The sequence below is a fragment of the Anomaloglossus baeobatrachus genome, unplaced genomic scaffold (genome assembly GCF_048569485.1).
Source record: "Anomaloglossus baeobatrachus isolate aAnoBae1 unplaced genomic scaffold, aAnoBae1.hap1 Scaffold_392, whole genome shotgun sequence".
Classification (NCBI taxonomy): domain Eukaryota; kingdom Metazoa; phylum Chordata; class Amphibia; order Anura; family Aromobatidae; genus Anomaloglossus; species Anomaloglossus baeobatrachus.
In genome coordinates this window covers 14,288-138,544 of record NW_027443259.1, presented here as the reverse complement: position 1 = coordinate 138,544, position 124,257 = coordinate 14,288, and the positions used below count along the sequence as shown (strand labels likewise).

At 45.9% G+C, this 124,257-nt stretch overlaps 1 protein-coding gene and 1 pseudogene across 1 annotated transcript; both read right to left on the bottom strand.

The window, feature by feature from the left end:
• Nucleotides 1–19,547: 19,547 nt before the first annotated feature.
• Nucleotides 19,548–92,790, bottom strand: LOC142276070 (uncharacterized; annotated as a pseudogene).
• A 15,494-nt stretch (nucleotides 92,791–108,284) lies between these two features.
• On the bottom strand, nucleotides 108,285–119,388 carry LOC142276069 (uncharacterized; the record flags this gene model as incomplete). The annotated part of the gene is made up of 4 exons (XM_075332595.1): nucleotides 108,285–114,613; nucleotides 118,807–118,920; nucleotides 119,004–119,127; nucleotides 119,209–119,388. Coding segments are annotated over 4 exons (1,614 nt in total), but the record flags the coding sequence as incomplete, so codon positions are not given.
• Nucleotides 119,389–124,257: the final 4,869 nt, after the last annotated feature.

Here is a 124,257-nt window from a genome sequence, read left to right as displayed (position 1 = left end):
TAATACCCTGCACCTACCTCCACCTGCAGAGCCGCACACTAGATATATAATACCCTGCACCTACCTCCACCTGCAGAGCCGCACACTAGATATATAATACCCTGCACCTACCTCCACCTGCAGAGCCGCACACTAGATATATAATAACCTGCACCTACCTCCACCTGCAGAGCCGCACACTAGATATATAATACCCTGCACCTACCTCCACCTGCAGAGCCGCACACAGATATATAATACCCTGCACCTACCTCCACCTGCAGAGCCGCACACTAGATATATAATACCCTGCACCTACCTCCACCTGCAGAGCCGCACACTAGATATATAATACCCTGCACCTACCTCCACCTGCAGAGCCGCACACTAGATATATAATACCCTGCACCTACCTCCACCTGCAGAGCCGCACACTAGATATATAATACCCTGCACCTACCTCCTCCTGCAGAGCCGCACACTAGATATATAATACCCTGCACCTACCTCCACCTGCAGAGCCGCACACTAGATATATAATACCCTGCACCTACCTCCACCTGCAGAGCCGCACACTAGATATATAATACCCTGCACCTACCTCCTCCTGCAGAGCCGCACACTAGATATATAATACCCTGCACCTACCTCCACCTGCAGAGCCGCACACTAGATACATAATAACCTGCACCTACCTCCTCCTGCAGAGCCGCACACTAGATATATAATAACCTGCACCTACCTCCACCTGCAGAGCCGCACACTAGATACATAATACCCTGCACCTACCTCCTCCTGCAGAGCCGCACACTAGATACATAATAACCTGCACCTACCTCCACCTGCAGAGCCGCACACTAGATACATAATACCCTGCACCTACCTCCACCTGCAGAGCCGCACACTAGATACATAATACCCTGCACCTACCTCCACCTGCAGAGCCGCACACTAGATACATAATACCCTGCACCTACCTCCACCTGCAGAGCCGCACACTAGATACATAATACCCTGCACCTACCTCCACCTGCAGAGCCGCACACTAGATACATAATACCCTGCACCTACCTCCACCTGCAGAGCCGCACACTAGATACATAATACCCTGCACCTACCTCCACCTGCAGAGCCGCACACTAGATATATAATACCCTGCACCTACCTCCACCTGCAGAGCCGCACACTAGATATATAATACCCTGCACCTACCTCCTCCTGCAGAGCCGCACACTAGATATATAATACCCTGCACCTACCTCCACCTGCAGAGCCGCACACTAGATATATAATACCCTGCACCTACCTCCACCTGCAGAGCCGCACACTAGATATATAATACCCTGCACCTACCTCCACCTGCAGAGCCGCACACTAGATATATAATACCCTGCACCTACCTCCACCTGCAGAGCCGCACACTAGATATATAATACCCTGCACCTACCTCCACCTGCAGAGCCGCACACTAGATATATAATACCCTGCACCTACCTCCACCTGCAGAGCCGCACACTAGATATATAATACCCTGCACCTACCTCCACCTGCAGAGCCGCACACTAGATATATAATACCCTGCACCTACCTCCACCTGCAGAGCCGCACACTAGATATATAATACCCTGCACCTACCTCCACCTGCAGAGCCGCACACTAGATATATAATACCCTGCACCTACCTCCACCTGCAGAGCCGCACACTAGATATATAATACCCTGCACCTACCTCCACCTGCAGAGCCGCACACTAGATATATAATACCCTGCACCTACCTCCACCTGCAGAGCCGCACACTACATATATAATACCCTGCACCTACCTCCACCTGCAGAGCCGCACACTAGATATATAATACCCTGCACCTACCTCCACCTGCAGAGCCGCACACTAGATATATAATACCCTGCACCTACCTCCACCTGCAGAGCCGCACACTAGATATATAATACCCTGCACCTACCTCCACCTGCAGAGCCGCACACTAGATATATAATACCCTGCACCTACCTCCACCTGCAGAGCCGCACACTAGATATATAATACCCTGCACCTACCTCCACCTGCAGAGCCGCACACTAGATATATAATACCCTGCACCTACCTCCACCTGCAGAGCCGCACACTAGATATATAATAACCTGCACCTACCTCCACCTGCAGAGCCGCACACTAGATATATAATACCCTGCACCTACCTCCTCCTGCAGAGCCGCACACTAGATATATAATACCCTGCACCTACCTCCACCTGCAGAGCCGCACACTAGATATATAATACCCTGCACCTACCTCCTCCTGCAGAGCCGCACACTAGATATATAATACCCTGCACCTACCTCCACCTGCAGAGCCGCACACTAGATATATAATACCCTGCACCTACCTCCACCTGCAGAGCCGCACACTAGATATATAATACCCTGCACCTACCTCCACCTGCAGAGCCGCACACTAGATATATAATACCCTGCACCTACCTCCACCTGCAGAGCCGCACACTAGATATATAATACCCTGCACCTACCTCCACCTGCAGAGCCGCACACTAGATATATAATACCCTGCACCTACCTCCACCTGCAGAGCCGCACACTAGATATATAATACCCTGCACCTACCTCCACCTGCAGAGCCGCACACTAGATATATAATACCCTGCACCTACCTCCACCTGCAGAGCCGCACACTAGATATATAATACCCTGCACCTACCTCCACCTGCAGAGCCGCACACTAGATATATAATACCCTGCACCTACCTCCACCTGCAGAGCCGCACACTAGATATATAATACCCTGCACCTACCTCCTCCTGCAGAGCCGCACACTAGATATATAATACCCTGCACCTACCTCCTCCTGCAGAGCCGCACACTAGATATATAATACCCTGCACCTACCTCCACCTGCAGAGCCGCACACTAGATATATAATACCCTGCACCTACCTCCACCTGCAGAGCCGCACACTAGATATATAATACCCTGCACCTACCTCCACCTGCAGAGCCGCACACTAGATATATAATAACCTGCACCTACCTCCCCCTGCAGAGCCGCACACTAGATATATAATACCCTGCACCTACCTCCACCTGCAGAGCCGCACACTAGATATATAATACCCTGCACCTACCTCCTCCTGCAGAGCCGCACACTAGATATATAATACCCTGCACCTACCTCCTCCTGCAGAGCCGCACACTAGATATATAATACCCTGCACCTACCTCCACCTGCAGAGCCGCACACTAGATATATAATACCCTGCACCTACCTCCACCTGCAGAGCCGCACACTAGATATATAATACCCTGCACCTACCTCCACCTGCAGAGCCGCACACTAGATATATAATACCCTGCACCTACCTCCACCTGCAGAGCCGCACACTAGATATATGGCTGCTCTGTGCTTACAGGACCTGTGATGATGTCACATGGAGGGGAGGAGTCAGGGGTCACATGATCAGCTCCTCAGTGTATGAAGTGGAGACTTGTGTGTATGGCGTGCAGAGTGAAGCTGTTTATGTATGACATGTGCGGAGCAGTTGTGTGGAGCGGAGCCATATGTGTACAACGTGTGCAGAGCCGTCTGTGTATAGAGCGAAGCTGTGTATCTATGACATGTACAGAGAAGCGGAGCTGCGTGTGTAGGACGTGTACGGAGTGGAGCCATGTGTATTTCTATGCAGCGCACACGCTCGGGTCATGTAATTAAAATCTCCAGAAGTGTGAAATGGAATATACCGTGATGGAGGATAACTCCGCCATACAGTCCCTGACAGAGGTTCTGTGGCTTATCCATGTTATGTAAATAAAAGCTTATAACCTGGCTTTAAATTCATCCACTGGTTTCATAAATTACTGTTTTGAAAGCTGAAACCCTCCCAAATTTGGTTTAGGTTATGAAAATAAAGTTGCTGCAGAGCTGAAATATTGATCATTTAATGAACACAGAAAGGTCAGATTTTGGCAAGACAAACGTTTTGTCGCCAACAAAAAGTAATGTGAAATTCAAACAAATAATTAACTTCTAATACAAAGATATGTGGCATAACATTGGTGAATGAAGTTGTGGTGCTATTAGAGCCATATTTAATATTTTGTGTGACTTTCATGAGCTAGAAGGACTGCATCCATGCGGTTCAACAATGATTCATACAATTTATTGATGAAGTCATCAGTATTAGCACAGAATACAGTCTTAGGCCCCCTTCACACGTCCGTGAAAAATACGCACGTGTGTTACGGGCCGTTTTTCGGGTCCGTGTCCCGTTTTTGTGTCCGTTTTTATGGTCCGTGTGGCACCTGTGTGAATTGCGTATGCTAGCCGTGTTTGTGTGCAGAACGTCCGTGTGTGCGTGTGGAATTAACGTGTATGTGTACGTGGAATGTCCGTGTGTAATGTCCGTGTGTGTGATGCACAATGTCGTTTATAAATGTCGGCTGACAGCAGACAGAGTTGCGCGATGAGAATGAACTCGGGTGAACTTCACCCGACTTCATCCTCATACCGCGGCTCTGTCTGTGTCGAGTACTGATTAGCGGTCACCTGTGAAGGATTCACCGGTGACCGCTAATCCCCCGATTGACTGAAGTTTCCCCCCCCTCTCTCATACTCACCGTTCCTCGATCTCCGGCGCAGCGCTGCACGGCATTCACACGGCTGCGGCGGCTTTTACTATTTTGAAAAAGCCGGCCGCTCATTAAACAATCTCCTATTCCCTGCTTTCCCCGCCCACCGGCGCCTATGATTGGTTACAGTGAGACACGCCCCCACGCTGAGTGACAGGTGTCACACTGCACCCAATCACAGCAGCCGGTGGGCGTGTCTATACTGTGCAGTAAAATAAATAAATAAATAATTAAAAAAAACGGCGTGCGGTTCCCCCCAATTTTAATACCAGCCAGATAAAGCCATACGGCTGAAGGCTGGTATTCTCAGGATGGGGAGCTCCACGTTATGGGGAGCCCCCCACCCTAACAATATCAGTCAGCAGCCGCCCAGAATTGCCGCATACATTATATGCGACAGTTCTGGGGCTGTACCCGGCTCTTCCCAATTTGCCCTGGTGCCGTTGGCAAATCGGGGTAATAAGGAGTTATTGGCAGCCCATAGCTGCCAATAAGTCCTAGATTAATCATGTCAGGCGTCTATGAGACACCTTCCATGATTAATCTGTAAGTTACAGTAAAAAACACACACACCCGAAAAAAATCCTTTATTTGAAATAAAAAACACACACAAATTCCCTCATTACCAATTTATTAACCCCGACAAACCCTCCATGTCCGGCGTACTCCACGGACCTCCAGCGTCGCGTCCAGCTCTGCTGCATGGAGGTGACAGGAGCAGCAGAAGACACCGCCGCTCCGGTCACCTCCACACAGCTAATGAGATGAGTAGCGCGATCAGCTGCTGTCAGTCAGGTAACTCGCGGCCACCGCTGGATCCAGCGGTGGCCGCGAGTTACCTGACTGACAGCAGCTGATCGCGCTACTCATCTCATTAGCTGCGTGGAGGTGACCGGAGCGGCTGTGTATTCTGCAGCTCCTGTCACCTCCATGCAGCAGAGCTGGACGCGACGCTGGAGGTCCGTGGAGTACGCCGGACATGGAGGGTTTGTCGGGGTTAATAAATTGGTAATGAGGGAATTTGTGTGTGTTTTTTATTTCAAATAAAGGATTTTTTTCGGGTGTGTGTGTTTTTTACTGTAACTTACAGATTAATCATGGAAGGTGTCTCATAGACGCCTGACATGATTAATCTAGGACTTATTGGCAGCTATGGGCTGCCAATAACTCCTTATTACCCCGATTTGCCAACGGCACCAGGGCAAATCGGGAAGAGCCGGGTACAGTCCCAGAACTGTCGCATCTAATGTATGCGGCAATTCTGGGCGGCTGCTGACTGATATTGTTAGGGTGGGGGGCTCCCCATAACGTGGAGCTCCCCATCCTGAGAATACCAGCCTTCAGCCGTATGGCTTTATCTGGCTGGCATTAAAATTGGGGGGAACCGCACGCCGTTTTTTTTTAATTATTTATTTATTTATTTTACTGCACAGTATAGACACGCCCACCGGCTGCTGTGATTGGGTGCAGTGTGACACCTGTCACTCAGCGTGGGGGCGTGTCTCACTGTAACCAATCATAGGCGCCGGTGGGCGGGGAAAGCAGGGAATAGGAGATTGTTTAATGGGCGGCCGGCTTTTTCAAAATAGTAAAAGCCGCCGCAGCAGTGTGAATGCCGTGCAGCGCTGCGCCGGAGATCGGGGAACGGTAAGTATGAGAGAGGGGGGGAAACTGACCGACAGACTGTGAGAGAGGGACAGACAGACAGAGAGACCGACAGAGAGACAGAGAGACTGACCGACGGACTCAGGGAGATTGACCGACATACACAGAAATAGAAAGAATAGCCGACATCACTAGAAATAAATACACCAAACGGACACGGACTATAGGTATATGCATACGTGTTTACTAACGTGTGTGCACATACCCATAGACTTTCATTGTGTCCACGTGTGCGTGCTCCGTGCAGATAACGGACATGCATCCGTGCCAAACGCAAACACATACGGATCACGGACACGCACACACGGACATAATGAAATAACGGACGTGTGACCACAATCATAGATTAACATTGGTGCACGTTTGGCCGTGTCTCCGGTATATACGGAAACGGACCAAACACGCACGTGTATCACGGACGTGTGAAGGGGGCCTTACATGCCTCCCAGAGTTCATCCAGATTCTTTGGTTTTGTCTTCCAAGCCTCCTCTTTCCTCCTACCCCAAACATGCACAATGATGTCCATGTCTGTTGACTGGGCTGGCCAGTCCTTGAGCACCTTGATCTTCTTTGCCAGGAGGAGCTTTGTTGTAGAGATGGATGTATGACATGGAGCACCATCCTGCTGCAGAATTTTACCCCTTTTATGATTGGGAATGTAAGAGGTAGCTAATACTTCTTGATATTTTAGGCTATTGATATTGCCTTCCACCTTGAAAATGTTTCGCACACCCCCATACTGAATGTAACCCCAGACCATGATCTTTCCACCAACAAACTTAACTGTTTTCTGGATCCATCCGGGCTCCAGTAGATCTCCTGCAGTATTTGTAGCAGCTGTGGTGTAATTCAACTGAAGATTCATCAGAGAAATCCACCTTCTGCTATTTTTCCAGCGTCCATATGCTTAGCAGACTGTGGGACTTGGCAAATGCCACATGGTTTTTTAATTGCCTTTTGTTTAGTGCTGGCTTCTGGGCACTGATTCGACCATGGAGGCCATTTCGAGACAGAATCCTACAAACTGTTCTAGTTGACACAGGGACTTGAGGTGACCAGGCCTGATGGAGCTCTGCTGCAGTGGAAGAGGGGCTGGATTTGGATTTTCTAACCAACAAACGTTCCTCCTGAGCAGTTGTCTTGCGGGGTCTGCCAGACCTGGGCTTGTCAAAAACATCTCCAGTCTCTTAAAATCTTTTTTTAATTCTTTGTACTTGACGCTGAGAAACATTAAAGGTGCCAGACACCTCTGCAGCGGATCTGCCCTTCAGTCTCTTGATAATCAAGGCTTTGGTCACAGTGTGGATTTTTGCCATGTTGTCAGAGGTCAAGTTGCAGTTCAAGTGAAGGTCTGGGGTGCTGGGTTTCTTTTTATACACACCCACTAATTAACCAATCATTTAGTGGGCACAGGTGAGGATGTAAACTAGGATTGGGTTCATTATATGACAAGGCAACAAAACTATTATCTTGCCAAAATCTGTCCTCTCTGTGTTCACTAAATGATCAATATTTCAGCTTTGCAGCAACTTTATTTTCATAACCTAAACCAAATTTGGGAGGGTTTCAGCTTTCAAAAGAGTAATTTATTAAACAAATGGATGAATTTAAAGTCAGGTTATAAGCTTTTATTTACATAACATGGATAAGCGACAGAACTTCTGTCAGGGACTGTATCCTCACACCTAATGTAATATACCGTGATGGAGGATAACACTGACACATCCTCACACCTAATGAGCATATACTGTTAGGGATGCTATTATGAGTATATAAGAATTATCATTGGAGATATCCATAAAGAACAAGATTTAAGATGCTGTTTCAGACTGTGTACAACACCTAGTTCTGTATTTGGACATCAAACTCAGACAGTCTGGGCTATTCTTGTGACCAGTGAATCATGCTGACATTGCTTAATATAAATGAGGAACCAAGCACATTACAGTAAATTGTATATCACAGAATAAGCTGTTCTACTTTATCCAATAGGAGACGTGTTACGTATTCTTGGCATCTAGCCAATAAGATTATATATATCCGTACAACTTCCGTATTAAAATCAGTCTTACTTTCTATTCATATCTGAGCACGTCTCTGGTGTGTGTGAAAGATTGTGGTTATGCATGCTACCATGAGTGACTCATAATTTGGACTGCAGACAGTTTAAGAGGGATGCATGATTAGATTGCATCAACCTAAATTACGGCCTTATCATTTGGCGCCCAACGAACCTTAGGACGGAGCTCTGGATGGCGGACGGCCGTGCTGACACCTTCAGTCGAAAGGCAATTACGCAAGAGGTGGAGAATTGCGCACTCCAGCTGCAGGTGAGAACATTTGTATACTCTCACCTTGCAACCTCATGCGTGTACTTGCATTTCGAAGGGGGGGGTTGGGCTGTCCCAGTCTAGACACCTAATGACCGCCATCTCGCATGAGATAAGCCGTCCTAAGAGATCTCACACCAAGGTGGTCAGGTTCACCTTAAGCTGTCTGTAATTTATGTAATGTAATTGTAAATCACATGAAATGTAATGTGGTTTGAGGTTTTTTTGTCTGCTCTAGGAGAAAAGCAGAAGTTCTATGTTTTATTTTTCTCTGATTTAACTGCAAGGGAAAATGAGGAAGTTGTTATATACGCTGCATATATGAATATATATAGTTATATCTGCAGGTGAGATCAGCCACCTGGATGGTGTATATAGTGTCCTTATTGTTATGTCATTGTGTTGACCTGTGTCTACCTGTTGAGATGTCTGTCTATTTGCAGCAGGTGGAGTACTTGCTGGTTACGAGAACCGTGAAGTTCTGTGTGCTTTGTTCGTACTTACTGGTTTATGCAAAAAGAGGAAGTGATGTCACTTTGATCACTTTGATATATTGAAGCTGTTTATTCTATGAGAAAAGGAACAATGTACTTGGAAAAGTATGCTGTTTATACTGTTTATGTATATGGTGTATACACTGGTGTGTGTGACGTGTCCGGTCGATAGTTGATGTTTGATAAGGCCTTGGACGGACCTGATCTTCGGGGATAGAAGATTTGGAAGGGTTTTCTAGGTACAGGTGCAGTCTTGTAAAAAGTTACAAAAGTGGGGGACTGACCCTGGCTGTTACCTGGTACGGTGTTCCTGCTAAGCAGTGAGTTTAAGTTGTACTCATTGGTCTTGTTTTAGTGGATGTCAGTGTATTCTTACCTAGGAATTGAATATACTGGGGAAAACCGTTGATGTTTAGGCTTAATCATTGAGTATTGATGTTCTGGACGGATTTGTTCAAAGAAGGTGTATATAGTGTGAACAGAGGTTACTAGTACATGAAGTAAGAGATAGTGAGCGTGAATTTAGTATCTATCACCCACGTGACACTTCTTTCTGGTAGGACAGCCCGTTTGTGTTGTGGTTTGTGGACTGAGGTAGAAATTCTGTGTATTCTGTGGATGTGTATAGTCGCCGTTCAAGAAGAGGAAGTGGATTACGGCAGACGTGACGTGACGGCAGGTTGACGTGTTAGTTTTAGGATGCATACCCTTGAAGCATGGGGTCTAATCAGTCCACACCTGTCAAGTAAACGGCAGAAGAATTAGTAAGCGAACGAGCAGAAATGGAAAGATGTTTTGTTAAATAAGCGAGGGATCTTGAAAGATAAAGATCTCCTTATGGATGCTGAGGCATGGTATAGAACGTCAAAAGATGTTAAAAGATATTTCTATATTGCACCAGCTCAGAAAATGGCACCTCAGGAAGTGGCCAAGCCCATTAGGAAACAACGCCCCCCCTCCTTATAAGTCGTCCCCAGAGGGTTGGACTTGTGTAGTTTGTCCCCCTGCCCACCAATCGCCCTCCCTAGCCTGCCCAGACGTCATTTCAGGTTGGGCCGCACCTAGTTCCCTTTTCCAGCCATCTTCAGTCCCAAGGCCACTGGCCTATTTGTTGCTGGAGCAGCAGAAGACACCGAGGGGTGTCAGGAAGATGACAATGATTTAACAATGATTCACCCCACCACCAGAACTGATTTGTATAGGCTCACCCAGATTAAAGCTGGGGATTCTTTCTGGCCAGTAATGAAGCCAGGTTTGCAGGTTTACAGTGAGGGTGCGTGTACCTTATCACCCAAGTGACACTGGAAGATGTTTTATGTATAATGTACGCAGTTTTTGGTGTATAACACCATAGGGTTGAAAAGGAAAGGAAAAAAAAAAAAGGAAGTGTTAGTTTCTATTTCAGTGTCCTGTGAATGTACGTATGTTGAAATGGAGAATTCTCCCAAAGGGGGGGAGGTTAGATGACACTGAATATACTATGTGTATTTTACCTGTCTGTGAAAACAGGAAACAAGAAACATAAGCTGATAGATAGGGTGGACTTGTGTGCTCACTGTGTCCACGTAAGCCCACCCCATTATTTTCTGTTCTGAATGTAGATTTCTTTCTGTCACTCAGCCCTGGGTGGGGTATGGTATGGGGATAGTTATCAGGGTCTGACAGGAGATAGGGATACGCTGGAGGCTCGGCCCTGACCACCATCAGGTCTACCGTCGAGATGAGGGCGAGTACAGGGTCCCTAGTTACAGGGTCAGCCCAGGGGTCCCTATATAATCCATATTCCCGGTGACAGATTGAATACCTCCTGAATGTAGATGTCACAATACATGTCACTCCCTCCCAGGACTCTTCAGACGCCATTTTTGGCCAACACCTACTTCCTCTTTTAGTGGCTGTTTCTTATCGGTAATTATCTTTAGTGGACGTTTTAACTCAGACACTACATAGTTCATCTTTAGACGCCATTTTAGTCCAGCCGACACCTAGTTCCCCATTTTTGTTTCAGCAGCCAAAGTCACTGCTCTGTTTATTGCTGACATAGCAGGGACTGCAGAGGGGGGAGACAGGGACCTGGAACACACACACTCCGTTTTTGGTCATATATGCAGTTGTTCCCCATTGTGTTCCCACTCATGAACCTTAGCAGAGGTTATTACTGATAGTCCTGTGGAAACCTTTTCCCTTCACTTTTGCATGTTTGTTTTTGCTGTATCTAGTATACAGTCTAGACCATATAGACTGCTCACTATTAGTCCTGGTGGACAGTGAATATTTTTCTGCCTATGGCAGTTGATGCTTAGCCTGGTTTGAGATATTTTCACTTGTATGTTATCCTGCCGGTATCTTGCACAAGAGTTCCCTGATAGAGAGGGTGGAGGATCATTTGGTCCTAAGGGGACATTGATCATCAGGTCAGGAGTTGACATATATTAGGGTTTTCGTTGGCAGCACCCAGTAATCCTTTGTGTCTTAGTTTGCAGGGTCTGACAGGAGAGAGGGATACGCTGGAGGCCCGACCCTGACCACCATCAGGTCTACCGTCGGGATGAGGGAGAGTCCAGGGCCCCCAGTTACATGGTCAGCACAGGAGAGGTAGAGTAGATACGCTCCACTGCTTTTTCCTAGTTGTGTATATGTAGTCAGGGGGTGCTGCTTGGTAGTTTCCAAACACTCATGTGCTCTTTTCTTTCTCCGGGGTTTTAGGGGATCTTAGTTTTTTAGAATTTCAGTGTTCTCCTGACCCCAAGTTACACCCATTGCTCTTTCTTACAAACCTGGGTATAGTCCTTTGTATCAGGTCTCCGAGAGCCCACATGTAAACTACAGCTGGTAAAGACCAGGACACCCTCCTCCAAATGGCAAGACGTATGGAGATGAATCTAGCAGCTTACAAGATCACCCCACATACAGATGTGCAACAGTCACAGTCACCTGAAGAGTATCATCACGTCATCTCCAGCCCAGAAGTCATTCTACATGTTCGCCATGGAAGAAGATAGCAGCCCTTTGAACACTACTCAGCCAGATTGAACACCTACCGAAAGCACCAGTTGAAGATCAGTGCCCGTATGACATCACTGCTCCCTGACAAAGTCACCATCTCCCGGTGTGCGGTCCTTAATCCTGCTGAACTTCTCCCTCTTCCAAGGGGGGAGTGTCCCACCTCTGACACCTTGGTGGAAGAGGTAGTCGACTCTGGCATAGCTGAAACTCTGGATTCGATACCGTGACGGATACACCTTTGGACCCTGACTTAACACCTTTGCGGATGGATCAAGATGTGCATCAAGAAGACGGTTCCACATGGGTATGGTGCTGGTAGCAGAAGACGCTGTGCTGATAGAGCAGTCGCTACCCGCATGCCTGTCTGTGAAGAAGCAGATGTATGTGCTCTCGCTAAAGCCTGCAAGATGGCAGCCAGCATCTACTCTGTGGAGGACAAGAGACTTGATCACTGCCAATGGAACTGTACATCGCCATGAGGCCATAGAAGAACGGATGGAAGCTTTGCTATTGCCAGACAGAGTCACGGTGAGCAGGGTTGAGGCCTACATTGGAGGAGTCAAGGGAAGCAGTGAGAAGTGCCCTCACTGACAGAACATCCAAAGAAGTCCCAAGACCACTTACGAGAGAAACAGTCAGTCAATCTGTGTTCTTTGAATGACCCCGATGTGAAGAAGAAAGGAAAGATGGAAAGTCTTGAGAAAATGTTGCCCTGACCCTACAAGAGCAAGTCTCAGAAGAAGAAGAGGACTGAGATAGGGTGCAGCTGTGGGCTCCCGGAGACCATAGAAAGTGGCTAGTGACCTGCTTTCACTGCCAGCCAAAGAGATATGGCAGGCCTTAGACACAGAACTGACTCTACACACCCCATACCAGCCACAGAATAGAGGGAAGGTTGGGAAGATGGGGCAGTGTAGAAGGCAAGGGCATGAGAGTCTTCCCCTTGAATTGTTCAGTGTCAGACACACCCCAGCAGGGACCACTAGGTTGAGACCCTATGAAATCCTGTTTAGAAGTACCCCCAGATACTTCAACTAAGCTTGTTGTTTGTTTAAACATTTGCCTAATATACGTTTTTGAGTTTTCTCCTCCAGATCCAACCAGATCTAGATTTTCCTCTCTTTTCTTTTTCTCTCTCGCCTCTTTCCCTCTCTCTTTTCTCAATCTTTCTCTCTCTTCCTCTCTTCTCAATCTTTCTCTCTCTCTCTCTTCCTCTCTCTTCTCTCACTCTTTTTCTTTCGGACGAAGATCCATGCATTCCACTACAAAGAGATGTCGGACCTGCCTAAGACCGGGAGATGGCTGTTTTCCCTTTTCTACCCGATACTTTGTGCCAGGACGATGATATCTAAGCATGTGGACCAGAAGACGACTGTGCATCCCACCTTTGATGATGTCCCACCATTACCGCCTGAGGACTGAGGAGCATAAGACTCTGAGTGAAACCAACCCTGATAAATATTAGCCCATTAAAGGACTAGTGCCACGTTCCCCCTTCCTGAATAATGTGTGCCAGCGGAATATAGCCATGAGGACAGTCTAGAGAACACGGTCAGGATCTGGCTTCCTATGCATAGTCTGTTGGGTGGGAAGATTCATCCACAAGGGATGGGTTATCTCGTATGTGAGTGAGGTAACCATCAGCATTAGGACAGATCAATAGACCTGGAAAAGCAAGGAAAGACTTTTTGGCTATCTCCAAAGGGGGGGGCTGTTAGGGATGCGATTATGAGTATATAAGTATATAAGAATTATCATTGGAGATATCCATAAAGAACAAGATTTAAGATGCTGTTTCAGACTGTGTACCCCACCTAGTTCTGTATTTGGACATCAAACTCAGACAGTCTGGGCTATTCTTGTGACCAGTGAATCATGCTGACATTGCTTAATATAAATGAGGAACCAAGCACATTACAGTAAATTGTATATCACAGAATAAGCTGTTCTACTTTATCCAATAGGAGACGTGTTACGTATTCTTGGCATCTAGCCAATAAGATTATATATATCCGTACAACTTCCGTATTAAAATCAGTCTTACTTTCTAGTCATATCTGAGCACGTCTCTGGTGTGTGTGAAAGATTGTGGTTATGCATGCTACCACGAGTGACTCATAATTTGGACTGCAGACAGTTTAAGAGGGATGCATGATTAGATTGCATCAACCTAAATTACGGCCTTATCAATACTTTATCTTACATTACGGTATTTTCCATTTTACCCTCTTGGAGATTTTAATTACAGGAAATAGATTTACTGTTATATGTGACTTTTATCTACCTGGAATCTTTGTCTTCCCCGGATTTCCTACTACTGGGGCCTTATCCAGACAGTTTTGTGTGTGGAAGGTAATGTGGGATTTTTTCTCCTTGAAAGACAAATAGACGACACAGAGGAGATAATTATTACCAGTTACCGGACAAATACTATATTTTTTTATGTGATTGCAGCAAAAAAGAAAAAAATATCCAGCAGCAACGTCTTCATAGGGAGAATATTTTTCTTAACATTCCATTTTATTGAAAACTAATTAAAAATCATAGTGCAGCAAGTTATAAACACGTGGTTGACGCGTTTCAGAAGTTAGACTTCCTTAATCATAAGATTATATTTGGTTATGATTAAGGAAGTCTAACTTCTGAAACGCGGCAACCGCGTGTTTATAACTTGCTGCACTATGATTTTTAATTAGTTTTCAATAAAATGGAATTTGAAGAAAAATATTCTCCCTATGAAGACGTTGCTGCTGGATATTTTTTTCTTTTTTGCTGCAATCACGTTTGAGCCTCCCTTATTCCATGCACCGTCTGACCTTCTCTACAACATGAATTTACCAGCATAATATCATACGGTGAGCTGTATATTTTCTTTTTTTTACTTGTACTTTTTTTATGGTATTGATAACATCCTTCTCCAGCTCCACATTATGAAGGTGTTAATTTTTCCTCTGTCTTGTTTCTTTATCGTCCAAGCTTTGCATCCATAGGTTACTACAGAAAAGACCAGACTATGTAGGAGCCTTTTCTGTGACACCAGTGAAATGTTCCTCGATTTAAGGACCTTTTCTAGTGACTTCATTGATGATTTGCCCATAGCTATTCTTCTATTGACTTCCAATGTCGTCGCTTCATTTTGAGTGATCATTGTTCCGAGTAGGTTGAAGTCTTTTACAATTTCCAGTTAATCGCCGTCCATCTCAAATTTTTTCCCGTCGTACCTGGCAGTAGTCAATATCTTTGTCTTCTTTGTATTGAGTAGGAGTCCCATGTTTGAGCTTTCCATCTTGATGCTCCGTAATAAGTCATTCATTCCATTTATGCTTGTTGCTATCAATGTTGTATCTCCTGCGTATTTAAGATTGTTGACGATTTGTCCAGCAATTTTGATTCCTTCTTTTTCGGCAAATCTAGACATCCTGAAAATAGCTTCTGTATATAAATTAACGAGAAATGGTGATAGGATGCCACCTTGTCTGACGTCTCACTCTACTATGAACCATACCGTCTCACCAGGCTCCGTTCAGACTGTTGCTTCTTGGTTGATGTACTTGTTTCTAATGAGGCAGATCAGATGGTTTGACACACGCTTATCCTTCATATCTTGTGTATTTTCTTTTTGATTTCTTCAGTAATAATATTCTTTATATGTAGGCATAATTTCTCAGACTTTTTTCATCTATGTCCAGTGATAGAAATGGCTTGTGCAGACCGCTCCAAAAACTTTAGGTTATGTTGGTCAAACTAATTTGATCAGCTTCTATGAAGAGGTAAGTTCAAGTCTGGACCAGGGAAATGCAGTGGATGTTGTGTATATGGACTTTTCAAAAGCTTTTGATACGGTGCCACACAAAAGGTTGGTACATAAAATGAGAATAATGGGGATAGGGGAAAATATGTGTAACTGGGTTAAAAACTGTCTCAGTCATAGGAAACAAAGGGTGGTTATTAATGGTACGTACTCGGACTGGGTCTCAGTTCATAGTGGGGTACCACAGGGGTCAGTATTGGGCCCGCTTCTTTTCAACATATTTATAAATGACCTTGTTGGGGGCATGCGGAGTAGAATTTCAATATTTGCAGATGATACTAAACTCTGCAGGGTAATCAATACAGAGGAGGATAATTTTATATTACAGGGAGATTTATGTAAATTGGAGGATTGGGCTGAGAAGTGGCAATTGAAGTTTAATGTAGATAAATGTAAGGTCATGCACTTGGGTAGAGGAAATAACATTTATGATTATGTACTTAATTGTAGAACACTGGGTAAAACAGACACAGAAAAAGACTTGGGTGTATGGGTGGATGGTAAACTTCACTTTAGTGGACAGTGTCAGGCAACTGCTGCCAGGGCTAATAAAATAATGGGATGTATTAAAAGAGGTATAAGTGTTCATGAAAAAAATATAGTTCTACCTCTGTACAAGTCACTAGTGCGACCGCACATAGAATACTGTGTACAATTCTGGTCACCGATATATAAGAAGGACATAGCTGAACTGGAGAGGGTGCAGAGAAGAGCGACCAAGATTATTAGAGGAATGGGTGGGCTGCAATACGAAGACAGGTTATTAAACTTGGGGTTATTTAGTTTGGAAAAACGAAGGCTTAGGGGGGATCTAATCACAATGTATAAATATATGAGGGGACAGTACAGATACCTTTCCAAAGATCATTTTACACCTAGGCCTGCGACTGGAACACGGGAGCATCCGCTACGTCTTGAGGAAAGAAGGTTTAATCATAATCACAGACGAGGAGTCTTTACTGTACGAGCAGTGAGACTATGGAACTCTCTGCCGCATGATGTTGTAATGAGTGATTCACTACTAACATTTAAGCAGAGCCTGGATGCCTTTCTTGAAAAATTTAATATTACCAGTTATGTATATTAGATTTTATGACAGGGTATTGATCCAGGGAACTAGTCTGATTGCCGGATGTGGAGTCAGGAAGGAAATTTTTCCCCATTGGAACTTGTTTGCCACATTGGGGGTTTTTTTGCCTTCCTCTGGATCAACATGTTAGGCTACGGGATGAACTAGATGGACTTAGAGTCTCCCTTCAACCTTATAAACTATGATACTATGATACTATGAAGTTGGAAAGAACCTGTTGTCTGGTCCGTTTGCGCAACATGACTCTAAGCTTTGTTGTCAAAAGTTCATGATCAGTTCCACAGGAAGCTCCTGGCCTCCATCTTTGGTGAACACATATGTAGTCTATCTGATTCTTATAGACCCCATTCGGTGATATCCATATGTAGAGTCTCCCTTTGTGATTTTGGAAGGTTTTTAAGATGGACAGTTGATTTGTCATACAAAAATCAATTAATCTTCCCCAGGCTCATTTCGTTCACCAAGTCATAAGTTTCCGACACTGATTACATGTTTGCCGTGACTCACTTTGGCATGCAAGTTTCCCATGATAATGAGCAAGTCTGGTTTTGGCGTCTTGTTGATTTGTCCTGAGTTTGATAGTAGCATAGTTTAAACTCTCCCTCCTCGGCATCTGTTGTTGGTAAATAGACTTGTAAACTGTGACATGGAGTGGCTCTCCTTGTAGTTATATCGAGATGACTCTATCACTGACTTCGTTGTATTTCAAGACAATGCCGGACAATTTTCAGTTGAAAATAAAAGCGACACCGTTTCTCCTTTGGATATTATTGCCAGAATAATAGACCCAATGTTTGTTTGACTGGAAATGTCCGGATTGAGACCATCTTTGTTCCCTAATTTGAAGTAAAGGATGCATTACACGCTGCGACATCGCTAACGATATATCGTCGGGGTCACGTCGTTAGTGACGCACATCCGGCGCCGTTAGCGACATCGCAGCGTGTGACACCAATGAGCGACGATCAACGAGCGCAAAAACATAAAAAATCGTTGCTCATTGACACGTCATTCATTTCCTTAATATCGTTGCTGCTGCAGGTACGATGTTGTTCGTCGTTCCTGTGGCAGCACACATTGCTATGTGTGACGCCGCTGTAACGACGAACATCTCCTACCTGCGTCCACCGCCAATGCGGAAGGAAGGAGGTGGGCAGGATTTTACGTCCCGCTCATCTCCGCCCCTCCGCTTCTATTGGACGGCTGCCGTGTGACATCGCTGTGACGCCGAACGTCCCTCCCCCTTCAGGAAGAGGATGTTCGCCGCCCGCAGCGAGGTCGTTCGGGAGGTAAGTACATGTGACGAGGGTAAACGACTTTGTGCGCCACGGGCAACAAATTGCCCGTGACGCACAAATGACGGGGGCGCGTGCGATTGCTCATGCGTCCCTCTCATCTCCGCCCCTCCGCTTCTATTGGCCGCCTGCTGTGTGACGTCGCTATGACGCCGCACGAACCGCCCCCTTAGAAAGGAGGTGGTTCGCCGGCCAGAGCGACGTCGCAGGGAAGAAAAGTACGTGTGATGGGTGTTAGCAATGTTGTGCGCCACGAGCAGCGATGTGCCCGTGACGCACAACTGACGGGGGGCGCCTACACTCGCTAGCGATATCGGTACCGATATCGCAGCGTGTAAAGTACCCTTTACCTTCATTTAGGTTGCTTTTGCAATCCCCTAGCCCTTACTACGACCATTTTACAGCCCCAAACTTTAGCTCACCATTGACTTGTATGGAGTTCGTAGTTTGGGGTCAAGTTCACCTTCTAAAACCGATCTTTTTCTGGTCCGTGCTGGTTCGACGAACCCGAATACCAACAGGTTCGCTCATCAATAGTTTCCACAAAGAAGGAATGGATCATAGATGTAAATAGTAATTTGTAATATGAACATGTTTATTATTGTAGTATAGAGAAGCTACAGACATTGTTCAGACATGGAGATAGTGCGCTGAAAGTAACTGTAATGAATGGCAGATCGCTGAGATTGGGAGTTAATAAGAGGGAGGAGAAATGTTGGGTAATTTTGGGGGAGGGTTGCAATACTCTTGTCCATATAGTGGACAAATATAATTTAAATATATAACAAAGTGAAATGCATGGAATATTAATTTTTGTTTGATGTTTAGAAAACAAATATCTATTATTAACTGTATATATTGTAATTCTAATGTAACTTCTAACATGCTTTCCCTTTCTTGTTTACTTTCTTGCCTTTACAGTGACTGTCTCGTTTGTGTTTTCTTGCTCAGTTTGTCAAACATATGGTTTCTCCCAATGTGAATTTTTGTTAGTAGTCAACAAATTATATTTTTCAAGTAAAATATTTCTCACCTTCTAGGTACAGTCATATGAAAAGGTTTGGGCACCCCTATTAATGTTAACCTTTTTTCTTTATAACAATTTGGGTTTTTGCAAAAGCTATTTCAGGTTCATATATCTAATAACTGATGGACTGAGTAATATTTCTGGATTGAAATGAGGTTTATTGTACTAACAGAAAATGTGCAATCCACATTTAAACAAAATTTAACTTTTTCATATGACTGTATGATAATGGCTTCTACCCTTGTGAGAGTTGTGATATTTAAAAGGATGCCATTTTTGTGTTACATATTTCCCTCATTCTAAACATGATAAGGGTTTCTCTCTTGTGTGAATTAGTTGGTGTTTAGCAAGAGTTGATTTATCCGCAAAACATTTCCCACATTCTGAACATGAAAATGGCTTCTCCCCTGTGTGAGTTCTCTGATGTCTAACAAGATTTGATTTCTGGTTAAAATGTTTCTCACATTCTGAACATGAAAAAGGTTTCTCCCCTGTGTGAGTTCTCTGATGTATAACAAGACATGGTTTATTTACAAAACCTCTCCCACATTCTGAACATGAAAAAGGCTTCTGCCCTGTGTGAGTTCTCTGATGTTTAACAAGAAATGATTTTTGGTTAAAATGTTTTCTACATTCTGAAAAGATGGTAATAATTGCAAGCTTTCGAGACTACTCAGGTCTCTTCATCAGGCATGGTATAACACAAAAGAGACCTGAGTAGTCTCGAAAGCTTGCAATTATTACCATCTTTTCAGTTAGCCATTAAAAGGTATCAACCACTGAGGACTCTCTGTTCTTTTAAACAATTTTTTTCTCTACTGGCTAACACGGTACAAAGATATATTTTACTTGTTTCTACATTCTGAACATGAAAAAGGCTTCTCCCCTGTGTGAATTCTCTGATGTCTAACAAAATTTGATTTCTGGTTAAAATGTTTCCCGCATTCTGAACATGAAAAGGGTTTCTCCCTTGTGTGAATTAGTTGGTGTTTAGCAAGAGTTGATTTATCTGCAAAACATTTCCCACATTCGGAACATGAAAATGGCTTCTCCCCTGTGTGAGTTCTCTGATGTTTAACAAGACTTGATTTATCTGCAAAACATTTCCTACATTCTGAACATGAAAAGGGTTTCTCCCCTGTGTGAGTTCTCTGATGGCTAACAAGATTTGATTGACTTACAAAACAGCTTCCACATTCTGAACATAAAAAAGGCTGCTCCCCTGTGTGAATTCTCTGGTGTGTAACAAGATGTGATTTACGTGAAAAATAGCTCTCACATTCTGTACATGAAAATGGCTTCTCCCCTGTGCAAGTTCTCTGGTAGCTAACAGACTCTGAAGAAAATCTTTTCTCCCCTGTGTGAATTTTTCCATATTCTGACAGTGAAAATGGCTTATTTATTGATAGAGCACTTCGATTTTCAATGCCTCTTTTGTGACATTTGTTTTTCTTAATAGTCTGTAATGAATCAGAAGGTAAGACTTGTTTAAAAGAATCCAATGATAAATCTTTGCTGTGAAGGGATGATGGTATATCTGGAATAGCGGCATTCACTCCAGTTATATCTTGTGTGCTATCAAGGTCATATGATTTAAAAATTGGAGATGTCAGTTGTGCCTCTGGTCTCCTGGTACAGTCACCTGCCAAGAATAAAAATTATTTTTAATGATATATACAAATGTAATTCCTTTATGACCAAGGACGTACTGGTACGTCCTTTGTCACCTCTCTCCAGCTACTATGGGCTACGGCGGCAAGCCTGCGGTAATCCTACACGTCTGCTGATCTGATCAACATGTGTGGCTAACAGGCACAGGTGGATCGGAGATCTGCACCCAACTACATCAGAGAATGTCAGTATCCCATCTCCAAACTCCGTGGTCAGCTATTACAGCCTTATGTAGCACCTGGCAGCCACCTTCTAGCACATGCCTATCCTCACCATCAGAGGATCTAGTGAAGATGAGTTAGCCGCTTAGTTATGCCACTCCTGGTTGATCCAGTGCTGTGGCACAGTAAGTCTTCTCCCACTCGTACCCGCGAGAATAACATAGCTAAAGACATTGCAAGTTATATAAATTGTAATTATTTACTAAAACCGTTCACAATATAACAGTAGACATCAGAGCAGGACCCAGTAGACCAGAGGTCTCAAACACGCGGCCCGCATGCGGCCACTGAGGCTGCTTTTTGCGTCCCGCAGACCCCGTGACGATCACAGCTCTACGCCGGGAGCCGGCAGGCAGGGTTTTTATAGTATAGTCGAATCATTTGCGGTGCTGCGCAGAGGAGCTGTCTCCACTACACCAATGGATGACGCGGCCAATCAGATGCAAGGAGGTGATGTCGCTGTATGATGTCACCTCCTTGCAACTAATTGGCCAGCGGCAGCCATTAGTATAGTGCTCAGAGATCCTGTGCACGGCCCCGCAAATGATTCAACTGTACTATAAACCCTGCCTGCCGGCTCCCAGCATGGAGCTGCGATCGTCAGCCGCAAACAGCAGGTATGTGACCACGATCAGGACCCACTGTATCCTGGACGCAGCGGGTCCTGACTGCAGGGCCGCGAGTCTCCTCCGCAGGAGAATACAGGAGACCGCAGCTGATCATACCCACTATCAGGGTTCGGACCACTGCGGTCTCTTCTGTATTCTCAGTACAGAGGACACTTGCGACCCTGAAAGCCGCACCGCTGGTCAGCGTTTGCTGCGGCCCGCACACGCACAGTGGATGGGATTTCTGGAAATCCCATCCACTCTGCATGTACTGTACAACCCAGCGCTCTGGACGCAGCTGAAACATGCTGCCTCCAAAACGCTGCAAACACTTATCAGCACGCAGCCCTAAGGGAAAGGTGCTGGTGAGGAGAATTTTTTTATTTTTTTTTTGAGTTTGTGAAGAGCAGCATAATAGGGGACAAGGATGAGGGCACAATACTACAATGATGAGCACCATACTACAAGGATGGGCAGAATACTACAAGGTTGGGCAAAATACTACAAGGATGGGCAGAATAGTACAAGGATGGGCAGAATAGTACAAGGATGGGCAGAATAGTACAAGGATGGGCAGAATAGTACAAGGATGGGCAGAATACTACAAGGATGGGCACAATACGACAAGGATGGGCAGAATAGTACAAGGATGGGCAGAATATTACAAGAATGGGCACAATATGAAAAGGATGAGCAAAATACTACAAGAATGGGCAGAATACTACAAGGATGGGCAGAATACTACAAGGATGGGCAGAATACTACAAGGATGGGCAGAATATTACAAGGATGGGCAGAATATTACATGGATGGGCAGAATATTACAAAGATGGGCAGAATATTACAAAGATGGGCAGAATACTACAAGGATGTGCAGAATATAGCAAGGATGGGCAGAATACTACAAGGATGTGCAGAATATAGCAAGGATGGGCAGAATACTACAAGGATGGGCACAATACTACTGGGCTAAATACTACAAGGATAAGCACAATACTACAAGAATGGGCACAATACTACAAGGATGAGCACAATACTACAAGGATGAGCACAATACTACAAGGATGAGCACAATACTACAAGGATGAGGACAATACTACAAGGATCAGGACAATACTATTGGGCAGAATACTACAAGGATAGGCACAATACTACAAGGATGAGGACAATACTATTGGGCAGAATACTACAAGGATAGGCACAATACTACAAGGATGGGCACAATACTACAGGGCACAAGGATGAGCACAATACTAAAGGGCACAAGTATGGACAATACTACAAGGATGGGCACAATACTACAGGGCACAAAGATGGGTACATTACTCAGGGTACAAGGACGGGACACATTACTATAGGGCACAAGGATGGGAGACATTACTACAGGGGACAAGATGGGGACATTACTACAGAGGACAAGGATTGGGAACATTATTACGGGTCACAAGGATGGGGACATTGCTACAGTATGGTGGACATAACTACAGGACACAAGGATGTGCATATTATACAGGACACAAGAGGGACATTACTACAGGATGGGGGACATTACTACAAGATGTTGGCTAAGATGACTGTATGATGCTGTTAATATATATATACACACTTAACTAAATAAAAAGGTGCAGGTTTGCTGTAGTCAACCAAAAATGTTTAAAATAGTGATCCAAAAGGTGTATAGAAAAAAAAAACCCATGGAATCATTAAAAATGTCACTTTGTCCTGCAAAGAATGCAGCCTCCCTCGATTTTTTTTCCTATGTGAGGCCCATTCCTCCAGCTGAGTTTGAGACCCCTGCAGTAGACCATGATGTTCAACCATCTTTGTTAATTTTCCTTCCCATATATTGGAATAATAAGCCATCAGATAGTGTTTTGCAGCCAAAAATTATTCCAAACTACTTCTCAATCAGTGGAAAAATGGAGGTTTACACAATAGTTGTAGCTGAAAGAGTCTTGATTATAAAGAGATATGGCTTCTGTAGAGTCAAAATAGTCATTTACACTAAAGCAGAATACGGTAAATGCTATTTACTGACTATATGTTGTGGTATCACTATTTGTTTTAAGGGCATCCAAATACAATGTTTGATCACTTCTAATTCTTTTACATTTTTGGAGAATTTTAGGTTTTTTAAATAAATACAAAACAAATCAACCTTACATTACAGCTAAGATAAAGTAGAATATGCCACAGAAAATAAATCTCAGACACTGGGATCAGATTCAGCATTACAAAGGTGTTACCATGTAAAGTGACAGATGTCAGATTGGAGAAATGGGGCCTGGATAGGAGCAGAAAACTGGCTGCAGTGGAAAGCCATGAAATAAGAGCGGCTTTGTACTAACTACTATAGAGGAAACTGTGACTATAGACAATAACACATCTACTAAAATGATCGCCCTCCACCCGACAGCCTTCACCGTCAGTGATTTAGTAACTAGAGGGGACACATCTGGAGTAATTATAGTATGTGGCTCGGGGGCTCTCGGCAATCCAAACTATTGTAGGGGCCAATATCTTCTGTCAGATGAGTTTCTTGAAGAAACATTACACATTTACTTTCTGCCTCTCGGACTCCACAATGGACGGCTCCAGCACAAGTTCTTATATAATGGACATTTGTAGAATTCTGAGAAAATATCTTTCAGGCTCTTGAAGGTAAAAACATCAGAACTTTATGTGTTATTACTTTCCTTTTTTCTCTAATTACATTTTGGGTATCATGTGAGTGGGCTGCCCGGCCTCCATGTACCCACTGTGGGGTAATCCTAACCTCCCTCATATGTTACAGTTACCCTGTGCCCAATTTTGGATATAAAAGCCCCTATCAGCACATTCATCAGAAGGAAGATCCATCAATAAGATGCCGAGATTCTAGGAAGATGGAGTCATTGCTCTTAGTGGGAGAAACAATAAGAATCTTGTAGTTATAAAACTTATTAATGGAGAACAAAAATAAAATAAATGATGTTACAAAGCAAGCTTTCCAGACTACTGAGGTCTCTTCATCAACTACAAGATTATTATTGGTTTCTCCCACTGAGAACAATCAATCTTTATTCACCTGGAGAACACGGCACCAAACTAAGAATCTAGGACATCACCAGCATCATTACCCTCCGCTTTCTCTTAGGGGTCCACCATACAGTTTAGATTCTTCTTCCCATGATTTTCTAACTTGTCTGCACTTTCTACGTATGCTGTCATATTGATTTATAGATTAGAGATCTGGGCAGCTAAGGGTCAACGTCTTCTAATTTCAGGTGATAGGATGGATCCTACCTGTAAGATCTGGCTGAAACAGATCTCACTACCAACAGAAGGGCGTCGAAAACACAAAATAATGGGGACAGTTTTGGGTGGAGGAGCATGTGGTGGTCTAGCAGCAGAATGGTGACCATTGATATGGCCGGACAACAACCCTGATAAAGCAGCCACAGCCGGTGACTGAGAAGAATCTGTGACTTCTCTGCCATTTAGTGGTCACTACTCACCTGGGCGGTTATCTGTAGGAATCTCCTCTTTACTCCGCTCATCACCCCTCACATATGTCTCTGTAGTATTAAAATGGGGCAGATCTTCACCCTGAAACAAATATTGTAAAAGTCACAGACAAATGGAGAAGTCCCATCTATGATCAGCTCTAATCCTGCCATCTCCACCGCTCTCATTACACAAGTATAACACATATAATACTGGAGGATAAAACAAGACTGAGCACAAGACCTTCACAGCCGTCTACACATCATAGGGAGATTTCATGGCACCTTCTCTCCATCTACCTGATGATCTTGAGGAACATCGGGATCTTCTTGTTTAAAGTCCTGTGGGAGAAGAGGACGGGGACATCTCTCTGGTGTTGTCCTCTTACTGGATAGAACTGGAGGAGACACATACAGGGACTGAATTCATTCATTACATACAGATAATTATAGGCCGTGTGTATTTAGTCCTGTCTATTACCTGGTGATGTGAGGGGCTGGGGAACCTCCATCATGACGCTCTTGTACAGATCTTTGTGTCCTTCTAAATACTCCCACTCCTCCATGGAGAAATAGACCGTGACGTCCTGACACCTTATAGGAACCTGACACATACAATGATACCGTCACCCCCGATCCCTTCATAGCGTTACTGTATAATGTCCCAGCATTCCCAGCAGTGTCACCTCTCCAGTCAGCAGCTCAATCATCTTGTAGGTGAGTTCTAGGATCTTCTGGTCATTGATGTCCTCATGTATCGGGAGGTGAGGTGGAGGCCCCGTGATTGGGCTCAGGGGTCTTCCCCATCCCTCAGACACAGGGGCCTGACAGCGCTCACTAGAGGTCTTCTTCACTACTGTGTAATCCTGGTTATGGAGAGACACAGTAATAAATCTCACTCCAGACATTTCCAGAGTCCTCACCTCTCCAGTTCTGTCCATCTGTTATTCCCATAGATAAGAATGATGTAATGTGACGTCATCAGAATCTCTCACCTCTCCAGTAAGCCGGAAGAGGATCTCTAGGGTGAGGTGTAATATCCTCTCCGCCATCTTGTCCCTGTCCATATCCATCCTTCACGGGGCAATCAGGAGAATTCTCTTCTATAGAAGATCTCCACTGAGAGGATCCGATATTATAAGGACCTGAATGGGGAGAAGATGACGATGTAACATCATAGAGAATCCGCTGTAATAATACAATTACTGGAGATAATAAGGGGAAACATAGAATGAGAACATTCTGGGGGAGCATTATACTGTGTGGTGGGCAGAAAGGGGCCGAGGACTGAGGGCAGAAAGGAGCCGAGGACCGAGGGCAGAAAGGGGCTGACGACCGAGGGCAGAAAAGGGCCGAGGACTCAGGGCAGAAAGGGACCGAGGGCAGAAAGGGGCTGAGGACTGAGGGCAGAAAGGGGCTGAGGACTGAGGGCAGAAAGGGGCCAACGACCGAGGGCAGAAAGGGGCCGAGGACCAAGGGCAAAAAGGGGCTGAGGACCAATGGTAGAAAGGGGCCAAGGGCAGAAAGGGGCCAAGGACCGAGGGCAAAAAGGGACCGAGCACCGATGGTAGAAAGGGGCCGAGGACCGATGTTAGAAAGGGGCCGAGGACCGATGTTAGAAAGGGGCCGAGGACCGATGTTAGAAAAAGGCCGAGGACCGATGTTAGAAAGGGGCCGAGGACCGATGTTAGAAAGGGGCCGAGGACCGATGTTAGAAAGGGGCCGAGGACTGAGGGCAGTAAGGGGCCGAGGACTGAGGGCAGAAAGGGGCCGAGGACTGAGGGCAGAAAGGGGCCGAGGACTGAGGGCAGAAAGGGGCCGAGGACTGAGGGCAGAAAGGGGCCGAGGACTGAGGGCAGAAAGGGGCCGAGGACTGAGGGCAGAAAGGGGCCGGGGACTGAGGGCAGAAAGGGGCCGGGGACTGAGGGCAGAAAGGGGCCGAGGACTGAGGGCAGAAAGGGGCCGAGGACTGAGGGCAGACGGGTTTCCTCACTTCCGACCTCTCATAGTTGGGGTGTTTGTATCTATCAGAGGAAAAGGAACAAAAAACCTCACGATTCATAGAAATCAGCGAAAGAAAAACTCCAAGAAAGTCTCAGAGCTGAAGGGGTTAATGCCGCCTGCCCCAGTAATGGAGAATCTCCACACACCTCCACCTGCAGAGCCGCACACTAGATATATAATACCCTGCACCTACCTCCACCTGCAGAGCCGCACACTAGATATATAATACCCTGCACCTACCTCCACCTGCAGAGCCGCACACTAGATATATAATAACCTGCACACACCTCCACCTGCAGAGCCGCACACTAGATATATAATACCCTGCACCTACCTCCACCTGCAGAGCCGCACACTAGATATATAATACCCTGCACCTACCTCCACCTGCAGAGCCGCACACTAGATATATAATACCCTGCACCTACCTCCACCTGCAGAGCCGCACACTAGATATATAATAACCTGCACCTACCTCCACCTGCAGAGCCGCACACTAGATATATAATAACCTGCACCTACCTCCACCTGCAGAGCCGCACACAGATATATAATACCCTGCACCTACCTCCACCTGCAGAGCCGCACACTAGATATATAATACCCTGCACCTACCTCCACCTGCAGAGCCGCACACTAGATATATAATACCCTGCACCTACCTCCACCTGCAGAGCCGCACACTAGATATATAATACCCTGCACCTACCTCCACCTGCAGAGCCGCACACTAGATATATAATACCCTGCACCTACCTCCTCCTGCAGAGCCGCACACTAGATATATAATACCCTGCACCTACCTCCACCTGCAGAGCCGCACACTAGATATATAATACCCTGCACCTACCTCCTCCTGCAGAGCCGCGCACTAGATATATAATACCCTGCACCTACCTCCACCTGCAGAGCCGCACACTAGATATATAATACCCTGCACCTACCTCCTCCTGCAGAGCCGCACACTAGATATATAATACCCTGCACCTACCTCCACCTGCAGAGCCGCACACTAGATATATAATACCCTGCACCTACCTCCACCTGCAGAGCCGCACACTAGATATATAATACCCTGCACCTACCTCCACCTGCAGAGCCGCACACTAGATATATAATACCCTGCACCTACCTCCACCTGCAGAGCCGCACACTAGATATATAATACCCTGCACCTACCTCCACCTGCAGAGCCGCACACTAGATATATAATACCCTGCACCTACCTCCACCTGCAGAGCCGCACACTAGATATATAATACCCTGCACCTACCTCCACCTGCAGAGCCGCACACTAGATATATAATACCCTGCACCTACCTCCACCTGCAGAGCCGCACACTAGATATATAATACCCTGCACCTACCTCCACCTGCAGAGCCGCACACTAGATATATAATACCCTGCACCTACCTCCACCTGCAGAGCCGCACACTAGATATATAATACCCTGCACCTACCTCCACCTGCAGAGCCGCACACTAGATATATAATACCCTGCACCTACCTCCACCTGCAGAGCCGCACACTAGATATATAATACCCTGCACCTACCTCCACCTGCAGAGCCGCACACTAGATATATAATACCCTGCACCTACCTCCACCTGCAGAGCCGCACACTAGATATATAATACCCTGCACCTACCTCCACCTGCAGAGCCGCACACTAGATATATAATACCCTGCACCTACCTCCACCTGCAGAGCCGCACACTAGATATATAATACCCTGCACCTACCTCCACCTGCAGAGCCGCACACTAGATATATAATAACCTGCACCTACCTCCACCTGCAGAGCCGCACCCTAGATATATAATACCCTGCACCTACCTCCACCTGCAGAGCCGCACACTAGATATATAATACCCTGCACCTACCTCCTCCTGCAGAGCCGCACACTAGATATATAATAACCTGCACCTACCTCCACCTGCAGAGCCGCACACTAGATATATAATACCCTGCACCTACCTCCACCTGCAGAGCCGCACACTAGATATATAATACCCTGCACCTACCTCCACCTGCAGAGCCGCACACTAGATATATAATACCCTGCACCTACCTCCACCTGCAGAGCCGCACACTAGATATATAATACCCTGCACCTACCTCCACCTGCAGAGCCGCACACTAGATATATAATACCCTGCACCTACCTCCACCTGCAGAGCCGCACACTAGATATATAATACCCTGCACCTACCTCCACCTGCAGAGCCGCACACTAGATATATAACACCCTGCACCTACCTCCTCCTGCAGAGCCGCACACTAGATATATAACACCCTGCACCTACCTCCTCCTGCAGAGCCGCACACTAGATATATAACACCCTGCACCTACCTCCACCTGCAGAGCCGCACACTAGATATATAACACCCTGCACCTACCTCCACCTGCAGAGCCGCACACTAGATATATAACACCCTGCACCTACCTCAACCTGCAGAGCCGCACACTAGATATATAACACCCTGCACCTACCTCCACCTGCAGAGCCGCACACTAGATATATAACACCCTGCACCTACCTCCACCTGCAGAGCCGCACACTAGATATATAACACCCTGCACCTACCTCCACCTGCAGAGCCGCACACTAGATATATAACACCCTGCACCTACCTCCACCTGCAGAGCCGCACACTAGATATATAATACCCTGCACCTACCTCCACCTGCAGAGCCGCACACTAGATATATAATAACCTGCACCTACCTCCACCTGCAGAGCCGCACACTAGATATATAATACCCTGCACCTACCTCCACCTGCAGAGCCGCACACTAGATATATAATAACCTGCACCTACCTCCACCTGCAGAGCCGCACACTAGATATATAATACCCTGCACCTACCTCCACCTGCAGAGCCGCACACTAGATATATAATACCCTGCACCTACCTCCACCTGCAGAGCCGCACACTAGATATATAATACCCTGCACCTACCTCCACCTGCAGAGCCGCACACTAGATATATAATACCCTGCACCTACCTCCACCTGCAGAGCCGCACACTAGATATATAATACCCTGCACCTACCTCCACCTGCAGAGCCGCACACTAGATATATAATACCCTGCACCTACCTCCACCTGCAGAGCCGCACACTAGATATATAACACCCTGCACCTACCTCCACCTGCAGAGCCGCACACTAGATATATAACACCCTGCACCTCCCTCCACCTGCAGAGCCGCACACTAGATATATAACACCCTGCACCTCCCTCCACCTGCAGAGCCGCACACTAGATATATAACACCCTGCACCTCCCTCCACCTGCAGAGCCGCACACTAGATATATAACACCCTGCACCTCCCTCCACCTGCAGAGCCGCACACTAGATATATAACACCCTGCACCTCCCTCCACCTGCAGAGCCGCACACTAGATATATAATACCCTGCACCTACCTCCACCTGCAGAGCCGCACACTAGATATATAATACCCTGCACCTACCTCCACCTGCAGAGCCGCACACTAGATATATAATACCCTGCACCTACCTCCACCTGCAGAGCCGCACACTAGATATATAATACCCTGCACCTACCTCCACCTGCAGAGCCGCACACCAGATATATAATACCCTGCACCTACCTCCACCTGCAGAGCCGCACACCAGATATATAATACCCTGCACCTACCTCCACCTGCAGAGCCGCACACCAGATATATAATACCCTGCACCTACCTCCTCCTGCAGAGCCGCACACTAGATATATAATACCCTGCACCTACCTCCACCTGCAGAGCCGCACACTAGATATATAATACCCTGCACCTACCTCCACCTGCAGAGCCGCACACTAGATATATAATACCCTGCACCTACCTCCACCTGCAGAGCCGCACACTAGATATATAATACCCTGCACCTACCTCCACTTGCAGAGCCGCACACTAGATATATAATACCCTGCACCTACCTCCACCTGCAGAGCCGCACACTAGATATATAATACCCTGCACCTACCTCCACCTGCAGAGCCGCACACTAGATATATAATACCCTGCACCTACCTCCACCTGCAGAGCCGCACACTAGATATATAATACCCTGCACCTACCTCCACCTGCAGAGCCGCACACTAGATATATAATACCCTGCACCTACCTCCACCTGCAGAGCCGCACACTAGATATATAATACCCTGCACCTACCTCCACCTGCAGAGCCGCACACTAGATATATAATACCCTGCACCTACCTCCACCTGCAGAGCCGCACACTAGATATATAATACCCTGCACCTACCTCCACCTGCAGAGCCGCACACTAGATATATAATACCCTGCACCTACCTCCACCTGCAGAGCCGCACACTAGATATATAATACCCTGCACCTACCTCCACCTGCAGAGCCGCACACTAGATATATAATACCCTGCACCTACCTCCACCTGCAGAGCCGTACACTAGATATATAATACCCTGCACCTACCTCCACCTGCAGAGCCGCACACTAGATATATAATACCCTGCACCTACCTCCACCTGCAGAGCCGCACACTAGATATATAATAACCTGCACCTACCTCCACCTGCAGAGCCGCACACTAGATATATAATACCCTGCACCTACCTCCACCTGCAGAGCCGCACACTAGATATATAATACCCTGCACCTACCTCCACCTGCAGAGCCGCACACTAGATATATAATACCCTGCACCTACCTCCTCCTGCAGAGCCGCACACTAGATATATAATACCCTGCACCTACCTCCACCTGCAGAGCCGCACACTAGATATATAATACCCTGCACCTACCTCCACCTGCAGAGCCGCACACTAGATATATAATACCCTGCACCTACCTCCACCTGCAGAGCCGTACACTAGATATATAATACCCTGCACCTACCTCCTCCTGCAGAGCCGCACACTAGATATATAATACCCTGCACCTACCTCCACCTGCAGAGCCGCACACTAGATATATAATACCCTGCACCTACCTCCACCTGCAGAGCCGTACACTAGATATATAATACCCTGCACCTACCTCCTCCTGCAGAGCCGCACACTAGATATATAATACCCTGCACCTACCTCCACCTGCAGAGCCGCACACTAGATATATAATACCCTGCACCTACCTCCACCTGCAGAGCCGCACACTAGATATATGGCTGCTCTGTGCTTCCAGGACCTGTGATGATGTCACATGGAGGGGAGGAGTCAGGGGTCACATGATCAGCTCCTCAGTGTAGTCCTATATTGGCGTGTGCACACTGGATGAGGCGCGGTGTCAGTGGATGGTTATAGTACTCCACTGTTGCGTATGTATGTGACCCGTAGACACTCATTTCAATCTTTGCTTTATTGAATTCTTTATTGATAACCTCAGGTGAGGAGAAGATTTATTGAGCGACTTTAGAAGAAAAACATTTGGACCTGATCGGTCTTGAACACAAGTCGCTGAAAATGTGTGTATGACGTATATGGAGCAGAGTCGCATATGTACGATGTGTACGGGACAGTGCCATGTGTGTATGATATCTACATAGTGGGGCTGTGTATGTAACAGAGCCATGTGTGCATGATGTGTATGTAGCGGAGCCGTGTGTGCATGATGTGTATGTAGTGGATACCCTCTTTTACCACTTTATTAATCCCCAAAACACCCGTGCAGGTCCAACATAATCCACACAAGGTCCCACGAGGATTCAAGCTCTGCTACATGTAAAGTCACAGCGCGTGATCATGGCACATGACTGCCTGGTGTGAGGTTCAGGCAGAGACTGAGCAGCAATCAGTGGTGACTTCACTCAGTTTGGCCGTGGCCACAGCTGGAGGTTCCCACGGTCCACCACTTGTGACCGCAGGTAACTTCACAGCTCATCACGCGACTCACTTAGTCTGTACCTGACCATCACAGTGTGCGTAGGAAATATTGTGGATAGAAGCGCAGAATAGGGTCTTACCAGGTAAGGAAAGAAATAAGCAAAGGTAATTTCATTCATCTATAAGGGTTGTGCCAGACACAGCTCCTAAATGCACATAACAGATGGCGGCAGCCGCAGCCCTGGAAAGCGAATTCAGATGTATCGGGGGAGATATCGGGTGTATGCCGCTCTATCACCAGAAAATAAGATGTTGATTATTTTGTCTCTTTATGCTTTTATTCAGGTCGATGCATTTCAGAGAACTCTGTCTCCTTCATCAGGACATCAAGGAAAGATCAACAATCTACTACAGAGGAAAGAACCTGTTTACAAAAACATGTTCAGAAATACAATTATATATATAATATGGGCTGAAAGTGCACACTCACAGCTGCAATATGAGAGTTTTCACATCCAAATCGGAGAAAGGGTTTAGGAATCATAGCTCTGTAATGCATAGCCTCCTCTTTTTCAAGGGACCAAAAGTAATTGGACAAGGGACTCTAAGGGCTGCAATTAACTCTGAAGGCGTCTCCCTCGTTAACCTGTAATCAATGAAGTAGTTAAAAGGTCTGGGGTTGATTACAGGTGTGTGGTTTTGCATTTGGAAGCTGTTGCTGTGACCAGACAACATGCGGTCTAAGGAACTCTCAATTGAGGTGAAGCAGAACATCCTGAGGCTGAAAAAAAAGAAAAAATCCATCAGAGAGATAGCAGACATGCTTGGAGTAGCAAAATCAACAGTCGGGTACATTCTGAGAAAAAAGGAATTGACTGGTGAGCTTGGGAACTCAAAAAGACCTGGGCGTCCACGGATGACAACAGTGGTGGATGATCGCCGCATACTTTCTTTGGTGAAGAAGAACCCGTTCACAACATCAACTGAAGTCCAGAACACTCTCAGTGAAGTAGGTGTATCTGTCTCTAAGTCAACAGTAAAGAGAAGACTCCATGAAAGTAAATACAAAGGGTTCACATCTAGATGCAAACCATTCATCAATTCCAAAAATAGACAGGCCAGAGTTAAATTTGCTGAAAAACACCTCATGAAGCCAGCTCAGTTCTGGAAAAGTATTCTATGGACAGATGAGACCAAGATCAACCTGTACCAGAATGATGGGAAGAAAAAAGTTTGGAGAAGAAAGGGAACGGCACATGATCCGAGGCACACCACATCCTCTGTAAAACATGGTGGAGGCAACGAGATGGCATGGGCATGCATGGCTTTCAATGGCACTGGGTCACTTGTGTTTATTGATGACATAACAGCAGACAAGAGTAGCCGGATGAATTCTGAAGTGTACCGGGATATACTTTCAGCCCAGATTCAGCCAAATGCCGCAAAGTTGATCGGACGGCGCTTCATAGTACAGATGGACAATGACCCCAAGCATACAGCCAAAGCTACCCAGGAGTTCATAAGTGCAAAAAAGTGGAACATTCTGCAATGGCAAAGTCAATCACCAGATCTTAACCCAATTGAGCCTGCATTTCACTTGCTCAAATCCAGACTTAAGACGGAAAGACCCACAAACAAGCAAGACCTGAAGGCTGCGGCTGTAAAGGCCTGGCAAAGCATTAAGAAGGAGGAAACCCAGCGTTTGGTGATGTCCATGGGTTCCAGACTTAAGGCAGTGATTGCCTCCAAAGGATTCGCAACAAAATATTGAAAATAAAAATATTTTGTTTGGGTTTGGTTTATTTGTCCAATTACTTTTGACCTCCTAAAATGTGGAGTGTTTGTAAAGAAATGTGTACAATTCCTACAATTTCTATCAGATATTTTTGTTCAAACCTTCAAATTAAACGTTACAATCTGCACTTGAATTCTGTTGTAGAGGTTTCATTTCAAATCCAATGTGGTGGCATGCAGAGCCCAACTCGCGAAAATTGTGTCACTGTCCAAATATTTCTGGACCTAACTGTATATATATATATATAATATATATACATATACGTCAGAGGACCGCCCGCTGTATTTCAAATTCTGGCGAGACAATCGACTTATCAAATAACGGCAACAAGATTTAAAGCATAATGTATTAAAAGACGACTTTAACCCCTTCACCCCCGGCCACTAAAACACCCTAATGACCGGGCCATTTTTTGCAATTCTGACCAGTGTCACTTTGACAGGTTATAACTCTGGAACGCTTCAACGGATCCTGGAGATTCTGACATTGTTTTTTCGTGACATATTGTACTTCATGTCAGTGGTAAATTTAGGCCGATATTTTTTGCGTTTATTTGTGAAAATTTAGGAAATTGTGCGAAAATTTGGAAAATTTCGCAATTTTCAAACTTTGAAAATTTATGGCCATAAATCTGAGAGATATGTCACACAAAATAGTTACTAAATAACATTTCCCACTTGTCAACTTTACACCAGCGCAATTTTCGAAAGAAATTTTTTTTTCGTTAGGAAGTTAGAAGGGGTCAAAGTTCATCAGCAATTTCTAATTTTTCCAACAAAATTTACAAAATATTTTTTTTTAGGGACCACATCACATTTGAAGTGCCTTTGAGAGGCCGAGGTGACAGAAAATACCCAAAAGTGACCCCATTCTAAAAACTGCACCCCTCACACTGCTCAAAACCACATCCAAGAAGTTTATTAACCCTTTAGGTGCATCACAGGAACCAAAGCAATGTGGAAGGAAAAAATGAAAATTTTACTTTTTAACACAAAAATGTTACTTTAGCCATAAAATTTTCATTTTTCCAAGGGAGAAAAGAGAAAGTGCACCCTACAATTTATTATGCATTTTCTCCTGAGTACGCTGATACCCCATATGGGGTAAAAATCAATTGTTTGGGTGCACGGCAGAGGTCGAAAGGCAAGGAGCGCCATTTGAATTTTTGAACACAAAATTAGCTGCACTCATTAGCGGACGCCATGTCGGGTTTGAAGACCCCCTGAGGTGCCTAAACAATGGAGCTCCCCCACAAGTGACCCCATTTTGGAAACTAGAGCCCTCAAATATTTTTTCTAGATGTTTGATGAGCACTTTGAACACCTGGGGGCTTCACAGAAGTTTATAACGTTGAGCCGTGAAAAGAAAAAAAAAAAAATTTACCACAAAACTGTTGCTTCAACTAGGTAGCTTTTTTTTTCACAAGGGTATCGGGAAAAAATGCAGCATAAAATGTATTGTCCATTTTCTCCTGAGTACGCAGATACCTCATATGTGGTGGAAATCAAATGTTTGGACACACGGCAGTGCTCGGAAGGCAAGGAGCGCCATTTGAATTTTTGAACGCAAAATTAGCTGCACTAATTAGCGGACGCCATGTCGGGTTTGAAGACCCCCTGAGGTGCCTAAACAATGGAGCTCCCCCACAAGTGACCCCATTTTGGAAACTAGAGCCCTCAAATATTTTTTCTAGATGTTTGATGAGCACTTTGAACACCTGGGGGCTTCACAGAAGTTTATAACGTTGAGCCGTGAAAAGAAAAAAAATTTTTTTTACCACAAAACTGTTGCTTCAACTAGGTAGCTTTTTTTTTCACAAGGGTATCGGGAAAAAATGCAACATAAAATGTATTGTCCATTTTCTCCTGAGTACGCAGATACCTCATATGTGGTGAAAATCAAATGTTTGGACACACGACAGTGCTCGGAAGGCAAGGAGCGCCATTTGAATTTTTGAACGCAAAATTAGCTGCACTAATTAGCAGTCGCCATGTCGGGTTTGAAGACCCCCTGAGGTGCCTAAACAATGGAGCTCCCCCACAAGTGACCCCATTTTGGAAACTAGAGCCCTCAAATATTTTTTCTAGATGTTTGGTGAGCACTTTGAACACCTGGGGGCTTCACAGAAGTTTATAACGTTGAGCCGTGAAAAGAAAAAAATTTTTTTTTACCACAAAACTGTAGCTTCAACTAGGTAGCTTTTTTTTTCACAAGGGTATCGGGAAAAAATGCAACATAAAATGTATTGTCCATTTTCTCCTGAGTACGCAGATACCTCATATGTGGTGGAAATCAAATGTTTGGACACACGGCAGTGCTCGGAAGGCAAGGAGCGCCATTTGAATTTTTGAACGCAAAATTAGCTGCACTAATTAGCAGACGCCATGTCGGGTTTGAAGACCCCCTGAGGTGCCTAAACAATGGAGCTCCCCCACAAGTGACCCCATTTTGGAAACTAGAGCCCTCAAATATTTTTTCTAGATGTTTGATGAGCACTTTGAACACCTGGGGGCTTCACAGAAGTTTATAACGTTGAGCCGTGAAAAGAAAAAAAATTTTTTTTACCACAAAACTGTTGCTTCAACTAGGTAGCTTTTTTTTCACAAGGGTATCGGGAAAAAATGCAACATAAAATGTATTGTCCATTTTCTCCTGAGTACGCAGATACCTCATATGTGGTGGAAATCAAATGTTTGGACACACGGCAGTGCTCGGAAGGCAAGGAGCGCCATTTGAATTTTTGAACGCAAAATTAGCTGCACTAATTAGCAGACGCCATGTCGGGTTTGAAGACCCCCTGAGGTGCCTAAACAATGGAGCTCCCCCACAAGTGACCCCATTTTGGAAACTAGAGCCCTCAAATATTTTTTCTAGATGTTTGATGAGCACTTTGAACACCTGGGGGCTTCACAGAAGTTTATAACGTTGAGCCGTGAAAAGAGAAAAAAATTTTTTTACCACAAAACTGTTGCTTCAACTAGGTAGCTTTTTTTTCACAAGGGTATCGGGAAAAAATGCAACATAAAATGTATTGTCCATTTTCTCCTGAGTACGCAGATACCTCATATGTGGTGGAAATCAAATGTTTGGACACACGGCAGTGCTCGGAAGGCAAGGAGCGCCATTTGAATGGAAAATTAGCTGCACTCATTAGCGGACGCCATGTCAGGTTTGAAGACCCCCTGAGGTGCCTAAACAATGGAGCTCCCCCACAAGTGACCCCATTTTGGAAACTAGAGCCCTCAAATAATTTTTCTAGATGTTTGGTGAGCACTTTGAACACCTGGGGGCTTCACAGAAGTTTATAACGTTGAGCCGTGAAAAGAAAAAAAAACTTTTTTACCACAAAACTGTTGCCTCAACTAGGTAGCTTTTTTTTTCACAAGGGTATCAGGAAAAAATGCACCATAAAACGTATTGTCCATTTTCTCCTGAGTACGCAGATACCTCACATGTGGTGGAAAGTAATTGTTGGGCGCATGGCGGGGCTCAGAAGAGAAGGGCACCATTTGACAGCAAAATTGATTGGAATCATTAGCGGACGCCATGTCACGTTTTTAGACCCCCCCCATGGTGCCTAAACAGTGGAGCTCCCCCACAAATTACCCCATTTTGGAACTAGACCCCTCAAGGAATTTATCTAGATGTTTAGTGAGCCCCTTGTACCCCCAGGGGCTCCACTGAAAGTTGATAACGTTGAACCGTGAAGATTATTTATTTTTTTTTAAAAAAAAAATTTTAAAATTTTTGCAGCAACAAGGTAGTTTTTTTTTTTCTCTTTTTACAACGGTATCAGGAAAAAATGCACCATAAAACGTATGGTGCAATTTTTCCCGAGTACGCAGATACCTCACATGTGGTGGAAATCAATTGTTTGGGCGCATGGCGGGGCTCAGAAGACAAGGAACGCCATTTGACTTTTCAAACGCACAGACGCAGTGCACTGAACGGCCGCTGCAGGAGGCACGGTCGGATGAGATACAAAAAGCGCTGGGGATACGAAAAAAAAAAAAAGTCACGCCAAAAATTGAGCAGGGATGTTGATCCGCGCTCAGCGGGACGCACGGACAGATGCGATACTTTTTTTCCGTATCCCCGACGCTTTTTGTATTGCATCAGTCCGTGCGTCCCGCCGAGCGCTGATCAGGGATGCACATAACGGATCGGCATCCCTGCTCAATTTTTGGCGTGACTTTTTTTTCCGTATTCTCGATGCTTTTTGTCACGCCAAAAATTGAGCAGGGATGCCGATCCGTTATGTGCATCCCTGATCAGCGCTCGGCGGGACGCACGGACAGATGCGATACAAAAAGCGTCGGGAATACGGGAAAAAAAGTCCCGCCGAAAACTGACCACGGATGCAGATACGTTATTTGCATCCCTGATCAGCGCTCGGCGGGACGCACGGACGCATGAGGTGTAAAAATAGAAAGGGGATAGAGGAAAAAAAGAAAAAAAAAAAAAGTTATACTCACAGTACCCAGAGGATTAGCAGGAGGAACAGCTTTACAGCAGCAGCCAGCAGGCAGGAAGTTGGACAGCTCAGCAGAAGACCCAGGAAGAAGGACCCAGCGATGGAGGCAGATGTGATCGGCCGGTGAAGACAGGTAAGAGGACGTCGGGGGGACAGCAGAGGGGGAGGGGGACAGCAGAGGGGGAGAGGGACAGCAGAGGGGGACAGCAGAGGGGGAGGGGGAGAGCAGAGGGGGAGAGCAGAGGAGGGAGATACCGGAGGAGCTGCAGAATAGAGATCACGGGGGAGGCCGGCAGATTGGGATGTCGGGGGGCAGACTGGGATGTCGGGGGGCAGACCGGGATGTCTGGGGGCAGACCGGGATGTCTGGGGGCAGACCGGGATGTCTGGGGGCAGACCGGGATGTCTGGGGGGGGCAGATCGGGATGTCGGAGGACAGATCGGGATGTGGGGGGGCAGATCGGGATGTCGGGGGGGGCAGATCGCAGGGGGGCACGGGAGGGGCCATTACGGGAGCGCGCAGGAGCAAATCACAAGAGCGTGCAGGGGCTGCAAGAGAGCAGGGGAGGAGGGATACCGGAGGAGCTGCAGAATAGAGATGGCGGGGGGCAGATCGAGATGTCGGGGGGGCAGATCGGGATGTCAGGGGGGCAGATCGGGATGTCGGGGGGGCAGATCGGGATGTCGGGGGGGGGCAGATCGCAGGGGGGCACGTGCAGGGGCTGCAAGGTGAGCACAATACTCAGCGCTCCTGCTCCTGCGACGTGACGTGACAGCAGCGGCAGCAGCAGCGGTGGCGTGGTACCACTAGTACCAGCCAGTGCTGCACGCTGCAGACATGTTGGGGGAGGGTCCCCAGACCAGCACAGGCCTGGGGAGGGCGGCCACCGGCAGATCAGACTGCCCCACTGCACACTGATTGGAGCGATTGCGCGTCATCGCACGATCGCTCCAATCAGTGCTGCAGGGGGGGGCCACGGTGTCTGCTTGCTTCCAGCCAATGATCGGAGCTGCTGCAGCCCTGGTCCTAGCTGGATTTTACAAGATCACACTATTTTTGGCATTTTTTTTTGCCGAAAACAGCGTGATCAATGTGATTGGCGGTTCCGATTTGAACAGCCAATCACATCGATCGCCTGGGGGGGGGGTGGCGATGCCACCCCCCCTGGGGTCAAGCAAAGGTCCCCTGCTGTAAGAAACAGCAGGGGACATCATTTGAAAGCCGTTGCTATGGCCACGGCAATCAAATGAAGTTTAGGCAGTAAAATTACGTCCCTGGTCGTTAAGTTACGTTAAAATAGGACGTAATTTTACTGCCCGCGGTCGTGAAGGGGTTAAAAGTCCTGGAAGTAACAAATATCGCAACAATATAGAAATTACAAAACAAAACAAAAAGCAAAAAGAGAAAAGGAATAATGCAAAAATATTTCTTGGAAATATAACAGAATGCTGAGAGTCTAGAACTGTGGAATTTACTGGGGATCGTAGTAATACACTGGCTGGAGGCTCTATCCACAGCCCTATATAGGGGATCATGATAAACAATGGGAAGAGAAGAAAGGTTATGGTATTTATTGTGTTAAAAAAGGGAGGGGTGAAAAAATAAATTGATGATGATATTACAGAGGTAGAAAAAAAAATAAAAATAATGAAAAACTTTGAATCTCACAATCATGTATTATTTATCAAAGGTGAAAAGGAGAAAACGGAAGAAAAATAAAAAATTGCGTGTGTATAGTGACGGGTTGTGCAAAAATTGATATGCAGTGCGAATGTTCAGAAACCACGAGCAGGAAAGTCCTTATGGGTAAGAAGTGTTGGGAGGTTTCATATAGTAGTGCAGACATCATATACAGTGTGTGCAGAGACCGCGTGCGGCAATCGTACATATGAGGTTAACGTACTAGAAGGAGTTCATATAAGCAAAAACAGCAATATGGGTGAAAATTAAATGTATTTATTTTTTTTGTATAAAGGCCCTAAACAGACCCAGTTAGAAGCCATGGAGGTGGCGGTCCGCCTGCGGGTGTTAATGTTGTGCTAATGAAGCCGCTCAGGAAGCAATGAAGAAAAATCCATGGAGGAATGTAATTAATGAACATTTCTTCAGTTTTAAAAACAAAAAGTAATGTTGAAATAATTAATTTTAATTGAATTAAATATTATTAGTTATTGGTGGGGAGTGTTGATGTGCACCATATATTTGTATTCCTTAGTATAGTGATTCTAGCTGTGAAGGTTCAGAAAGCGAGTGCCAGAGCAAAGCAGGAGTGCGCATGCGTGAGGGGTAACAGGAGTTCAGGTCCGTGGGAGAGAACCACACCGCGCATGTGTGGGGGTTAAAAGAGTTCAGACCGTGGGAATTACCTCACTGCATCTGCGCAGATTACGGAAAGTTCACAAGCTTCAAACGAGAAGCCCTCCTGCATGGCTACAGTGCGAAGGACAGTGCTGGAATAACCACACACAGGACCCCATAATCACGCACCCCATCCCTCAATTAGAAACATGAATCATTAACATCAATCATATACAATTTATAGTTATGTAAATGTATAAATATAAACATTATTAAAATGAAACATATTTAAAAGTCGGGACCTGAATTAAGATAATATAAAATTAATATAATATAAATAAATAATATAAAACCAAGAAATCTATTAAATTGAATAAAAATATATTGATAAAATTATATTAATAACACAGATCTGTCACCTCATTTAAACCTATAGGCTTCAAAGTGTTTAATTTGTATATCCAGAATGTTTCCTTTTTATTTAATACCTCCACTCTATTAGGGGTTTTAGGAGGGATCTGATTGATGGGCTCACCCTTAAAGCCATATTTTTATTATGAACTACCGTACAATGCCTAGAGAGTCCATGTAGTAAAAAAGAGTTTTAATATTCCGCCTGTGGGAATGAAGTCTGTTGTGGAGTGTCTGAGAGGTCCTGCCCACATACTGTTTATTACACTTGCATGGAGTGTTCGAGAGGTCCTGCCCACATACTGTTTATTACAGTCACATTCTATCAGGTATACAATAAAATCAGACTGACATCTGAGACGGCCCTTTATCAGAAAATCTTCCGAACCAGAGGAAGAGCAAAAGGATTTCCTCTAATTTTGGATGTTGGATTGACTTACAGAATAAACAGTTTTTTTGCAAAGCATCTATATGAGCCTGCTTGCAACACAGAGTTCACTGTACTTGTGTTGCCCCTGCAGCTTCAGGCGCCACAGGGTACTGCACCTCATTCATCTTGGATACGGAGGACGTCATCACCGGTAAACCACCATAACACATCCAACACATAACACGGGAGCTCTTTCACTGGGACTGGGCCAGAGTAGGTGCCGGGGGTGGCCATCATGAGGTATGGAACCTCCTGTCCACTAGTTCAACAACCCAGGAGACGGGGCACCTTCAGGGGAAGTTAGGAGCCATCTCACACAGAATTCAGTTAGTGCCAGGTTGGCACCCAGGAAGGGGGTCAAGAACGCATCAGGAAGAGATGTCAGGAAAAAAAGACAGAATAGAAAGGGGCCCGTGGTCCAGAGCTGGAGACTCAACCCGCGTTCTTAGGAAGAAGGGTAATCCCAGGGTTCACGAGGAGTGCAGCAACCACCCGTGACCCGTTCCACGGCTCAGAAGCTGGGATGCAGGGAAGACCACTAGAAAGGACACACAGAAGGAAACACTGGCCTTGACCTCCAAACTATCCTGGATCGGCTGGAGCCCATACCAGCAGAGCACAGCACTCCAAAGGCGGTGTAATCTTAGTGAGTAAAGAAGTTTGACTGCAACCTCTGTGTCATCCCATCACTGCCGACGCTCCCATCATCGCACCCCTGCGCCATAGGCAATTACTACTCCCCACATCCTCCCTGGGGCCTGAGCTCTGCCTGTGGAGAGCTGTACCATCCAAGCTACGTGATCATCCGCCCCAGAGAAGACCTCCCGCAGAAGCGACTAATACTTGGCCGCACGCCACAGATGGCATCACAAATGCAAACTTCACACCCCATCCCCACTATTATTGACACCGCTGGGTCACGGAACCAGGCCCGGCCGCTGTGACATCCCAAACCAACACTGGTCCAGTGACGAGTAATCCCCAAGACCCCGTGGGGACGTCATACCCATGGAACTTCTCAACCTGCTGGGGACTACAATATTTCTCAGGGTAGGGGCCCTTTTTAAAGTGATACCTGGATGAAGAGGCATAACATCCTTTAAAATAGGATCATTTAATAACATGTTCCAATGTTTTCCAAAACATTTCTAATAAAAACACAGTCATTACTGTATGTGGTAATGAAATTTGGCGTGAAATCATGCAAATTACTGGATTCAAAAGCAGCAGTTCTGGGTTTAAATTACCTTGGCTTATCTGTTACCTTACCTGGTAAGACCCTATTCTGCGCTTCTATCCACAGTATTTCCTACGTACACTGTGATGGTCAGGCACAGACTGAGTGAGTCGCGTGATGAGCGGTGAATGAATTCAGCTGAGGTCACTGAAGTCACCTGCGGTCAAGTTATCTACGGTCACAAGTGGTGCACTGTGGGAACCTTCAACTGTGGCCGCAGCTAACCTAAGTGACGACACCACTGATCGCTGATCAGTCTCTGCATGAACCTCATAGCGGATAGTCATGTGGCATGATCACACGCTGTGACTTTACATGTAGCAGAGCTTGAATCGTCGTGGGACCTCGTGTGGATTATGTTGGACCTGCACAGGTGTTTTGGGGATTAATAAAGTGGTAAAAGGGGGTATCCACTACATACACATCATGCACCCACGGCTCCGCTACATACATATCATGCATAAACGGCTCCACTACATACACATCATGCATAAACGGCTCTGCTACATACATGTCATGCAAACACAGCTCCACTACATACACAGCTCCGCTACGTAGCCATCGTACACACATGGCACTGTTCCGTAGACATTGTACACATGCGGCTCTGCTCCATATACGTCATACACACATTTTCAGCGACTTGTGATCAAGATCGATCAGGTCCAAACGTCTTTATTTTAAAGTCGCTCAATAAATCTTCTCACCTGAACTTATCAATAAAGAATTCAATAAAGCAAAGATTGAAATAAGAGTGTGAAGGGGTCACATACATACGCAACAGGGGTCACATACATACGCAACAGGGGTTAACTATAACCATCCACTGACACCGCACCTCATCCAGTGTGTGCACGCCAATAAAGGACTACACTGAGGAGCTGATCATGTGACCCCTGACTCCTCCCCTCCATGTGACATCATCACAGGTCCTGTAAGCACAGAGCAGCCATATATCTAGTGTGCGGCTCTGCAGGTGGAGGTAGGTGCAGGGTATTATATATCTAGTGTGCGGCTCTGCAGGTGGAGGTAGGTGCAGGGTATTATATATCTAGTGTGCGGCTCTGCAGGAGGAGGTAGGTGCAGGGTATTATATATCTAGTGTGCGGCTCTGCAGGTGGAGGTAGGTGCAGGTTATTATATATCTAGTGTGCGGCTCTGCAGGTGGAGGTAGGTGCAGGGTATTATATATCTAGTGTGCGGCTCTGCAGGTGGAGGTAGGTGCAGGGTATTATATATCTAGTGTGCGGCTCTGCAGGTGGAGGTAGGTGCAGGGTATTATATATCTAGTGTGCGGCTCTGCAGGTGGAGGTAGGTGCAGGTTATTATATATCTAGTGTGCGGCTCTGCAGGTGGAGGTAGGTGCAGGGTATTATATATCTAGTGTGCGGCTCTGCAGGTGGAGGTAGGTGCAGGGTATTATATATCTAGTGTGCGGCTCTGCAGGTGGAGGTAGGTGCAGGGTATTATATATCTAGTGTGCGGCTCTGCAGGTGGAGGTAGGTGCAGGGTATTATATATCTAGTGTGCGGCTCTGCAGGAGGAGGCAGGTGCAGGGTATTATATATCTAGTGTGCGGCTCTGCAGGTGGAGGTAGGTGCAGGGTATTATATATCTAGTGTGCGGCTCTGCAGGTGGAGGTAGGTGCAGGGTATTATATATCTAGTGTGCGGCTCTGCAGGTGGAGGTAGGTGCAGGGTATTATATATCTAGTGTGCGGCTCTGCAGGTGGAGGTAGGTGCAGGGTATTATATATCTAGTGTGCGGCTCTGCAGGTGGAGGTAGGTGCAGGGTATTATATATCTAGTGTGCGGCTCTGCAGGTGGAGGTAGGTGCAGGGTATTATATATCTAGTGTGCGGCTCTGCAGGTGGAGGTAGGTGCAGGGTATTATATATCTGTGTGCGGCTCTGCAGGTGGAGGTAGGTGCAGGGTATTATATATCTGTGTGCGGCTCTGCAGGTGGAGGTAGGTGCAGGGTATTATATATCTAGTGTGCGGCTCTGCAGGTGGAGGTAGGTGCAGGGTATTATATATCTAGTGTGCGGCTCTGCAGGTGGAGGTAGGTGCAGGGTATTATATATCTAGTGTGCGGCTCTGCAGGTGGAGGTAGGTGCAGGGTATTATATATCTAGTGTGCGGCTCTGCAGGTGGAGGTAGGTGCAGGGTATTATATATCTAGTGTGCGGCTCTGCAGGTGGAGGTAGGTGCAGGGTATTATATATCTAGTGTGCGGCTCTGCAGGTGGAGGTAGGTGCAGGGTATTATATATCTAGTGTGCGGCTCTGCAGGAGGAGGCAGGTGCAGGGTATTATATATCTAGTGTGCGGCTCTGCAGGAGGAGGTAGGTGCAGGGTATTATATATCTAGTGTGCGGCTCTGCAGGTGGAGGTAGGTGCAGGGTATTATATATCTAGTGTGCGGCTCTGCAGGTGGAGGTAGGTGCAGGGTATTATATATCTAGTGTGCGGCTCTGCAGGTGGAGGTAGGTGCAGGGTATTATATATCTAGTGTGCGGCTCTGCAGGTGGAGGTAGGTGCAGGGTATTATATATCTAGTGTGCGGCTCTGCAGGAGGAGGCAGGTGCAGGGTATTATATATCTAGTGTGCGGCTCTGCAGGTGGAGGTAGGTGCAGGGTATTATATATCTAGTGTGCGGCTCTGCAGGAGGAGGTAGGTGCAGGGTATTATATATCTAGTGTGCGGCTCTGCAGGTGGAGGTAGGTGCAGGGTATTATATATCTAGTGTGCGGCTCTGCAGGAGGAGGCAGGTGCAGGGTATTATATATCTAGTGTGCGGCTCTGCAGGTGGAGGTAGGTGCAGGGTATTATATATCTAGTGTGCGGCTCTGCAGGAGGAGGTAGGTGCAGGGTATTATATATCTAGTGTGCGGCTCTGCAGGTGGAGGTAGGTGCAGGGTATTATATATCTAGTGTGCGGCTCTGCAGGTGGAGGTAGGTGCAGGGTATTATATATCTAGTGTGCGGCTCTGCAGGTGGAGGTAGGTGCAGGGTATTATATATCTAGTGTGCGGCTCTGCAGGTGGAGGTAGGTGCAGGTTATTATATATCTAGTGTGCGGCTCTGCAGGTGGAGGTAGGTGCAGGGTATTATATATCTAGTGTGCGGCTCTGCAGGTGGAGGTAGGTGCAGGGTATTATATATCTAGTGTGCGGCTCTGCAGGTGGAGGTAGGTGCAGGGTATTATATATCTAGTGTGCGGCTCTGCAGGTGGAGGTAGGTGCAGGGTATTATATATCTAGTGTGCGGCTCTGCAGGTGGAGGTAAGTGCAGGGTATTATATATCTAGTGTGCGGCTCTGCAGGTGGAGGTAGGTGCAGGGTATTATATATCTAGTGTGCGGCTCTGCAGGTGGAGGTAGGTGCAGGGTATTATATATCTAGTGTGCGGCTCTGCAGGAGGAGGTAGGTGCAGGGTATTATATATCTAGTGTGCGGCTCTGCAGGTGGAGGTAGGTGCAGGGTATTATATATCTAGTGTGCGGCTCTGCAGGTGGAGGTAGGTGCAGGGTATTATATATCTAGTGTGCGGCTCTGCAGGTGGAGGTAGGTGCAGGGTATTATATATCTAGTGTGCGGCTCTGCAGGTGGAGGTAGGTGCAGGGTATTATATATCTAGTGTGCGGCTCTGCAGGTGGAGGTAGGTGCAGGGTATTATATATCTAGTGTGCGGCTCTGCAGGTGGAGGTAGGTGCAGGTTATTATATATCTAGTGTGCGGCTCTGCAGGTGGAGGTAGGTGCAGGGTATTATATATCTAGTGTGCGGCTCTGCAGGTGGAGGTAGGTGCAGGGTATTATATATCTAGTGTGCGGCTCTGCAGGTGGAGGTAGGTGCAGGGTATTATATATCTAGTGTGCGGCTCTGCAGGTGGAGGTAGGTGCAGGGTATTATATATCTAGTGTGCTGCTCTGCAGGTGGAGGTAGGTGCAGGGTATTATATATCTAGTGCGCGGCTCTGCAGGAGGAGGTAGGTGCAGGGTATTATATATCTAGTGTGCGGCTCTGCAGGTGGAGGTAGGTGCAGGGTATTATATATCTAGTGTGCGGCTCTGCAGGTGGAGGTAGGTGCAGGGTATTATATATCTAGTGTGCGGCTCTGCAGGTGGAGGTAGGTGCAGGGTATTATATATCTAGTGTGCTGCTCTGCAGGTGGAGGTAGGTGCAGGGTATTATATATCTAGTGCGCGGCTCTGCAGGAGGAGGTAGGTGCAGGGTATTATATATCTAGTGTGCTGCTCTGCAGGTGGAGGTAGGTGCAGGGTATTATATATCTAGTGTGCGGCTCTGCAGGTGGAGGTAGGTGCAGGGTATTATATATCTAGTGTGCGGCTCTGCAGGGGGAGGTAGGTGCAGGTTATTATATATCTAGTGTGCGGCTCTGCAGGTGGAGGTAGGTGCAGGGTATTATATATCTAGTGTGCGGCTCTGCAGGTGGAGGTAGGTGCAGGGTATTATATATCTAGTGTGCGGCTCTGCAGGTGGAGGTAGGTGCAGGGTATTATATATCTAGTGTGCGGCTCTGCAGGAGGAGGTAGGTGCAGGGTATTATATATCTAGTGTGCGGCTCTGCAGGTGGAGGTAGGTGCAGGGTATTATATATCTAGTGTGCGGTTCTGCAGGTGGAGGTAGGTGCAGGGTATTATATATCTAGTGTGCGGCTCTGCAGGAGGAGGTAGGTGCAGGGTATTATATATCTAGTGTGCGGCTCTGCAGGTGGAGGTAGGTGCAGGGTATTATATATCTAGTGTGCGGCTCTGCAGGTGGAGGTAGGTGCAGGGTATTATATATCTAGTGTGCGGCTCTGCAGGTGGAGGTAGGTGCAGGGTATTATATATCTAGTGTGCGGCTCTGCAGGAGGAGGTAGGTGCAGGGTATTATATATCTAGTGTGCGGCTCTGCAGGTGGAGGTAGGTGCAGGGTATTATATATCTAGTGTGCGGTTCTGCAGGTGGAGGTAGGTGCAGGGTATTATATATCTAGTGTGCGGCTCTGCAGGAGGAGGTAGGTGCAGGGTATTATATATCTAGTGTGCGGCTCTGCAGGTGGAGGTAGGTGCAGGGTATTATATATCTAGTGTGCGGCTCTGCAGGAGGAGGTAGGTGCAGGGTATTATATATCTAGTGTGCGGCTCTGCAGGTGGAGGTAGGTGCAGGTTATTATATATCTAGTGTGCGGCTCTGCAGGTGGAGGTAGGTGCAGGGTATTATATATCTAGTGTGCGGCTCTGCAGGTGGAGGTAGGTGCAGGGTATTATATATCTAGTGTGCGGCTCTGCAGGTGGAGGTAGGTGCAGGGTATTATATATCTAGTGTGCGGCTCTGCAGGAGGAGGTAGGTGCAGGTTATTATATATCTAGTGTGCGGCTCTGCAGGTGGAGGTAGGTGCAGGGTATTATATATCTAGTGTGCGGCTCTGCAGGAGGAGGTAGGTGCAGGGTATTATATATCTAGTGTGCGGCTCTGCAGGTGGAGGTAGGTGCAGGGTATTATATATCTACTGTGCGGCTCTGCAGGTGGAGGTAGGTGCAGGGTATTATATATCCAGTGTGCGGCTCTGCAGGTGGAGGTAGGTGCAGGGTATTATATATCTAGTGTGCGGCTCTGCAGGTGGAGGTAGGTGCAGGGTATTATATATCTAGTGTGCGGCTCTGCAGGTGGAGGTAGGTGCAGGGTATTATATATCTAGTGTGCGGCTCTGCAGGTGGAGGTGTGTGGAGATTCCCCATTACTGGGCTCAGGCGGCATTAACCCCTTCAGCTCTGAGACTTTCTTGGTGTTTTTCTTTCGCTGATTTCTATGAATCGTGAGGTTTTTGTTCCTTTTCCTCTGATAGATACAGACGCCCCAACTATGAGAGGCCGGAAGTGAGGAAACCCGTCTGCCCTCAGTCCTCGGCCCCTTTCTGCCCTCAGTCCTCGGCCCCTTTCTGCCCTCAGTCCTCAGCCCCTTTCTGCCCTCGGTCCTTGGCCCCTTTCTGCCATCAGTCCTCAGCCCCTTTCTGCCCTCGGTCCTCGGCCCCTTTCTGCACTCAGTCCGCGGCCACTTTCTGCCCTCGGTCCTCTGCCCCTTTCTGCCCTCAGTCCTCGGCCCCTTTCTGCCCTCAGTCCTCTGCCCCTTTCTGCCCTCAGTCCTCAGCCCCTCTCTGCCCTCGGTCCATGGCCCCTTTCTGCCATCAGTCCTCGGCCCCTTTCTGCCCTCAGTCCTCGGCCCCTTTCTGCCCTCAGTCCTCGGCCCCTTTCTGCCCTCAGTCCTCAGCCACTTTCTGCCCTCGGTCCTTGGCCCCTTTCTGCCATCAGTCCTCAGCCCCTTTCTGCCCTCGGTCCTCGGCCCCTTTCTGCACTCAGTCCGCGGCCCCTTTCCGCCCTCAGTCCTCAGCCCCTTTCCACCCTCGGTCCTCGACCCCTTTCCGCCCTCGTTCCTCGGCCCCTTCCGCCCTCGTTCCTCGGCCCCTTTCCGCCCTCGGTCCTCGGCCCCTTTCCACCCTAGGTCCTCGGCCCCTATCCTCCCTCAGTCCTCGGCCCCTTTTCGCCCTCAGTCCTCGGCCCCTTTCCGCCCTCGGTCCTCAGCCCCTTTCCGCCCTCGGTCCTCGGCCACTTTCTGCCCTCGGTCCTCGGCTCCTTTCTGCCCTCGGTCCTCGGACCCTTTCTGCCCTCGGTCCTCTGACCCTTTCTGCCCTCATTCCTCGGCCCCTTTCCACCCTCGGTCCTTGGCCCCTTTCCGCCCTCGTTCCTCGGCCCCTTTCCGCCCTCGTTCCTCGGCCCCTTTCCGCCCTCGTTCCTCGGCCTCTTCTGCCCTCGTTCCTCGGCCCCTTTCCGCCCTCGGTCCTCGCCCCTTTCTGCCCTCGGTCCTCGGCCCCTTTCTGCCCCCCACAGTATAATGTTCCCCCAGAATGTTCTCATTATATGTTTCCGCTTATTATCTCCAGTAATTGTGTTATTACAGCAGATTCTTCATGATGTTACATCGTCATCTTCTCCCCATTCAGGACCCTACAATATCGGATCCTCTCAGTGGAGTACAGAGTATGTACAGGAGTATCTTCTATAGAAGAGAATTCTCCTGATTGCTCTGTGAAGGATGGCTATGGACAGGGACAAGATGGCGGAGAGGATATTAAACCTCACCCTAGAGATCCTCTTCAGGCTTACTGGAGAGGTGAGAGATTCTGATGACGTCACATTACATCATTCTTATCTATGGGAATAACAGATGGACCGAACTGGAGAGGTGAGGACTCTGGAAATGTCTGGAGTGAGATTTATTACTGTGTCTCTCCATAACCAGGATTACATATTAGTGAAGACCTCTAGTGAGCGCTGTCAGGCCCCCATGTCTGAGGGATGGAGAAGACCCCTGAGCCCAATCACGGGGCCTCCACCTCACCCCCCGATACATGAGGACATCAATACTTGTTTCAGGGTGAAGATCTGCCCCATATTAATACTACAGAGACATATGTGAGGGGTGATGAGTGGAGTAAGGAGGAGATTCCTCCAGATAACTGCCCAGGTGAGTAGTGACCATGAAATGCAGAGAAGTCACAGATTCTTCTCAGTCACCGGCTGTGGCTGATTTATTGGTGGTGTAGTTCGGCCATATCACAATCAAGTGGTCCCCATTCCACCTCCAAACCAATGCATTGAATCTGTTCCCATTACTTTGGGCATTGGAGGTCCTTCTGTTGGAGTTAGATGATTCGCCCAGATCTGTAAACTAAAAATCTAAACGACAGTGTACGTAGAATGTGCGGACAAGTTAGAAAATCACTTGTAGAATGATATTATGATGGGCTGTAGGAGATATCGGAGGATGATGATGCTGTTTCCTTCCTAGAATCCTGGCATTGTATAGGATTAATCTTCCTTCTCTGTATTTTGTGCGCTGAATGTGATAATTTGGTCCCTACAACACCAGGTCCAGTCTTTTTGATCAAACTTTGCTTTTATGATGGCCAACATTAAATGTCCAGTGAGATCCAAGGGTGAATTTCTGTACAATAGTTTCTTTATTTTGACTTTTCAATTTTCTTTAAAACTGACTAACTTCAACAAAATTGCAATAAACTGCAAAAAAAAGACCATTCCCCGTCTGCCGTGATCTATCCCTCAGCTGTGCGTGGTTGATGGCTCTAATCTACAGATAAGAGCCACCGAGCTGCATCCTCTAATCACCCAGAGATGTGTCAACGCTCGTTACTAATTATTTTACCGATGAAGACTGATGAGTTTGATCATTTCAGTAGATTTGTTGTTGTCTATAGTCAGTTATTCACTACAGTAGTTAGCGCCCAAAATGCTCTGATTTCGCCACTTACCGCACCCAGTTTTTCTGTTCCTAATGAGGTAATAACTTTGGAGGCTTCTTCTGATCCAATGATTCTGAGATTTTTTCTGTGACACATTGTACTTTATGTTTCTGGGAATTTTAGGTTGTAATTTTCAAACTTTAAAGTTTTATTTTCTTAAAACAGAAACCACACAAGATAGATAATAAATAACATTTACCTTATTTCTTCTTTAGGGCGGCAGCATTTTTCAAACACTCCCTTTAATTTTTTTAATTCTATTAGACTGTGAGCTGTCATTGTCTTAGTGAATAATTCTATTTTACTACATAACGTGCTGTTTCTATGGACATTTTAAGTAGAAATGTTTAAAAATATTAATTTCTAGCATATTTTATGAAAAAAAATAACAGGTTTTATTCTTAGCAGATGACTGTACCACGAGATCAGTGGGACAACTGACATCTTCAATTTATATATCAGATGACCTTGAGATCACACAGGATTCAACTAAAGTGAATGCCATTATTCCAGATATCCCATCTTTCTTTCACAGCAAAGATCTCTCATCTGATCCTATGAAACGGGTCCTCTCTTCTGAATCATTACAGACTACTAAAATAAATAAAAGTCCCAAAAAAGGCATTCGAAAACTAACTGATCATAAAGGAAATAAGCCAATTTCACAATTAAAAAATGGAAATAGTTTTCCTCTTGAAACACCATTTGTTAATCATCCAAAAATTCACAGAGAGGAGAAGAAATTTTCTTGTTCCAAATGTAAGAAATATTTTTATTACAAATCAAACCTTGTAAAACATCAGATAACTCACACAGGGGAGAAGCCATATTCATGTTCAGAATGTGGGAAATGTTTTAGTCAGAAATCACATCTTGTTACACATCTAAGTACTCATACAGGGGAGAAGCCATTTTCATATTCAGAATGTGGGAAATATTTTAATACCAAATCAAGTCTTAATAGACATCACAGCACTCACACAGGTGAGAAGCCTTTTTTATGTTCAGAATGTGGAAAATGTTTTAACCGGAAATCAAATCTTGTTACACATCTAAGAACTCATACGGGGGAGAAGCCTTTTTCATGTTCAGAATGTGGGAGATGTTTTAACCACAAATCAGATCTTACTAGACATCAGATAATTCACACATGTTAGAAGCCTTTTTCATGTTCAGAATGCGGGAAAAGTTTTAGTCAGAAATTAAGTCTTGTTAACCATGAGATAATTCATACTGGGAAGAAGTCATATTCATGTTCAGAATGTGAAAAATGTTTTAACCGGAAATCAAGTCTTGTTAAACATCATAGTACTCATACAGGGGAGAAGTCATTTTCATGTTCAGAATGTGGGAAATATTTTAACTCCAAATCAAATCTTAATAGACATCAGAGAACTCACACAGAGGAAAAGACGTTTTGATGTGTAGAATGTGGAAAATGTTTTGCACGTAGATCAACTCTTCTTTATCACCAGAGCAGTCACAGACAGTAGAAGCATTTTTCATGTTCAGAATATGGGAAATGTTTTCCTCAGAAATTGCTTCTTATTACACACCAAATAACTCACACAGGCAGAAGCCTTTTTCATGTTCAGAATATTTTAAACACAAATGGAACTTTTTAAACATCAAAAATCCCACACAGGGAGAAGCCATTATCATGCGTAGAATTTGAAAAATGAATAACAGGAAAATCATATTTTGTTGACATCAATAATAACTCACACCAGGAGAAATTATAGATTTTATTGACAGATTGGACAAAAATCACATAATAGACAGTCGTAAAATGAGAAACGTAAATTACTTTAGAACTTTTAGAATATTTTTTGGACTATAAGACGCACTTCTAACAAAAAAAAAACAACTTTCTGATAAGTGAGTGTGTCTTATAGTCTGAAGGCAGCTTCCTGTTATAGAGAATGCTGAGACAGTGTCTTTCCCAATCACAGAGAGAACTGCTCTCGCCTCCTGCCCCACACTGATCAATGTGATCGGTGCAGAGCAGGAGAGGAAGTTGTTGGCACCTGCACAGAGGCTGCTCATCCTGAGTGAGTGGCTGAGGAACCTTCCACCCCACGAGTTCCAGGACTTTTCAGGTCATAAGAGCAATCACCCTGTAAGGCTACTTTCACACCTCCGGTTTGAGCCCTGCGGCTCAATCCGGCTGTGAAAACTATGCAACGGATGCGGCGAAAACACCGCATCCTTTGCATAAGTTTTTACATGCGGCCCGTCCATTTTTTTCCGGTTGCGGCATGCTACTGAGCATGCGCAGTGGAAAAAAACGCATGCGGCGACCGGATGCGTTTTTTTCCGCATCGCGCCGCATCCGGCCTCCATAGGTATGCATTGAAAAATGCGCCGCAGCGGCCGGATGCGGCGCGATGCGGTGTTTTTTGCCGGAGCAAAAAACGTTGCAGGGGACGTTCGATCCAGCTGCCGCATCGGCTAAATCTGCCGCATGCGGCCAAAACCGGACCGAACGCAAGCCCCTGCGGCACAATACGACACTAATGTAAGTCTATGCAAAAAAAAACCGCCACCGGCGTTTCAAAAGCCGGTGGCGGTTTTTCTGCAGAACGCCGTATTGTGCCGCAGAGCAAAAATCCGGATGTGTGAAAGCACCCTAAGGGACTGTAAAATGGGATGATGTGTGCACAGTCTCTTTGTATATAACTGTATACACAGTGAAGATCACAATTTCCTAAATGTTGCGTTCATTGTGTCGTCCTATGTGATTATATCCTAATATGAGGAAAATCGCAGGATTTTAAGCTTATTTCAAACGAACTGAGAGTCCTCAGTAGTTGATACCTTTTAATGGCTAACTGAAAAGATGGACAGGTCTTACATTTTTTCTGGTTGCAGGGAAATGTTCCTGTTGGTGTTGGAGAGGACAGGGAGATTCTGACAATGATGCTTCTTAGATTTGGGGGCTGTCTAAAACACAGAAGTGGGGGGTCTGGAAAAATAGATTTTAACCGGGCATCTTCTTGCAGTAATGGTTGTAGTTTCTGTGCAGCTCCTCTAAACACCTCCAGATGTGGATTGTAGGTGATTACAAGAGGGACCCGGTTGTTTTCTTCTTTAGTTTTATAATGTAGGAGATGGTTTCTTGATATTCTGGTGGCTCTTGTAATCTGGTTTTCAATTGTTCTTGGGTGGTAGCCTTGATTCAGAAAGGTCTTTCTGAGGCCCTCAAGGTGATTGTCTCTATCTGTACTGTTGGAACATATCCGATTTGTACCTGATAGCCTGGCTGTATACAATAGAGTTTTTTATGTGTTTCCCTGCAACCAGAAAAAATGTAAGACCTGTCCATTAATATTGACAATGGACAAGATAAAGATCCCCAGATCACATCAGGACTACAAGATCCCAGGTACCTTCAGCTGCACCACAACCAATGTGGCGTACTTAATTATATGCACCAAATGTCCAACTGGGGGTCTGTATGTAGGGGAGACAGGACAACAGCTCAGGACAAGGATGAATTCTCACCGCCACACAATTAGAGAAAAAAGGATGGATCTACCTGTGGCCAAACATTTTTGTAACTCAGACCACAGCATCATGGACATGAAATTGCTGGTATTGAAAGGAAATTTCAAGTCCCAGAGAGATAGGAGACTATGGGAGTACAAACTTATGATGACCTTTGACACATTCAGAGCAGGAATGAATGTGTCTCATGGATTCATGTCTTTTTACATCAGTTAAAAGATGTGCTCCTCTGACCATCCGAGCGTGTCACAGCCTGGACCAGACACTTATCAGAGGACAATAAAACATTCACACTGAACTGCAGCAAAATTTATGGCCACAACAGTTTGCCCCCCTGCCATAGAGATAGTTCTGTTTTATATAACTTGTTTTTTTTTTTTTACTGCACTTTTCTATGTCCTGTTGTGTATAAATATGTGACTCTTCAGATTTTGTGTTATACCATGCCTGATGAAGAGACCTGAGTAGTCTCGAAAGCTTGCAATTATTACCATCTTTTCAGTTAGCCATTAAAAGGTATCAACTACTGAGGACTCTCAGTTCGTTTAAACAATTTTTTTATCCCTACTGGCTAACACGGTACAAAGATATATTTTACTTGTATCAAAATGGAGGATACCAGAATGTACCGCATCTTTATGGAACTAAAGACACTTCTGAAGAAACGCGCACAACTGGACAGCGACATATTTTTCTTATCCAAATGCAAAAAGGAGAATCTGATCCCCAAAGGACTCTGGATTACAAACCCAATTCTACATACCTACAATACCCATTATGCACAAAACCTTTGTCACAGGACTTCTGAGAGACTAAGGAACCACCTTTTGCATGTCTTCTACAGCATCAAGAGTAGAATCCAGAGAGAATTTGAAACACAAAGGAAGACACTACCAGAAAGCACAGAACAAAAAGTACAACAATACTATTACAGACTACGAACCCTTCTGATCCACAACAAGGAAAAGAAGCTACATAGACTGCGCCTCAATTCAGGACTTAATACAAACAGGTGGAAAACAAAGCCAAAACCTGACAACTTGGACAACCACTCCATTCAAGGCACAAAAGCATCTAACTGTGTTATCAATCTCTCGGATTACAAACCTAACAAAGTGGAACTTAATGTGCTTTCTAGAGGACTTTCATTTTGTCCTACTAAAGCTCTAGACAAAATTGAACTCTGCAGCGACATGGAAGATTACTTCAGGAGACTACGTCTGAGGGAATATTTTAGCGATGCAGATGTTTCAGAATCCACCCAGACTAAAGGAAGACGGATCTTGACAACCAGGAAAAGATCAGATTGGACACCTCCACCAGGATGCAACCCTCATCTGGATAACTATATAGACACTTTCAGACATTTGGTAAAATCCACTTTCCTAGACACACACAGGAGGCAACCATCCAACATCAGTGCCCAGGAGAGAAGGGCTATAAAATCTTTGAAAACCAACAAAGAAATCATCATTAAACCTGCAGACAAGGGGGGTGCAATAGTCATGATGAACAAATCAGACTACATGAAGGAAGCACACAGACAACTGATGGACACACGCTACTATAAGAAATTGGAGTCGGACCCTACACAGGACTATTACAAGGAACTTAACAAGTTGGCCTCTTGTCTGCCTGACATATCCATAAGAACTGATGAACTGATACCGGTGAGTCCAAGAATAGGCACATTCTACATGCTTCCCAAAATTCACAAATCTGGAAACCCAGGAAGACCCATCATTTCATGTGTGGGCACCCTCACTGAACAAGTCTCTGGATGGGTAGAGGGTATCCTTAAACCCTTGGTAAGGGATACAACCAGCTACATCCAGGACACTACTGACCTATTGAAAAAACTATCAGCAATAGGTCCTCTTCCAGAGGGAACCATCCTTGCTACCATGGATGTGGAATCCTTGTACTCGAATATTCCACACCAGGATGGATTAAATGCTTGCAAAATTTTCCTAGAAAATACAGGAACTGATGCCAATTCTGTGGTGAAGCTTACAAAATTCATCCTCACCCATAATTACTTTGCATTTGACAATGACATATATCTACAGGAGACTGGGACTGCAATGGGAAGCAAAATGGCACCACAATATGCAAATCTTTTCATGGCCAAGCTTGAGAGTGACTTTTTATCCTCTTGTCCTATCAGGCCTCTGGCCTACTACCGTTACATTGACGATATTTTAATCATCTGGACAGAGTCTGAGGAGCAGCTGAAGATCTTCCATGAACACTTTAATCAGTTTCATCCCACCATCAACTTAACACTCAGCTACTCCTGCACGGAAATCAACTTCTTGGACACCATCATTAAACTACGGAACAATGAAATAGAGACATCCCTGTACAAGAAGCCAATTGACCGTCCAACATACCTGAAATGGGACAGTTTTTATCCAAAACACATAAAAAACTCTATTGTATACAGCCAGGCTATCAGGTACAATCGGATATGTTCCAACAGTACAGATAAAGACAATCACCTTGAGGGCCTCAGAAAGACCTTTCTGAATCAAGGCTACCACCCAAGAACAATTGAAAACCAGATTACAAGAGCCACCAGAATATCAAGAAACCATCTCCTACATTATAAAACTAAAGAAGAAAACAACCGGGTCCCTCTTGTAATCACCTACAATCCACATCTGGAGGTGTTTAGAGGAGCTGCACGGAAACTACAACCATTACTGCAAAAAGATGCCCGGTTAAAATCTATTTTTCCAGACCCCCCACTTCTGTGTTTTAGACAGCCCCCAAATCTAAGAAGCATCATTGTCAGAAGCTCCCTGTCCTCTCCAACAACAGGAACATTTCCCTGCAACCAGAAAAAATTTAAGACCTGTCCATTAATATTGACAACGGACAAGATAAAGATCCCCAGATCACATCAGGACTACAAGATCCCAGGTACCTTCAGCTGCACCACAACCAATGTGGTGTACTTAATTATATGCACCAAATGTCCAACTGGGTGTCTGTATGTAGGGGAGACCGGACAACAGCTCAGGACAAGGATGAATTCTCACCGCCACACAATTAGAGAAAAAAGGATGGATCTACCTGTGGCCAAACATTTTTGTAACTCAGACCACAGCATCATGGACATGAAATTGCTGGTATTGAAAGGAAATTTCAAGTCCCAGAGAGATAGGAGACTCTGGAAGTACAAACTTATGATGACCTTTGACACATTCAGAGCAGGAATGAATGTGTCTCATGGATTCATGTCTTTTTACATCAGTTAAAAGATGTGCTCCTCTGACCATCCGAGCGTGTCACAGCCCGGACCAGACCCTAATCAGAGGACAATAAAACTTTCACACTGAACTGCAGCCAAATTTATGGCCACAACAGTTTGCCCCCCTGCCATAGAGATAGTTCTGTTTTATATAACTTGTTGTTTTTTTTTTACTGCACTTTTCTATGTCCTGTTGTGTATAAATATGTGACTCTTCAGATTTTGTGTTATACCATGCCTGATGAAGAGACCTGAGTAGTCTCGAAAGCTTGCAATTATTACCATCTTTTCAGTTAGCCATTAAAAGGTATCAACCACTGAGGACTCTCAGTTCGTTTAAACAATTTTTTTATCCCTACTGGCTAACACGGTACAAAGATATATTTTACTTGTAAGCTTATTTCATAAATTGATTTTTTTAAAAATCACATAATAAATATGTAAATGAGATAAATGTAAAAGAACAGTAATCAAAATTAGAGAACACTTTTAGATCCCTTCAAGTTATTGGTGAATCTGGCACCTGGTGCTAATTTCCTTAATTATCTGACAATCCCTACGTAACTGGCAGCCTAACTTTTCAGTTTGCACTGACTTTGCAGAAATGGTGTGCCATTCCAAAGTGACTGAAACACTCCGGCTGCAGTTTATCCAGATGAAGGCCAAAGGGGTGACCCTAACAGCTCTACCAAGAGAAGTTGCTTGTTCCAAGTCTGTGATTTCGAGAATATTGCATCTTTACAACATCACAAACTATTTCAATTCCCCAAAGAAGACTGGTCGCCCTCGCAAGAGAGGACAGGATAATGTGGAGAATATCCATGGGTAACTGTTTCAGCACTGCAGCTGGAATTGCTCGCCAGTTCAGCACCGAACAGGGTAAGGATCTGTCTTGTCATACAATGTCACGATGTTTAAGAGCATTTGGACTGAAAGCCCACTCTGCAGTTAATAAACCTCTAATTAGCAGAAAGAATCAAAAGGCTGAACTCACCTTTGGTGAGGAGCATGTTGTGTGGACAAAGAAGAAGTGCTTTATAGATAGTGATGAAAGCAAGTTTAATTTATGTGGGTCTGATGGGAAACATTATGTTAGTCAACGAACTGGGGAAAGACTAAACCCAAAGTGTGTTAAGAAGTCAGTGACAGGTGGTGGAGGACGGGTCATGGTTTGGGGAATATTTTCTGCAGCAGGCCCTCTCATACTTCTACATGGCAGAGTGAATGCAAAGTGTGTATCAGAACCTTCTTCAACAACATGTGGTTCCTTACTTGAGTTCATCCCTCAATCAGCCAGCAATTTTCATGCAGAACAATGCCCCCTGTCACACAACAAATTGGGTAAAGCAGTTCCCTGAAACAGAAAACATTGAAACAATGAAATGGCCGCCCAGTGTCCTGATCGAATCCCAATAGAAAACCTCTGGAACATACTTGGTGATAAAGTTATTACATTGTTTCTAAAAAAGCAATGATCAGACATTGTTCTCTAATTTTGATCTCCATTGTATTTAGCAGAACTGTATGTAAATGAGCTTATGTAGCAGAGCTGAGCGTGCATATACTGTCCATGCAGCAGTGTTGTGTGTAAATAAATTTACAACTTTTATTTTCTATATATAATGAAATATAAATTGCTTTTGTTTTTTAACCCCTTTACGTCCAAGGGCGTACCGTTACGTCTTTGGTCTCCTATCTCCGGTTACTGCGGGCTCTGGTGGTGAGCCAAGGAAATCTCTGCACATGTCTGCTGATCTGATCAGCAGACATGTGTGGCTATCAGGCTCAGATGTATCGTAGATCCACCCGCACCTGTTAACCCTTTAGATCGCGCTGTAAAACTGCCAGTACGACTTAAATAGCCGCGGTGGGGACTGTGCCGTTTCCCACCACCATCGGCTGTCCCGTGACACGATCACGGTGCGCCAATGTGTTTCCATGGTAGCGTGGGGTCAGCTGATGACCCCTGACACTGCCATGGTGAACTTCCTGGGAGAGCCGACAGATCGCCAGCACTCACAGGAAAGCAGTATTTATGAAATATTTAGGAAATTGGACTGTGCAGTGATAACGTCCCCTAGGGGACTAGTAAAATAAATAAAAAATGTTAATAAAAAGTTTTAAAAAAATAGGAAAAAAAATAAAAAAAACCTTAAAAATTCAAATTACCCTCCCTTTTGCCCCCTGAAAATAAAACAGTTAAAAAAAAAACTACACATATTTGATATCAAGAGAAAAGAGAACAAGAGTTTCTATAGTGCAAAAATTGTACAAAAAATGTTATTATAATGAAGGTGAACATCCATTTAGTCTAAAAACATATTAAAACACCAGGACCATGCCCCGAGATAGATAGACACCACTTAGGGATTCATAAAACTAATTACATGTTATGAGGGTACAGATGGCACAAACATCATAATATCAGAATATAGTATCTCCATAGTGGAGTATAACTACGGACAACATGAAGTCAGATCCCCTCAAAAAATCTAAAGCATACCGAGATGTAATACTGGAGTAGGGCATGCAAAAGTGACCGTGGTAAAGCTGAATTCGGTAACAGGTCACTGGAAATGGAACCTCAAAACGCCCAATGCGGGTTTCGATACATCGGTTTTCAATCTTCATTGGGGAGAGGCGCCTCTAATCCCTAAGTGGTGTCTATCTATCTCAAGGCATGGTCCTGGTGTTTCAATATGTTTTTAGACTAAATAGATGTTCACCTTCTTCATAATAAAATTTTTTGCACAATTTTTGCACTATAAAAACTGTTGTTCTCTTTTCTCTTAATACCATGGTTCTGAGTTTGTGCTGTATGTGGGGATTTGGCAGAATCTATACCCACATCCAAATTTGTATGGTGTTACGGAGTTTTTTGCTCACATTTTTGGTATCGCTGCGTTCAGAAATGCCTGATCAATCAAAATATATAATCAGTTAATCTGATCAGTACACGGCGTGGTGAGAAAAAAATTCCAAATGCCCAAAATTGTGTTTTTTTTATTTCCACAAACAGGCGATCAAAACATAGCATGTGCACAAAAATGATATAATTATGAACGCCAACTCAAGATGCAAAAAAAGCCCATCACAACCCTAGATCCCAAAAAATGAGAACACTACGGGGCTCGGAAAATGGCGACAAAAGCGCAACTTCTGAATTGTTTTTAACCCCTTAGATAAAACTAAGGCTATATGCACACGTAGCAGAATTTTTTTCTGCACAAAAAAGCATGTTTTGGCAGAAAGAAGCTGCTGAAAAAAATCCCGTTTTAGGGTATGTGCACATGTGTGCGTATTACATGCAGTTACGCTGCGTTCTGCACCGCAGCGTAACTGCATGCGTCCTGCGTCCCCTGCACAATCTATGGAGATTGTGCAGGAGCCGTGCGCACGTGGCATGTTAGAACGCAGTGATTCGGCTGCTTGCCGAATCGCTGCGTTCTAAGAAGTGACATGTCACTTCTTTCGTGCGTTCTGCATGCTGTCTATAGGGAGAGGCAGCATGCAGAGCACACGAATCTGCCGGCACCATGCGCTTCAGAACGTAGCTTTTCAGCTGCGCTCTGAAGCGCACATTTTCGGTGCGGTGCAGAGCGCACACGTGCACACATAGCCTTATGCTTCTTTTCATGCCTTTTTCACTCTTTTTAATCTATTGAGATAGGGAAATCACAGGAAAAAAATCAGAAAGATTTGACATGCTGCTTCTTTATTCTGTAGTTAAATCTGCACGGAAAAAGCCCCGTGTGGACAGCACTTCAGGAGTCTCATAGACTTTGCTGGGAAGCTTTTGTCCTTGTGGTATTGATTAAAATCTGCAAGGAAAAAAGCATGAAAAAATCCACCCACCTCTATATCACTGGCCCCAGCCAGAGAAAGCTCAGTGAGCTCTAAACTCCTCTCCAGGTTTGCAATGCCCCTGAGTGTTGCAAGCTGCTTATTTAGATCAGTTACCTTGGCTTCCAAATACGCAACATGCTTGCATCAAGTGCAGACATATTCACCCTTGAACGGCTGTTTCCTGGTTGCTAGGAGCAACGTCCTGCTGTAGTGACCCTAGTCCTGGCCCTTCATTCCTGATATCAGCCAAACAGGCATATTTACTAGGTTGTGCCAGGTCAGGACTAGGCTCCCTGACACTTTTCCCCCTACCTCTTCTTCTAACTGTTACCCAACTACCTACCTCTGGGTCCTGATCTTCTCCACCTCCACCCTCCTCCATATCACTGGCCCCAGCCAGAGAAAGCTCAGTGAGCTCTACACTCCTCTCCAGGTTTGCAATGGCCCTGAGTGTTGCAAGCTGCTTATTTAGATCAGTTACCTTGGCTTCCAAATACGCAACATGCTTGCATCGAGTGCAGACATATTCACCCTTGAACGGCTGCTCAAGGCATGCATACATCTGACAAGATACACACCTGGTAGCATTGTCCATGGAGCTCCTATTAAATGGGGATAAACGTTAAAGTAGAAAAACAAGAAAAAACAAGCAAACAATGGGAAACGTATAAGGATAAATTCAAACTATGTTCTTGTGTCAAACTATGAAATTGTGTTTAAACTATACCACACTTATCTTCAATCCCCGCACACTTTGCTTCAGTACCTCGCATGCTCAGCAGCTCGCTTGCTCTGGCTGGTTTATATAGTTCTACAAGGACTTCCAGAAGCTGCCAGAAGCTTCTAGAAACAGGTGTGACTAATACTACTGATTAAATCCCAAGACATACTTTTTTTTTTATTTCTTTTTTAACAGTATCACAGACAAACAGACAAACAATTCCCTAATGAAATTAAACAGTTACAGTTATCACCACTATGAAATTGTGTTTAAACTATGCCACACTTATCTTCAATCCCCGCACACTTTGCTTCAGTACCTCGCACGCATACATGTTTGGTATCTATGAACTCGCACCGACCTGATGCGGGCATCACACGAGACGATCTATCATGCGATATGTCGTCGGGGTCACGGTTTTCATGACACACATCCGGCATCGTTCACGACATCGTCCCGTGTGACACCTCCGAGCGACGCTGAACGTTCGCAAATCTGTCACAAATCGTGAGTTGTGTACACGTCGTTTATTTTTAAAAAAATCGTTTATTTTTCATGGCGCCGGTTGATCATCATACCCGGGGCAGCACACATCGCTCCGTGTGACACCCTGGGAACGATGAACATAGCTTACCTGCGTCCCGCGGCACCCGTTGGCTATGCAGAAGGAAGGAGGTGGGCGGGATGTTTACGTCCCGCTCATCTCCGCCCCTCCGCTTCTATTGGCCGGTGGCTGTGTGACGTCACTGTGACGCCGAACGTCCCTCCCCCTTCAGAAAGAGGATGTTCACCGCCCACAGCGAGGTCGCTCATCAGGTAAGTACGTGTGATGGCGGTTTAACGACTTTGTGCGACACGGGCAGTGATTTGCCCGTGACACACAAACGATGGGGGCGGGTACGATTGCTCGTGCAATCGCACGATAGATCGTCCCGTGGGACGCCCACATGAGACATCACACAGACACATCAGTTTTACCATATAGTGAATACTGTGAAAAAAACCCAAAACCAATAGGGCAGTTGCACTTTTTTTGCAATTTCACTGCCCTTGGATTTTTTTCCTGTTTTCCAGTGCACTATATGGTAAAAGTAACGATTTCTTACAAAACTACAACTCGTCCTGTAAAACACAAGCCCTCATATGGCAAGATTGATGGGAAAATAATAAAGTTATGGCTCTTGGAAGAAGGGGAGGAAAAAATAATATAAAAAATGGAAAATCACCCGGAGGTGAAGGGGTTCTTCACTAAGGTAATAGTGACAACAGTTCACATTGTAACTGAAGAGCACGGAGCGAGGACACTAGATAATGATATCAGGCACCAGGAGCGGCTCCAGCAGTTTACAATTCAGTGCTGTATTCAGCATCTTCCTAGGTTCATGTCTCAGAGCGTTGGTCACCAGTATTATGTAGTAAGACCCTCAGTGGAGAATCATAAATGAGCCTGTCAGTCAGTGCTATTAGGGGCAAAACAAGAAAGCCTGCGGAGACACCATCACATGTTTCTCAATGCTGGCAGGAAACTAGCCAGGTCTTTCACCGGGAAGGAACAACCACGGGAAGGGCAGTCTCCAGTCAAGGAGACCACCTATGCCAAACATGGTATCCATCCACAGACAGCTGTGTCGGGGTATTTGCCCCTCATCAGTGTGGAGTAGGAAACTGGCTAGTGGGAGCATTGCCTAGTAGAAGACTACATAAGCAAGGATGGTTGACCTTAGGGAGATCAACATCCAACACCGCGGAGACACCATCACGTGTTTCTCAACGCAGTGATTCTAGAGCAATGCCCCCTGGGAAATATTCAAAACAAGAAAGCCTGCGGAGACACCATCACATGTTTCTCAACGCTGGCAGGAAACTAGCCAGGTCTTTCACCGGGAAGGAACAACCACGGGAAGGGCAATCTCCAGTCAAGGAGACCACCTATGCTAATACCCCGAAACAGCTGGCCCAGACAGTGCGAATGTGCCAGCAGATACAAGCCAAGGCCAATGTGCTGTTAAGGCGGTGGATGGCCGAGATGGCGGAGTTAGCTGCAGCCGTTCAGGCCCGTGAAGTGGTGGCAGCCTCGGAGGAGCGGGTAAGTGACCCACGCCCCTATGTCCCCCCGGGACCGGCCTACCAGGCTGAGGGGCCCGGTCTGCCCCCGTCCGCCACTCTGCCTCCCTCGCCGCCCGCACCTGTTGCCGACACCCCGCTCGGTCCGCTGCCACCTGCAACGGCAGCGGTACCCGTCCTGTCTGCCTGCGAGGACCCGTCACCGGAATCCTCAGGCCGTGAGCACTCCACCGCTCCCGTACCAGCTCCATGCCAGACCACGTCCCGGCAGATGTCCCATCCGCTCCCGAGCCAGGCCGCAACCCAGATGACATTGATCCCGGTCCTGGAGAAGGCAGTGCCTGCGATGACGACGGCCCCCGCAGTCCGCCTGGCCGCAGCGGAAGCAGTTCCCGACCAGAAGCCAGCACCGCCAGGGACACTGACCGCTCCCAAGCTCCCAGCCTTGGCTGAGGCACAGCGGGGATGCACCTGCGGGGCAGCAGAGCGGGCCATGTCACAGCGGGGCCCTCCATTACCAGTAGTGTAGGTCGTAGCCGGCACGGAGGGACTCCGGCTGGGCCCAGCCCCTGCGCAGGTTAAAACAGATCCTGCAGCAGAGGTTCCGTACTAGGAGCGGCAGCGGCGCCAGCTGAGCAAGGAGATTGTGGCCCGGGAGAAGAGGAAAGCGGAGGTCCTGTCCCGAATCAACAGTGAGAAGGATCATCTCCGGAACGCCACCTTCCGGGCGCGGGGCCCGACACACCAAGGCCAGGTCCGGTATTTCAACGCCCAGAAAGGCTGGGGTTTTATCTTTGAGCCGGGCCTGGAGGCCGAGATTTTTGTTTCCCGAAGGGCTGTGTCCCCTCACCTGCCCGTTGGCCACCCAGACCGAGATCTGGAACCCGGAGAGCTGGTGTCATACACCTGGCACTGCGGAGAGAGGGGGTGGTTTGCTCTCGATGTAAAGGGGTGGATGAAGCCGGATGCCCAGCGGCACACCCACCCATCACCGCCATCTTCCCCTGCATAACATGTTTTGGTAGCGGTTCCCAGGCTACCCAAGTTTGAAGTCCCCGTTGGGACCGTCTGCTGTTATTTTTACAGTTCATGGACCATGGCTTTGGACTGGAAAGCCAACCCAAAAACTTTTGGGTCTTGTAAATAGCCCCTGACCAACCTTCTCACCCTGCAGCAGTCTTTGGAGAGGCTGGTTGGAGGAAAGGCCTGCAGTAGAGTCGGCTGAGGCCTGGTCACAACCAAAACCGGTGACCATCCTCCAGGTCAGGGGTCCCCTGGACGTGGGGCCCTTGAAAAAGGACTACCGGGTAAGGAACTTTTTACCCGGCCCGTACGGGCAACACCCAGACCTAACCTGGACTTGGGCAAGGGGTGTCAACCTGTGTTTTAGAGGTGGCATCAGGTTTTAGTTTGTTTTGGGTGGGTGAGGTGAGAAGGACCCGGCCCGGTTTTAAATGTGCAACGTTTAAGAAAAGTGCCTCCCGTAAGGGAAGAAACCAAATATACTTCGATGTAAATATGTTAGTATACTTGTATGTGTGTTTTACCCCTTTTCATCTTTTTCAGTTCCTGTTCAATACATGTTGGTGGTCGGACAGCCCGCGGACGGTCTGTATTAAACCAAGGGGGAATGTGACACCCTGGCAAAACCAGGTAGTCACAGATAGGCCCCCGCATAACACCTTCCCTTACTCAGGTAACACACAGCCAACCTGAAACCCTAGTCACCTCCCCCTTAGGGAAAGATGGACACACCAGTGGGCGGGGCCAGGTGGTTGGACACGCCCACCCCGGGGTCTAGACAGCTCGGGACGGGAAAAACAAACAGTTCAGTTTTGGAGTTCAAGTTGAGAGGAGTGTGGAGCTAGGGGTAGCTCCAGCAGAGGAGAGTTCAAGTTGAATGGTGCCAGGGTTGGAGACCTGGTGCCTTGGCAAGGAGGCAGACGGTGGTCTCCTTCAACAGGAGATGGGAAGACGGATCGGCAGAACCGAGGCAGCCCGGGACAGGGTTGTAGCCCGCCGGTGCCGACACGGGGAACCGACCCAAAAACAGTAGCACAGAGGGGGTACTTGGACCATGAAGCCAGGACCGAAACCAGCGGCCTAGCTAATTAACCGATTGAGGGCAGGATTATAGGTCCTGTCCCACCTAAAGTCCCTCATAGAAGACAACAGCCCACCGTTAGGGATAGAAAGCCACCGCCAGGACCCATAGATCCCACAGGCCAGCGTCTGCGGGCACGGCTCCTCAGGCCACATTTAGCCGGGAGTGGACTCCTCAGTTCCAGACCAGGCAGTCCATCATACACAAACAAGTGCAGATGAAAAGGACAGTGACCACCAGCCTGGGTGGGTGACCCGAATGCAACCAGCCGCGGTGGCCGGCCACCAGCACCTTGGTTTACCAAAAGACTCGTGTGGTTCATTTACTGTGATACTGTGAGTAACCAAATATTCCCCCGCACGTCCGGGCGCACGGGCTCTTGCCATCGCTACACCCTGCACAAAGACCCTGGGTCCCGGTGCAACTATCCCTACCTACGGAGGGGTTAACATCCAGCTGCCACTACATCTCCCCCGGGTGCCCCATAACAGCAGCAGTGGTGTCCCACTTCACCACACACCGTGGGTGGCGTCACAAACCTAATACAGCCTAACCCGTACATCTACGTCCCCCCTTTTATTCGGCGTGTCCGCGAGACCCCCGGGTCCAGAGACCCTCGAGCCACCCACTGAAAGGATCGGGCCCGAGCAGTGGCAGCTACTGGCACGGGGGCGGCACACATCCATAGTAAGTTCTGCTAAGTGAATATTGATAGAAGGTACAATAATAGGTGAAATCCCGGCCTCCTGATCAATGCTGAGGGACGTCATGTAGGGGAACAATTGTGGTATTTAGGCATTTCCTAAAATTATCTGTAAATTGTCACTTTCCTATAATCTTTAGACAATGTTCCCATGGAGCAGACTTGCTGTGGTCCTCCGGCAGTGGAGGACCCGCATGATACCGGACTGGTAAATCCCACTGCAGATATCATTGTGATAAATGTGTGGGGAAGCTGCATATGTCACCTTTGTGAGTGAGGCTCGCACCTATATCAGCAGCATAAATTACATACTGGGGTCACAAACCTGCAGCTATCGTCAGTTTACACTGCGGATATGAGATTTCTGAAAATACGTAAAACGCAGAGGATTTCACTGATAACACTAATTATAGCAAAAAGCAATTGAAATGCCCCTAATGACAGATATATGCAGAGCCTTGCGAAAGTATTCGGCTCCCTTGAATTTTTCAACCTTTTCCCACATTTCAGGCTTCAAACATAAAGATAAAAACTTTAATGTTCTGGTGAAGAATCAACAACAAGTGGACACAACTGTGAAGTTGAACAAAATTTATTGCTTATTCTAAACTTTTGTAAAAAATAAATAACTGAAAAGTGGGGCATGCAATATTATTCATCCCCTTTACTTTCAGTGCAGCAAACTCATTCCAGAAGTTCATTGAAGATCTCTGAATGATCCTAAATGACTGATGATGACAAATATAAGCCACCTGTGTGTAATCAAGTCTCCGTATAAATGCACCTGCTCTGTGATAGTCTCAGTGTTCTGTATAAAGCACAGAGAGCATCATAAAAACCAAGGAACAGAACAGGCAGGTCCGTGATACTGTTGTGGCAAAGTTTAAAGCTGAATTTGGTTACAAAAAGATTTCCACAACTTGAATATCCCAAGAAGCACTGTGCAAGCGATCATATTGAAATGGAAGGAGTATCATACCACTGCAAATCTACCAAGACCCGGCTGTCCCTCAAAAATGTAATCTCAAACAAGAAGAAGACTGATCAGAGATGCAGCCAAGAGGCCCATGATCCCTCTGGATGAACTGCAGAGATCTACAGCTGAGGTGGGAGAGTCTGTCCATAGGACAACAATCAGTTGTACACTGCACAAATCTGGCCTTTCTGGAAGAGTGGCAAGGAGAAAGTCATTTCTAAAAGACATCCATAAAAAGTGTCATTTAAAGTTTGCCACACGCCACCTGGGAGACACCAAACATGTGGAAGAAGATGCTCTGCTCAGATGAAGCCAAAATCTAACTGTGTGGGCACAATGCCAAATGATATGTTTGGCGTAAAAGCAACACAGCTCATCACCCTGAACACACCATCCCCACTGTCAAACATGGTGGTGGCAGCATCATGGTTTGGGCCTGCTTTTATTAGGCAGGGACAGGGAAGATGGTTAAAATTGATGGGAAGATGGATGGAGCCAAATACAGGACCATTCTTGAAGAAAACCTGTTGGAGTCTGCAAAAGACCTAAGACTGGGACGGAGATTTGTCTTTCAACAAGACAATGATCCCAAACATAAAGCAAAATCTACAATGTGAATGGTTCACAAATAAACGTATCCAGGTGTTAGAATGGCCAAGTCACAGTCCAGACCTGAACCCAATCGAGAATTTGTGGAAAGAGCTGAAAACTGCTGTTCACAAACGCTCTCCACCCAACCTCACTCAGCTCCAGCTGTTTACAAAGGAAGAATGGGCGAGAATTTCAGTCTCTCCATGTGCAAAACTGATAGAGACATACACCAAGCGACTGCAGCTGTAATCGCAGCAAAAGGAGGCGCTACAAAGTATTAACTTAAAGGGGATGAAAAGAAGAAGAAAAAAATCCACGGTATAAAGGGCGCTGCTCACAAGGGAGATAGGAGATAAATAGTGAAGATTTATTTGAGCTACAACGCGTTTCAGGGATACAATAAAACAATAATAATTTCCCCCTTCCTCAGGTAGCATAAAGATAATAGTGTAGCAGACACAACAGGAGCGCCCTCTTCTCTCTTTTTTTCTTTCATTCTTAAAGGGGATGAATAATATTGCACGCCCCAATTTTCAGTTATTTATTTTTTACAAAAGTTTAGAATAAGCAATAAATTTTGTTCATCTTCACAATTGTGTCCACTTGTTGTTGATTCTTCACCAGAACATTAAAGTTTTTATCTTTATGTTTGAAGCCTGAAATGTGGAAAAAGGTTGAAAAACTCAAAGGGGCTGAATACTTTCGCAAGGCACTGTATATTGTTTTGTTCCCCTTTTGTAATATCTTTTGTATATTTTTATAAACAGTGCCTGCTTTTCAGATTAAATATCTAACAATTAATAGTGTATGGCTTTGCGATGTGGTTTATAGATTAAGAGGAACAAAGCTACCTGTAACGTGTGTCCTATCGACCTGTATAAGCAGAGACCCTGATTCCAGCGATGTGTCACTTCCTTGGCTGCTTGCTGAACTTCTGATAAACAGTTTCATCTGCTTAAGATCTACCAGTTCTCAAAATGCTCCTCTGTGTATAACCTCACCCACACCACTGATTGTCAGCTGTGTACAATGAGCATAGACAGAAAGCTGCCAATCGAGGGTGGGGTCGGGTTATACAGAGCTAATGGAGATGGAGGATACATGTCAGCAGTTATACTAGCTCTCTAGTGATAATCCCCTAGAGATAATACAGTGATTTTGTCAAAACTACAGCAAGTAGCCCAGTAAGTGACACATCATTGGAATCAGAGTCACGGTCTGTCACGGGTATCAGACAGTCCTGTGGTAACCGACAATAGAAGGTCACAGCATTTGACTGTGCAAAATACTCCCTATTATTTATGCTGTTAGTATTCAGTGTACTGGTATCTCCTCTGCTGGGTTTTCATCCTTTTCTCTTTAGGACCCAGGAGAGCTCCTCTTCCATTCAGCTGCTAATCATCTGTATCTCCCTTTGGGTTTAAATAACCTCATTTTCCCTGGAATTGTGCTGGTGATAGTCAGTTTCTTCACAAGCTCTGGATGCAAGCAGGTGGCTTGCATGCATCAGTAGGATCATTGCTGCTCTTTACTGACCTTCTTACTGAGTCATCAAGAGATAGGTTGTTTATTGTTTTCCCTTGTTTGTTACTTCTGTGTGTCCTTTATTACTTAGTGGGGTTGATTAAGAGCTCATCCCATCCGCTCCCTACCTAGGGCTTAGACCAGGGTCAGCCTAGAGTCAGGTGTCTGGCTCGGTGGTGAGGGAACCAAGAACCCAGCGGTAGGCTTAGTCAGGGGTCACCATCTCACCCTTCCTTTCGCCATTCGCTTGGTACTTCCCTATACCTAGCATGACACTGTCTTTATATTATTCAGATTTTTAATTAAGTAGTAAACACTTAGTGACAGATTCACATTAAACTCACAAAACCCCAGCATAGGTATCATAAATGTTACTTGCTCTCCACCAAGAGATAGGCCCCTTTCAGTTCTGGTCTCTTCTACACCCATAATCTAAACTGTAATAAAGGTTTGTGGGCAGAGATGAGGGAACCTAAATAGTAAAGTTCGGTGTTTGTACCAAATACAGACTTTATATAAAAAAATCAGTGTTAGAGTTCGGAGTTTTGGTGCTTTATGTATCCTAACCACTCGATCTAGCATCAGTATGCTCGGGTACACTCAGTGCTCGGCCCAGTGTGAGCTGCTTGCAGTGTGTGAATGGCTTTCACGGGGAGGAAAAAACATTGTTATAGGTGTATTGTGTACAAGGAAAAACCCGCCCTCCCTCCCCCGGTAATAAATGCTCTGTTTATGGCTGGATGCATGTGCGCGGAGACCCGAACTGCCCAATCAGTGACTTCCAACAGGGTTCAGGACCAGTCCGGTTCCCGAACTGAACCTTATCTAACGTCCGACTAAAAAAGCTGAACCCAAATTTCATCATGAATTAAATGAGCTGTGCTGTCACGCCCCGTCACACCCAAGCTCTGACAATTTTGGAGGGAAAATGCCAAAAGCCACCAAAATTTGCCACAAATCTGAATTGATCCAAATTTTTAAGACTTTTCAGAGCTTTTGTGTCAATTTTTTGGCATAAAACTTGGCACCAGAGGATCTTAAAAACTTCCTCATATATAGGATGCAGTGTGCTTCAACTCTCCCCTCACGTCTTTGTGCGAAATGTCTACAGCTCTGCCTCAACCCCAGAGGTTCGGAGGCAAAATCATCACATCTAAACAATAAAGACAGGCATCATGAAGAATATATATTTACAAGCATTTATTAACAAACGGTTTGAAATGCAAATATATATACAATGTGATATACTTCACTTCCTATCTCCAATCTGGAGCTGCACTTTTTAGTAAATAAAGCAGTGGGCAACCTGAGATTAGTGAATTATCTAAATATAATCCAGTATCAAAACCTTTCACAAATGTTCCTAAAGGCTCTCGAAATGAACAACTTACTAGCAGAATTAAGCCTGAATTTCCATTTTGTGGGCTCTCAGTGTGTACAGCGGGACCCCACAAATCTCTGCAGCTGCTCTAAGCACAAGACACTGCTCTATCAACTAATCCAGGGTTGTCACATACTTTAAGGTTTTACTGAACTGGTTAAGAAGGATGCGGCAGAGCTGGGGTCGTAGAGGTCACTCTTTCACTGTGAGAGTGACCACTGAGGGTTGTGGGATCTCACAGCCTGGAAGTTTCTTTTGGGGACATTAGGGACACTTCCAATAGTTTTGGTACTAGATTTTATTTAGAAAATTCACTAATCTGCGGCTCTCCACTGCTTTTGTAAATAAAAAAGGCAGCCACAGATTTGTGATAAGCACTATTTAACGGGAAAATCATCAAACACATTGTGCTGGAAACTATTGCTTAAAAGTCACACATTTTGTGTAACACACACCTTAGTTGTTCAAACATTTTGTGACTTTTGAATTTTTTTTTCTGAAATGTAAGAGAAGTTTAGCAAAAGAGGGTGGTGCCTGAAACGGTCAGAAACATTCACAATAATTTGTGCCCTTTTATGATATGTGATTTTCACTATTGTACTTTTTTTATTTTTACTATTTGTTAAGCAATTACCGTATTTTGGTGACTTTAAGACACATTCCCCCCTCAAAAAAAAAAATGTGTAGGAAGTGGGGGGGTTGTCTCATAAGCCAAATGCTTCTGACTGTGGCTGGAGAGGTGGCAGAGGAGGAGTGGGTCACAGAAGGCAGGAACCATCGCCGAGGCTAACAGTGTGCCCGCTAATAACAAAAGTGAATATTCACTGCTGCTCACTGACATAATCCCGTCTACCACTAGGTACTGAGGCCGGCATTGAGGGGTGGGCAGAATAATAGGCATGGTCAGCAGTGACCATTCATTCTCTTTAATAGCGGGCACACATTATCTGTGCTGTTTCTATTTGTCTTAGTTAAAACTGTTATTTAATGTTTTTCATGCCTGTCTCTGCTGCCATCTACTGGTCAGACTTTTCAGCTCCTCTGTTTCTTTTGTCCAGCCCATGGGAGTGTCTGATGACCCTCTTGCATCACTTCCGGGGATGTTCATTCCAGCCAGAGCTTTTGTGAGAGCAAGATCCCTTATAGGAGCTACTAGGAGGCAAAGTCTTCTGACCACGTAGTAGCTACAGAGGCAAGCATCACTCGAGATTTCAATGCCAGGTACTTGGATTACTGCACTCTGCATGTCCTAACCTTTGGAGAAAATAAACCACCATTGTTTCATCTCAGCATGTGCATGTGTCACTCTGGAGTGCTCAAGGTCCTGTCTGCCCCACCTATAGGAAAAACGAAGGTAAGACTCTCACAACCTCTTACAACTACGCACCTTCCATCGCCTTTAAGTGGGGACAGAACAGTCAGAAGACTGCTTAAGAGCTCAATACCCCGGCTACAGATCCCCAAGAGCCCTGTAACTTCCCCTGTAATCTGCCTAGCAACAAGCCTTGTGCACTAGTCTGCCTGCACAGTGCATGGCTGGACAAGCCTAAGGGGAAGCTCTCCCATCTGCCACGTCCTGTGTCACCTCTGCTTGCATTGTAAAGGGACAGTTTATGCACCTGCTGTTTCTCTCCTGCTATACTCCTATAGACTTGCAGTACATTATACCCCATTACTGCACATCGCTGCACTGCGAACCCCAAGTTTTACTGAAGACACCTTGGGAATCTCATCAGGGAGTCCTTGCAGAGCTGCACAACGATTTTTGGACCCCTATTCAAAAGTCAAGTTTCTTAAAGAGACAGTACACCTTATATAAAAATGGCCGAAAAAGACCTCGGACAGTTCCCCACTGCTGAAACAGAGCAAATACAATCTGATACTGTCCATTATGAAGCCCAGGAGGCAGATCCCTTGCTTTCAGCAGACCAAGTTGTCCGACCGAAGCGCTCTTCCAAACCCACGATAAAGGCCGCTGAAAACTATCACACTATGAAAGATGAGCTATGTGAACACCTGGAAGAACAGTGGGAACGAGTCACCTATTACATGTCAAGACTTGAATCCTCATCAGGTGATGCCGCATGCTTACAAGCCGCTCTAGAACGGCTGAACACAGCTCATGAAAGATACAAGAGACTGTCAACAAGGTACATTACCTTTCTAAAAGACTCTAAAATTGATGAAGCTCTTTCAGACCTGAGCAAGGCAGAAGAGGTAGACAAGGAAAGAGATGCCAAGGTGCAAGATGCCATAGACAAGGCCGAACACCGTATCCCTCACCAGCAAGAAACCAGATCACACCGATCAACCTCATCTAGACGTTCCTCTCGGTCATCATCCTCAAGAAGCTCAGCCCTGAGCGACAGGATACTAGAGGCCCGCATAAGAGCAGAGGAATCCAAGGTGAGACGTTCCTTTACAGAAAGAGAAGTAGAGGAAGAAGCCAAAAGGACAGAAGCAGAAGCCCTTGCAAAAGCAGAAGCTGCTAAAGCAGAAGCCCTTGCAAAAGCAGAAGCCGCTAAAGCAGAAGCCCATGCAAAAGCAGAAGCCGCTAAAGCGGAAGCGAAAAGGGCAGAAGCGGAGGCTCGGATAAAGATTATTCGGTCACAGATGGAAGAGGAAGTTGCGCTAGCTAAAGTGAGACTACTTGAGCAAGCATTGATCCAAGGTCCTGATCCAGCTGACTCGCCACCACTGGAAGCAGACAATCCAGTTGATCGCACAAGAGACTATGTACTGAATCAGTTACCTGTAGCAACCCCGGTTTGCAGTACCGTCCAAGCCGACAACACCGAAACCTCCAACTTACCTCTACCAGTGTCAGTACCACCTAAAGCACCCGAGCAAATTAATAACAGTCACCAAGAGGTGCCCTCTCAAACACAGCCACCACAGCAAGATGGCAACCAAGTGTTTCCTGACCCACTTCCACAGCTCAAGCAGCGGTCATCAGAATCTACAGAGGCTAAACCACAGCTCAACCCTGCAGCAACGTCATTTTACCCGGGAACATCTCATCCATTCATGCCAGGCAGCCCATACGCCCCAGGGGCATCACGAGTCGTCGTGGCAACAAGTGGAGAGAAATCAGATATGTCTGAGTTTGCCAGGTTCATGGTGAGCAGAGAGCTAATCAACACTAGTCTCACGAACTTCGATGATCGTGCAGAGAGCTACAGGGCCTGGAAAGCAACTTTCAAGGCAGCCATCGCAAATCTCAACTTTACTGCGGAACAGGAGCTCGACCTCCTGATCAAGTGGTTGGGCCCAGGCTTTACAAACCGTATCAAGAGCCTCAGAACCGTCTATGTGGGACAAGCAGAAGCAGGTCTCGCTGCTGCATGGCAGAGACTGGAACGCACCTTTGGCAGCGCAGAAGCAATAGAGAAAGCCCTATTCAAGAGACTGCAGGACATCCCAAAGATCAACCTTAAAGAAGTCCACAAGCTTCAAGACCTAAGTGATCTGCTCATGGAGCTGGAGCTCGCCAAAAGAGACCCTCGTCTGTCTGGGCTGTGCTATCTGGATACAGCCCATGGAGTGAACCCAATCGTGGTGAAGCTGCCATACAGTCTGCAGGAGAAATGGGCAACGTCAGTCTCAAGGTACAAAAGAATGAATGACGTCACCTTTCCCCCATTTATTCAGTTCTGCAAGTTCATTGACGAGCAGGCCCAGATGAGGAACGACCCCAGCCTCGACTTCCTAGAGTTCAACACTTCGGCAGCTGCAACATCATCATCATCAAGGTATGAAGGTGCCATACACAAACGCAGAGACATTAAGAACACTGTGAGTGTCAGGAAGACTGAGCTACCATCACCTGCAGCACCCACAGATAAACAGTACACCATCTCATCACGAGATAAGCCTTTCAATCAAGAATGTCCCATCCATAAAAAACCGCACTCACTGAACAAGTGCAGAGGGTTTAGATCCAAAACCCTACAGGAGCGCAAGAAAGTCCTCACAGAGCTTGGGATCTGTTTCAAATGCTGCGCATCACTTGAGCACATGGCCAAGGACTGTAAATCCATTGTCAAGTGTGAGGAGTGTCATAGTGAAAAACACGTTTCAGCCATGCACCCAACCCAGCTAGCTAGAGACACACCTGCTGCAGTCACCACCACTCCCACTCCAAGTCATGGCGGGGAGCCCAAGAATCAGACTGACACCACCACAGCCGTCTCCTGCTCATGCTCAGAGGTATGTGGAGAGGGCCAAACACAGAAATGTTGTGCCCGAATATGCCTCATCAAGGTTTATCCCGAGGGACATCCAGAAAAGGCAATGAAGGTGTATGCCATCATAGACGACCAAAGCAACCGGTCCCTAGCAGGAACCAAATTCTTTGAAGCCTTCGGAATTAATGGACCATCAGAACCCTACACCTTCAACACCTGCTCAGGTCGCATTGAGACTAGCGGCAGAAGAGCTCAGGGATTCATTGCTTCTCCTATCAATGGGAAGACTGAAATACCTCTACCAACGCTCGTTGAATGTGACCAAATACCCAGCCACAGGAATGAAATTCCTACCCCAGAAGCTGCATTTCATCAACCACACCTAAGACACCTCGCTAGTGTTATCCCACCTCTGGACAATAACGCAGAGATTCTACTCCTGCTCGGCAGAGACAATCTAAGGGTACACAAGGTGCGACAGCAGTGTAATGGGCCTGACTATGCACCATACGCCCAGAGACTGGACTTGGGTTGGGTAGTCATAGGAAATGTGTGCGTTGATCGATCAGAAATTGATTCCTTCAAGACATATGTGCATGGAGATGGGCGCACAACCTGCTTAAAGCCATGTCCTCATCACTATGAAGTGAAAGAGAAGTCTCCAGACACAATACAGCTACCTGACATCGCTTCTTCTCTGCATATCGACAACTTTGGAAGATCAGTCTTTCTCACAACCAAGGACGACGATAAAGTAGCCTTGTCAGTAGAGGACAGAGAATTCATCGGAATAATGGACTGTGAGTTTTCTAAAGACAAAACCAACCATTGGGTCTCTCCATTACCCTTCTGATCTACCAGGGTAAGACTCCCAAACAACCGAGCTCAAGCTCAGACCAGATTTAACTCTCTTCAGCGTTCCATGAACAGCAAGCCTGAAATGAGAGAACACAGCATCGCCTTTATGGACAAGGAAGTCTGCAACAACCTAGCAGAACCTGTACCAACCGAACTGAATCCAGCAGATCACGCAACTAGACCTACGTCTATAAGTTCTTTTGCTAACTCTTCTTGGCTTACAGGTCCAGAGTTCCTGCTGAGACAGTCAGAAGAAGGTGTCCAGGAAGCCTTCAGCATCCTAGATCCGGACAACGATCCAGATGTCCGAGCTGAAGTCAATACCCTGGCCACCAGTGCAGAAAAAACTTCCAACCTCGGTTGCCAACGTTTTGAACGTTTCTCCAGCTGGATGAGGCTCGTCAGGACTGTCGCTAGGTTAGTGCATATCGCCAGATGCTGTCGTACTGACCTTAAAACCAAAGACTGTCATCGCTGGCATGTCTGCCACAAAGCCCTTTCTGCTGAGGACATCTCCCATAGCGAGTCCCTCATAATACGCCACCTCCAACAGAGTGAATTCGCCATAGAATGGAAGCGTTTATACAACAAACAGCAGATTCCATTAAGAAGTCTTCTCGCCAATTTAAACCCAGTCATCGACAGTTTCGGCTTACTGAGAGTTGGTGGTCGTTTAAATCGGGCTCATCTTGGAGTTGCAGAACAAAATCCTCTCATCATTCCCAACAAACACCATGTTACAGTCTTGCTGATCCGACACCACCATGAAAAGACTGAACACCAAGGCAGGCAAATTACAGAAGGTGCTTTACGGTCTGCAGGCCTCTGGATTATTGGAATGAAGAGACGTGTAGCACAAATACTACACGATTGTGTGCACTGTCGTAAAGCGAGAGGAAAACAACTGTACCAGCAAATGGCTGATTTGCCTACAGACAGACTTTCCACAGAGCCACCTTTCACCTACGTGGGCCTAGACGTTTTCGGACCATGGATGGTGTCCACACGCAGAACTTGCGGAGGCCAAGCAAACAGCAAGCGGTGGGCTGTGTTATTCACCTGCATGAGTGTTCGAGCCGTTCACATTGAGGTGTTAGAGTCCATGGATACCTCCAGCCTAATCAACGCCTTGAGAAGGTTCCTTGCCATCAGAGGACCAGTGATACAGCTGAGGTCTGACCGTGGAAGCAACTTCGTCGGTGCATGTAGAGAACTGAACATCGACACCAAACCTATCCAAGATCAGCTGGCAGAGAAAGGTTGCACCTGGATCTTCAATCCCCCTCACAGTTCTCACATGGGAGGCTCCTGGGAGAGGATGATCGGGATTTCACGCAACATCTTGAACTCCATGCTAATGGACGTCAATTCCTCAAGACTCACACATGAGACTCTAGTCACTCTTTTAGCTGAAGTCTCAGCCATTATCAATTCAAGACCCCTTGTGCCGGTGACCATGGATCCAGAAACACCAACCATATTAACTCCTACTATTCTCATTACCCAAAAAACTGACAACGCGGTAATGCCCAGCGGAGAGTTCACCCACGCGAACACTTATCAAAAACACTGGAAACGGGTTCAATACTTGGCTGACTACTTCTGGAACCGATGGAGGAAGGAATACCTCACCATTCTTCAAGGAAGAAAGAAGTGGCGACATCCCAAGCCGAACCTCAAGGAAGGAGACCTAGTCCTCATGAAAGATCAGACCACAGAAAGGACTGACTGGCCTATGGGACTAATTACTAGGATACTGCCTAGTCAGGACGGCAATGTTCGGAAGGTGGAGCTAAAGGTCATCAGGAAAGGTGAGACGAAGACCTTTGCAAGGCCAATCCACGAACTTGTTCTGCTTTTGCCCATAGAGAGCGTCCCTACAGGATGAACGCTACCGGGCCTGAACTTTGAGCCATCCTTCTTGTTTTGGACTCAATTGAGCTTGTTTTTGCATTTAACATGCCTTTCTTTTCAGGTTGTATTATGGACTCAATAGTGAAATCCCCAAAGTGAATTTCAGACGGGGAGTGTGCTGTTTCTATTTGTCTTAGTTAAAACTGTTATTTAATGTTTTTCATGCCTGTCTCTGCTGCCATCTACTGGTCAGACTTTTCAGCTCCTCTGTTTCTTTGCCCAGCCCATGGGAGTGTCTGATGACCCTCTTGCATCACTTCCGGGGATGTTCATTCCAGCCAGAGCTTTTGTGAGAGCAAGATCCCTTATAGGAGCTACTAGGAGCAAAGTCTTCTGACCACGTAGTAGCTACAGAGGCAAGCATCACTCGAGATTTCAATGCCAGGTACTTGGATTACTGCACTCTGCATGTCCTAACCTTTGGAGAAAATAAACCACCATTGTTTCATCTCAGCATGTGCATGTGTCACTCTGGAGTGCTCAAGGTCCTGTCTGCCCCACCTATAGGAAAAACGAAGGTAAGACTCTCACAACCTCTTACAACTACGCACCTTCCATCGCCTTTAAGTGGGGACAGAACATTATCACCAAGCCGCCAACTTACTGCTGCGGCTGGGTGATCACGTGTGTCTGCTATTAGAGAATGAATATTCACTGCTCCCCAATTCTATAATCCCGGGTGTGGGGAGCAGTGACTATTCCGGCAGCTGATGTCCGCGTGTAACAGCAGGTGCATTGCAGTGACGTCATGCGATGCGCTGCTTACACACTGAATTCACTTGCTGGCATCAAAGACAACACCGCACACTGGGGAAGCAGAGGGATGGTGAGTATAATCATTTTTTTTTATGTCTGCAGTGTGATGAGGGACATAAATACCAGGATGACAGCAGAACCAGACATATCATTGGTGCAACCTGCAGCCCAAGAGGTAAGGGGGCCCATTTTCACCTGTAAATACCAAGATGGGGATCATACAGTATATACGAGGATAAAATACATATATTCCAGAATGGGCCCAGGATGGGGCATCATATATACCAGGAAGAGCCCAGGATGAGGGCCATATACACCAGGATGGGGGCTATATATATCAGTATGAGGGCCATATATACCAGGATGCGAGCCATATATAACAGGATGGGACAAAGATGGGTAACATATATACTAGGAAGAACAACATATACACCATGATGATCGACACATATAACCAAATGTGGCCCAAGATGGGGGACATTAGTACAGAATTGGGGGATATTACCCCCATAACAGTGTTAGCAGCAGATTTCTCTCATAACAGTGTGTCATGATTACATTTTTTGCTTCAATTTTTTTTCCTATTCTCCTCCTCTTAAACCTAGGTGTGTCTTATGGTCAAAATAATACAGCAAGTTTAAAAAGAAAGAAAATGGTGCTTTCCCTCACCAGTTCTTACTGGAGCAATTTTTGGATAAAACCCTTTGACTCACGGTACATCATGACGGCTTCTCCCATGTGACTCATCTGACAATAGGATCTGATTAATCATAAAAATATTTCCCAAATTCCAAATGCAAGAATGGCTCCACTACTGTGTGGGTTTTCTGATGGTCAACAAGAATTGATTTACCAGTTAAACATTTCAAATATTCACAATATTCCCTGTGCGACTTCTTCACATGTTTAACGAGATCCGTTTTCTGAGAATAACATTTTCCACATTGAGAACATTAAAATGGATTATCCCCTGTGTGAAGCTTTCCATGGTCAACAAGAATTGATTTCCTAGTAAAACATTTACCACATTCCAGGCATGAAAATGGCTTCTCCCCGGTATGAGATCTTTGATGACTAACAAGATGTGCTTTCTGAATAAAACATTGCCCACATTCTGAACATGAAAATGGCTTCTCCCCTGTGTGAGATCTTTGATGCCTATCAAGATTTGCTTTCTGAATAAAAGATTTCCCACATTCTGAACATGAAAATGGCTTCTCTCCTGTGTGAGATCTTTGATGCTTAACAGAATCTGATTTCCGAATAAAATATTTACCACACTCTGAACATGAAAATAGCTTCTCCCCTGTGTGAGATCTTTGATGCTCAACAAGTTCTGATTTCCATATAAAACATTTCTCACACTCTGAACATGAAAATGGCTTCTCCCCTTTGTGATTTTTCTGATGCGTAACAAGATTTGATTTCTGACTAAAACATTTCCCACATTCTGAACATGAAAATGGCAACTCCCCTGTGTGAGATCTTTGATGGTTAACAAGATGTAATTTCCTGGTAAAATATTTCCCACACTCTGAACATGAAAATGGTTTCTCCGTTGCAGGAGCCATTTCATGTTCCACATCTCTTCTGTAACTTTTATTTTGCTTACAATTCTGTGATAAATCGGAATTTTGGACTTGTTTGAAAAGATCAGATGATAGAACTTTCTGAGGAAGGGCTGGAGGTATATCTGCGACAACAGCATGCTCTTCATATGTATCATGTGTGATACATTCATCATCTGTTATAAATTCTGAAGATATTAGATTTCCATCTGAACTCCCAATACAGTCATCTGCTAAAAATAAACACAGTATTATTAGTTTTTAATGATATTATTTTGAAAGTACATTTAGTTTTTTAAACCACAACATCAGAAATTAAATTAGGGAAAAAATCATTCTGAATCTGTTTTCCAATTTCGAGATCCAAGAGTTACATTTTTGTTAAGTCAGACCTCCCATTCCTGTCTCTAAGATATCTCTCCAGTAGCACGTTCTCTGAAATGTGCTACAGTAAATAATCTGATTAATTATCACAATGTTACTGCAAGATAATGAGGGACAGGGGGCTACTATACTGTGCCTCATGCTAGGAGACCCTAGGCTATCCCTAATCTCTGGATTACTCCTAAAGGTGGAGATGCCATTGTCCCATACCTTACTATTCTGACTAGATCTAATCTGTGATCCCCCAGGGAAGGAAAGTGATGATGATGTATGATGGAAATACAGATTAAGACAGACTGGAAAACTAAAACTCAGGCACACTGCAAACTCACAGAAATAAACAGTGAAAGAATAAGGAGAAAAGCAAGAGCAGGAAGGCAGCAAAAAAAGGACAACAAGGATTAACACTACAACAGTTCACAGCAATAATGCACAACAACTACCTGTTAGTCTGTATCACAACACCTCACCAGATCAGTATAGGTAAACTATAGCTGGCATTAATGGAATAGTCCAGCCAGCATATACAGGACGGGAGAGAATGATACTGGCTTCCTGCAAAATGTGATCAAAGACAATAGCAGCCCAGCAAAGATTAACTCTTGCTAGCTTGCCTGTCTGTGGTTTGATGCCTGTGTTTCTCTGCGCTACTCACAGACATCAGAGAAGTTAGCAGGTAGAGTGCAGTCTCCAAAGATCCTGACGCCGCCATGACAGTTGGCATACCCAGCAAACATCTCTGTGACATTGAAATATGTTGTGGATCAAAGAGGTATTTTTTTCAAAAAATAAAATAGACAAAGGCAGATGCTGGAAATTTAACGGGGTTGTCTGGGACTATAATATTCATGGCCTATCCTTTGCCTTTGTAACCAAAGCAGGTAGCAGGGTCTTGCTGTCTGTTCAGATGAACATTTGGGTTCCAATTCATCAAGACCGACGATGTACACTGACAAATGACATCAGGGACTGGAGTGAGATTTCTGGCATAAGGAACGCTGCAGTTTGTTACGAATTAGAGATGTGGTGGCATCACACCCTTCTTCTAGCCAAGCTCTGCCCATTTTGGCAAAGCTGGTTAAAATTGGCGTGAACACACACACCAGCCTGTCTCCTCTTCAGTTTTAGACTCCTGTAATGGAGACCTTTGGTCACATGACGTGATGTCAAAAAGGTTCTTAAGCAGTCCTATAGTTAGCATATAAACACTGGGGCCCCTCGGAGATTGAGAATCCTGTGAAATTGCCCAGTTAGCTCTCTCTTTCCCCTAATGCCTAATGTCTTCTGTTCAGTTCATTTAGACTCCTGCAATTAAGAAACCTTTGGATACATCATGTCACATGACTTTGTTTAAGGACATTTGATGACTTCAATCAACCTCAGAATACAACTGATAGGGTCCCTAAGAAAGTGCAGTTCCTGAGAAATTGCGCAGTCCTCCCAACCCTGGCCCTGATTGTAACTAGGGCTTATTTTTAATCCCATAAAATTATGCAAGTGCTTATTTTCGGTGTAGGTCTTATTTACAGGGTAATAGGAAATTCATGAACCCTCTGCAGGTCTTTGAGGAAAAGAAGCAAAAGCAAAGAAAATACAGTTGAAAAAAAACAGAGCAGAAAGTCTAAAAATGTAAACACAAATTAGTGCAGAAAGTACATGAGTAGATATCTCTTACTGGATAGAGCTGGAGGAAACACATCCTGAGGAACATCGGGGTCTTCTTGTTTACAGTCCTGTGGGAGAAGAGGACGGGGACATCTCTCTGGTGTTGTCCTCTTACTGGATAGACCTGGAGCAGACACATACAGGGACTGAATTCATTCCTTACATACAGATAATTATAGGCCGTGTGTATTTAGTCCTGTCTATTACCTGGTGATGTGAGGGGCTGGGGAACCTCCATCATGACGTCCTTGTACAGATCTTTGTGTCCTTCTAAATACTCCCACTCCTCCATGGAGAAATAGACGGTGACGTCCTGACACCTTATAGGAACCTGACACATACAATGATATCGTCACCCCCGATCCCTTCATAGCGTTACTGTATAATGTCCCAGCATTCCCAGCAGTGTCACCTCTCCAGTCAGCAGCTCAATCATCTTGTAGGCGAGTTCTAGGATCTTCTGGTCATTGATGTCCTCATGTATCGGGGGGTGAGGTGGAGGCCCCGTGATTGGGCTCAGGGGTCTTCCCCATCCCTCAGACACAGGAGCCTGACAGCGCTCACTAGAGGTCTTCTTCACTACTGTGTAATCCTGGTTATGGAGAGACACAGTAATAAATCTCACTCCAGACATTTCCAGAGTCCTCACCTCTCCAGTTCTGTCCATCTGTTATTCCCATAGATAAGAATGATGTAATGTGACGTCATCAGAATCTCTCACCTCTCCAGTAAGCCGGAAGAGGATCTCTAGGGTGAGGTGTAATATCCTCTCCGCCATCTTGTCCCTGTCCATATCCATCCTTGATAGAAAATTTTCTTAAAACAGAATAAAATCACTGAGAGGATCCGATATTATAAGGACCTGAATGGGAAGGAGATGAACCCATATGTAAAATTAATGGAGGTAAGATATCATTTGTGTAGAAAAAAAAAATTTCAATATGAAAGGTGCTATGTAAGTAATGAAACCAACCGATAAAAGTAGCACATTATTTTTATAGCAATATAAATACAATGAAAGGTGATCAGTTACCCATATTGCATCCAGAATGGTATCAATGAAAATGTCGGCTCATCAAGAAAAAAAACAAGTTACAAGTTTACAAAAGTGATTTTTATTCACCACTGGAGATGAGTGAACCTGAAGTTGCGATACAAAATCAGAACCCCAGAAAACAATAGTCATGTTCGGAGTTCGGATGCTTTACGTATATAAACCACTCTCGCGAGGATCGCGGTGCTCGGGTACGCTCGGTGCTCAGCCCAGTATAAGCCGCTTGCAGCGTTTGATCGGCTCACACTGGGAGTAACAACAACGTGATTGGATGTAGTGTGCACAAACAAAAAAATAAATAGAAAAAATCCACTATCCGCCGGAAGTGATGTGATTATGGATGCATGTGGGTGGAGACATGACCTGCCCAATTAATGACTTCAAATAAAGTTCAGGTTAAGTCTAAGTCCAGAACCGATCTTTACAAAAGCTCAGCTGGATCAGCAGAAGCCAAACATCCACTCATCTCTAGTCACCGCTAAATAATAAAATATACAAGTCTGATATTGCTGTAATCACACTGACCTGGAGAATCACGCTGACCGCTCACTTTCAGCACACAATGAATGTAGTAAAAACAATGGTGGAATTATTTTTTTTTTCACCATTTCACCGTACTTTGAATTTTTACTTAATTTCCAGTACATTTTATGGTAAAATGAAAAACTATGAGTCATCTTCAAAAAAAAAATTTCATACAGCAATGTGGATTGAAAAATAAAAGGACAATTGCTCCCGGAATAAGAGAAGGAGAATAGGAAAGAGCAAAAACTAAACATTTCTGAGTTTTTCAGTTAAGAACAGGGCAATGGAATTAGGATTTGATGTATTCTTGTTTCTAATGGACGCAGAGGGGCCGAGCGTTGATTCATATGGGGCCTGTGCCATTTCTTTCTGTTATTTATTTTAGGAATAAAAGAAAATGTTCACATGGCTCCTGTTCAGCCCCCGTGGACTACTGACCTAGCCTATGCATCGGGGTCCTGCAAATCATTTTCCCCATCTCAAGACTCTAGTGATACGGCACAGTGAGAGCGCTTGTATGGAAATCAGATCACGGAGACAAGTGTGGCCGTAGCGGGGTCCCTCTTATTCGAGGGTCACAGAGCTCACAGATGGTGTACAGATCTGTGCACTGGGTGACACACACAATTTACCTCCCATTTCTATGAAGGCAGCAAAATAGTGAAAATTAACACAATTGAAAAATGTGCCCATATTATATTTCCCTTTTAAACTAGAAAAATTATGTAAATAAAAAAGTTTAGATACTCTTAACTGGTTTCGGAGCTCGTAGACTTTAAACATCCGGGTCATCTGTCACGCTCCCGGTGTCCCAGCACCACTCCTTACCCACTGATCCGGTCGCACCATCCCGGCACCGCTCCTTAACCACTGATCCAGTCCACGTGTCCACCGGTCATGGCTGCCGCTCCCGCTCGTGCTCTCCTGTATCCTGCTCCTGGTCTTATGAGTCTGACACTGAGTCTTAGCCACATGTTTCTGTTTAGGACCGGGCCGCGCCCACTCTCCTAGTCTTATAGGCCCAGCACACCTGAAGCAGGATATGACATAGGGCTGTGCTGGGTATATAAGACTGGCCTTTCCATGTGGGCGGGGCCTGATCAACGTGTCTTGAAGCTTAGTCTTGAAAGCTAGGTGCCCAGGTCCCCTTGGCCGTGTTCCGTTACCTGTACTACTGCTTGCCATTACTACCCGGCACCTGTACCAGTATTCCGTATTGTCCTAAGGAACTCCGTGAGCCCAGTGACTTTGTTCTACCCGTCCCCTGTGGGACGCTGTCCCCATCCCGGCCACGCTAGTGCTCCGGCTACCGTGTACCCAGGCCTCCGGTGGGGTGCACGGTCCAGTGGATTCACCTCCTGGGCCTACCAGTCCTCCGTGGAGCTTACATCATCTGACTCCTACTTTGCAGTGATGTTCTACAATGTCATTACATAGCAGTGCATCTATACGCAAACATGTAGCAACGGAGAATAAATCCGTCCATCTCTACATAAGGCAGAGATGGTTTATTACTGCCTCTGCCTTCTCTGTCACTGTATACACAGCTGTGCGGTGCAATGCAGCTGTAACGGTGAGGGATCTAACAGTGACGCAGATCTCTGTGTAAGAGCCCATCCACCATCGGTATGTGCCAATTGTAATTGTTTGGGGTCTGGTCTGGGGGGGGTTCTGCTTTCTTTTGAGGGTGTCCATTTTCTTTGGGGCCTGAGAAGAAGAGATCCAGCTTCCAAATTGTCTTTAAAAAAACTTAGCAATTCTTTATTCATTTAAAATACAGAAAAAAAATGGACATGGACATACACCAAGATATAATGAAATGGGGCCAGAAAGACATGGAAACAGCAACACGTTTCAAACATGGTCTGTGTTCTTTGTCAACCCCAATGGGAAAATTTACCCTAAGTTATATAATAAGTCCACTCCAGCCAATCAGGCATGGAGTGGACTTAATCAGTAGAAACACACAATACACATGTTATCAATACAAACAAAGGGAAAAAAATAAAAAGTAAAACATACAATCAACATATGTTGATTAAAAAATCAACAATTAAAAAATTGTATGTATATACAAATATAAAAATACATAAAAATGTATAACAGCATAAACAAATTCTAATAATGAAACATAGCATCGTGCCTCAGATTCAAACCTTAGGTGATTTTGTTTTTGAATGGAAAATCCAAGCATAAATAGAAGCACATTAAGATCATGGAGTGGCCCAGCCAGACTCCAGACCTTAATCCCATAGAAAACCCATGGAGGACATGAAGCTCCAAGTTGCCAAGCAACAGACTTAAAATCTTAATTGATTTAGAGATGATCTGCAAAGAAAAGTGGAGCAAAATTCCTCATGACATCAAACCTCATCATCAACTACAAAGAACATCTGACTGCTGCGCTGCCAACAAGGGGACGGCCACCAAGTATTAAGCCTTGTTTGCCAGAGAAATCAAATAATTATTTTTCTCTGCAAAATGCAAATAAATGTATATAATTTATACAATGTGATTTTCTGGATTTTATTTTGGATTTTCTATGACTCACTGACAAAATTAACCCCATAGCGACGGCCTAACGTCTCAAGACGTCGGAAAAACAGGGTACTTATTCTGTTCCGACGTCTTGAGACGTCAGGCCGGAAAAAGCTTGTAGCGCCCCCCAGTGACGAAAAATCTCGGGGGTTTCAGCTACCGGAGGTAGCTGAGACCCCCAAGATTATGAATCGGGGTGTTTTTTTTGGACCCCGTTAATGCGATCGCCGGTATACACCGTATACCGGCGACAACATTAAAAAAAAATAAATGGCCGGTAAAATTGATTTATTTCTCATCTGACGTGATCAAACATGTCAGATGAGAAATAAATATGAGCCCTTAGTGCCCCCAAAGCCCCCGGTACCGGAGAGTCCCCCTACCACCCCTACCCCCCCTCCGGAAAATCCAAGATGGCGCCGACGCGCGCTGAAAACTCCCGCCGCCGCCGGCTCTGCATTCATTTCCCTCCGATCTGAAATGATCAAACATTTCAGATCGGAGGGAAATGTCCTCCCCCTGACCCCTCCTCCGGTCCACCGGAGATCTCTGGTCCCCGGAGCCCCCTCCGGTCTCCAGAGCCGCCTCCCCCCTCCGGAGCGTGGAAGATGGCGGCCGCATTCATCCTGCACTTTCTGCCGCATGTGACACGTCACATGCGGCAGAAAGTTGTCCCCAGGTCCCGCCGTCGCCCCCGCCCCCTCCCCCTCCCCCTCCCCCCCCCAGCCCCCGGTTTTACGTTACCTGGCTGCTGGTGCTCCTGCTCCGGCCCCGCGATCACAGTACGCCGCCTCCTTCTTGAAAGCTGACGGCGCATGCGCAGACAGCGGCTGTCAGCTGGATCCCTGCAAGCAGGGATCCTGCTGACGTCGCTACTGCACAGGCTACTCCACTGTGGACCGGGGGAGGGTGAGTGCGGTAATCTGCAGTCACACTCCTCACATGGAGAGACTGCTGTTCTAGAAAATGGGGGGTACGTTCTGTGAGCGTGCCCCTCATATTCTAGAATGAGGTTACTGCAGGTCACTCTGCCCTAGGTTGGACCGGGGCAGTGTGAGTGCAGTATTCTCAGATTACTGCACCCACACTGCTCATGGAGAGCTTGCTCTTCCAGAAAATGGGGGATACGTTCCCTGAACGTGCCCCCCATATTCTAGAAGATCCAGAGTCAGCGTGGGACCTCCAAAATGGATTACAGCGACCGAAATTTATTTATTTTCAATAAATTGGTAAAAGAGGAATGTTTCGGGGAGTTTTTTTTTCAAATAAATTTTTTTTTTGTCTTTATTTTTTTTCTATTACTTGACTGGGTTAGTAATGTCGGGTATCTGTTCAGATGCCGTGACATCACTAACCCCAGGGCTTGATGCCAGGTGACATTACAGCTGGTATCAACCCCATATATTACCCCGTCTGCCACCGCACCAGGACGCGGGATGAGCTGGAGCGAAGCGCCAGGATTGGCGCATCTAATGGATGCGCCACTTCTGGGGCGGCTGCGGCCTGCTATTTTTAGGCTGGGAAGAGTCCAATAACCATGGCTCTTCCCACCCTGAGAATACCAGACCCCAGCTGTCCGCTTCACCTTGGCTGGTGATCTAATTTGGGGGGGACCCCACGTTTTTTTTTTTTTTTAAAAAACGCCTGGGGAGCCCTCCAAATTGATCACCAGCCAAGGTGAAGCTGTCAGCTGTGGTTTGCAGGCTACAGCTGTCTGCTTTACCCTAGCTGGCTATCAAAAATAGGGGGGACCCCACGTCGTTTATTTTAATTATTAATTATTTGGGGGGGCTAAATACAAGGCTAGGCACCCTTTAGTGCCACATGAAAGGCACTAAAGGGCGCCAGCTTAGAATATGCAGGGGGTGGGACGTTATATTTGTTTGACATCTATCCATTCATCCATTGTAGCATTTTAGGCTGTGTGCCCACGATCAGGGTTTGCAGCGTTTTGGGCGCAGAGTGTTTTCCCTGCGTCCATAACGCTGCGTTGTGCAGTAGAAGCACAGTGGAAGGATTTTTAGAAATCCCATGCCCACTGTGCTTCTCTTCTCCGCAGCATACACTGACCTGTGGTGCAGCTTCCCAAGCCTCCGCATGTCAATTTATGCTGCGGAGATGAGTGTTCTCTGCAGGTAGCATAGAGCTCCACAGCGGCCTGAACCCAAATCGTGGGCATGGGCAGCTGCGTTCTCCCGTGGACAACACTCACATCTCTGCAGGAAGGCTGACACTGTGTACTAGACGCCGTGTCGCTGGATCATGGCCACATAGCCTAAAAGTGAGACATTTGTTGCTACAGCAACATTTTTGTGAAGTACCTGTGGATTCAAAATGCTTACTATACTCCTGAATAAAATCCAGTTTCCAAAATGGGGTCACTTGTGGGGGGTTTCTAATGTACAGGTACCCAAGGGGCCCTGCAAATGTGACATGGTGCCCGCAATTTATCTCAACTTTTCCAGAATTCAAATGGTGCTCTTTCCATTCCAAGCCCTCCAATTTATCCAAACAGAGGTTTTTGGCCACATGTGGGGTATCCCTGTGCTCATAAGACATTGGATAAAAACCTGTTGGGTCCACGGTTTGTTGTTGTCTCTTGAAAAAGTGAGAAATTTGATGCTGAAGCAACATTTTTGTGAAAAAAATGAAAATTTTCAATATGGCAACCTAAGCTTATCAAATTCTGTGAAGTATTCGTGGATTCAAACTGCTCACTATACACCTAGATAAAAGCCTTGAGGTGTCTTGTTTCCAGAATGGAGTCACTTGTGGGGGACAGCCACTGTTTAGGCACCTCAAGGGCTCTCCAAATGCAACCTGGCGTCCGCTATTGATTCCAGCCAATTTTGCAGTCAAATGGCACTCCTTCCCTTTCGAGCCCTGCCATGCGCCCAAACAGTTGATTTCCACCACATATAAGGTATCGCCAAACTCAGGAGAAATTGCACAATAAATGTTATGCTGAATTTTTTCCTTTTACTCTTGTAAAAAAAAAAGCTACCTGGTTGAAATAACAATTTTGTGGTAAAATTTTATTTTTTTTTTTTCATGGCTCAACGTTATAAAATTCTATGAAGCACCTGGGGGTTCAGGGTACTCACAAAACATCTAGATAAATTCCTTGAGGGGCCTAGTTTCCAAAATGGGGTCACTTGTGCGGGGTTTCTGCTGTTTAGGTACCTTAGGGGTCCTCCAAATGTGACATGGTGCCCGCAATCTTTTTCAGCCAAATTTCCTTTCCAAAATTCAAATATTGCTCCTTTCGTTCCAAGCCCTCCCATTTGTCCAAACAAAGGTTTCAGACCACATGTGAGGTATCACCGCACTCATAAAAAAGTGGTTAACAAACCTTGAGGTCAAATTTTTGGAATTACCTCTTGAAAAAGTGAGAAAATTGATGCTAAAGCAACATTTTTGAGAAAATTATTAAAATTTTCAATATGACAACGTAACGTTAACAAAATCTGTGAAGTACCTGTGGATCTAAAATGCTCACTGTACCCCTAGATAGAAGCCTTGAGGGGTCTAGTTTCCAAAATGGTGTCACTTGTGAGGGGTTTCTTCTGTTTAGGTACCTTAGCGGACCTGTAAATGCAACATGGTGCCCGCAATCTATTTCAGCCAAATTTGCTTTCCAAAATTCAAATATTGCTCCTTCTGTTCCGAGCCCTCCCATTTGTCCAAACAGAGGTTTCTGACCACATGTGGGGTATCGGCGCACTCATAAAGTGGGGAACAAGTTTTGGGGTCCATTTTGTTGTGTTATTTCTTCTAAAAGTGAATAAATTTGGGTTAGAGCAACATTTTTAGGTAAAATTTAATTTTTGCTTTTTTTCATTCCACATTGCTTTTGTTCATGTGAAGCACCTGAAGGGTTAATAAACTTCTTGAATGTGGTTTTGAGTACTTTGGGGGGTGCAGTTTTTATAATGGTGTCACTTTTGGGTATTTTCTGTCATCTAGGCCTATTGAAGTCACTTCAAATGTGATGTGGTCCCTAAAAAACTGGTTTTGTAAATTTTGATGTAAAAATGAGAAATCGCTGATAAACTTTGAACCCCTCTAACTTCCTAACGAAAAAAAATTTTGTTCCCAAAATTGTGCTGATGTAAAGTAGACATGTGGGAAATGTTATTTATTAACTACTTTGTGTCACAGAAATCTCTGGTTTAACGGTATAAAAATTCAAAAGTTGAAAATTGCAAAATTTTCAAAATTTGCCAATATTCAATTTTTTTCATAAATAAACGCAAAAAATATTGTCCTAAATTTGGTACTAACATGAAGTCCAATATGTGACGAAAAAACAATCTCAGAATCACCGGGATCCGTTGAAGCGTTCCAGAGTTATAACCTCATGAAGTGACACTGGTCAGAATTGCAAAATTTGGTCTGGTCATTAAGGTGAAAATTAGCTCCGTCACTAAGGGGTTAAGTAACACTTAAAATTATCAACTGTTCATGTCTTTATCAGTGGGAAACTTACACAATCAGAGAGGGATCCAATACTTATTCCCTTCCCTGTAAGTTACTCACATCCGGGCTCCGCACTGCACTGGATTTTATTGTTGGGATTTTTTATTTTTGTTGATAAAAACCTGTAAAAAAAACCCAGGAAAAACCCAAATAAGAAACCGACATCAGCCTCGTCATAAAAGCAAAGAAACAATAAAGACGACGACAGGAAAATGAAGTAGAGGACATAATAGAGCCCCTGCACCTACCTCCACCTGCAGAGCCGCACACTAGATATATAATACCCTGCACCTACCTCCACCTGCAGAGCCGCACACTAGATATATAATACCCTGCACCTACCTCCTCCTGCAGAGCCGCACACTAGATATATAATACCCTGCACCTACCTCCACCTGCAGAGCCGCACACTAGATATATAATACCCTGCACCTACCTCCACCTGCAGAGCCGCACACTAGATATATAATACCCTGCACCTACCTCCACCTGCAGAGCCGCACACTAGATATATAATACCCTGCACCTACCTCCACCTGCAGAGCCGCACACTAGATATATAATACCCTGCACCTACCTCCTCCTGCAGAGCCGCACACTAGATATATAATACCCTGCACCTACCTCCACCCGCAGAGCCGCACACTAGATATATAATACCCTGCACCTACCTCCACCCGCAGAGCCGCACACTAGATATATAATACCCTGCACCTACCTCCACCTGCAGAGCCACACACTAGATATATAATACCCCGCACCTACCTCCACCTGCAGAGCCGCACACTAGATATATAATAACCTGCACCTACCTCCACCTGCAGAGCCGCACACAGATATATAATACCCTGCACCTACCTCCACCTGCAGAGCCGCACACTAGATATATAATACCCTGCACCTACCTCCACCTGCAGAGCCGCACACTAGATATATAATACCCTGCACCTACCTCCACCTGCAGAGCCGCACACTAGATATATAATACCCTGCACCTACCTCCACCTGCAGAGCCGCACACTAGATATATAATACCCTGCACCTACCTCCACCTGCAGAGCCGCACACTAGATATATAATACCCTGCACCTACCTCCACCTGCAGAGCCGCACACTAGATATATAATACCCTGCACCTACCTCCACCTGCAGAGCCGCACACTAGATATATAATACCCTGCACCTACCTCCACCTGCAGAGCCGCACACTAGATATATAATACCCTGCACCTACCTCCACCTGCAGAGCCGCACACTAGATATATAATACCCTGCACCTACCTCCACCTGCAGAGCCGCACACTAGATATATAATACCCTGCACCTACCTCCACCTGCAGAGCCGCACACTAGATATATAATACCCTGCACCTACCTCCACCTGCAGAGCCGCACACTAGATATATAATACCCTGCACCTACCTCCACCTGCAGAGCCGCACACTAGATATATAATACCCTGCACCTACCTCCACCTGCAGAGCCGCACACTAGATATATAATACCCTGCACCTACCTCCACCTGCAGAGCCGCACACTAGATATATAATACCCTGCACCTACCTCCACCTGCAGAGCCGCACACTAGATATATAATACCCTGCACCTACCTCCACCTGCAGAGCCGCACACTAGATATATAATACCCTGCACCTACCTCCTCCTGCAGAGCCGCACACTAGATATATAATACCCTGCACCTACCTCCACCTGCAGAGCCGCACACTAGATATATAATACCCTGCACCTACCTCCACCTGCAGAGCCGCACACTAGATATATAATACCCTGCACCTACCTCCTCCTGCAGAGCCGCACACTAGATATATAATACCCTGCACCTACCTCCACCTGCAGAGCCGCACACTAGATATATAATACCCTGCACCTACCTCCACCTGCAGAGCCGCACACTAGATATATAATACCCTGCACCTACCTCCTCCTGCAGAGCCGCACACTAGATATATAATACCCTGCACCTACCTCCACCCGCAGAGCCGCACACTAGATATATAATACCCTGCACCTACCTCCACCCGCAGAGCCGCACACTAGATATATAATACCCTGCACCTACCTCCACCCGCAGAGCCGCACACTAGATATATAATACCCTGCACCTACCTCCACCCGCAGAGCCGCACACTAGATATATAATACCCTGCACCTACCTCCACCCGCAGAGCCGCACACTAGATATATAATACCCTGCACCTACCTCCACCCGCAGAGCCGCACACTAGATATATAATACCCTGCACCTACCTCCACCCGCAAAGCCGCACACTAGATATATAATACCCTGCACCTACCTCCACCCGCAGAGCCGCACACTAGATATATAATACCCTGCACCTACCTCCACCCGCAGAGCCGCACACTAGATATATAATACCCTGCACCTACCTCCACCCGCAGAGCCGCACACTAGATATATAATACCCTGCACCTACCTCCACCCGCAGAGCCGCACACTAGATATATAATACCCTGCACCTACCTCCTCCTGCAGAGCCGCACACTAGATATATAATACCCTGCACCTACCTCCACCTGCAGAGCCGCACACAGATATATAATACCCTGCACCTACCTCCACCTGCAGAGCCGCACACTAGATATATAATACCCTGCACCTACCTCCACCTGCAGAGCCGCACACTAGATATATAATACCCCGCACCTACCTCCACCTGCAGAGCCGCACACTAGATATATAATACCCCGCACCTACCTCCACCTGCAGAGCCGCACACTAGATATATAATACCCTGCACCTACCTCCACCTGCAGAGCCGCACACTAGATATATAATACCCTGCACCTACCTCCTCCTGCAGAGCCGCACACTAGATATATAATACCCTGCACCTGCCTCCACCTGCAGAGCCGCACACTAGATATATAATACCCTGCACCTACCTCCACCTGCAGAGCCGCACACTAGATATATAATACCCTGCACCTGCCTCCACCTGCAGAGCCGCACACTAGATATATAATACCCTGCACCTACCTCCTCCTGCAGAGCCGCACACTAGATATATAATACCCTGCACCTGCCTCCACCTGCAGAGCCGCACACTAGATATATAATACCCTGCACCTACCTCCACCTGCAGAGCCGCACACTAGATATATAATACCCTGCACCTACCTCCTCCTGCAGAGCCGCACACTAGATATATAATAACCTGCACCTACCTCCTCCTGCAGAGCCGCACACTAGATATATAATACCCTGCACCTACCTCCACCTGCAGAGCCGCACACTAGATATATAATACCCTGCACCTACCTCCACCTGCAGAGCCGCACACTAGATATATAATACCCTGCACCTACCTCCACCTGCAGAGCCGCACACTAGATATATAATAACCTGCACCTACCTCCACCTGCAGAGCCGCACACTAGATATATAATACCCTGCACCTACCTCCACCTGCAGAGCCGCACACTAGATATATAATACCCTGCACCTACCTCCACCTGCAGAGCCGCACACTAGATATATAATACCCTGCACCTACCTCCACCTGCAGAGCCGCACACTAGATATATAATACCCTGCACCTACCTCCTCCTGCAGAGCCGCACACTAGATATATAATACCCTGCACCTACCTCCACCTGCAGAGCCGCACACTAGATATATAATACCCTGCACCTACCTCCACCTGCAGAGCCGCGCACTAGATATATAATACCCTGCACCTACCTCCACCTGCAGAGCCGCACACTAGATATATAATACCCTGCACCTACCTCCACCTGCAGAGCCGCACACTAGATATATAATACCCTGCACCTACCTCCACCTGCAGAGCCGCACACTAGATATATAATACCCTGCACCTACCTCCACCTGCAGAGCCGCACACTAGATATATAATACCCTGCACCTACCTCCACCTGCAGAGCCGCACACTAGATATATAATACCCTGCACCTACCTCCACCTGCAGAGCCGCACACTAGATATATAATACCCTGCACCTACCTCCACCTGCAGAGCCGCACACTAGATATATAATACCCTGCACCTACCTCCTCCTGCAGAGCCGCACACTAGATATATAATACCCTGCACCTGCCTCCACCTGCAGAGCCGCACACTAGATATATAATACCCTGCACCTACCTCCACCTGCAGAGCCGCACACTAGATATATAATACCCTGCACCTGCCTCCACCTGCAGAGCCGCACACTAGATATATAATAACCTGCACCTACCTCCTCCTGCAGAGCCGCACACTAGATATATAATACCCTGCACCTACCTCCACCTGCAGAGCCGCACACTAGATATATAATACCCTGCACCTACCTCCACCTGCAGAGCCGCACACTAGATATATAATACCCTGCACCTACCTCCACCTGCAGAGCCGCACACTAGATATATAATAACCTGCACCTACCTCCACCTGCAGAGCCGCACACTAGATATATAATACCCTGCACCTACCTCCTCCTGCAGAGCCGCACACTAGATATATAATAACCTGCACCTACCTCCACCTGCAGAGCCGCACACTAGATATATAATAACCTGCACCTACCTCCACCTGCAGAGCCGCACACTAGATATATAATACCCTGCACCTACCTCCACCTGCAGAGCCGCACACTAGATATATAATACCCTGCACCTACCTCCACCTGCAGAGCCGCACACTAGATATATAATACCCTGCACCTACCTCCACCTGCAGAGCCGCACACTAGATATATAATACCCTGCACCTACCTCCACCTGCAGAGCCGCACACTAGATATATAATAACCTGCACCTACCTCCACCTGCAGAGCCGCACACAGATATATAATACCCTGCACCTACCTCCACCTGCAGAGCCGCACACTAGATATATAATACCCTGCACCTACCTCCACCTGCAGAGCCGCACACTAGATATATAATACCCTGCACCTACCTCCACCTGCAGAGCCGCACACTAGATATATAATACCCTGCACCTACCTCCTCCTGCAGAGCCGCACACTAGATATATAATACCCTGCACCTACCTCCACCTGCAGAGCCGCACACTAGATATATAATACCCTGCACCTACCTCCACCTGCAGAGCCGCACACTAGATATATAATACCCTGCACCTACCTCCACCTGCAGAGCCGCACACTAGATATATAATACCCTGCACCTACCTCCACCTGCAGAGCCGCACACTAGATATATAATACCCTGCACCTACCTCCACCTGCAGAGCCGCACACTAGATATATGGCCGCTCTGTGCTTACAGGACCTGTGATGATGTCACATGGAGGGGAGGAGTCAGGGTCACATGATCAGCTCCTCAGTGTATGCAGGACTCTGCTGTGCTGGGTGTCATGGTGCTGGGTGAGGGGAAGTTTATGTCAGGGGCTCATAAAGTGCGGCACAGAAATCCACAAACAGAAACGTAGCAGAGGTCTGAGAAGATCGGGGACAAGTAGTGGAGATACTGGAGACCTCAGACAGTCACTCCTTTGTGATGTTTTGGCACCTTTACTGTAGTGACTTCAGTTGTTGCTTGTTTGTGTTTCTTTCTACCTTACGTTTTGTATTAAGCATGTGCAATGCAGCTCAATGGGGTTCACATCTGGTGAGTGACTCGGCCATTGCAGAATATTCCACTTCTTTGCCTTAAAAACCTCCTGTGTTGCTTTTGCAGTATATTTGGGTCATTGTCCATCTGTTCTGTGAATCGCCATCCGATCAACTTTGCTGCAAATGGTTGAACCTGAGCAGAAAGCCTCAGACTTGCCCTGTGCACTTCAGAATTCATCCGCCTCCTTCTGTCTTCAGTCACATCATCAATAAACACTAGTGACCCAGAGCCATTGTTAGCCCTGCATGCCCGGCCATCACACTGCCTCCACCATGTGTTACAGTGGATGTGGTGTGCTTTGGATCATGAGCCATTCCAAGCCTCCTCCATACTTGCTTCTTCCCATCATTCTGGTACAGATTGATCTTAGTCTCATCTGTCCATAGAACTTTTCCAGAACTGAGGCGGCGTCTTTAGATGCTTTTTGAAAAAGTCCAAGCTGGCCTTTCTATTTTAAAGGCTGATTAATGGTTTGCTCCCTTTAGTGAACCCTTTGTATTTGCACTCAGGACGTCTTCTCTTTATGGTACTCTTATGTAACACCCCTTTAGGCCTAAGCCACACGGCGAGAAAAGCGGTGCGAGTGGAGTGCGATAAAACATCGCATTCCCCTCGGACCAATTCTAGCCTGTGTGTCAGCGCACATGAGCGATTATTTTTTCAGCCCTAATCGGTCCGAGAAAACAATCGCAGCATGCTGCGATTGTAATGCGAGGCTCTTTTCTCTCAGACCCATTCAGGTGTACCACAAGTGCAGAGCAAGAATCGCAATAGCCGGCTACAGAGGAGGAGAGAGGGAGAGAAATCCCTCCCTCCCCTCTGCAGCTCCTGCCCGCCCATCCTCAGCGTTTGGCAGACCCCTGCAGCTGAGGTCCGCTCACACGGTCGGACCTCAGTCGCAGGACACACGCATGACACTCGGCTTTGCTGTGCTGCCAGCGCGAGCCAAGTGTCATGAGAGAGGATCGCAGTAGATCCCCGTGTGGCCCCAGCCTTAATCTGCTGCTGGGGCAGGGTGTTCGGTAGTTCTCACCTTGATATGACGCAGTGCCTCCACCCGAATCTTGCTAGGAGCTCTAGGGAAATGCAGAAAAATCTTTGTCTTCTGCTAGGGGTCGACTCGGGAAACCTCTGCCCACGCTCCGTACACACTAACAATAACTGATGTTAGAAATCTTAACAGGTTTATTTACAGGACGATGAAAACTGGCAATTGCAGGGGAAAAGCAAATAAAAGTGAACAACAGGTAATGTTATACAGTATTCTACAAAAATTAAGGAGGGGCTCTTTGCAATAGACCTGAAGGTTAGGGGTAATGCTTCCTCTTTAACCTACACCACACACTCTGCTGACTAATTACTATCTACCAACTAACAGCTGCAGCCTCACAAATGACACAGTCCCAAATTGGGGCCCCAGTTGCAGCGGTTGTTGGCGCGCTTGCTGTACGTTGGTGCACTTAAAGTAATGAAGGCAGTATTTCCCCAGGGCTGGTCCTATGCAAACCCCCAGTTAGTGCAATCAAAAGTCCTCTTTAGCAAGGCCTTGTAATTTGCTCCAGCACAGTTCTCAAACACAACAGTGCCTCTTTAACCATGATGGAGACAGAATTGGAGGAGTTGGAAAAATCTATTAAAAATAACTGCTCAGTTGAGCGGATTACCAGGATGGAAACGGAGATTGAGCAAGGCCTTTCTAAGTTAGAAAAGGAAATTAGTGGCCTAAAATTAAAGAAATATAATAGGGACCTGTCAGATTACACCAATACGACGGTCTACAGGTGGCATTCTAGATCACGTCTGGGCTATCGAGCCAAGACTTTGTCTCATGGCCAATCAGCTTCTATGTCTTCATTGGTTTCTGTTGGCGGTTCGTCCTCTGGGATGTCAAGTGGAGTATGTGAGTCTGAACAAAGCGTGGGGGCCCGTGTTAAGTCTATCCGGAATAAGCAAACATCAGCTAAATCGAATGACAAACACGGCAAAAACAAACTACAGGTGATTAACCTTTCCACGCACCCTCTCTGATGCCCAGTTGGACATGCTGTCCAGGGGCCTAACATTTTCACAAACTAATCATTTCGACTTTTTTTCAGCATTAAAGGTGTACATTTATTCGCACGCAAGATAGTTTTGAAAAAACTTCATCATAAACGAGACAATAGTGGTTTGGATAGCCCGGCCGAGAGGGAGGCGTTACAGACCCTTGAGGATCTTCTGCTTGAACAGTCCAGTGTCTCTACAGGTGTGTTCCCAAAATCGCTACTGCCCAGATCTACTAGATTTCCCCCCTTGTCCTTTTGTCCTGCCGTTGAGGTCTTCACTAGATTAGTGGTGGATAAGTTTAAACAAATCACGGTTAAGAGACAAGGTGATAACCTAACTCATTAACAAAGATCTGCCCTTTCTGAACTGAGCAATTATAATGACATTGTTATTAAACCAGCTGACAAGGGGGGCAATATGGTGATCTGGGCAGTGGAGAATTACGAGAAAGAAGCTTTACAGAAATTTCGCGATAAGGACACCAACATGAGGCTGCCATCTAACCCCTTGTAAAATATATACGTTATTCCCAAATAACAATCTTTATTAAGATATAAAAATCACACCAGTAGTGTATAATACAAGAAATTTGACCATCAGGTCACATATATACATAGTACAATATCATTTGAAGGATAGGCATAGATATTCAACAGGGATAAGGTTCACATATAAGGGATCAAGTCGGAGCTCAGGACTTAACTTTGAAACCATATTTCGGTTTATTCAGGCAGCGCCACATAGTAAGGGAATGTAGGAGGTTTGCTGTCCATGAAAGTCCAGGTAAGTATATGCTGATGCTCTCCAAGTGTCCCCTTATTTTTTAATAATAGCAGGAGTGAGCCATCAAATTCATGGTAGAATTACAACAGTCTCCACCTCGACGCGTTTCCCCACATAATAAACATGTGGTTCATCAGGAGGCCAAAGAGGTATGATATTAGATATGCAGATCTATGGCGCCAGTCAAACAGGATCCATAGCCAGACAGACAATGCTGGAAAGATAATGCTGCCATAGTCCAGAGAGGCGTCATGCCATCTAACCCCTTGCAGCGGTTTTCTATTGACCTTCTGGGGATCCTGGAGGCGGCGTGTGAGAGCGTCATTATTGATAAAAAATGATGGAGGGGCTCTCCACTAAATATCCAAAGGTGCCTACATTCTACCTATTACCTAAGATTCATAAAGATGCCCTTAATCCCCCGGGGCATCCTATTATGTCCAGCATAGACGGCTTGTGTGATCCAATTTGTAAAATTATTGATTATCATCTAAAATCTCTAGTAGAAACCTTGCCCTCTTATGTCCGTGACACGACGGACATCCTCAGGAGGATTGACGGCATCTTTATGGATCAGGATATGTTGATTGTAACATCTGATGTGGAGAGCCTTTACACATGCATATAACATTCTGATGGTCTGAAGGCAGTCCGCCTTTTTCTTGAGATGGGCAGTCGTGATGGCAAATTGAACCTCTTCATCCTTGAGCTTCTCCACTTTGCACTTACGCACAATTTTTTAATTTTTAAAGATCTATTTTATCTGCAGCAGCATGGCACTGCCATGGGGGCGGCCTGTTCCCCTTCGTATGCCAACCTCTTCCTTGGCATGTGGGAGAGGTTGGTTTTTGGCGATGGGGGCATCAGTGCCAGCTCCCATGTGCAGTGCTGGCTCAGATATATTGATGATGTATTATTTTTTTGGCAGGGCACGGTGGAGCAGCTTGATGCATTTATGGGTCAATTGAATGCTAATAATCTTAATATAAAACTGACATATAAAAATAGCAGCAGGTGCATTGACTTTTTGGACATCAACATCGAGGTGGATCCTTTGTCATTCATACAAACTAGTATGTATCGGAAATCCACCTCAGTCAATGCCCTGCTGCATGCATCCTCAGCCCATACCTTTGCCACCATACGCGCCATCCCGACCGGCCAATTCTTAAGGATTAGGCGGATCTGCACCTCTGACCTGTCATTTGAAAAACAGGCCGCAGAACTCAAACGCCGTTTCCAGGATCGTGGATACAGCAATCGCTGCATTAAGAAGGGGTATTTACGTGCCAAAAGAACTCCACGCACACAATTCCTTCAATATAATTGTAAACAACAACAACCACATATTGACCCTCCTATTCGCTTTATAGGAACCTTTAACAACCAATGGCAGACGATGCGGGGCATCCTTGATAAACACTGGCCTGTTCTACGCACAGATCCAATTTTGGCAGACATACTCCCTTCAGGTTCCCTTATGACAGCTCGCCGTGCTAAGAATCTCCGTGACATCCTGGTAAGGAGTCATTATATTCCTCCGCTTTCCAATTAGTTTGGCACTCGCGGCCCGACACAGGGATGTTTTCCCTGTGGGCGGTGTGTCGCATGTCCTAATATCCTCCGCGCCACGACTTTCTCATCATCGGACGACACACAGACAATGAATATACAACATCATATCACATTTGCTACCACGCATGTGATTTACTATGCTACCTGTCCATATTCTCTGGTATATGTTGGTCTCACATCACGCGAATTGCGGGTGTGTACCAGAGCATGTACCGGATATCCGTGCTGCCTCCGATGTGATCGATGTCACTCTCCTGAAGACACTTCCTCGACATTTCAGGAGATTTCATGGATGTGATCAATCCGGCCTCAAGGTACGGGGTATTGATGTTGTTCATGGAGGCTCTAGGGGTGGTGACCTCAAGAAACGTTTAACCCAAGTCGAGGCTCGTTGGATCACCATCCTTGGGACTTTAACACCTGGAGGCCTGAACGAAAACATCAGTTTTGTGTCTTTTTATAGGGTTTATCTGAGCTTTTCCAAGCATAATGTTCTTCTTATATCACTTGGTCGTTTTTAATATACCATAATTGTTTTAATTTTGTTTTTATTACTCTACCGCTTATCAATTAATTCGTCTGTGGCGAATGTATTTCCCAGTGGTCTTCTTTTATGTATACTTATTCCTCTCTTGTTTATTTCTTTTTATTAGAACCGTCTTTGATGCAATACTAATTTCGTTTTCTGATCTTTGGACGTACCATATAAGATCCTGTTTTCCTATCACCCTACAAGTTTGTGCCGGCATCACTGAACATCAATGATATCTTCTGAATGGACGTTCCTGCTATTCTACGATCTTAATACCACACATTGATATACTCCTGACATATGTGTGTATTTGTTGTCATATTATTATTGTGTTTGGTACAACAAACGATTATCTTGGAAGCATATATATATATATATTGATCTATTTTTCTATTGGCCTTTTACTATATTTATATTTGAAGTATTTATACTCTATGACCAATGGTATACTTTTAACGTGACATATGATCTAATGATCAGCATGTTCTTTATAAGCCTTCTTTCTATCCTTAATATATATCTCATTCCCCCTACTTTACAAGTTTAGTCTGCTGAAGCAGCATTAATGTTTACTATTTTTGGTATTTTTGTACTTCTATGTTTATACAAATGTTCTTAGTCTGCTGGCAGTTCGTCGCAGGGGCTATTGTTTTGCCCCGCTCGTAATGTGCACCTGGGGCGGTGCATTTGTGTCTTTCAATGTGTTTTGCTGATAATAGGATGTATTAATTTACATCACTTACTACACACCCCCTTTCATGCCCGTCTCAATCGGGGATAGGCCTGGAAGTTGCTGTGTTGATGCGTCTCCGGCGCTATAGTCGCCTGCTCTATGATTGGTTGGGGGCGGGATTTCTGGAACTACGTCAACTATGCGTGGTTTCACGCCCTGACATGCTTGATGTTGGGTTGGTTCACGTGGTTGCCGGGGTTACGCGTCCTCGGCACGTGTGCCTTCCTGACTCAGCCTGAGGGCTGGATACTCCAGCAGTGTGGAACACTTCCAGACCATTGGCGCTAAATGATTCCCGTTTTAGATAACTGTCCACTTACCTTAGCGGTGCACTGTGCTACTAGTATTATTATGCCTTGCGGTGATTGCGGTTAGCAAGGTGTGTGCTTTGTTTATAATCTGTGTCCAATAAGTGATCACTAAGTGACTTATGATCTTATGTACCTGCCCTGGTGGGGACGTGAATCGGATGTGATAGATTTATGTTTTGTTATGATATGTTGGCAGAAGAACATGCTGATCTATACTAACTAATATATGTTTTCTATAAACTTGTCCTCAATCTGGGATTGGCTGGGTGGTCACTGTGGAGACGTACCTCTTACGTTTTACGTGTCTGCTTTGTGACTGGCTGGAGGCGTAACTCCTGGAAGTATATCCACCATGTGTTGTGTTACGCCCTGTTATGTCTAATGCCGGGTTGGATCACGTGATTGCCGGGGTTACGTGTCTTCGGCACCACGTGTTCCTTCCTGACTTGGCTGGAGGGCGGGACATCTGGGTAATGTGAGATACTCCCCGGTTCACCTTACACTAGATGTTTCACATCTCTTGAACATTTGTTTTTCATTATCAGTAGCGTACCATGCTACCAGTGCTGCCACGTCAGATTGCGAATACTATTAACAATCTTTGTGATCTTCTTATAATCCGCCTTTTTCAGTGATCATCATGTGACCTGTCTTAGGTTTCCGCCCACTATCTAGGTGATGCCCTATCACCTGCTTGATGGGCGTTATTGTTCTCTCCATCACATATCCCTCGTCTGAGGGATTGTTACACCTGACGGCAATGATAATTAACAGAGGCTATTTATACCTACTGGGTTTATACTGCCATTAGGGTCTTCCTCCTTGAGAAAGCAACAATACCTCTGTGAAACACGCGTCGGTGGTGATCCTAACTCTTCTGGGTATGTGTACATAGGTGTTACTATGCCTCAGGGTCCCCTGTTTTATTACCTGAACCACAGTTTTTCTAGGTAATTATTTTAACCTGTATTTGTATACATACTTACCACGATTCCTGGATGGCTATGTGCACACGCACTTTACTATTTTAATGTCATGATCTCATCCAGGTTTACCCTGTTATCACGTGGTATACTTCAGGTTAATCTAGGTTAACATCTACACTAGTACTCTGTACTTGGGCCCCTGATTTGTTCCATACATCCTTGTATTTAATTGGTGTCTACTGATGACTGGGGCTAAACTCTCCTTGCATGATGATTATCCTCCCATGATTCTGATTCTCGAACTCGAGGGTCAGAATCCTCTAACCAAATCTTATGCATGAGTGAATGGGTTATGTTTTATTCATACCTGGTGACATTGTGGTTTGCCCTGTTACTGTCACCTCATTGTAGGACCTTCTACTCCCAACCTCACAGTTGTTAGTAATTCTATTAAATCATGCAATGGAGTCTGGTCCATATCATGAAGTGTCTTGCTTACATTATATCTAGTCCCGTCATTTAGACTTTCCCACCTCTTCCACGGTTACTTCAGACAGACAGGAAACTTTTACATTAACCAATTGAATATAAACCTTGTACCCCTTGTGATGTTTTGATTTTCTGTAGCAATTTTAAGAGTGATTTTGTGCTGTCTTGCGTGTTATCTCCATTAATAAAATTCTTGTATTTGCATATATACTCGTATTTCTCTTTTATTCACACTTCTCAAACTGTAGAACTACAAGTCACAGCAATGTCCTACTCACTTCTGTCTGCAGCAGGTCTGTTTTCTCAGACTATTCCACACTGGAGCTTCTGGATTCAATGGCTTGCAGAGAGAAGTGGGTACAGCAGGCAAAATCCTTGTTCGGCGTGGTAAACATGGAGGACAGCAGCTCCTACTAATAGTGCATCCTCTAGCTTCAGAACTCAGTCTCTCATCACACAGAGTGGCAGCTTCACCCCTCCAAGATGGCTCAACTTCCTTCCACCCCCCCCATCCTGTTTCCTCCTCCCCCAGATTTGCATGGCATCTTGGGAGTTGTAGTATTCTGCAGTTCAACCAAAGAAGCAACATCTGTAGAGGTGAATGTGGGTGGAATTCTATAGATCGCTCCCAAAGCAGGTGCCACACTTAGATACTGAAACGTCTACTTTCTTGAGAATGTTTTTTCACTTGGGTGGATGTTGTGTAGGACTTTTCCTTCACTAAGGAAAGGATTCTGTGATCACCCATCACTATTGTCTTCCTTGGACATCCAGACCTCTTTGAGTTCCGATGCTCTCGAGTGCGTTCATTTGTTTTCCAGAATATACCAAATTTCTGATTTGGCCACCCCTAACATTACTACTAGCTCTCATTTTTTATCTTAATGATGTTCTCCTCCTTTGACCGCATGTTGTGGGTTTACAACAACAGCTTCCAAATGCAAATGTCACATCTGGAATCAGCTCCAGACCTTTTATCTGCTTAATTTATAATGGATTCATGAGGGAATATCCTACGCAGCCCATTAAAGAGCTTTTAAGATATTGTCCAGTTACTTTTGGTCTCTTTTTAAAGAGACCGCTACATGTTTATGGGCTGTAATTCCTAAGCCCTGGCTCCAATTAGTATGTTAATACCCTCAAATTAAAGCTGAGAATCAGCACTTAAAAACACATATCGATTACATAACTGTATATTGAAAATGTTTTGGTAAACAGGTAAAATGACAAAGGAGCTGTGCTGTCACGCCCCCGTCCCACCCAAACTTTGCCAATTTTAAAGTGAAAATGCCAAAAGCCGCCAAAATTTGGCACCACTTTGAATTGATCCAAATTTTTGAGACTTTTCAGAGTTTTTGTGACAATTTTTTGGCATAAAAGCTTTGATAAATTGGGATCAGAGCATCTCAACAACTTCCACATATCTAGGCTGCAGTGTGATTCAATTCTCCCCTCATTATTTTGGTGTGAAATGTCTACAGTTCTGCGCCAACTCCAGAGGTTCTGAGGCAAAATTATCACATCTAAACAATAGAGAAAGCCAGGCATGAAGAATATATATTTACAAGCATTTATTGACAAAACAAGCTTTGAAATGCAATTATATACAATGTGATATACTTAAGAGTTCCTATCTCCAATCTGGGGCTGCGCTTTTTAGTAAATAAATCAGTGGGAAACCTGAGATTAGTGAATTATCTAAATATAATCAAGTATCAAAACCTTTCACAAATGTTCCTAAAGGCTCTCAAAATACCCAACTTACTTGCAAAGTGGAACCTGAATTTCCATTTTGTGGGATCTCAGTGTGCAGAGCGGGATCCCACAAATCTCTGCCGCTGCTCTAAGCACGATACATTGCTCTCTCAACTAATCCAGCGCGGTCATATACTTGTTTAAAGGAAAGGTGTCGCAGTTTTTTATTTTTGTATTAATAATAGTGATTATGAAAACAAGTATTTTTAATACAAAATTAAAATCACTGCTTATTTATTTTTTATTTAATTCTAATTTTACTGGAGGCACTGGGCGCTGCCATCTTGGATTTGGTGTTTGTAAGGACAGATACTCACCTCCTTTATGGCAGCCCTCTGTGCATAGACTCTGATAGTCGGGCTCTGACCCCATTTAGTAACATTAGAGAAGGCATCTGCTGTGAAATGCACGCGCCCCCTGGGCTATCCAGATAACAGCAGAGGGAGGAGATCAGCACCATCATTGTGGCGCACACAGCGTATGATGTTTGCTCCACTTTACCCCTGTCAACCTCCGGGATGTATGAGTACGGGGCGCCGGGGCGCCTCTCCTCCCCCCGCTGTTACAGATTCCAATGACACCCCCTCCCCCCGCTCTACCCAGCCCCCAGCCCCGCTCTCCTCCCCCTCCGCCGATGCCGGCAAGCATGCAGCAGAACTGTGTGTGTTTGTGTGCGTGTGCATGCAGAGCATGTGAGTACCTACGCCCCTCCCCCCACCACCGCAGGTGCTACTGTCTCCAATGTTAAAATGATACCCCCCACTCTCCTTGCCCCTCCCCCGCAGCTGCTGCTACCATCTTCATTGAAACCCCTCGCTACCCCCCCATGCCGTGTATCTAATCCTCTCTTGTGTGATACTGCCTGCTGTGCATGTAATCCTCTCCTGTGTGATACTGTCTGCTGAGCTGTGTATCTAATCCTATCCTGTATGATACGTGTTTGGTGAGCCGTGTATCTAATCCTCTCCTGTGTGATACTGTCTGCTGAGCTGTGTATCTAATCCTATCCTGTGTGGTACCGTCTGCTGAGCTGTGTATCTAATCCTATCCTGTGTGATACTGTCTGGTAAGCTGGGTATCTAATCCTGTCCTGTGTGATACTATCTGCTGAGCCGTGTATCTAATCCTCTCCTATGTGATACTGTCTGCTGAGCTGTGTATCTAATCCTCTCCTGTGTGATAAGTGTTCGGTGAGCCATGTATCTAATCCTGTCCTGTGTGGAACCATCTGCTGAGCTGTGTATTTAATCCTATCCTGTGTGATACTGTCTGCTGAGCTGTGTATTTAATCCTCTCCTTTGTGATACTGTCTGCTGAGCTGTGCATCTAATCCTTTCCTGTGTGATACTGTCTCCTGAGCTGAGTATCTAATCCTATCCTGTGTGATACTGTCTTCTGAGCTGTGTATCTAATCCTATCCTGTGTGATACTGTCTACTGAGCTGTGTATCTAATCCTCTCCTGTGTGATACTTCCTCCTGAGCTGAGTATGTAATCCGCTCCTGTGTGATACTGTCTGCTGAGCTGTGTATCTAATCTTATCCTGTGTGATACTGTCTGCTGAGGTGTGTATTTAATCCTATCCTGTGTGATACGTGTTCGGTGAGACGTGTATCTAATCCTGTCCTGTGTGGAACTGTCTGCTGAGCTGTGTATTTAATCCTATCCTGTGTGATACTGTCTGCTGAGCTGTGTATCTAATCCTCTCCTGTGTGATACTGCCTCCTGAGCTGAGTATCTAATCCGCTCCTGTGTGATACTATCTGCTGAGCTGTGTATCTAATCCTCTCCAGTGTGATACTGTCTGGTGAGCTGTGAATCTAACCCTGTCCTGTGTGGTACCATCTGCTGAGCTATGTATCTAATCCTGTCCTGTGTGATACTGCCTCCTGACCTGAGTATCTAATCCGCTCCTGTGTGATACTGTCTGCTGTGCTGTGTATCTAATCTTATCCTGTGTGATACTGTCTGCTGAGGTGTGTATCTAATCCTCTCCTGTGTGATAAGGCCTCCTGAGCTGAGTATCTAATCCTCTCCTGTGTAATACTGTCTGCTGAGCTGTGTATCTAATCCTGTCCTGCGTGGAACTGTCTGCTGAGCTGTGTATCTAATCCTCTCCTGTGTAATACTGTCTGCTGAGGTGTGTATCTAATCCTCTCCTGTGTAATACTGTCTCCTGAGATGTGTATCTAATCCTGTCCTGTGTGATACGTGTTCGGTGAGACGTGTATCTAATCCTGTCCTGTTTGGAACTGTCTGCTGAGCTGTATATATAATCCTCTCATGTGTGATACTGCCTCCTTAGCTGAGTATCTAATCCGCTCCTGTGTGATACTGTCTGCTGAGCTATGTATCTAATCCTCTCCTGTGTAATACTGTCTGATGAGCTGTGTATCTAATCCTATCCTGTGTGATACTCCTGCTGTCCTTGGTGACACTTTAGACATTTCTTGTCACCAACAAAATGGCTCCACACTGTGATCTAAACTTCATTCTGTGTTATCCTTTGGAAACCCTCAGATTGGGAGGGGGAGGTGACATCACACACAGGAGAGTAGACTCCGCCCACTTTACTGCAGCTGTAATCCAGGCTATTTCTACAGTTTCAGATTTCAGCAGCTGCTCCCTCTAGTGTTTCAGAGTGGAAAATATCAAACTTTTTATTTTTTTATTTTGCTCAATTAAAAACAAATAATATTTGAGCAAAACATTAATACTTTACATTTTTAAGTTATTATTTTTTTTTTTTTTGGACGACACCTTCCCGTTAAGATTTTACTGAACTGCTTAAGAAGGATGCCGCAGAGCTGGGGTCATAGAGATCACTCTTTCACGATCAGTTATCGCTGAGGGTTGTGGGATCTCACAACCTGAAAGTTCCTTTGGGAGGACATTAGGGACACTTCCAAAAGTTTTTGTACTGGATTATATTAAGAACATTCACTTATCTGCGGCTCTCCACTGTTTTAGTAAATAATAAAGGCAGCCACAGATTTGTGATAAGCACTATTTAAGGGGAAATTCATCTAACTCATTGCGCAAGAACTATTGTGTAAACGTCACACATTTTTGTGCATCACACACCTTAACTGTTCAAACATTTAGTGAGTTTTGACATTTTTAGTCTGAAATGTAAGAGAAGTTTAGTGAAATAGGGTGGTGCCTGAAACGGTCAGATAGATTCACAATGATTGTGCCCTTTTATGTCATACGATTTTGAGTGAATTGTAATTTTTTACTCTTACTATTTGTTAACCAATTACCATATAGAAAAGGGGGGGTCTTAGGGAAAGGGGGGGTGCGTCATAGTCCTGATGTGACTGTGACTGGAGGGGTGGCGGTGGAGGAGTGGGTCACAGGAGGCAGAAACCAGGGCTAACAGTGTGCCTGCTAATAACAAAAGTGAATATTCACTGCTCCCCTCACTTATAATCCAGTCTACCTCAACGCACTGAAGCCGGCATCGAGAGATGAGCGGGATTATGAGCATGGGGAGTAGTGAATATTCATTCATTAATAGCAGGCACACATGATCACTCAGTCACCAGCTAACTGCTGCAGCTCGGTGATCACGTGTTTTTTATTAGAGAATGAATATTCACTGCTCCACACGCCCATAATCCTAGGTGTGGGGAGCAGTGAATATTCCGGCAGCCGACGTCCGCGTGTGCCTGTAGGTGCATGGCAGTGACGTCATGCGATGTGCCACTTATACACTGAAGTCACTTGCCAGCATCAAAGACAACACCGCACACTGGGGGAGCAGAGGGATGGTGAGTATAATCAGTTGTTTTTTTATGTCTGCAGCGTGATGAGAAACATATATGGGACGCCCTGGACAACCAGGGGTCACAGGTTAGTAGACACCACACACACCCCCCCCCCACACTAGGAAGTTAACATCCGTCAATCAAGACCTGATTGCCTCCCTCAGTGTTAGACAGGCACACCGGGTGGGCGGAGTCAGGCGGAAAGACACACCCACCGAGAAGTCTGCTGGCCTGAGGCAGGGAAGCATCTCAGTCCAGTCGTGGACAGTAGTCTGAGTAGTGCAGTGTGAAGTTCAGAGTTGGATAGTAAGGAGTAGAGTCCAGTTGTGGACAGTGAGGAGTACAGTTGGCACAGTTGAGTGGAGAGCAGAGTGTGACACACAGCGCTGCAAGGGGCCTGGGACGGAGCCTAGGACCCTCACACAGTCAGGCAGGCAGGCAGACAGCAGGGGCCACCTGCAGGAGACCGGGAACACGACCGGTGGAACCGTAGGACCGGAACCGGGTTGGAGCCCGCCGGACCCGAACCGGGGAGCCAGCAGTCTACCGGAGCACCAGGAAGGGTACTCAGACCCTGACTAGGCCGTAGGCCACCATATAGTCGAATTTACTGATTGAGGTCTGGACCTCACGGGGTCCTTTCCCAACCAAAGACCTGATTGAAGGCAACAGCCCAACCCGACTGGATAGCAGCCACCGCCAGAGGCCATAAATCCAAGGGCCAGCGCCTGCGGGCAAAGGAGCTCCCACGACATATCCGCCGGGGAGCGGACCACCCGTGCTTAGGCACCGTGGTCCACTTACATTAGGTGCAGGAGAAAGGGGACCCAGTCACACCGTCCAGTGCTGCAGCCGGCTGTGGGCAGCCCGTTCTACATCTTGTTTGGTTTACCAGAGACCCTGAGTGACTAAATCGTGAGTACCGCATCACACCGCAGCACTGTGCCCCGCACCATATCTCCCCGCAACCGGGCCCCGGGACACACCGCCCCTACCCACGGAGGGGTTAACACCAAAGCTGAGCCCCGACACCGCTCCCGGAAGCCCGCCACCTTCACTGCAGCGGTGCTGCCCAGCATCACTACAACCCGTGGGTAGCGTCACGAAAACCACCCCAACACCAACATACCAAGATGAGAGCCATATATACCAGGATGGGGATCATGTATACTATTATGGGAGAAAGATGGGGAACATATCTGCCCGGATGAGGGACATATACACCAGGAAGAGAGAAACATTACTGAAAGGGGCCTAAATGGGGGACATTAGTACAGAATCAGGGGGGGGATATTACCCCTATAAGGCTGCTTTCACATATCCGGTTTTTCCTGTGCGGCACAATTCGGCGCTTTGCAGAAAAAACGCAACCGTTTTTTTTTGCCGCCGGTTGCGTTTTTTTCGCATAGACTTACATTAGCGCCGTATTGTGCCGCATGGCCTTGCGTTCCGTCCAGTTTTTGACGGATGCGGCATATTTAGCCGATGCGGTGGCTGGATGGAACGTTGCCTGGCACGGTTTTTTGTCCGGCGAAAAAAACCGCATCGCGCCGCATCCGGCCGATGCGTCGCGATTTCCAATGCATGCCTATGGACGCCGGATAAAGCGTCCTGCGGCAAAAATCACATCCTTTTTTTGCACTACGCATGCTCAGTAGCCAGCCGCAACCGGCAAAAACCAGACGGACCGCATGTAAAAACGTATGCAAAGTATGCGTTTTTTTCGCCGCATCCGTTGCATAGGTTTTAGAACCGGATTGGCCAGCTCTGCTAAAAGCGGATGTGTGAAAGCAGCCTTACCATGTCAGCAGCAGGTTCCCCCTCACAACAGTGCGTCATGACTACATATTTTGTTTCAATTTTTTTTTCTATCTTCCTCCTCTAAAACATAGGTGCGTCTTATGGTCATAATAATACGGTAAGTTTAAAAAGAAAATGGTGTTTTCCCTGACCAATTCTTACTTGAGCAATTGATTTTAGGATAAAACCCTTTGACTCACGGTATAACATGAATCCTTCTCCCATGTGACTCATCTGACAACAAGACCTGATTAATGATAAAAACATTTGCCAAATTCTGAATGCAAGAATGTCTCCTCTACGGTGTGGGTTTTCTCATGGTCAACAAGAATTGTTTTACCAATTAAACATTTCAAATGTTCACAACATGAAAAAGGTTCCTTCCCTGTGCAGCTTCTTCAGATGTTTAACGAGATTTGATTTTGTAAAATAACATTTTCCACACTCTGAACATAAAAATGGCTTCTCCTCTGTATGATATCTTTGATGACTAACAAGATGTGATTTCCGAGTAAAACAATTCCCACATTCTGAACATGAAAATGGCTTGTCCCCTGTATGAGATCTTTGATGATTAACAAGATCTGATTTCTGTATAAAACATTTCCCACATTCCAAGCATGAAAATGGCCTCTCCCCTGTGTGAGATCTTTGATGCCTAACAAGTTCTGATTTCCCAGTAAAACATTTCTCACATTCCAGGCATGAAAATGGCTTCTCCCCTGTATGAGATCTTTGATGCAAAACAAGATGTGATTTCCGAATAAAACATTTCCCACATTCCAAGCATGAAAATGGCTTCTCCCCTGTATGAGATCTTTGATGGCTAACAAGAGTTGTTTTCTGAATAAAACATTTCCCACATTCCAAGCATGAAAATGGCCTCTCCCCTGTGTGAGATCTTTGATGCCTAACAAGTTCTGATTTCCAAGTAAAACATTTCCCACATTCCAAGCATGAAAATGGCCTCTCCCCTGTGTGAGATCTTTGATGCCTAACAAGTTCTGATTTCCAAGTAAAACATTTCCCACATTCCAGGCATGAAAATGGCTTGTCCCCTGTATAAGATCTTTGATGCAAAACAAGTTGTGATTTCTGAATAAAACATTTCCCACATTCCAAGCATGAAAATGGCTTGTCCCCTGTATGAGATCTTTGATGCAAAACAAGAGCAGTTTTCTGAATAAAACATTTCCCACATTCCATGCATGAAAATGGCTTCTCCCCTGTATGAGATCTTTGATGCCTAACAAGATCTGTTTTCTGAATAAAACATTTCCCACACTCTGAACATGAAAATGGCTTCTCTCCTGTGTGAATTTTCTGATGTCTAAGAAAGTTTGATTTCTGAATAAAACATTTCCCACACTCTGAACATGAAAATGGCTTCTCTCCTGTGGAAGCCGTTTCATGTTCCCCATCCCTTCTGTAACTTTTATTTTGCTTACAATTCTGTTGGACTTGCTCGTCATATGTATCACGTGTGATACCTTCATCATGTGTTATAAATTCTGAAGATATTAGATTTCCATCTGAATTCCCAATACAGTCATCTGCTAAAAATAAAAAACACAATGTTATTATTTTTTTAATATTATCTTGAAAGTATATTTATTTTTTTAAACCATAACATCAGAAATTAAATTAGGAAAAAATGTATTCTGAATCTGTTGTCCAATTTCGACATCTAAAGGCCGCTTTACACACAACGATATTGCTAGCGATCTCGTTAGCAATGTGACACGCCCAAATCGCTGCTACGATTTGCCGAGATCGCTCATAGGTCGTTTTGTAGCGGTCACACGTACCGATCTCACAAACGACGCAACATCTTCAGCAATATATTGTTTGACCAAGGAGGTCGTGTGGACACCGTCACACAGCATTCCTCCCAAAGATTCAGGCAACGACAGAAGCGTATAATTGTCCATAGCATACACCCTGGCGTGTGATTGGCAGGAGTATGATGGAAACACAGATTAAAACAGACAGGAAACACAAATTAAGACAGACGAGACAAATGGCAAACTCACAGAAATAAATAGGCAGCAACAAAAAGACAACAAGGGTTAACACCACAACAGTTCACAGTAATAATGCACAACAACCAATCGTAAGTCTGGATCACAACACCTCACCAGACCAGTATAGGTAACCTAAATGACTGGAGAAAAGAAGGAGATACGGCAAAGAACATGTGTGAAAAATTCCATTTTATTCATAAAAATATCATATATAATAAAATCACAACAATATGTGGTCAAAAGGACAAGGATCGGACAGGAGGTGGGGGAAGGTGGGTTGGGGAGGGGGGGAGGCTTGAGGATGTGGGAGCAATCCTCCTTCGAAAAAGCAACGCTGCGAAACAGATGTCAGGAGGCTGTTTCCTGCCCCTCGGAACCAACCACCAGGTATACTTATTTATGTTGCCCCTCCATTGTTCCGCCTTCCCTTGGCTGCATGGTGATTTGGATTGGGACTAATAATCGCACAGTAACCCTGTGCCTGGTATTGCCTTAAATTCTCCCTTGGTTCTGTGCAGCACCAGTATTAACTCTTACATGTCTGTGGTGTACATAATGGGAGATTACATGTGTGCTGCCTCAGCCGGTGATTATTTTTGCATGTACACTTTAGTAGCCCCCCTCTGGTTCAGCTCCTTTGCCACAATTATAATTGAGAAAACCTTTCCATATCTTCAGGCCCCTTGATTGCGCAGTGCACCTGGCTCAGACTTGCTGTGCATGTGTATATATATATACACATTTCTTTATGTGCAAATTGAGGAGTCACTTGGTCCTCGCCTGTGGCTCCGCGCAGTCACTTTGCCTTATTTCCACTGTGGTTTCACATTTTCCAGATGGGCTTACTACATGCATGTATACCCACTTGCTGATTGGTTGCATATCTCATGTGGTTCACATGACACATATCCTTCATTTTCTCTCTTGGCCCCAATTCACCACCAGCTCTTTACTATAGGTTGGCCCTACAATTGATGGCAACTCAGTCACTTGATTCTTCACCCTGGTTGCTTCTGAGAGGCAGGTTGCTCCCACATCCTCAAGCCCCCCCCCCCCTCCCCAGCCCACCTTCCCCCACCTCCTGTCCGATCCTTGTCCTTTTGACCACATATTGTTGTGATTTTATTATATATGATATTTTTATGAATAAAATGGAATTTTTCACACATGTTCTTTGCCGTATCTCCTTCTTTTCTCCAGTCATTTATGCTTTATGGAGTAGGCCATTCCTTATGGGACACTACTGAGTGGTCCCATAAGTTAATACTTTATTATGGCCAATTTCTTGCTAACAGTATAGGTAACCTATAGCTGGCATTAATGGAATAGCCCAGCCAGCTTATACAGGAGGGGAGAGAATGATACTGGCTTCCCGCAGCATTTGGTCAAATACACCAACTAGCAACCCAGCAGAGGTTAACTCTTGCTAGCCTGCCTAAATCTGTGGTTTGATGCCTGTGTCTCCCTGCGCTGCTCACAGACATAAGAGACGTTAGCAGGCAGAGTGTAGTTTCCACAGATCCTGACACCGCCTTGACAGTGGAATAACCTGCAAACATCTGTGACATTGATCCACAACATAAACAATTTTAAAGAGATTTTTTTTCCAAGACGAAAATAAAATAAAGACAAATGGTGAAAATTTAACGGGGATGTCCAGGACTGTAACGTTGATGGCCTATTCTTAGGCTTTGTAACGAAAGCAGGTAGCAGGGTCTTGCTGTCTGTGCAGATAGACATTTGGGCTCCAATTCATCAAGACCGGCTATGTACACTGAAAATGACATTAGGGACTGGAGTGAGATTTCTGGCATAGGGAACGCCGCAATTGTTACGAATTAGAGAACCGGTGGCATCACACCCTTGTTCTGGCCAAGCTCTGCCCCTTTTGACATTTCACACACACACACACACACACACACACACACACACACACACACACACACACACACCAGCCTGTCTCCTCTTCTGCTTAAAACTCCTGCAATTGAGACATTTGGTCACATGACGTGATGTCAATAAGGTCCTTAAACAGTCCTATAATTGGCATATAAACACTAAGGCCACTAGGAAAATGGGAGCCCTCTGAAATTTCCCAGTTTACTCTCCCTTTCCCCTAATGCCAGTCCTGCATGCCAGCCTGTGTCCTGTTCAGTTCATTTAGACTCCTGCAATTAAAAGACCTTTGGTTACATCATGCCACATGACTTTGAAGTCATTGTGACGCCCTGACAAAATCAGGTTGTCACAGAGGACTGCATCCATCTTCCAGGTGCAGGACTCCCTCCTCCTTGGCCTTCCAACACAAAACCCCACACACAGGTATCCAACACCAGCCATCAAACCCTAGTCACCCCCCCAAGACAATAGGGACACAACAGTGGGTGGGAGCAGGCAGATGGTGACGCCCACCTAGGGGTTCTGAGGTGTCAGGGGAGGGAAACACACAGAACAGTGCTAGACAGTTGAAGTGAGAGGACGGTGAAGTGGTGCTCAGGGGTTGGAGCCCCGGACTACTTAACCTGACTAGGTTAGGTGGCAAACGGCAGAGCTGGGCCACAGGCGATGGAGATCCGGTCGAGGGAGACCTTAAGTGGACCGGGGCAGGGTTGTAGCCCGCCGGTGCCGACAGCGGGAATCCGGTCCAGAGGCTGTGCACAGTCGGGGTCCCTGAACCCTGGAGCGAGGACAGCTTCAAGCACCTTTCTAATTAACCAGCAGGGGACAAGATTCCAAGTCTTGTCCCACCGTCAGCCCAGATAGAGCGAGACGGAAGCCCAACGAGGGGGATAGGGCGTCTGCAAGTTCCTGTTAAGATCCCACGGTTCAGTTCTCGCGGGCCACAGATCCCACAGAAAAGACACCGGGAGTGGACTTCCCCGTTTCATGCGGACTAGTCAATACACAAGACACAAACCAAAAGTGCAGAAGGAAGGGCCCCTGTTCTGTCAACCGGTGTGCGGGACCCAAGCACACCCCTCCGGAGGCTACCGGTTATCGTCAGTTGGTTTACTATCTGGACTCTGTGTGACTTTATTCAAACAGTGAGTACACTGGTATCATCCGGTCCAACCCCGCAGACTGTGCCCCATCACTCCATCCCACCAACACCTGGGCCCCGGGACAACACCTCCCATACCCGTGGAGGGGATAACATCCTGCTGCCCCGCTCCATCAGCCCCGAGCACCCCCATACCAAGGCAGCGGCGGTGTCACCAACAATCACCGCAACCCACGGGTGGCGTCACTGACAAACCTCCCCTGTATAACTACCCCCTTTTCACTTGCGGGTGACGGACGGCTGCGCCCGGGTCCGGCTGCCACTAGAGCCACCTCAACCGCCCGGATCCGAGCGTCTCGAGTGCCCCCCCTCCTGCTGAAGGTCAATTCCCCGCCCGCAACAGCATCAAAGGTCCTTAAGCAATCAACCTTAGACTACAACTGATGGGGTCCCTATGAGACTGGGGTTTCTAAGAAATAGCGCAGTTTGACTCCTATTGACGCTGGCCCTGACTGTAACTAGGTCTTATTTTCAGGGAAACAGGGCATTCATGAACCATCTGCAGGTCTTTGAGTTGCCTTCATAACAACATAGAGAAGGCACTAGAAACAAACAGCAGAAGAACCAGAAGCAAAGAAAATACAGCTGAAAAAACCCACAGCAGAAAGTCTAAAAATGTAACCACAAAATTAGTGCAAAAAGTACATGAGTAGATATCTCTTACTGGATAGAACTGGAGGAAACACATCCTGAGGAACATCGGGATCTTCTTGTTTACAGTCCTGTGGGAGAAGAGGACGGGGACATCTCTCTGGTGTTGTCCTCTTACTGGATAGACCTGGAGGAGACACATACAGGGACTGAATTCATTCCTTACATACAGATAATTATAGGCCGTGTGTATTTAGTCCTGTCTATTACCTGGTGATGTGAGGGGCTGGGGAACCTCCATCATGACGTCCGTGTACAGATCTTTGTGTCCTACTAAATACTCCCACTCCTCCATGGAGAAATAGACGGTGACGTCCTGACACCTTATAGGAACCTGACACATACAATGATACCGTCACCCCCGATCCCTTCATAGCGTTACTGTATAATGTCCCAGCATTCCCAGCAGTGTCACCTCTCCAGTCAGCTGCTCAATCATCTTGTAGGTGAGTTCTAGGATCTTCTGGTCATTGATGTCCTCATGTATCGGGGGGTGAGGTGGAGGCCCCGTGATTGGGCTCAGGGGTCTTCCCCATCCCTCAGACACAGGGGCCTGACAGCGCTCACTAGAGGTCTTCTTCACTACTGTGTAATCCTGGTTATGGAGAGACACAGTAATAAATCTCACTCCAGACATTTCCAGAGTTCTCACCTCTCCAGTTCTGTCCATCTGTTATTCCCATAGATAAGAATGATGTAATGTGACGTCATCAGAATCTCTCACCTCTCCAGTAAGCCGGAAGAGGATCTCTAGGGTGAGGTGTAATATCCTCTCCGCCATCTTGTCCCTATCCATATCCATCCTTGATAGGTCAATCAGGAGAATTCTCTTATATAGAAGATCTCCACTGAGAGGATCCGATATTGTAGGGACCTGAATGGGGAGAAGATGACGATGTGACATTAGAAAGAATCCTGTATAGTAACATAATTACTGGAGACTTTATATCCGATCACTGGCCGCTGAAATAACGTTAACATGTATGACATGAAGGAGAAGACAAGTCCTGGTCTGGTCCTGAACACTAATTATAGAGAAGCAGCCAAAAGGCCTATGGTCAGAGGAAAAGCAGGAGAGAACCAGAGCTCAGGGGGAGAATCTGTCCACAGGACAACTATAAGTCATAAACTTTACAAATTTGGTCTTTATAGAATAATGGATATTTTTAAAAGCAAAAGAATAAGAATTGAAAATTTCTTCACAGACGCCTTCATCCAATTTACCTGAGATAGAGCTGTTTTATAAAGTAGCAGGGGCAAAAATGTGACCTGTAGATGTGTTTACCAGCTTTGCACATCCCCCAAGAGACTGGCAGCAGTACTTGCAGTGAAAGGTTTGTCCTGCAAAGTATTTGTGGCGCCCTGGACAAGCCAGGGGCCACAGAGAACAACACCTACACACCCCACACTCCCGGTCAGGCACACCAAAGTCAGACGAAAACCCTTGTTGCCTTCCTCCAAGGGCTGATGTCCACACCAGGGGGTGGGCCAAGTGGTTGGCCCCGCCCACCGAGGAGTTCACAGTCCTGGAGGCGGGAAAAGCAGGCAGATTAGTTTTTGGAGGAGAAAGTGGAAGGAGGAAAGTGGCAGTTAAGCAGCCTGAAGTTGGTCCGGGTGTGTGGCCCGGACGGATCAGCAAGGTTGGCAGACGGTGGTGACCGTCTGCAGGAGTGGCCTATTGGAGCTTACCGTAAAGACCGTGGACGGGCGGTGGCCCGGCGGTACCGGACCGGTACGCAAAGAGAAGCCAGCACCATCTGGCAGGGGCTTGCGGACCCAGGCAAGGCTAGGAGTCGCCGCGAATTTGCCAAATCCGTTAGCGAAGGGAACCTCCTGGGTTTCCCAGCAGCCAAGTCCCGACAGAAGGCAACAGTCCAACCGAGAGAGGGAAACACAGTCACCGCCAAGGATAAAGTTCCCAGGGCCAGAGCCTGCGGGCAAAAGGGGCTCCTCCAGCCCATATCCAAGCTGGGGAGCGGGTTACCGGTGGGAACCCATTGGAACCGTTTACAGTACACAGGTGCAGGGAAAGGCAGTCACCATCAACCTGCCGGGAGAAACAACACCGCAGCCGTCTGTGGGACCCGTCCATCCAGCCGTGTGTTTTACCGAGAACTGTGTCCTCATCAATGGCTGAGTGAGTACCACCGTGCCGTGCGGCACAGCGCTGCCCCCGCGACCCTGCACCTCGCCAGGCCCCGTAACCTGCCTGCCATCCATCCCTACCCCATCACTGGGCCCCGGGACAACCAACCCCCTACCCACGGAGGGGAGAACTAACAACCAAGCTGCTCCCTGTCACCGCTCCCGGGATCCCCGTCTAGAGCAGCGGTGGTGTCACCAATATCACCACAACTGTGGGTGGCGTCACGGACAATAACCAAATCCCCACAATCCAATCCCCACCCTTTTCACTCACGGGCGAGGAGCGCCGCTCGAGTCCCTGGGATCCGGCCCATCGCTCGAGCCACCACCGAGCAGCAGCAGCAGCAGTGGCCGGACCAGAGCAGTGAGAGAGCGCAGCGTCCCCTCCTCCGCCCGCGACATATTCCCTCAGGGGGCTGAATACTAATGCACATCACAATTTTCAGAGTTATATTTCTTAAAATGTTTAAAAATCCGTTTATAGGGGGCGGAGCTAGCCGATGGAGTGTTAGGACACAGAAAGAAGGAGCTCCCACAGACCCACGGCAGAACTCCAATAACACAGGCACTCACCGGGCTCCAGGACGGTAATGGCGCGCAGGAGAGGACGGGCGACGAGCACACAGATCCAGGAGGGAGAAGGTGCTGATATCGCCCGCTTTTTTGGGGCCGCAGCCTCTCAGCCTGACACTACTGCTCTCTCCAAGATGGCGCCGGCAGATACTAAGACAGGAGATAACGCTCAGCAAACATGCAGAGGAGCGACCTCACTGCCCCCACATGTGCCGGCAGCCAGCACAGCTCTAAATGCAGACACATTAAAGCTGGGCACCACAGAGGGGAATACTGATAACCCCTTGCCCCAGACACAACAACGATCTCCAGGGGAGTTACAGGCAGAGCAAGGTTCCAGCCCAATATTACAACAAACTCCAGCAGCTATGGGAAGCAGACCTGCAGCACCCGGAGAGGAGCCTGTAATAAAACCACCACAACAACATACATCACCTAAAGAACAAAGACCCTCCAATTCAAATACCTCCACCAGCAGAAACAAAGGAGACAAGACCAGACCAGTCACAGGTAAAAGAGGAAGATTGGGATTGGAAAGCACATATTAGATCAATTCCAACCAGGCAGGAAATGGACTCTTTGCTGGGGAAACTAAGGGAATCCCACAAGCAGGACATGGCTGCTATACAATCAGAGATCAAACAAATTGGCCAGCGTGTAGCAGCTACAGAAGAGGTGCAGGAACAGATATTTTCCCATATAGAATCACATCAACAAGTCCTATCAGAGCACACAGCCCAGATACAGGACATTTTGACCCATTTAGATGATATCGAGAACCGGCATCGCTGTAATAATTTAAGGATTAGAGGCCTCACAGAGGCAGTGGAACCATCACAGCTGGACGAATGGGCACAAAAATTCTTCACCCGTCTCCTCCAACGTGATCCAGAACAACGCACAGAACTGGACCGCATCCACAGATCCCTGGGTCCCAAATCCCCTGACCCGGCCAGACCAAGAGATGTGATATGTCGGATCCACTTCTATAAAGAAAAGGAGGCCATACTACAAAGATGCAGAGAGAAAGGAGGGGGTACATATAAAGGGACACCCTTGATTGTCCTGCCAGACCTATCACGGAGAACACTACAACTACGTAAGGCCTTAAGACCACTACTCCAATCCCTTAAAGATAAAGATATTCCATATCGCTGGGGATATCCTTTCCAACTCCTAGCCAAGAAGAATGGGAAGTCAGCAGTCCTCCGGTCCTTGGGAGATCTTCCTAATTTCTTAGGGACTTTTGAACTGCCTATGATCAGCCTGCCAGATTGGCCAACTCCGGGAGGTCCCACACCCTTACCACCAAGGGAGCAATGGCGACAAGTACAGAACAGACGAGCTGGAGGATCCCCCCGAGATGTACATCGCTGATAATCGCTGACCATCCAGAGAAAGGAAGGAAACATACTGGAGGAGCCAGGAGGCGAGATACATGTTGATTATATTTGACTGTTTATCTACCTACATATCTATAGAGCATAACTATATCAATGCTTTTTCCCACCTCTCCCATCATACCATCTCCTTCCCCCCCCCCCTTTTTTTTTTTTCCTATTCTCTCTCCCCGCTTCCCACATTCTCCACACTCTCATCACCCTCTAGCACACACCATATTCAACTCTCTTACCCCCTCCCCCACCTTTTTTTTTTTTTTTTCCTGCCCCCCAAATTTGTCCTTCTTCTCCCCACTGGTCCCTTATCTTCGCATCATTCCCTGCGTTACATAATCCTTCTTTCCCCAGTTGTCTTTCCCCTTCTCCCCTTTTCCCCTTCCCCTTCATCTAGATCTGATATTGAGCTCTGGTTTAATTACATTCTAAGTTGGTTGTACCGTGTTCTCCCGGTGCCATATGTTTTATATTTGAAATATATCAAACATTCGGGGGTTGGGAGGAGGGAGGGAAGGAAAAGTTATTGATCATTATTAAATTGCATATGTGGATTGTTATTCATATTTCATGTGGAGGTCTGTCGTGGGGATGGGGGAGCTCTTGAAGTGCCGTAGGCTTCCCCGTACCTCTATTAGAGACGTGGCAGAGTGCCACATTAGACAATAGTCTACTAGTAGATACTCAGGAGCAGTAGGCCATCTAGTCCTACTTAGCTTACTTACCTCTTTTCTTTCTTAACTATCTTATTTCTATTCCTTTCTTCTTTTTCCTTTTCTTTTCTCTCTTTCTATCCCCTTCCCACTCTTTTCTGTGATGTCGCACCTAACCTTTTGCACCTACAATACTAAAGGTTTAAATAAACCTGAAAAGAGGAGTCAAATCTTATATCGTCTACATCGGAAGGGAGTTAAAATAGCTCTATTCTAAGAGACACACTTCATAGTTTCCAATACACCTAAATGTAAAACCAAAAATTACCCCACGTGGTTTCATGGCCCACACACTAGTCGAAAGGCATGCGGGGTTTCCATTGCCTTCCACAAAACGTTCCAGCCAACAATCCTTGACACTCTCATTGACCAGGAGGGACACTGGTTATTTCTTAAAATATCTTTTTTGAATAACATCTATACTATTGCTAACATCTATTTTCCAAATCAAGACCAGGTATCCTTTGGACTGGAGACTTTGAGGGGGCTAGCGGAGTTTGCAGGTGGCACCTGTATCATCGTGGGAGGAGACTTCAGCCTCGTTCTAGACCCAGTCCTGGACTCGTCCTCTGGTAGGTCCGCAATCCCCTTCTCGGCACTACGTAGATTGAAAAGGGAACTGACATCCCTTAAATTAGT